Here is a 144,179-nt window from a genome sequence, read left to right as displayed (position 1 = left end):
GAAATCACGTGGGCCCCACCCGGAAATCACGTGGGCCCCACCCGGAAATCACGTGGGCCCCACCCGGAAATCACGTGGGCCCCACCCGGAAAACACGTGGGCCCCACCCGGAAATCACGTGGGGCCCACCCGGAAATCACGTGGGCCCCACCCGGAAATCACGTGGGCCCCACCCGGAAATCACGTGGGCCCCACGGGGAAATCACGTGGGCCCCACCCGGAAATCACGTGGGCCCCACCCGGAAATCACGTGGGCCCCACGGGAAATCACGTCGGCCCCACTCGGAAATCACGTGGGCCCCACGGGGAAATCACGTGGGCCCCACCCGGAAATCACGTGGGCCCCACCCGGAAATCACGTGGGCCCCACCCGGAAATCACGTGGGCCCCACCCGGAAATCACGTGGGCCCCACCCGGAAATCACGTGGGCCCCACCCGGAAATCACGTGGGCCCCACCCGGAAATCACGTGGGCCCCACCCGGAAATCACGTGGGCCCCACCCGGAAATCACGTGGGCCCCACCCGGAAATCACGTGGGCCCCAGCCGGAAATCACGTGGGCCCCACCCGGAAATCACGTGGGCCCCAGCCGGAAATCACGTGGGCCCCACCCGGAAATCACGTGGGCCCCACCCGGAAATCACGTGGGCCCCACCCGGAAATCACGTGGGCCCCACCCGGAAATCACGTGGGGCCCACCCGGAAATCACGTGGGCCCCACCCGGAAATCACGTGGGCCCCACCCGGAAATCACGTGGACCCCACCCGGAAATCAGGTGGGCCCCACCCGGAAATCACGTGGGCCCCAGCCGGTAATCACGTGGGCCCCAGCCGGAAATCACGTGGGCCCCACGGGGAAATCACATGGGCCCCACCGGGAAATCACGTGGGCCCCACCCGGAAATCACGTGGGCCCCACCCGGAAATCACGTGGGCCCCACCCGGAAATCACGTGGGCCCCACCCGGAAATCACGTGGGGCCCACCCGGAAATCACGTGGGCCCCACCCGGAAATCACGTGGGCCCCACCCGGAAATCACGTGGGGCCCACCCGGAAATCACGTTTGCCCCACCCGGAAATCACGTGGGCCCCACCCGGAAATCACGTGGGCCCCACCCGGAAATCACGTGGGCCCCATCCGGAAATCACGTGGGCCCCACCCGGAAATCACGTGGACCCCACCCGGAAATCACGTGGGCCCCACCCGGAAATCACGTGGGCCCCACCCGGAAATCACGTGGGCCCCACCCGGAAATCACGTGGGCCCCACCCGGAAATCACGTGGGGCCCACCCGGAAATCACGTGGGCCCAACCCGGAAATCACGTGGGCCCCACCCGGAAATCACGTGGGGCCCACCCGGAAATCACGTGGGCCCCACCCGGAAATCACGTGGGCCCCACCCGGAAATCACGTGGGCCCCACCCGGAAATCACGTGGGCCCCACCCGGAAATCACGTGGGCCCCGCCCGGAAATCACGTGGGCCCCGCCCGGAAATCACGTGGGCCCCGCCCGGAAATCACGTGGGCCCCACCCGGAAATCACGTGGGCCCCACCCGGAAATCACGTGGGCCCCACCCGGAAATCACGTGGGCCCCACCCGGAAATCACGTGGGCCCCACCCGGAAATCACGTGGGCCCCACCCGGAAATCACGTGGGCCCCACCCGGAAATCACGTGGGCCCCACCCGGAAATCACGTGGGCCCCACACGGAAATCACGTGGGCCCCACCCGGAAATCACGTGGGCCCCACGGGGAAATCACGTGGGCCCCACCCAGAAATCACGTGGGCCCCACCCGGAAATCACGTGGGCCCCACCCGGAAATCACGTGGGCCCCACCCGGAAATCACGTGGGCCCCACCCGGAAATCACGTGGGCCCCACCCGGAAATCACGTGGGCCCCACCCGGAAATCACGTGGGCCCCACGGGGAAATCCCGTGGGCCCCACCCGGAAATCACGTGGGCCCCAACCGGAAATCACGTGGGCCCCACCCGGAAATCACGTGGGCCCCACCCGGAAATCACGTGGGCCCCACCCGGAAATCACGTGGGCCCCACCCGGAAATCACGTGGGCCCCACCCGGAAATCACGTGGGCCCCACCCGGAAATCACGTGGGGCCCACCCGGAAATCACGTGGGCCCCACCCGGAAATCACGTGGGCCCCACCCGGAAATCACGTGGGCCCCACCCGGAAATCACGTGGGCCCCACCCGGAAATCACGTGGGCCCCACGGGGAAATCACGTGGGCCCCACCCGGAAATCACGTGGGCCCCACCCGGAAATCACGTGGGCCCCACCCGGAAATCACGTGGGCCCCACCCGGAAATCACGTGGGCCACAGCCGGAAATCACGTGGGCCCCACCCGGAAATCACGTGGGCCCCACCCGGAAATCACGTGGGCCCCACCCGGAAATCACGTGGGCCCCACCCGGAAATCACGTGGGCCCCACCCGGAAATCACGTGGGCCCCACCCGGAAATCACGTGGGCCCCACCCGGAAATCACGTGGGCCCCACGGGGAAATCACGTGGGCCCCACCCGGAAATCACGTGGGCCCCACCCGGAAATCACGTGGGCCCCACCCGGAAATCACGTGGGCCCCACCCGGAATTCACGTGGGCCCCACCCGGAAATCACGTGGGCCCCACCCGGAAATCACGTGGGCCCCACCCGGAAATCACGTGGGCCCCACCCGGAAATCACGTGGGCCCCACCCGGAAATCACGTGGGCCCCACCCGGAAATCACGTGGGCCCCACCCGGAAATCACGTGGGGCCCACCCGGAAATCACGTGGGCCCCACCCGGAAATCACGTGGGCCCCACCCTGAAATCACGTGGGCCCCACCCGGAAAACACGTGGGCCCCACCCGGAAATCACGTGGGCCCCACCCGGAAATCACGTGGGCCCCACGCGGAAATCACGTGGGCCCCACCCGGAAATCACGTGGGCCCCACCCGGAAATCACGTGGGCCCCATGGGGAAATCACCTGGGCCCCACCTGGAAATCACGTGGGCCCCACCCGGAAATCACGTGGGCCCCACCCGGAAATCACGTGGGCCCCACCCGGAAATCACGTGGGCCCCACGGGGAAATCACGTGGGCCCCACCCGGAAATCACGTGAGCCCCACCCGGAAATCACGTGGGCCCCACCCGGAAATCACGTGGGCCCCACCCGGAAATCACGTGGGCCCCACCCGGAAATCACGTGGGCCCCACCCGGAAATCACGTGGGCCCCACCCGGAAATCACGTGGGCCCCACCCGGAAATCACGTGGGCCCCACCCGGAAATCACGTGGGCCCCACCCGGAAATCACGTGGGCCCCACCCGGAAATCACGTGGGCCCCACCCGGAAATCACGTGGGCCCCACCCGGAAATCCCGTGGGACCCACCCGGAAATCACGTGGGCCCCACGGGGAAATCACGTGGGCCCCACCCGGAAATCACGTGGGCCCCACCCGGAAATCACGTGGGCCACAGCCGGAAATCACGTGGGCCCCACCCGGAAATCACGTGGGCCCCACGGGGAAATCACGTGGGCCCCACCCGGAAATCACGTGGGCCCCACCCGGAAATCACTTGGGCCCCACCCTGAAATCACGTGGGCCCCACCCGGAAATCACGTGGGGCCCACCCGGAAATCACGTGGGCCCCACGGGGAAATCACGTGGGCCCCACCCGGAAATCACGTGGGCCCCACCCGGAAATCACGTGGGCCCCACCCGGAAATCACGTGGGCCCCACCCGGAAATCACGTGGGCCCCACCCGGAAATCACGTGGGCCCCACGGGGAAATCACGTGTGCCCCAAGGGGAAATCACGTGGGCCCCACCCGGAAATCACGTGGGCCCCACGGGGAAATCACGTGGGCCTCACCCGGAAATCACGTGGGCCCCACGGGGAAATCACGTGGGCCCCACCCGGAAATCACGTGGGCCCCACCCGGAAATCACGTGGGCCCCACCCGGAAATCACGTGGGCCCCACGGGGAAATCACGTGGGCCCCACCCGGAAATCACGTGGGCCCCACCCGGAAATCACGTGGGCCCCACCCGGAAATCACGTGGGCCCCACCCGAAAATCACGTGGGCCCCACCCGGAAATCACGTGGGCCCCACCCGGAAATCACGTGGGCCCCACCCGGAAATCACGTGGGCCCCACCCGGAAATCACGTGGGCCCCACCCGGAAATCACGTGGGCCCCAGCCGGAAATCACGAGGGCCCCACGGGGAAATCACGTGGGCCCCACCCGGAAATCACGTGGGCCCCACCCGGAAATCACGTGGGCCCCACCCGGAAATCACGTGGGCCCCACCCGGAAATCACGTGGGCCCCACCCGGAAATCACGTGGGCCCCACCCGGAAATCACGTGGGGCCCACCCGGAAATCACGTGGGCCCCACCCGGAAATCACGTGGGCCCCACCCGGAAATTACGTGGGCCCCACCCGGAAAACACGTGGGCCCCACCCGGAAATCACGTGGGGCCCACCCGGAAATCACGTGGGCCTCACGGGGAAATCACGTGGGCCCCACCCGGAAATCACGTGGGCCCCACCCGGAAATCACGTGGGCCCCACCCGGAAATCACGTGGGCCCCACGGGGAAATCACGTGGGGCCCACCCGGAAATCACGTGGGCCCCACCCGGAAATCACGTGGGCCCCACCCGGAAATCACGTGGGCCCCACCCGGAAATCACGTGGGCCCCAGCCGGAAATCACGTGGGCCCCACGGGTAAATCAGGTGGGCCCCACCCGGAAATCACGTGGGCCCCACCCGGAAATCACGTGGGCCCCACGGGGAAATCACGTGGGCCCCACCCGGAAATCACGTGGGCCCCACCCGGAAATCACGTGGGCCCCACCCGGAAATCACGTGGGCCCCACCCAGAAATCACGTGGGCCCCACCCGGAAATCACGTGGGGCCCACCCGGAAATCACGTGGGCCCCACCCGGAAATCACGTGGGCCCCACCCGGAAATCACGTGGGCCCCACCCGGAAATCACGTGGGCCCCACGGGTAAATCAGGTGGGCCCCACCCGGAAATCACGTGGGCCCCACCCGGAAATCACGTGGGCCCCACCCGGAAATCACGTGGGCCCCACCCGGAAATCACGTGGGCCCCACCCGGAAATCACGTGGGCCCCACCCGGAAATCACGTGGGCCCCACGGGGAAATCACGTGTGCCCCACCTGGAAATCACGTGGGCCCCAGCCGGAAATCACGTGGGCCCCAGCCGGAAATAACGTGGGCCCCACCCGGAAATCACGTGGGCCCCACGGGGAAATCACGTGGGCCCCACCCGGAAATCACGTGGGCCCCACCCGGAAATCACGTGGGCCCCACCCGGAAATCACGTGGGCCCCACCCGGAAATCACGTGGGCCCCACGGGGAAATCACGTGGGCCCCACCCGGAAATCACGTGGGCCCCACGGGGAAATCACGTGGGCCCCACCCGGAAATCACGTGGGCCCCACCCGGAAATCACGTGGGCCCCACCCGGAAATCACGTGGGCCCCAGCCGGAAATCACGTGGGCCCCACCCGGAAATCACGTGGGCCCCACCCGGAAATCACGTGGGCCCCACCCGGAAATCACGTGGGCCCCACCCGGAAATCACGTGGGCCCCACCCGGAAATCACGTGGGCCCCACCCGGAAATCACGTGGGGCCCACCCGGAAATCACGTGGGCCCCACCCGGAAATCACGTGGGCCCCACCCGGAAATCACGTGGGCCCCACCCGGAAATCACGTGGGCCCCACGGGGAAATCACGTGGGCCCCACCCGGAAATCACGTGGTCCCCACCCGGAAATCACGTGGGCCCCACACGGAAATCACGTGGGCCCCACGGGGAAATCACGTGGGCCCCACGGGGAAATCACGTGGGCCCCACGGGGAACTCACGTGGGCCCCACCCTGAAATCACGTGGGCCCCACCCGGAAATCACGTGGGCCCCACCCGGAAATCACGTGGGCCCCACCCGGAAATCACGTGGGCCCCACGGGGAAATCACGTGGGCCCCACCCGGAAATCACGTGGTCCCCACCCGGAAATCACGTGGGCCCCACACGGAAATCACGTGGGCCCCACGGGGAAATCACGTGGGCCCCACGGGGAAATCACGTGGGCCCCACGGGGAAATCACGTGGGCCCCACCCGGAAATCACGTGGGCCCCACCCGGAAATCACGTGGGGCCCACCCGGAAATCACGTGGGCCCCACGGGGAAATCACGTGGGCCCCACCCGGAAATCACGTGGGCCCCACCCGGAAATCACGTGGGGCCCACCCGGAAATCACGTTTGCCCCACCCGGAAATCACGTGGGCCCCACCCGGAAATCACGTGGGCCCCACCCGGAAATCACGTGGGCCCCACCCGGAAATCACGTGGGCCCCACCCGGAAATCACGTGGGCCCCACCCGGAAATCACGTGGGCCCCACGGGGAAATCACGTGGGCCCCACCCGGAAATCACGTGGGCCCCACCCGGAAATCACGTGGGCCCCACCCGGAAATCACGTGGGCCCCACCCGGAATTCACGTGGGCCCCACCCGGAAATCACGTGGGCCCCACCCGGAAATCACGTGGGCCCCACCCGGAAATCACGTGGGCCCCACCCGGAAATCACGTGGGCCCCACCCGGAAATCACGTGGGCCCCACCCGGAAATCACGTGGGCCCCACCCGGAAATCACGTGGGGCCCACCCGGAAATCACGTGGGCCCCACCCGGAAATCACGTGGGCCCCACCCTGAAATCACGTGGGCCCCACCCGGAAAACACGTGGGCCCCACCCGGAAATCACGTGGGCCCCACCCGGAAATCACGTGGGCCCCACGCGGAAATCACGTGGGCCCCACCCGGAAATCACGTGGGCCCCACCCGGAAATCACGTGGGCCCCATGGGGAAATCACCTGGGCCCCACCTGGAAATCACGTGGGCCCCACCCGGAAATCACGTGGGCCCCACCCGGAAATCACGTGGGCCCCACCCGGAAATCACGTGGGCCCCACGGGGAAATCACGTGGGCCCCACCCGGAAATCACGTGAGCCCCACCCGGAAATCACGTGGGCCCCACCCGGAAATCACGTGGGCCCCACCCGGAAATCACGTGGGCCCCACCCGGAAATCACGTGGGCCCCACCCGGAAATCACGTGGGCCCCACCCGGAAATCACGTGGGCCCCACCCGGAAATCACGTGGGCCCCACCCGGAAATCACGTGGGCCCCACCCGGAAATCACGTGGGCCCCACCCGGAAATCACGTGGGCCCCACCCGGAAATCACGTGGGCCCCACCCGGAAATCCCGTGGGACCCACCCGGAAATCACGTGGGCCCCACGGGGAAATCACGTGGGCCCCACCCGGAAATCACGTGGGCCCCACCCGGAAATCACGTGGGCCACAGCCGGAAATCACGTGGGCCCCACCCGGAAATCACGTGGGCCCCACGGGGAAATCACGTGGGCCCCACCCGGAAATCACGTGGGCCCCACCCGGAAATCACTTGGGCCCCACCCTGAAATCACGTGGGCCCCACCCGGAAATCACGTGGGGCCCACCCGGAAATCACGTGGGCCCCACGGGGAAATCACGTGGGCCCCACCCGGAAATCACGTGGGCCCCACCCGGAAATCACGTGGGCCCCACCCGGAAATCACGTGGGCCCCACCCGGAAATCACGTGGGCCCCACCCGGAAATCACGTGGGCCCCACGGGGAAATCACGTGTGCCCCAAGGGGAAATCACGTGGGCCCCACCCGGAAATCACGTGGGCCCCACGGGGAAATCACGTGGGCCTCACCCGGAAATCACGTGGGCCCCACGGGGAAATCACGTGGGCCCCACCCGGAAATCACGTGGGCCCCACCCGGAAATCACGTGGGCCCCACCCGGAAATCACGTGGGCCCCACGGGGAAATCACGTGGGCCCCACCCGGAAATCACGTGGGCCCCACCCGGAAATCACGTGGGCCCCACCCGGAAATCACGTGGGCCCCACCCGAAAATCACGTGGGCCCCACCCGGAAATCACGTGGGCCCCACCCGGAAATCACGTGGGCCCCACCCGGAAATCACGTGGGCCCCACCCGGAAATCACGTGGGCCCCACCCGGAAATCACGTGGGCCCCAGCCGGAAATCACGAGGGCCCCACGGGGAAATCACGTGGGCCCCACCCGGAAATCACGTGGGCCCCACCCGGAAATCACGTGGGCCCCACCCGGAAATCACGTGGGCCCCACCCGGAAATCACGTGGGCCCCACCCGGAAATCACGTGGGCCCCACCCGGAAATCACGTGGGGCCCACCCGGAAATCACGTGGGCCCCACCCGGAAATCACGTGGGCCCCACCCGGAAATTACGTGGGCCCCACCCGGAAAACACGTGGGCCCCACCCGGAAATCACGTGGGGCCCACCCGGAAATCACGTGGGCCTCACGGGGAAATCACGTGGGCCCCACCCGGAAATCACGTGGGCCCCACCCGGAAATCACGTGGGCCCCACCCGGAAATCACGTGGGCCCCACGGGGAAATCACGTGGGGCCCACCCGGAAATCACGTGGGCCCCACCCGGAAATCACGTGGGCCCCACCCGGAAATCACGTGGGCCCCACCCGGAAATCACGTGGGCCCCAGCCGGAAATCACGTGGGCCCCACGGGTAAATCAGGTGGGCCCCACCCGGAAATCACGTGGGCCCCACCCGGAAATCACGTGGGCCCCACGGGGAAATCACGTGGGCCCCACCCGGAAATCACGTGGGCCCCACCCGGAAATCACGTGGGCCCCACCCGGAAATCACGTGGGCCCCACCCGGAAATCACGTGGGCCCCACCCGGAAATCACGTGGGGCCCACCCGGAAATCACGTGGGCCCCACCCGGAAATCACGTGGGCCCCACCCGGAAATCACGTGGGCCCCACCCGGAAATCACGTGGGCCCCACGGGTAAATCAGGTGGGCCCCACCCGGAAATCACGTGGGCCCCACCCGGAAATCACGTGGGCCCCACCCGGAAATCACGTGGGCCCCACCCGGAAATCACGTGGGCCCCACCCGGAAATCACGTGGGCCCCACCCGGAAATCACGTGGGCCCCACGGGGAAATCACGTGTGCCCCACCTGGAAATCACGTGGGCCCCAGCCGGAAATCACGTGGGCCCCAGCCGGAAATAACGTGGGCCCCACCCGGAAATCACGTGGGCCCCACGGGGAAATCACGTGGGCCCCACCCGGAAATCACGTGGGCCCCACCCGGAAATCACGTGGGCCCCACCCGGAAATCACGTGGGCCCCACCCGGAAATCACGTGGGCCCCACGGGGAAATCACGTGGGCCCCACCCGGAAATCACGTGGGCCCCACGGGGAAATCACGTGGGCCCCACCCGGAAATCACGTGGGCCCCACCCGGAAATCACGTGGGCCCCACCCGGAAATCACGTGGGCCCCAGCCGGAAATCACGTGGGCCCCACCCGGAAATCACGTGGGCCCCACCCGGAAATCACGTGGGCCCCACCCGGAAATCACGTGGGCCCCACCCGGAAATCACGTGGGCCCCACCCGGAAATCACGTGGGCCCCACCCGGAAATCACGTGGGGCCCACCCGGAAATCACGTGGGCCCCACCCGGAAATCACGTGGGCCCCACCCGGAAATCACGTGGGCCCCACCCGGAAATCACGTGGGCCCCACGGGGAAATCACGTGGGCCCCACCCGGAAATCACGTGGTCCCCACCCGGAAATCACGTGGGCCCCACACGGAAATCACGTGGGCCCCACGGGGAAATCACGTGGGCCCCACGGGGAAATCACGTGGGCCCCACGGGGAACTCACGTGGGCCCCACCCTGAAATCACGTGGGCCCCACCCGGAAATCACGTGGGCCCCACCCGGAAATCACGTGGGCCCCACCCGGAAATCACGTGGGCCCCACGGGGAAATCACGTGGGCCCCACCCGGAAATCACGTGGTCCCCACCCGGAAATCACGTGGGCCCCACACGGAAATCACGTGGGCCCCACGGGGAAATCACGTGGGCCCCACGGGGAAATCACGTGGGCCCCACGGGGAAATCACGTGGGCCCCACCCGGAAATCACGTGGGCCCCACCCGGAAATCACGTGGGGCCCACCCGGAAATCACGTTTGCCCCACCCGGAAATCACGTGGGCCCCACCCGGAAATCACGTGGGCCCCACACGGAAATCACGTGGGCCCCACGGGGAAATCACGTGGGCCCCACGGGGAAATCACGTGGGCCCCACCCGGAAATCACGTGGGCCCCACCCGGAAATCACGTGGGCCCCACCCGGAAATCACGTGGGCCCCACCCGGAAATCACGTGGGCCCCACCCGGAAATCACGTGGGCCCCACCCGGAAATCACGTGGGGCCCACCCGGAAATCACGTGGGCCCCACCCGGAAATCACGTGGGCCCCACCCGGAAATCACGTGGGCCCCACCCGGAAATCACGTGGGCCCCACCCGGAAATCACGTGGGCCCCACGGGGAAATCACGTGGGCCCCACCCGGAAATCACGTGGTCCCCACCCGGAAATCACGTGGGCCCCACACGGAAATCACGTGGGCCCCACGGGGAAATCACGTGGGCCCCACGGGGAAATCACGTGGGCCCCACGGGGAAATCACGTGGGCCCCACCCTGAAATCACGTGGGCCCCACCCGGAAATCACGTGGGCCCCACCCGGAAATCACGTGGGCCCCACCCGGAAATCACGTGGGCCCCACCCGGAAATCACGTGGGCCCCACCCGGAAATCACGTGGGCCCCAGCCGGAAATCACGTGGGCCCCACCCGGAAATCACGTGGGCCCCACCCGGAAATCACGTGGGCCCCACCCGGAAATCACGTGGGCCCCACCCGGAAATCACGTGGGCCCCACCCGGAAATCACGTGGGCCCCACCCGGAAATCACGTGGGCCCCACCCGGAAATCACGTGGGCCCCACGGGGAAATCACGTGGGCCCCACCCGGAAATCACGGGGGCCCCACGGGGAAATCACGTGGGCCCCACCCGGAAATCACGTGGGCCCCACACGGAAATCACGTGGGCCCCACCCGGAAATCACGTGGGCCCCACCCGGAAATCACGTGGGCCCCAGCCGGAAATCACGTGGGCCCCACCCGGAAATCACGTGGGCCCCACCCGGAAATCACGTGGGCCCCACCCGGAAATCACGTGGGCCCCACCCGGAAATCACGTGGGCCCCACCCGGAAATCACGTGGGCCCCACCCGGAAATCACGTGGGGCCCACCCGGAAATCACGTGGGCCCCACCCGGAAATCACGTGGGCCCCACCCGGAAATCACGTGGGCCCCACCCGGAAATCACGTGGGCCCCACCCGGAAATCACGTGGGCCCCACGGGGAAATCACGTGGGCCCCACCCGGAAATCACGTGGTCCCCACCCGGAAATCACGTGGGCCCCACCCGGAAATCACGTGGGCCCCACCCGGAAATCACGTGGGCCCCACCCGGAAATCACGTGGGCCCCACCCGGAAATCACGTGGGCCCCACGGGGAAATCACGTGGGCCCCACCCGGAAATCACGTGGGCCCCACCCGGAAATCACGTGGGCCCCACCCGGAAATCACGTGGGCCCCACCCGGAAATCACGTGGGCCCCACGGGGAAATCACGTGGGCCCCACCCGGAAATCACGTGGGCCCCACCCGGAAATCACGTGGGCCACAGCCGGAAATCACGTGGGCCCCACCCGGAAATCACGTGGGCCCCACGGGGAAATCACGTGAGCCCCACGGGGAAATCACGTGGGCCCCACCCGGAAATCACGTGGGCCCCACCCGGAAATCACGGGGGCCCCACCCTGAAATCACGTGGGCCCCACCCGGAAATCACGTGGGGCCCAGCCGGAAATCACGTGGGCCCCACCCGGAAATCACGTGGGCCCCACCCGGAAATCACGTGGGCCCCACCCGGAAATCACGTGGGCCCCACCCGGAAATCACGTGGGCCCCACCCGGAAATCACGTGGGCCCCACCCGGAAATCACGTGGGCCCCACCCGGAAATCACGTGGGCCCCACCCGGAAATCACGTGGGCCCCACCCGGAAATCACGTGGGCCCCACCCGGAAATCACGTGGGCCCCACCCGGAAATCACGTGGGCCCCAGCCGGAAATCACGTGGGCCCCACGGGGAAATCACGTGGGCCCCACGGGGAAATCACGTGGGCCCCACCCGGAAATCACGTGGGCCCCACCCGGAAATCACGTGGGCCCCACCCGGAAATCACGTGGGCCCCACCCGGAAATCACGTGGGCCCCAGCCGGAAATCACGAGGGCCCCACGGGGAAATCACGTGGGCCCCACCCGGAAATCACGTGGGCCCCACCCGGAAATCACGTGGGCCCCACCCGGAAATCACGTGGGCCCCACCCGGAAATCACGTGGACCCCACCCGGAAATCACGTGGGCCCCACCCGGAAATCACGTGGGGCCCACCCGGAAATCACGTGGGGCCCACCCGGAAATCACGTGGGCCCCACCCGGAAATCACGTGGGCCCCACCCGGAAAACACGTGGGCCCCACCCGGAAATCACGTGGGGCCCACCCGGAAATCACGTGGGCCCCACGGGGAAATCACGTGGGCCCCACCCGGAAATCACGTGGGCCCCACCCGGAAATCACGTGGGCCCCACCCGGAAATCACGTGGGCCCCACGGGGAAATCACGTGGGGCCCACCCGGAAATCACGTGGGCCCCACCCGGAAATCACGTGGGCCCCACCCGGAAATCACGTGGGCCCCACCCGGAAATCACGTGGGCCCCAGCCGGAAATCACGTGGGCCCCACGGGTAAATCAGGTGGGCCCCACCCGGAAATCACGTGGGCCCCACCCGGAAATCACGTGGGCCCCACCCGGAAATCACGTGGGCCCCACGGGGAAATCACGTGGGCCCCACCCGGAAATCACGTGGGCCCCACCCGGAAATCACGTGGGCCCCACCCGGAAATCACGTGGGCCCCACCCGGAAATCACGTGGGCCCCACCCGGAAATCACGTGGGCCCCACCCGGAAATCACGTGGGGCCCACCCGGAAATCACGTGGGCCCCACCCGGAAATCACGTGGGCCCCACCCGGAAATCACGTGGGCCCCACCCGGAAATCACGTGGGCCCCACCCGGAAATCACGTGGGCCCCACGGGTAAATCAGGTGGGCCCCACCCGGAAATCACGTGGGCCCCACCCGGAAATCACGTGGGCCCCACCCGGAAATCACGTGGGCCCCACCCGGAAATCACGTGGGCCCCACCCGGAAATCACGTGGGCCCCACCCGGAAATCACGTGGGCCCCACGGGGAAATCACGTGGGCCCCACCTGGAAATCACGTGGGCCCCAGCCGGAAATCACGTGGGCCCCACCCGGAAATCACGTGGGCCCCACCCGGAAATCACGTGGGCCCCACCCGGAAATCACGTGGGCCCCACCCGGAAATCACGTGGGCCCCACCCGGAAATCACGTGGGCCCCACCCGGAAATCACGTGGGCCCCACCCGGAAATCACGTGGGCCCCACCCGGAAATCACGTGGGCCCCACCCGGAAATCACGTGGGCCCCAGCCGGAAATCACGTGGGCCCCAGCCGGAAATCACGTGGGCCCCAGCCGGAAATCACGTGGGCCCCACGGGGAAATCACGTGGGCCCCACGGGGAAATCACGTGGGCCCCACGGGGAAATCACGTGGGCCCCACCCGGAAATCACGTGGGCCCCACCCGGAAATCACGTGGGCCCCACCCGGAAATCACGTGGGCCCCACCCGGAAATCACGTGGGCCCCACCCGGAAATCACGTGGGCCCCACCCGGAAATCACGTGGGCCCCAGCCGGAAATCACGTGGGCCCCACGGGGAAATCACGTGGGCCCCACCCGGAAATCACGTGGGCCCCACCCGGAAATCACGTGGGCCCCACCCGGAAATCACGTGGGCCCCACCCGGAAATCACGTGGGCCCCACCCGGAAATCACGTGGGCCCCACCCGGAAATCACGTGGGCCCCACCCGGAAATCACGTGGGCCCCACGGGGAAATCACGTGGGCCCCACCCGGAAATCACGTGGGCCCCACGGGGAAATCACGTGGGCCCCACCCGGAAATCACGTGGGCCCCACCCGGAAATCACGTGGGCCCCACCCGGAAATCACGTGGGCCCCACGGGGAAATCACGTGGGCCCCACCCGGAAATCACGTGGGCCCCACGGGGAAATCACGTGGGCCCCACCCGGAAATCACGTGGGCCCCACCCGGAAATCACGTGGGCCCCACCCGGAAATCACGTGGGCCCCAGCCGGAAATCACGTGGGCCCCACGGGGAAATCACGTGGGCCCCACCCGGAAATCACGTGGGCCCCACCCGGAAATCACGTGGGCCCCACCCGGAAATCACGTGGGCCCCACCCGGAAATCACGTGGGCCCCACGGGGAAATCACGTGGGCCCCACCCGGAAATCACGTGGGCCCCACGGGGAAATCACGTGGGCCCCACCCGGAAATCACGTGGGCCCCACCCGGAAATCACGTGGGCCCCACCCGGAAATCACGTGGGCCCCACGGGGAAATCACGTGGGCCCCACCCGGAAATCACGTGGGCCCCACCCGGAAATCACGTGGGCCCCACGGGGAAATCACGTGGGCCCCACCCGGAAATCACGTGGGCCCCACGGGGAAATCACGTGGGCCCCACCCGGAAATCACGTGGGCCCCACCCGGAAATCACGTGGGCCCCACCCGGAAATCACGTGGGCCCCACGGGGAAATCACGTGGGCCCCACCCGGAAATCACGTGGGCCCCACGGGGAAATCACGTGGGCCCCACCCGGAAATCACGTGGGCCCCACCCGGAAATCACGTGGGCCCCAGCCGGAAATCACGTGGGCCCCACCCGGAAATCACGTGGGCCCCACCCGGAAATCACGTGGGCCCCACCCGGAAATCACGTGGGCCCCACCCGGAAATCACGTGGGCCCCACCCGGAAATCACGTGGGCCCCACCCGGAAATCACGTGGGGCCCACCCGGAAATCACGTGGGCCCCACCCGGAAATCACGTGGGCCCCACCCGGAAATCACGTGGGCCCCACCCGGAAATCACGTGGGCCCCACGGGGAAATCACGTGGGCCCCACCCGGAAATCACGTGGTCCCCACCCGGAAATCACGTGGGCCCCACACGGAAATCACGTGGGCCCCACGGGGAAATCACGTGGGCCCCACGGGGAAATCACGTGGGCCCCACGGGGAAATCACGTGGGCCCCACGGGGAAATCACGTGGGCCCCACCCGGAAATCACGTGGGCCCCACCCGGAAATCACGTGGGCCCCACCCGGAAATCACGTGGGCCCCACCCGGAAATCACGTGGGCCCCACCCGGAAATCACGTGGGCCCCACCCGGAAATCACGTGGGCCCCACCCGGAAATCACGTGGGCCCCACCCGGAAATCACGTGGGCCCCACGGGGAAATCACGTGGGCCCCACCCGGAAATCACGTGGGCCCCACGGGGAAATCACGTGGGCCCCACCCGGAAATCACGTGGGCCCCACACGGAAATCACGTGGGCCCCACCCGGAAATCACGTGGGCCCCACCCGGAAATCACGTGGGCCCCATCCGGAAATCACGTGGGCCCCACCCGGAAATCACGTGGGCCCCAGCCGGAAATCACGTGGGCCCCACGGGGAAATCACGTGGGCCCCACCCGGAAATCACGTGGGCCCCACCCGGAAATCACGTGGGCCCCACCCGGAAATCACGTGGGCCCCACCCGGAAATCACGTGGGCCCCATGGGTAAATCAGGTGGGCCCCACCCGGAAATCACGTGGGCCCCACCCGGAAATCACGTGGGCCCCAGCCGGAAATCACGTGGGCCCCACCCGGAAATCACGTGGGCCCCACGGGGAAATCACGTGGGCCCCACGGGGAAATCACGTGGGCCCCACGGGGAAATCACGTGGGCCCCACCCGGAAATCACGTGGGCCCCACCCGGAAATCACGTGGGCCCCACCCGGAAATCACGTGGGCCCCACCCGGAAATCACGTGGGCCCCATCCGGAAATCACGTGGGCCCCACCCGGAAATCACGTGGGCCCCAGCCGGAAATCACGTGGGCCCCACGGGGAAATCACGTGGGCCCCACCCGGAAATCACGTGGGCCCCACCCGGAAATCACGTGGGCCCCACCCGGAAATCACGTGGGCCCCACCCGGAAATCACGTGGGCCCCACCCGGAAATCACGTTGGCCCCACCCGGAAATCACGTGGGGCCCACCCGGAAATCACGTGGGCCCCACCCGGAAATCACGTGGGCCCCACCCGGAAATCACGTGGGGCCCACCCGGAAATCACGTTTGCCCCACCCGGAAATCACGTGGGCCCCACCCGGAAATCACGTGGGCCCCACACGGAAATCACGTGGGCCCCACGGGGAAATCACGTGGGCCCCACGGGGAAATCACGTGGGCCCCACCCGGAAATCACGTGGGCCCCACCCGGAAATCACGTGGGCCCCACCCGGAAATCACGTGGGCCCCACCCGGAAATCACGTGGGCCCCACCCGGAAATCACGTGGGCCCCACCCGGAAATCACGTGGGCCCCACCCGGAAATCACGTGGGCCCCACCCGGAAATCACGTGGGCCCCACGGGGAAATCACGTGGGCCCCACCCGGAAATCACGTGGGCCCCACCCGGAAATCACGTGGGCCCCACCCGGAAATCACGTGGGCCCCACGGGGAAATCACGTGGGCCCCACCCGGAAATCACGTGGGCCCCACGGGGAAATCACGTGGGCCCCACCCGGAAATCACGTGGGCCCCACCCGGAAATCACGTGGGCCCCACCCGGAAATCACGTGGGCCCCACCCGGAAATCACGTGGGCCCCACCCGGAAATCACGTGGGCCCCACCCGGAAATCACGTGGGCCCCACCCGGAAATCACGTGGGCCCCACGGGGAAATCACGTGGGCCCCACCCGGAAATCACGGGGGCCCCACGGGGAAATCACGTGGGCCCCACCCGGAAATCACGTGGGCCCCACACGGAAATCACGTGGGCCCCACCCGGAAATCACGTGGGCCCCACCCGGAAATCACGTGGGCCCCAGCCGGAAATCACGTGGGCCCCACCCGGAAATCACGTGGGCCCCACCCGGAAATCACGTGGGCCCCACCCGGAAATCACGTGGGCCCCACCCGGAAATCACGTGGGCCCCACCCGGAAATCACGTGGGCCCCACCCGGAAATCACGTGGGGCCCACCCGGAAATCACGTGGGCCCCACCCGGAAATCACGTGGGCCCCACCCGGAAATCACGTGGGCCCCACCCGGAAATCACGTGGGCCCCACCCGGAAATCACGTGGGCCCCACGGGGAAATCACGTGGGCCCCACCCGGAAATCACGTGGTCCCCACCCGGAAATCACGTGGGCCCCACCCGGAAATCACGTGGGCCCCACCCGGAAATCACGTGGGCCCCACCCGGAAATCACGTGGGCCCCACCCGGAAATCACGTGGGCCCCACGGGGAAATCACGTGGGCCCCACCCGGAAATCACGTGGGCCCCACCCGGAAATCACGTGGGCCCCACCCGGAAATCACGTGGGCCCCACCCGGAAATCACGTGGGCCCCACGGGGAAATCACGTGGGCCCCACCCGGAAATCACGTGGGCCCCACCCGGAAATCACGTGGGCCACAGCCGGAAATCACGTGGGCCCCACCCGGAAATCACGTGGGCCCCACGGGGAAATCACGTGAGCCCCACGGGGAAATCACGTGGGCCCCACCCGGAAATCACGTGGGCCCCACCCGGAAATCACGGGGGCCCCACCCTGAAATCACGTGGGCCCCACCCGGAAATCACGTGGGGCCCACCCGGAAATCACGTGGGCCCCACCCGGAAATCACGTGGGCCCCACCCGGAAATCACGTGGGCCCCACCCGGAAATCACGTGGGCCCCACCCGGAAATCACGTGGGCCCCACCCGGAAATCACGTGGGCCCCACCCGGAAATCACGTGGGCCCCACCCGGAAATCACGTGGGCCCCACCCGGAAATCACGTGGGCCCCACCCGGAAATCACGTGGGCCCCACCCGGAAATCACGTGGGCCCCACCCGGAAATCACGTGGGCCCCAGCCGGAAATCACGTGGGCCCCACGGGGAAATCACGTGGGCCCCACGGGGAAATCACGTGGGCCCCACCCGGAAATCACGTGGGCCCCACCCGGAAATCACGTGGGCCCCACCCGGAAATCACGTGGGCCCCACCCGGAAATCACGTGGGCCCCAGCCGGAAATCACGAGGGCCCCACGGGGAAATCACGTGGGCCCCACCCGGAAATCACGTGGGCCCCACCCGGAAATCACGTGGGCCCCACCCGGAAATCACGTGGGCCCCACCCGGAAATCACGTGGACCCCACCCGGAAATCACGTGGGCCCCACCCGGAAATCACGTGGGGCCCACCCGGAAATCACGTGGGGCCCACCCGGAAATCACGTGGGCCCCACCCGGAAATCACGTGGGCCCCACCCGGAAAACACGTGGGCCCCACCCGGAAATCACGTGGGGCCCACCCGGAAATCACGTGGGCCCCACGGGGAAATCACGTGGGCCCCACCCGGAAATCACGTGGGCCCCACCCGGAAATCACGTGGGCCCCACCCGGAAATCACGTGGGCCCCACGGGGAAATCACGTGGGGCCCACCCGGAAATCACGTGGGCCCCACCCGGAAATCACGTGGGCCCCACCCGGAAATCACGTGGGCCCCACCCGGAAATCACGTGGGCCCCAGCCGGAAATCACGTGGGCCCCACGGGTAAATCAGGTGGGCCCCACCCGGAAATCACGTGGGCCCCACCCGGAAATCACGTGGGCCCCACCCGGAAATCACGTGGGCCCCACGGGGAAATCACGTGGGCCCCACCCGGAAATCACGTGGGCCCCACCCGGAAATCACGTGGGCCCCACCCGGAAATCACGTGGGCCCCACCCGGAAATCACGTGGGCCCCACCCGGAAATCACGTGGGCCCCACCCGGAAATCACGTGGGGCCCACCCGGAAATCACGTGGGCCCCACCCGGAAATCACGTGGGCCCCACCCGGAAATCACGTGGGCCCCACCCGGAAATCACGTGGGCCCCACCCGGAAATCACGTGGGCCCCACGGGTAAATCAGGTGGGCCCCACCCGGAAATCACGTGGGCCCCACCCGGAAATCACGTGGGCCCCACCCGGAAATCACGTGGGCCCCACCCGGAAATCACGTGGGCCCCACCCGGAAATCACGTGGGCCCCACCCGGAAATCACGTGGGCCCCACGGGGAAATCACGTGGGCCCCACCTGGAAATCACGTGGGCCCCAGCCGGAAATCACGTGGGCCCCACCCGGAAATCACGTGGGCCCCACCCGGAAATCACGTGGGCCCCACCCGGAAATCACGTGGGCCCCACCCGGAAATCACGTGGGCCCCACCCGGAAATCACGTGGGCCCCACCCGGAAATCACGTGGGCCCCAGCCGGAAATCACGTGGGCCCCAGCCGGAAATCACGTGGGCCCCAGCCGGAAATCACGTGGGCCCCACGGGGAAATCACGTGGGCCCCACGGGGAAATCACGTGGGCCCCACGGGGAAATCACGTGGGCCCCACCCGGAAATCACGTGGGCCCCACCCGGAAATCACGTGGGCCCCACCCGGAAATCACGTGGGCCCCACCCGGAAATCACGTGGGCCCCACCCGGAAATCACGTGGGCCCCACCCGGAAATCACGTGGGCCCCAGCCGGAAATCACGTGGGCCCCACGGGGAAATCACGTGGGCCCCACCCGGAAATCACGTGGGCCCCACCCGGAAATCACGTGGGCCCCACCCGGAAATCACGTGGGCCCCACCCGGAAATCACGTGGGCCCCACCCGGAAATCACGTGGGCCCCACCCGGAAATCACGTGGGCCCCACCCGGAAATCACGTGGGCCCCACGGGGAAATCACGTGGGCCCCACCCGGAAATCACGTGGGCCCCACGGGGAAATCACGTGGGCCCCACCCGGAAATCACGTGGGCCCCACCCGGAAATCACGTGGGCCCCACCCGGAAATCACGTGGGCCCCACGGGGAAATCACGTGGGCCCCACCCGGAAATCACGTGGGCCCCACGGGGAAATCACGTGGGCCCCACCCGGAAATCACGTGGGCCCCACCCGGAAATCACGTGGGCCCCACCCGGAAATCACGTGGGCCCCAGCCGGAAATCACGTGGGCCCCACGGGGAAATCACGTGGGCCCCACCCGGAAATCACGTGGGCCCCACCCGGAAATCACGTGGGCCCCACCCGGAAATCACGTGGGCCCCACCCGGAAATCACGTGGGCCCCACGGGGAAATCACGTGGGCCCCACCCGGAAATCACGTGGGCCCCACGGGGAAATCACGTGGGCCCCACCCGGAAATCACGTGGGCCCCACCCGGAAATCACGTGGGCCCCACCCGGAAATCACGTGGGCCCCACGGGGAAATCACGTGGGCCCCACCCGGAAATCACGTGGGCCCCACCCGGAAATCACGTGGGCCCCACGGGGAAATCACGTGGGCCCCACCCGGAAATCACGTGGGCCCCACGGGGAAATCACGTGGGCCCCACCCGGAAATCACGTGGGCCCCACCCGGAAATCACGTGGGCCCCACCCGGAAATCACGTGGGCCCCACGGGGAAATCACGTGGGCCCCACCCGGAAATCACGTGGGCCCCACGGGGAAATCACGTGGGCCCCACCCGGAAATCACGTGGGCCCCACCCGGAAATCACGTGGGCCCCAGCCGGAAATCACGTGGGCCCCACCCGGAAATCACGTGGGCCCCACCCGGAAATCACGTGGGCCCCACCCGGAAATCACGTGGGCCCCACCCGGAAATCACGTGGGCCCCACCCGGAAATCACGTGGGCCCCACCCGGAAATCACGTGGGGCCCACCCGGAAATCACGTGGGCCCCACCCGGAAATCACGTGGGCCCCACCCGGAAATCACGTGGGCCCCACCCGGAAATCACGTGGGCCCCACGGGGAAATCACGTGGGCCCCACCCGGAAATCACGTGGTCCCCACCCGGAAATCACGTGGGCCCCACACGGAAATCACGTGGGCCCCACGGGGAAATCACGTGGGCCCCACGGGGAAATCACGTGGGCCCCACGGGGAAATCACGTGGGCCCCACGGGGAAATCACGTGGGCCCCACCCGGAAATCACGTGGGCCCCACCCGGAAATCACGTGGGCCCCACCCGGAAATCACGTGGGCCCCACCCGGAAATCACGTGGGCCCCACCCGGAAATCACGTGGGCCCCACCCGGAAATCACGTGGGCCCCACCCGGAAATCACGTGGGCCCCACCCGGAAATCACGTGGGCCCCACGGGGAAATCACGTGGGCCCCACCCGGAAATCACGTGGGCCCCACGGGGAAATCACGTGGGCCCCACCCGGAAATCACGTGGGCCCCACACGGAAATCACGTGGGCCCCACCCGGAAATCACGTGGGCCCCACCCGGAAATCACGTGGGCCCCATCCGGAAATCACGTGGGCCCCACCCGGAAATCACGTGGGCCCCAGCCGGAAATCACGTGGGCCCCACGGGGAAATCACGTGGGCCCCACCCGGAAATCACGTGGGCCCCACCCGGAAATCACGTGGGCCCCACCCGGAAATCACGTGGGCCCCACCCGGAAATCACGTGGGCCCCATGGGTAAATCAGGTGGGCCCCACCCGGAAATCACGTGGGCCCCACCCGGAAATCACGTGGGCCCCAGCCGGAAATCACGTGGGCCCCACCCGGAAATCACGTGGGCCCCACGGGGAAATCACGTGGGCCCCACGGGGAAATCACGTGGGCCCCACGGGGAAATCACGTGGGCCCCACCCGGAAATCACGTGGGCCCCACCCGGAAATCACGTGGGCCCCACCCGGAAATCACGTGGGCCCCACCCGGAAATCACGTGGGCCCCATCCGGAAATCACGTGGGCCCCACCCGGAAATCACGTGGGCCCCAGCCGGAAATCACGTGGGCCCCACGGGGAAATCACGTGGGCCCCACCCGGAAATCACGTGGGCCCCACCCGGAAATCACGTGGGCCCCACCCGGAAATCACGTGGGCCCCACCCGGAAATCACGTGGGCCCCACCCGGAAATCACGTTGGCCCCACCCGGAAATCACGTGGGGCCCACCCGGAAATCACGTGGGCCCCACCCGGAAATCACGTGGGCCCCACCCGGAAATCACGTGGGGCCCACCCGGAAATCACGTTTGCCCCACCCGGAAATCACGTGGGCCCCACCCGGAAATCACGTGGGCCCCACACGGAAATCACGTGGGCCCCACGGGGAAATCACGTGGGCCCCACGGGGAAATCACGTGGGCCCCACCCGGAAATCACGTGGGCCCCACCCGGAAATCACGTGGGCCCCACCCGGAAATCACGTGGGCCCCACCCGGAAATCACGTGGGCCCCACCCGGAAATCACGTGGGCCCCACCCGGAAATCACGTGGGCCCCACCCGGAAATCACGTGGGCCCCACCCGGAAATCACGTGGGCCCCACGGGGAAATCACGTGGGCCCCACCCGGAAATCACGTGGGCCCCACCCGGAAATCACGTGGGCCCCACCCGGAAATCACGTGGGCCCCACGGGGAAATCACGTGGGCCCCACCCGGAAATCACGTGGGCCCCACGGGGAAATCACGTGGGCCCCACCCGGAAATCACGTGGGCCCCACCCGGAAATCACGTGGGCCCCACCCGGAAATCACGTGGGCCCCACCCGGAAATCACGTGGGCCCCAGCCGGAAATCACGTGGGCCCCAGCCGGAAATCACGTGGGCCCCACCCGGAAATCACGTGGGCCCCACCCGGAAATCACGTGGGCCCCACCCGGAAATCACGTGGGCCCCACCCGGAAATCACGTGGGGCCCACCCGGAAATCACGTGGGCCCCACCCGGAAATCACGTGGGCCCCACCCGGAAATCACGTGGGCCCCACCCGGAAATCACGTGGGCCCCACGGGGAAATCACGTGGGCCCCACCCGGAAATCACGTGGTCCCCACCCGGAAATCACGTGGGCCCCACCCGGAAATCACGTGGGCCCCACGGGGAAATCACGTGGGCCCCACGGGGAAATCACGTGGGCCCCACGGTGAAATCACGTGGGCCCCACCCGGAAATCACGTGGGCCCCACCCGGAAATCACGTGGGCCCCACCCGGAAATCACGTGGGCCCCACCCGGAAATCACGTGGGCCCCACCCGGAAATCACGTGGGCCCCACCCGGAAATCACGTGGGCCCCACGGGGAAATCACGTGGGCCCCACGGGGAAATCACGTGGGCCCCACGGGGAAATCACGTGGGCCCCACCCGGAAATCACGTGGGCCCCACCCGGAAATCACGTGGGCCCCACCCGGAAATCACGTGGGCCCCACGGGGAAATCACGTGGGCCCCACCCGGAAATCACGTGGGGCCCACCCGGAAATCACGTGGGCCCCACCCGGAAATCACGTGGGCCCCACCCGGAAATCACGTGGGCCCCACCCTGAAATCACGTGGGCCCCACCCGGAAATCACGTGGGCCCCACCCGGAAATCACGTGGGCCCCACCCGGAAATCACGTGGGCCCCACCCGGAAATCACGTGGGGCCCACCCGGAAATCACGTGGGCCCCACCCGGAAATCACGTGGGCCCCACCCGGAAATCACGTGGGCCCCACCCGGAAAACACGTGGGCCCCACCCGGAAATCACGTGGGCCCCACCCGGAAATCACGTGGGCCCCACCCGGAAATCACGTGGGCCCCACCCGGAAATCACGTGGGCCCCACCCGGAAATCACGTGGGCCCCACCCGGAAATCACGTGGGCCCCACCCGGAAATCACGTGGGCCCCACCCGGAAATCACGTGGGCCCCAGCCGGAAATCACGTGGGCCCCACGGGGAAATCACGTGGGCCCCACCCGGAAATCACGTGGGCCCCACCCGGAAATCACGTGGGCCCCACCCGGATATCACGTGGGCCCCACCCGGAAATCACGTGGGCCCCACCCGGAAATCACGTGGGCCCCACCCGGAAATCACGTTGGCCCCACCCGGAAATCACGTGGGGCCCACCCGGAAATCACGTGGGCCCCACCCGGAAATCACGTGGGCCCCACCCGGAAATCACGTGGGGCCCACCCGGAAATCACGTTTGCCCCACCCGGAAATCACGTGGGCCCCACCCGGAAATCACGTGGGCCCCACCCGGAAATCACGTGGGCCCCACCCGGAAATCACGTGGGCCCCACCCGGAAATCACGTGGGCCCCACCCGGAAATCACGTGGGCCCCACCCGGAAATCACGTGGGCCCAACCCGGAAATCACGTGGGCCCCACCCGGAAATCACGTGGGCCCCACGGGGAAATCACGTGGGCCCCACCCGGAAATCACGTGGGCCCCACCCGGAAATCACGTGGGCCCCACCCGGAAATCACGTGGGCCCCACCCGGAAATCACGTGGGCCCCACCCGGAAATCACGTGGGCCCCACGGGGAAATCACGTGGGCCCCACCCGGAAATCACGTGGGCCCCACGGGGAAATCACGTGGGCCCCACCCGGAAATCACGTGGGCCCCACACGGAAATCACGTGGGCCCCACCCGGAAATAACGTGGGCCCCACCCGGAAATCACGTGGGCCCCACCCGGAAATCACGTGGGCCCCACCCGGAAATCACGTGGGCCCCACCCGGAAATCACGTGGGCCCCACCCGGAAATCACGTGGGCCCCACCCGGAAATCACGTGGGGCCCACCCGGAAATCACGTGGGCCCCACCCGGAAATCACGTGGGCCCCACCCGGAAATCACGTGGGCCCCACCCGGAAATCACGTGGGCCCCACGGGGAAATCACGTGGGCCCCACGGGGAAATCACGTGGGCCCCACCCGGAAATCACGTGGGCCCCACCCGGAAATCACGTGGGCCCCACCCGGAAATCACGTGGGCCCCACCCGGAAATCACGTGGGCCCCAGCCGGAAATCACGTGGGCCCCACGGGGAAATCACGTGGGCCCCACCCGGAAATCACGTGGGCCCCACCCGGAAATCACGTGGGCCCCACCCGGAAATCACGTGGGCCCCACCCGGAAATCACGTGGGCCCCACCCGGAAATCACGTGGGCCCCACCCGGAAATCACGTGGGCCCCACCCGGAAATCACGTGGGCCCCACCCGGAAATCACGTGGGCCCCACCCGGAAATCACGTGGGGCCCACCCGGAAATCACGTGGGCCCCACCCGGAAATCACGTGGGCCCCACCCGGAAATCACGTGGGGCCCACCCGGAAATCACGTGGGCCCCACCCGGAAATCACGTGGGCCCCACCCGGAAATCACGTGGGCCCCACCCGGAAATCACGTGGGGCCCACCCGGAAATCACGTGGGCCCAACCCGGAAATCACGTGGGCCCCACCCGGAAATCACGTGGGCCCCACGGGGAAATCACGTGGGCCCCACCCGGAAATCACGTGGGCCCCACCCGGAAATCACGTGGGCCCCACCCGGAAATCACGTGGGCCCCACGGGGAAATCACGTGGGCCCAACCCGGAAATCACGTGGGCCCCACCCGGAAATCACGTGGGCCCCACGGGGAAATCACGTGGGCCCCACCCGGAAATCACGTGGGCCCCACGGGGAAATCACGTGGGCCCCACCCGGAAATCACGTGGGCCCCACCCGGAAATCACGTGGGCCCCACCCGGAAATCACGTGGGCCCCACGGGGAAATCACGTGGGCCCCACCCGGAAATCACGTGGGCCCCACCCGGAAATCACGTGGGCCCCACCCGGAAATCCCGTGGGCCCCACCCGGAAATCACGTGGGCCCCACCCGGAAATCACGTGGGCCCCACCCGGAAATCACGTGGGCCCCACGCGGAAATCACGTGGGCCCCACGGGGAAATCACGTGGGCCCACCCGGAAATCACGTGGGCCCCACCCGGAAATCACGTGGGCCCCACCCGGAAATCACGTGGGCCCCACCCGGAAATCACGTGGGCCCCACCCGGAAATCACGTGGGCCCCACCCGGAAATCACGTGGGCCCCACCCGGAAATCACGTGGGCCCCACCCGGAAATCACGTGGGGCCCACCCGGAAATCACGTGGGCCCCACCCGGAAATCACGAAACCACCTGCCTCAACTCGAGAAAATCCAGGAGGTTCTGCCTCCAGGCGAAATGAGGCCCATTTCCGCTGAGGCTTCTCGAGGCTAATCACACCTAACCTCTGGAACTTCCAAAAGGTCCTTCACACCCCTGCTGCAACTCAAGAAGTTCCCTGACATCCCCGTCTCCACTCTAGAGGAAGCAAGCGGTTCCCGCCCACATCCAGAAGAGCCCCGTTTCCGCCTCGAAGCTTGAGATGAGGGATCCTTTCCCTGCTTGGTCTGGAAAGAATTGCCGGTGTTCCCGTCGCATCTCAAGAGGAGGCGCTCTCCACAGGAAAGGCGAGAGGAACTCCAGGGTCGTGTCACCATTCCCAGAGTTCCCCTGATGTCTCAGTCCATTCCAGAGGAACCTGTTTTCCCTGCACTGCCTCGACTTTCAGGATGAGGATCGACTACCACCACGGTCGCACGTGGGACAGCCCTGTGGGAAAGCCTTGTGGGAAAGCCTCCTGGAAAAGCCTCGAGGGAAAGCCACAGATCCCTGATCCAGGCGATGGGAAGCGTCACACTGCTGCTACCGCTCTGGAGTAAAGCGCACGTGCATGCCCCCATTGGAGACGAGTACTTACTCCTCTGGGGAGACTCCAGAAGTACCCCAAGATCCATGTCAGCACTGGAGAGGAATTCTCAAGTTTCCGGCCCCGACTCCACACAATTCTTAGGCCTCGACATCGACGGGAGAGGAATCCCGAGAGGCCCCCGATCAACTGGCATGGGGACTGGCCTTTCGTGAGGCCACCAGAGTGGGTCCCTGAAGTACCCGTCGTAAGTCCAGAGCACCTGCCACAATTCGAGACAATCCAGGATGTTTTGCCCTCCAGGCGAGATGATGCCCATTTCCGCTGAGGCTTCTCGAGGTTAATCACACCTACTCTCTGGAACTTCCAAAAGGTCCTTCAACCATTGCTGCGACTCAGGAAGTTCCCTGACATACCCGTCTCCACTACAGAGGAAGCACGAGGGTCCCGCCCACATCCAGAGGAGCCCCGTTTCCGCCTCGTACCTCGAGATGAGAGATCCTTTCCCTGCTTGGTCGGGAAAGAATTCCTGGCATTCCCGTCGCATCTCAAGAGGAGGTCCTCTCCACAGGAAAGGCGAGAGGAACTCCAGGGTCGTGCCACCATTCGGAGAGTCCCCCAGATGTCTCAATCCATTCCAGAGGAACCTGTTTTCCCTGCACTGCCTCGACTTTCACGCTGAGGATCGACTCCCACCACGGTGGCACGTGGGACAGCCCTGTGGGAAAGCCTCGTGGGAAAGCCTTATGGGAAATCCTCGAGGGAAAGCCACAGATCCCATGATCGACGAGAAGGGAAGTGTGACACTGCTGCTACAGCTCGGGAGGAAAGCCCACGTGAATGCTCCCTCTCGAGACGAGGACTCACTACCCTGAGGAGACTCCAGAAGTACCCCAAGATCCATGTCAGCACTGGAGAGGAATCCTCAGGTTCCGGCCCCGACTCCACACAAGGTCTTGGGCCCCGGCATCGACGAGAGAGGAATACCGAGAGGCCCGCGAGCAACTCGCATGGAGACTGGCCTTTCCTGAGGCCACCAGAGCGAGTCCCTGAGGTCACCGTCGTAAGTCGAGAGCACCTGCCGCAACTCGAGAAAATCCAGGAGGTTTTGCCCTCCAGGCGAGATGAGGCCCATTTCCGCTGAGGCTTCTCAAGGCTAATCACATCTAAACTCTGGAACTTCCAAAAGGTCCTTCACACCTTTGCTGCAACTCAAGAAGTTCCCGGACATCCCCGTCTCCACTCTAGAGGAAGCACGAGGGTCCCGCCCACATCCAGAGGAGCCCCGTTTCGCCTCATAGCTGGAGATGAGGGGTCCTTTTGCTACTTGGTCCGGAAAGAATTCTGTGAGTCCCCGTCGCATCTCAAGGGGAGGCGCTCTCCACAGGAAAGGCGAGAGGAACTCCAGGGTCGTGCCACCATTCCCAGAGTACCCCAGATGTCTCAGTCCATTACAGAGGAACCTGTTTTCCCTGCACTGCCTCGACTTTCACGCCGAGGATCGTCTCCCACCACGGTGGCACGTGGGACAGCCCTGTGGAAAGCCTCGAGGGAAAGCCACAGTTCCCTTGATGCACGTGACGGGAATCGTGACACTGCTGCTACCGCTCTGCAGGGAAGCGCACGTGCATGCCTCCTTTCGAGATGAGGACTTACTCCCCTGGGGAGACTCCAGAAGCACCCCATGATCCATGTCAGCACTTTAGAGGAATCCTCAGGTTCCGGCCACTACTCCACACAAGGTCTTAGGCCCGGCATCGACGGGAAAGGAATCCCGAGAGGCTCCCGAGTAACTCGCATGGGGACTGGCCAGTCCTAAGGCGATAAGAGCAGGTCCCTTTCGTCACCGTGGTAAGACGAGAGCACCTGCTGCATCTCGAGAAAATCCAGGAGGTTCTGCCCTCCAGGCTAGATGAGGCCCATTTCCGCTGAGGCGTTGAGGTTAATCACATCTAACCTCTAGAAAGTCCAAAGGGTCCTTCACACCCTTTCTGCAACTCAAGAAGTTCCCCGACATACCCGTCTCCACTCGAGAGGAAGCAAGAGGGCCCCGCCCACATCCAGAGGAGCCCCGTTTCCGCCTCGTAGCTCGTGATGAGGGATCCTTTGGCTGCTTGTTCGGGAAAGAATTCTGGGCATTCCTGTCGCATCTCAAGAGGAGGTGCTCTCCACAGAAAAGGCGAGAACTCCAGCGTCGTGCCACCATTCCCAGAGACCCCCAGATGTCTCAGTCCATTCCAGAGGAACCTGTTTTCCTGCACTGCCTCGACTTTCACGCCAAGGCTCGACTCCCACCACGGTGGCACGTGGGACAGCCCTGTGGGAAAGCCTCGTTGCAAAACCTCGGGGGAAAGCCTCGAGGGAAAGCCACAGATCCCTTGATCCATGCGACGGGTGCATGACATTGCTGCTACCGCTCTGGTGGAAAGCGAACGTGCATGCCCCCATTCGAGACGAGGACTTACTCCCCTGGGGAGACTCCAGAAGTACCCTAAGATCCATGTCAGCACTGGAGAGGAATCCTCAGGTTCCGACCCCGACTCCACACAAGGTCTTAGGACCCGGCATCGAAGGGAGAGGACCACGAGAGGCCCCCGAGCAACTCGCATGGGGACTGTCCTTTCCTGAGGCCACCAGAGCGGGTCCCTTAGGTCACCGTCCTAAGACGAAAGGACCTGCGGCAACTCGAGAAAATCCAGGAGGTTTTGCCCTTCAGGCTAGATGAGGCCCATTTCCGCTGAGGCCTCACGAGGCTAATCACACCTAACCTCTGGAACTTCCAAACGTCCTTCACACCCTTGCTGCAACTCAAGAAGTTCCCCGACATACCCGCCCTAACCCTAAAGGAAGCACGAGGGTCCCGCTCACATCCAGAGGAGCCCCGTTTCCGCCTCGTAGCTCGAGATGAGGGATCCTTTCTCTGCTTGGTCTGGAAAGAATTCCCGTGTCCAATCTCAAAAGGAGGAGCTCTCCACAGGAAAGGCGAGAGGAACTCCAGGGTCTTGTCACCATTCCCAGAGTCCCCCAGATGTCTCAGTCCATTCCAGAGGAACCTGTGTTCCCTGCACTGCCTCGACTTTCATGCCAAGGATCGACTCCCACCAAGGCGGCACGTGGGACAGCCCTGTGGGAAAGCCTCGTGGGAAAGCCTCGTGGGAAAGCCTAGACAGAAAGGCGCAGATCCCTTGATCGACGCTATGGGAAGCGTGACACTGCTGCACCCGCTTTGGAGGAAAGCGAAAGTGCATGCCCCCTCTTGAGAAGAGGACTTACTGCCCTGGGGAGGCTCCAGAAGTAGCCCAAGTTCCATGTCAGCACTGGAGAGGAATCCTCATGTTCCGGGCTCTACTCCACAGAAGGTCTTAGTCCCCGGCATCAAAGGGAGAGGAATCCCAGGAGACCCCCGAGCAACTCGAATGGGGACTGAGCAGTCCTGAGGCCACCAGAGCGGGCCCTATCGTCACCGTCGTAAGACGACAGCATCTGCCGGAACTCGAGAAAATCCAGGATATTTTGCCCTCCAGGCTAGATGAGGACCATTTCCGATGAGGCGTCTCGAGGCTAATCACATCTAACATCTGGAACTTCCAAAGGGTGCTTCACAACCTTGCTGCAACTCAAGAAGTTCCCCGACAACCCGTCTCCATTCTAGAGGAAGCACGAGGGTCACGCCCACATCCAGAGGAGCCCAGTTTTCACCTCTTAGCTCGAGATGAGGGATCCTTTCGCTGCTTGGTCGGGAAAGAATTCTGGGCATTCCTGGCGCATCTCAAGAGGAGGCGCTCTCCAGAGGAAAGGCGAGAGGAACTCCAGGGTCTTGTCTCCATTCCCAGAGTCCCACATATCTTTCAGTCCATTCCAGAGGAACCTGTTTTCCCTTCACTGCCTCAACTTTCATGCCGAGGATCGACTCCCACCACGGTGGCACGTGGGACAGCCCTGTGGGAAAGCCTCGAGGGAAAGCCACAGATCCCTTGATTGACGCGACGGGAAGCGTGACACTGCTGCTACGGCACTGGAGGAAAGCGCACGTGCATGCCCCCATTCGAGATGAGGACTTACTCCCATGGGGAGACTGCAGAAATAACCCAAGATCCATGTCAGCACTGCAGAGGAATCCTCAGGTTCTGGCCCCGACTCCACACAAGGACTTAGGCCCCGGCATCGAAGGGAGAGGAACCCCGAGAGGCGCCCGAGCAACTCGCATGGGGACTGGCCTTTCCTGAGGCCACCAGAGTGGGTCACTTAGGTCACCGTCGTAAGACGAAAGTACCTGCGGCAACACGAGAAAATCCAGGAGGTTTTGCCCTTCAGGCTAGATGAGGCCCATTTCCGCTGAGGCGTCACGAGGCTAATCACACTTAACCTGTGGAACTTCCAAAGGTCCTTCACACCCTTGCTGCAACTCAAGAAGTTCCCCGACATACCCGGCCTAACTCTCAAGGAAGCACGACGGTCCCGCCCACATCCAGAGGAGCCCCGTTTCCGCCTCGTAGCTCGAGATGAGGGATTCTTTCTCTGCTTGGTCTGGAAAGAATTCCCGGCGTACCTGTCGAATCTCAAAAGGAGGCACTCTCCACAGGAAAGGCGAGAGGAACTCCAGGGTCTTGTCACCATTCCCAGAGACCCCAGATGTCTCAGTCCATTCCAGAGGAACCTGTGTTACCTGCACTGCCTCGACTTTCATGCCGAGGATCGACTCCCACCAAGGTGGCACGTGGGACAGCCCTGTGGGAAAGCCTCGTGGGAAAGCCTCGTGGGAAAGCCTGGAGGGAAAGCCACAGATCCCTTGATCCACGCGCCGGGAAGCGCGACACTGCTGCTACCGCTCTGGAGGAAACCGCAGGTGCATGCCCCCATTCGAGACGAGGACTTACTCCCCTGAGGAGACTCCAGAAGTACCCCAAGAACCAAGTCAGCACTGGAGAGGAATCCTCAGGTTCCCGCCCCGACTCCACACAATGTCTTAGGCCCTGGCATCGAAGGGAGAAGAATCCCAGAGGCCCGCGAGCAACTCACTGGGGGACTGGCCAGTCCCGAGGCCACCAGAGCGGGTCCCTGAGGTCCCTGTCTTAAGTCGAGAGCACCTGCCACAACTCGAGAAAATCCAGGAGGTTTTGCCCTCCAGGCGAGATGAGGCCCATTTCCACTGAGGCTTCACGAGGCTAATCACACCTAACCTCTGGAACTTCCAAAAGGTCCTTCACACCCTTGCTGCAGCTCAAGAAGTTCCCCGACATACCCGTCTCCACTCGAGAGGAAGCACGAGGGTCCCGCCCACATCCAGAGGAGCCCCGTTTCCGCCTCTTAGCTGGAGATGAGGGATCCTTTCGCTGCTTTGTCGGGAAAGAATTCTGGACGTTCCCGTCACATCTCAAGAGGAGGCGTTCTCCACAGGAAGGCGAGAGGAACTCAAGGGTCGTGCCACCATCCCAGAGTCCCCCAGGTGTCTCAGTCCATTCCAGAGGAACCTGTTTTCCCTGACTTCCTCGACTATCATGGCGAGGATCGACTCCCACCACGATGGCACCTGGGACAGCCCTGTGGGAAAGCCTCGTGGGAAAGCATCGAGGGAAAGCCACAGATCTCTTGATCCACGCGATGGGAAGCGTGACACTGCTGCTACCACTCTGGAGGAAAGCGCTCGTGCATGCCCCCATTCAAGATGAGGACTGACTCCCCTGGGGAGACTCCAGAAGTACCCCAAGATCCATGTCAGCACTGGAGAGGAATCCTCAGGTTCTGGGCCCGACTCCACAAAAGGTCTTAGGCCCAGGCATTGACGAGAAAGGAATCCAGGAGGCCCATGAGCATCGATTGGGGACTGGCCAAACCTGAGGCCACCAGAGCGGGTCCCTAAGGTAACCGTCGTAAGACGGGAGAACCTGCTGCAACTCGAGAAAATCCAGGAGGTTCTCCCCTCCAGGCTTGATGAGGCCCATTTCTGATGAGGCATCTCTAGGCTAATCACATCTAACCTCTGGAACTTCCAAAGGGTGCTTCACAACCTTGCTGCAACTCAAGAAGTTCCCTGACATACCCGGCTCCACTCTAGAGGAAGCACGAGTGTCCTGCAAACATCCAGAGGAGCCCCGTTTCCGCCTCGTAGCTCGAGATGAGGGATCCTTTCGCTGCTTGGTCGGGAAAGAATTCCCGGCGTTCCCGTCCCATCTCAACAGGAGGCCCTCTCCACAGGAAAGGCGAGAGGAACTCCAGTGTCGTGCCACCAATCCAAGAGTCCCCCAGAATTCTCAGTCCATTCCAGAGGAACCTGTTTTCCCTGCACTGCGTCGACTTTCACGCCGAGGATCGAATCACACCACGGTGGCAAGAGGGACAGCCCTGTGGGAAAGCCTCGTGGGAAAGCCTCGTGGGAAAGCCTCGAGGGAAAGCCACAGATCCCTTGATCCAGGCGATGGGAAGCGTGACACTACTGCTACAGCTCTGGAGGAAAGCGCACGTGCATGCCCCCATTCGAGACGAGGAGTTACTCCCCTGGGGAGACTCCAGAAGTACCCAAGAACCATGTGAGCACTGGAGAGGAATCCTCAGGTTCCGGACCTGACACCACTCAAGGTCAAAGGCCCCGTCATCAAAGGGAGAGGAATCCCGAGAGGCCCCCGAGCAACTCGCATGTGGACTGGCCTTTCCTGAGGCCACCAGAGCGGGTCCCTGAGGTCCCCGTTGTAAATCGAGAGCACCTGCCGCAACTCGAGAAAATCAAGGAGGTTTTAACCTCCCGGCGAGATGAGACCCATTTCCGCTGAGGCTTCTCAAAGCTAATCACACCTAACCTCTGGAACTTCCAAAAGGTCCTTCACACCCTTACTGCTACTCAAGAAGTTGCCTGACATACCCGTCTCCACTCTAGAGGAAGCACGAGGGTCCCGGGCATATGCAGAGGAGCCCCGTTTCCGCCTCGTAGCTCGAGATGAGGGACATTTCGCCTCTTTGTCGGGAAAGAGTTCCCGGCATTCCCCTCTCACCTCAAGAGGAGGCGCTCTCCACAGGAAAGGCGAGAGGAACTCCAGGGTCGTGCTACCATTCCAAGAGTCCCCCAGATGTCTCAGTCCATACCAGAGGAACCTGTTTTCCCTGCAATGAGTCGACTTTCACGCCGAGGATTGACTCCCACCACGGGGGCACGTGGGACAGCCCTGTGGGAAAGCGTCGTGCAAAAGCCTCGAGGGAAAGCCAAAGATCCCTTGATCCAGGCGTTGGGAAGCGTGACACAGCTGCTACCGCTCTGGAGGAAAGAGCACGTGCATGCCCCCATCCGAGACGAGGACTTACTCCCCTGGGGAGACTCGAGAAGTACCCCAAGATCCATGTCAGCACTGGAGAGGAATCCTCAGGTTCTGGCCCGGCCTCCACACAAGGTTTAAGGCCCCGGCATCGAAGGGAGAGGAATCCCAAAAGGCCCGCAAGCAACTCGCATGGGGACTGGCCTTTCCTGAGGCCACCAGAGCGGGTCCCATAGGTCACCATCGTAAGTGGAGAGCACCTGCCGCAACTCGTGAAAATCCAGGAGGTTCTCCCCTCCAGGCTAGATGAGGCCCATTTCCACTGAGGATTCTCGAGGCTAATCACACCTAACCTCTGGAACTTCTTAAAGGTCCTTCAAAGCCCTGCTGCAACTCAAGAAGTTTCCCGACATACTCGTCTCCACTCGAGAGGAAGCACGAGGGTCCCGCCCACATCCAGAGGAGCCCCGTTTCCGCCTCGTAGCTCGAGATGAGGGATCCCTTCCCTGCTTGTTAGGGAAAAAATTCCCTGCGTTCCCGTCGCATCTCAAGAGGAGGCATTCTCCACAGGAAAGGCGAGAGGAATTCCAGGGTCCTGCCTCCATTCCAAGAGTCCCCCAGATGTCTCAGTCCATTCCAGAGGAACCTGTTTTCCCTGCACTGCATCGACTTCCACGCCGAGGATCGACGCACAGCACGGTGGCACGTGGGAAAGCGCTGTGGGTAAGACTCATGGAAAGCCTCGTGGGAAAGAGTCTAGGGAAAGCCACAGATCCCTTGATCCACCCTACAGGAAGCGTGACACTGTTGCTACAACTCGGGAGGAAAGCGCACGTGCATGCCCCCTCTCGAGACGAGGACTGACTCCCTGGGGGAGACTCCCGAAGTACCCCAAGACCAATGTCAGCACTGGAGAGGAATCCTCAGGTTCCGGCCATGACTACCAACAATGTCTTGGGCCCCAGCATGGACGGGAGAGGCATCCCGAGAGGCCCCCTACTAATTCGCATGGGGACTGGATTTCCTGAGGCCACCAGAGCGGGTCCCTAAGGTCCCCATCGTAAGTCGAGAGCACCTGCCGCAACTCGAGAAAATCCAGGAGGTTTTGCCCTCCAGGCGAGATGAGGCCCATTTCCGCTGAGGCTTCTCCAGGCTAATCACACCGAACCTCTGGAACTTCCAAAAGGACCTTCACACAGTTGCTGCAACACAAGAAGTTCCCCAACTACCCATCTCCACTCTAGAGGAAACACGATGGTCCCGCCCACATCGAGAGGAGCCCCGTTGCCGCATCGTAGTTCCCGATGAGGGATCCTTTCCCTGCTTGGTTGGGAAAGAATTCTGGGCGTTACAGTCGCATCTCAATAGGAGGCGCTCTCCATAGGAAAGGCGAGAGGAACTCCAGGGTCGTTCCACCATTCCCAGAGTCTTCTAGATGTCCCAGTACAGTCCAGAGGAAACTGTTTTCGACTCACACCACGGTGGCACGTGGGACGGCCCTGAGGGATAGCCTTGTGGGAAAGCCTCGTGGGAAAGCCTCATGGGAAATCCTCAGGGGAAAGACAAAGATCCCATGATCGACACGACGGGAAGGGTGACACTGCTGCTACCGCTCTGGAGGAAAGCGCACGTGCATGCCTCCATTCGAGACGCGGACTTAGTCCCCTGGGGAGACTCCAGAAGTACCCCAAGATCCATGTCAGCACTGGAGAGGAATCCTCACGTTCCGGCCCCGACTCCACACAAGGTCTTAGGCCCCGGCATCGAAGTGAGAGGAATCCCGAGAGGCCTCCTAGTAACTCGCATGGGGACTGGCCTTTCCTGAGGCCACCAGAGGGGGTCCCTGAGGTCCCCGTCCTAAGTGGAGAGAACCTGCCAGAACTAGAGAAAATCCAGGAGGTTTTGACCTCCAGGCGAGATGAGGCCCAATTCCGCTGAGGCTTCTCGAGGCTAATCACACCAAACCTCTGGAACTTCCAAAAGGTCCTTCACACCCTTACTGCAACTCAAAAAGTTCCCCGACATACCCGTTCCTCTTCCCATTCTGCCATAATTGTGATGACATCTGCATATCTAAGTTTATTGCTATTTCTTCCGGGAATCTTGATTCCAGCTCACGTATCTTCCATCCCAGCATTTTTCATGATGTAGTCTGCATATAAGTTAATAAAACAGGGTGACAATATACAGCCTTGACATACTCCTTTTCCTTTTTGGAACCAGTCTGTTGTTCCATGTCCTGCTCTAACCTTCATACAGATTTCTCAAGAGGCAGGTTAGGTGGTCTAGTATTCCCTTCTCTTTCAGAATTGTGGCTAAAACAGCAGTATAAGGACCTTTCCGATGTCAGGCCAAGGAATTGTGTTTCCAGTCATTGAGCCACACCTGATCACTGAGCACAAATTCATGAATCTGTTCCTCAAGGGGGAATGATATTTTTTTTTACACAAACTTAGTTACCTGATTTATTACCTTACCTAATTGTTCCAGCTGCTGTGAAATCCCACCTGCTTACTTGTGGCAAATCTGCTAACACCTGCCTCATTGTGGGGTGGGGGGTTCTCCCATCGAAAATTTCATAAGGACAACAACTATGGGAACGTGCAGTTACCCGTAATATGAGTAAGTCTGCCAGAAGCAAGCCCATCCATGTACAGTCAGTCTCTATGATCCATTTTGAAAGAGTCTCTTGAAGAGTTTGGTTGTTTCTTTCCACCATTCCAGAACACAGGGGCCTATATGCTGTATGTAATTTCCACTGATATTTAGAGCTTCACATACCTGTTAATTAACGCGGCTACAAAGACAGGGCCATTGTCGGATTCTATACTGGTTGGAAACCCAAGTCTGTGAATTATTTCTCAAATCAGCGAGCTACTTCATTTTCTTTTTCAGATCAGGTAGTGAAGGCCTCTGCCCAACCAGAGAAGGTACCTACTATTCTAGTAAGTAATGATAACAGGTGACTGCCTTTGCTTCCCTGAAGGGACACTCGCTTTCCCTGCATCCTGAGAACTCCACGTCTCAGCCAGTTGGAAAAGCGCTTCTTGGAGGTCATTATTCAGGGGCAATTTCCCCTGGAGCCCAGGGCCATAGGGAGCGGCTCCACACTCCCAGGGAAAGGCAGAGCCACAGCCACACATCTGTCCCATCCCCTTTGCTCTGTAGGAGAGCTCTAGTGAGCCTAGGTCTGTCAGGAAAGTTCTTGGCTCCTATGGGGACACATTCTATGTGTGAAACTGCATACAGGACCGAGGGGCCACAGGGCGCCTGTTTCTCTCGGGGCCGGAGGGGTGGGGGGCCTGAAGCAGTGCGGCCCAGCAACAGCTTCCACATCCATCCAATTGCTCTTTTCTTACCTCTGATAGAACTAGCTTTGTTCCAGCCTTTGGCAATTTGGAGGCAAGCGGGCCCCACTTCCTCCCCAAGGAGGCATGGGACCTACTTTGAGTGGAAAGGCCCCTCACGGAGCTGAACCCAGGAAGGCACCCAGTCATGTCTGACACATTGCTGCATCCTGCTTCTTCATGAGCAATACCGCGGTGCTGCCTCTGGAATATCGGTCCTCTGAGCAGACCTGGAGGTCTCCCCTTGAAGAAGCTAACCAGTTTCTTCCAAATACAGGCTTGCAAACACACACTGGGTGGCTGCCTCTTCTTCCCTGAAGGACGATCACTTTCCCCGCATCCTGTGAACTCTGCATCCCAGCCTGCTGGAAAAGCGCTTCTTGGAGGTCATTTTTCAGGGACAATTTTCCCTGGAGCCCGGGGCTGTAGGCAGGGCCCCATGCTCGCTGGGAAAGGCAGAGTCACATCCACAGTCTGTTCTATCCCTTTTGCCCTGTAGGAGAGCTCTAGTGAGCCTAGGTCTGTCAGGAAAATTCTTGGCTCCTATGGGGACACACCCTGTGTGTTAACCTGCATATCGGACCTAGGGGCCACAGGGCGCCCGTTCCTCTCGGGGGGGACCCTGAAGTGGTGCGGCCCAACAACAGCCTGAACATGCATCCAATTGTTCTTTTCTTCCTTCTGATAGAGCTAGCTTTGCTTCTCACTTTGGCATTTCGGATGCCAGGGGCAGCCCCACCGCTGTTGTCCTGGGGTCTATTGGAGGTTCCAGCTCTATTGGACCCCAGCATGGCACCCGACCCCCTCAGACACACTCCCGCAGCCTCCTTCCCCATGGGCAGGACTGTTCTGACCTAGGAATGTGTTCCCAAGGCTCAGAAAATGCAGGGAGACACACGGCCCTGACTCTGGAACTGAGGCCGTTGGAGCAGGCCTGGAGGTCTGACGTCTGAGACGCAAACACTTGCTGCAAGATACAGGTGTGAAAACACACTCTCTGGGGCTGCCTTTCCTTCCTCCAAGGAAGATAGCTTTTCCAGTCTCCTCCGTGCTGAGTCATACAAGGCTGGAAAGGTCTGGCTTAGAGGGCATTTCTCAGCGGCAATGGCCCCTGAGGCCCTGCACCCAGGGAGGGATCCTACCCTCCCAGGGGAAGTCAAAGCAACCTCCAAACAGCTGTTCTATCATGTTTCCTCTGCAGGAGGGAGCTAGTGAGCCCAGGTCTGTCTGGAACGTTCTTGGATCCTGCGGGGAAATCATCCTGGGAGCCCACCTGGATACCAGTCGTAGGGGCTAACATTTGCATTTTTCTTCCTTGGAGCCCTAACGCAGTACAGCCTAGCAACTGCTTGAAAATCCATCCTGTTGCTGTTTTCTTCCCTCTGACAGAGCGAGCTTTGCTCCCCACTTTGGGATTTCAGAAGCAAGGTGGTGGCCTGCAACTCCTTGCCTGGGGTCCATTGGAGGTGCAAGGTGCCCTCGACCAGGTGACCCCAGCATGGCACCTGGCCCCCTCAGACACACTCCCGCAGCCTGCTTCCCCATGGGCAGGACTGCTCTCACCTAGGAATGTGTTTGCGAGGCCAGGAAACTGCAGGGAGACACAAGGCCCTGATTCTGGAATGGAGTCTGTTGGAGCAGGCCTGCAGGTCTTATGTCTAACAAGCCAAACACTTGCTGCAAGATACAGGCCTGAAAACACACTCTTGGGCTGCCTTTCCTTCCTCCAAGGAAGAGAGTTTTCTCAGCCTCCTGTGGGCTGAGAGTCACACAGGGCTGAAAAGCACTTACTGGGAGATGAGTTTTCATTGGCCATGGCCCCTGAGGCCCTGTGCTCAGGGAGGGCTCCCTCCCTCCCAGGGAAAGTCAAAGGAAGCTCCAAACGGCTGTTCAATCATGTTTCTGAGAGAGTCATTGCCAAGGCAGGTTTATAAGAAGTTCAAGGGTCCCCAAGGAGAGAGGGGTCTAGAATTCTCAAGGAGGAAGAAAGGACACACTTTTTTTTCCCTCTACATTCCTTAGGATTATATAACAATCATGCATCCTTCTTGAGGACGGTCTCTGGAAAAACCTTCTGGCTAATCCTGTTATCTTAAAATGTAAATTATGGGAGTAGGTCTAGTGAGTCTTTACAACCTCCACACATTCTTTTGTTCATTGTAATAACTTATTGGAGAGTATATAACTCCATTACTAACGCTAGCAAGGGGGTACGCTTTCTGCCCCTTGTGATGTCTCTGTCAGAAGCTTTCTCTATCTCCTTTCTACTTGAATAAAACTCGATTGCACAAAAGCTCTGAGCAATCAAGCCTCATCTTGGGCCCTGGATTGAATTCTTCTCCTCCATGAGCCAAGAATCCCAGCATCTTTTCGTGGTTCAGCAACAATATTTCATTTCCTCTGCAGGAGAGAGCTAGTGAGCTTAGGTCTGTCTGGAACATTCTTGGATCCTGTGGGGAAAATATCCTGTGCACACATCTGGATACTGGGCCTAGAGGCCAAAATTCGCATTTCTTTCCCGCGGAGCCCTCACGTGGTGTGACTTAGCAACCGCTTGAAAATCCATCCCATTGCCGTTTTCCTCCTTCTGACAGAGCTAGCTTTGTTCCCTGCTTTGGGATATCTCAACCGAGGGGCCGGTCCATAGCTACTCGCCTGGGGCCCATTGGATGTGCAAGGTGCCCTCGACTAGGTGACCCTAGCATGGCACTCAGCCCGCTCAGACACACTCCCGAGGCTTCTTTCTCACGGGAAGCACTGCTCCAACCTAGGAATGTGTCTGCAATGCTTGGAAAGTGCAGTGAGACACACAGCCCTGACTCTGGAATTGAGGCCCTCAGAGCAAGCCTGCAGCTCTGATGTCTGAGAAGCAAAACACTTGCTGCAAAGAGAGGCCTGAAAACACACTCTCTGTGGATGACTTTCCTTCTTCTAAGGAAGACAGTTTTCCCAGTCTCCTGCTTCCTGCATGTCACACAGCTGGAATGCGCTTGCTTGGATGTCGTGATTCAGTGGCAATGACCCCTGAGGCCCTTTGCCCAGGGAGGGCTCCCACACTCATAGGCAAATCAAAGCAACTTCCAAGTGAGTCAGCTCTTCACATCAAGTGGCCAAAGTATTGGAGTTTCAGGTTCAGTATTAGTCCTTCCAATGGATATTCAGACCTGATTTCCTTTAGGATGGAGTGGGTGCGTCTCCTTGTAGTCTAAGCGACCTACAAGCATCTTCTCCAACACCACAGTTCAAAAGCATCAAATTTTCAGCTGTCACTTTCTTTATAGTACATCTTTCATATCCATCCATGACATATGGAAAAACCATAGCCTTGACCGGATGGATCTTTGTTGGCAAAGCAACGTCTCGGCTTTTTAATATGCTGTCTAGTTTGGTCATCACTTTTCTTCCAAGTCATAAATATGTTTTAAGTTCATGGAGGCAGCCATCACCTGCAGTGATTTCCAAGCCCCAAAAATAGTCTGCTGCTGTTTCCAATGTTTTCCCATCTATTTGCCATGAAGTGATGAGACTGGATGCAATGATTTTAGTTTTCTGAATGCTGAGCTTTAAGCTAACTTTTTCACTCTCCTCTTTCACTTTCATCAGGAGACTCTTTAGCTCTTCTTCACTTTCTGCCATAAGGGTGGTGTCATCTGAATATCTGAGATTATTGATATTTCTCCCAGCAACCTTGATTCCAGCGTGTGCTTCCTCCAGCCCAGTGTTTCTCATGCTGTACTCTGCATATAAGTTAAATAAGCAGGGTGACAATATACAGCCTTGACATGTTCCTTTTCCTATTTAGAACCAGTCTGTTGTTCCATGTCCAGTTCGAACTGTTTCTTCCTGACCTGCATACAGGTTTCTCAAGAGACAGGTCAGGTGGTCTGGTATTCCCATCTCTTTCAGAATTTTTCCCAGTTTCTTGTGATCCACACAGTCAAAGGCTTTGGCATTGTCAATAAAGCAGAAATAGATTTTTTTTTTCTGGAACTCTCTTGCTTTTTCAATGAGCCAGTGGATGTTGGCAATTTGATCTCTGGTTTCTCTGCATTTTTTAAATCCCTCTTGAACATCTGGAAGTTCACAGTTCATGTGAACTTGGAGAATTTTGAACATTACTTTACTAGTGTGTGAGATGAGTGCAATTGTGCAGCTGCTTGAATATTCTTTGTCATTGCCTTTCTTTGGGATTGGAATGAAAACTGACCTAATGACTAGATGTTTTCAATTGCATATGCTGAAAGAACTGGCTGTGCAGTTCTGAAGAAAAAAAAATCATTTTAACCCATTTTCTCTGAAGTGCAAGGCATATCATGGCCATCCCTGAATCATAAAGTCACCTTTTCTTTATGTAGTCATAGTTTCATGCCTAAATTATAGGCCAACTCGTGCTCAACTTGACTCTGATGTCAGGGGCAGATCAACTGATAAAAAGCTTGGATTGTCCCTCTGGAGGAAAGTGAGATCTTGGTCCCACGAGAAGAATCTGAAGGGTTAAGGGAACTTGCAAGAGTGGGGAAAGCTTAGTCCATCCTACATGTACCAAAATCTTAAATAAGGCTTATTTACTTTACCGAAGTAAAAAAAAAAAAAACAGATGATGAAAACAATTATAAATCAATGAAAGGTAGAGAAACTCATAGTCTGTGATCAAAAATTGCATTCTAAGAAAACTTTGTTCTCTTAACCTAGAGAGGAGACTAAATTGCATCTGGTACCAGCTTACCAGAAGACAAGCAAACAAACAAACAAATTATCAGTAAGCTTAAAAAAAGTATTTTCCATATATCTTGAAGTAGCAGTATTTCTGCAAAGGCATCAGTGTGAAACCATAGAGGACATGGTTAAAACCTGATGAAATAGAAATTGACAATGTCATCTGGTCACTGCTGCGACTTGAAATGCTTTAATATGATAACTAGAATTATAACTGACAGCATTTGACCAGGACATATCAGATTTTCACGGATGTCACATAATTTCTAGGATATCTATATTAGGAACTGAAGGAATCTTTGAACCTAGGAAAGAAAACAACAGTCTCAAAGGCCCTTGCTGAGTCATCTATCAGCAAGGAATGTCTTTGCAAGGATCGCAAAGTGAAGGGAAAATACACCGACCTGCCTCTGCAACTTCGGTCCTCTGAGCAGATCTGGAGGTCTCCCTTTGTATAAGCTAACCTGTTCCTTCCAAATAGAGGTTTGCAACACAAAACAAGTGGCCGCCTATTCTTCCCCGAAGGAGGCTCTCTTTCCCCACATCCTGCGAACTCCCTTTCCCAGCCTCCTGGAAAAGTGCTTCTTGCAGTTCCTTTCAGAAAATCCTATGGACAGAGAAGCCTGGTAGGCTGCAGTCCATGGGGTCGCTGAGGGTCGGACACGACTGAGCGACTGCACTTTCATTTTCACTTTCATGCATTGGAGAAGGCAATGGCAACCCACTTACTGTTCTTGCCTGGAGAATCCCAGGGACGGGGGAGCCTAGTGGGCTACCGTCTATGGCGTCGCACAGAGTCGAACACGACTGAAGCAACTTAGCAGCAGCAGCAGCAGCAGCAGCAGCAGCAGCAGCAGTTCCTTTCTTAGGGGCAGTTATCCCTGAGATTGGGACCTGGAAAGGCAGAGCCACCTCCACACACACATCTTTTCTGTCCCCTTTCCTCTGGAGGAGAGCTCTAGTGAGCCTAGGTCTGTCAGGAAAATTCTTGGCTTTGACGGGATCACACCCAGTGTGTGAACCTGCATACCCGACCTAGGGGCCACAGGGCACCTGTTTTGCTCGAGTGGGTCCTGGAGGGGTGCAGCATAGCAAGAGCTTAAAAATCCATCCAATTTGTCTTTCTTTTACCTCGGAGAGAACGAGTTTGCTCCACCTCCACCCTTTGGCAGTGTGGAGGGAAGAGGGCACAACCCTCTCCCAAAGGGGACATAGGGCCTACCAGGAGAGAAAGGCCCCTTGAGGAGCTGAGCCCAGGTAGGCAGCCAGTGATGTCAAGCACACTCCCGCTGCTTGCTTCTTCATGGGCACTCCGACAATCTGCTAGGAATGTCTTGGCAAGGATCTCAAAGGGAAGGGGAGATACATGGCCCTGTCTCTGGAACTTCAGTCCTCTGAGCAGATCTGGAGGTCTTGAGTTGTATAAGCAAACCTGTTCCTTCCAAATAGAGGCTTGCAAACACACCCCCGGTGGTTGCCTCTTCTTCCCCGAAGAAGTCTTTCTTTCCCCACATGCTGCGAACTCCCTGTCCCAACCTCCAAGATTAGCACTTCTTGCCATTCCTTTCTTAGAGGCAGTTATCCCTGAGCTTGGGGCTGTAGGGAGTAGCCCCACACTCACAGGGAAAGGCAAAGACTCCTCCATACATCTCCTCTATCCCCTTTGCTCTGGAGGAGAGCTTTAGTGAGCCTAGGTCTTTCAGGAAAATTGTTGGCTTGGACAGGATCTCACCCTGTTTGTGAACCTGCATACCCAACCGGGGGCCACAGAGCACCTGTTTCAGTAAAGTGGGCCCTGAAAGGGTGCAGCCTAGCAAGAGCTTGAAAATCCATTCAGTTGCTGTTTTTGTACCTCTGACAGAGCGAGCTTTGCTCCACCCTTTGGCAGTGTGAGAAAAGAGGCATGACACCCTCCCCAAGGGGACAAGTGGACTACTTCAAGAGGAAAGGCCCCTTGTGGAGTTGAGGCACACAGTCGTGTCAAACACACTCCCACTGCTTGCTTCTTCATGGGCACTCCCGCTATCAGCTAGGAATGTCTTTGCAGTGATCACAAAGGGAAGGGGAGATACACGGCCCTGCCTCTGGACCTCCGCTGCTCTGAGCAAATCTGGTCTCCCCTTGTTGGTCAAGTTCAAGTTCAAGGTCAAGGTCAAGTTCAAGGTCAAAGTCAAGTCCAAGGTCAAGGTCAAAGTCAAGGTCAAGGTCAAGTTTAAGTTTAAGGGCAAGGACAATGTAAGGGCAAGGACAAGGTAAGGCCAAGGACAAGGCCTAGGGAAGGCCAAGCCCAAGGCCAAGGGCAAGGGCAAGGGCAACGCCAAGGGTAAGGCCAAGGCCCAGGCCAGGGCCAAGGCCAAGGCCGACAAAGCGAAGCCCAAACCCCGTAACGCCTGACAGAAGGCAGAAGGCACTAGGAACCTGTGCAGAGGAAGCCACTGAAGGCGGCAAGGCCACAGAGCTCCCCGATTCCGTTCCCACAGGAAGATGTAAGGATAAAGGGCCTCATCCCAGCACAGCACCCGCTCCCACCGGACACCGCCCCCCGCAGACTCGTGGAAAAGCCTCGTGGGAAATCCTCAAGGGAAAGCCACTGATCCCATGATCGATGCGACCGGAAGCGTGACACTGCTGCTACAGCTCGAGAGGAAAGCGCACATGCATGCCACCTCTCGAGACGAGTACTGACTCCCCTGGGCAGAGTCCAGAAGTACCCCAAGTTCCATGTCAGCACTGGAGAGGAATCCTCAGGTTCCGGCCCCGACTCCACACAAGGTCTTTGGCCCTGGCATCGAAGGGAGAGGAATCCCAAAAGGCCCGCGAGCAACTCGCATGGGGACTGGCCAGTCCTGAGGACACCAGAGCGAGTCCCATAGGTCACCGTCATAAGACGAGAGCACCTGCCCCAACTCGAAAAAATCCAGGAGGTTCTCCACTCCAGGCTAGATGAGGCCCTTTTCCGCTGAGGCATCTCACTGATAATGACATCTAACCTCTGGAACTTCCAACAGGTACTTCACACCCTTGCTGTAACTGAATAAGAATCACGTGGGCCCCACGGGGAAATCACGTGGGCCCCACCCGGAAATCACGTGGGGCCCACCCGGAAATCACGTGGGGCCCACCCGGAAATCACGTGGGCCCCACCCGGAAATCACGTGGCCCCACCCGGAAATCACGTGGGCCCCACAGGGAAATCACGTGGGCCCCACCCGGAAATCACGTGGGCCCCACCCGGAAATCACGTGGGCCCCACCAGGAAATCACGTGGGCCCCACCAGGAAATCACGTGGGCCCCACCCGGAAATCACGTGGGCCCCACCCGGAAATCACGTGGGCCCCACAGGGAAATCACGTGGGCCCCACCCGGAAATCACGTGGGCCCCACCCGGAAATCACGTGGGCCCCACCAGGAAATCACGTGGGCCCCACCCGGAAATCACGTGGGCCCCACCCGGAAATCACGTGGGCCCCACGGGGAAATCACGTGGGCCCCACCCGGAAATCACGTGGGCCCCACCCGGAAATCACGTGGGCCCCACCCGGAAATCACGTGGGGCCCACCCGGAAATCACGTGGGCCCCATCCGGAAATCCCGTGGGCCCCACCCTGAAATCACGTGGGCCCCACCCGGAAATCACGTGGGGCCCACCCGGAAATCACGTGGGCCCCATCCGGAAATCACGTGGGCCCCACCCGGAAATCACGTGGGCCCCACCCGGAAATCACGTGGGCCCCACCCGGAAATCACGTGGGCCCCACCCGGAAATCACGTGGGCCCCACCCGGAAATCACGTGGGCCCCACCCGGAAATCACGTGGGACCCACCCGGAAATCACGTGGGCCCCACGGGGAAATCACGTGGGCCCCACCCGGAAATCACGTGGGCCCCACCCGGAAATCACGTGGGCCACAGCCGGAAATCACGTGGGCCCCACCCGGAAATCACGTGGGCCCCACCCGGAAATCACGTGGGCCCCACCCGGAAATCACGTGGGCCCCACCCGGAAATCACGTGGGCCCCACCCTGAAATCACGTGGGCCCCACCCGGAAATCACGTGGGGCCCACCCGGAAATCTCGTGGGCCCCACGGGGAAATCACGTGGGCCCCACCCGGAAATCACGTGGGCCCCACCCGGAAATCACGTGGGCCCCAGCCGGAAATCACGTGGGCCCCACGGGGTAATCACGTGGGCCCCACGGGGAAATCACGTGGGCCCCACCCGGAAATCACGTGGGCCCCACGGGGAAATCACGTGGGCCCCACCCGGAAATCACGTGGGCCCCACCCGGAAATCACGTGGGCCCCACCCGGAAATCACGTGGGCCCCACCCGGAAATCACGTGGGCCCCACCCGGAAATCACGTGGGCCCCACCCGGAAATCACGTGGGCCCCACCCGGAAATCACGTGGGCCCCACCCGGAAATCACGTGGGCCCCACCCGGAAATCACGTGGGCCCCACCCGGAAATCACGTGGGCCCCACCCGGAAATCACGTGGGCCCCACCCGGAAATCACGTGGGCCCCACCCGGAAATCACGTGGGCCCCACCCGGAAATCACGTGGGCCCCACCCGGAAATCACGTGGGCCCCACGGGGAAATCACGTGGGCCCCACCCGGAAATCACGTGGGCCCCACCCGGAAATCACGTGGGCCCCACCCGGAAATCACGTGGGCCCCACGGGGAAATCACGTGGGCCCCACCCGGAAATCACGTGGGCCCCACCCGGAAATCACGTGGGCCCCACCCGGAAATCACGTGGGGCCCACCCGGAAATCACGTGGGCCCCACCCGGAAATCACGTGGGCCCCACGGGGAAATCACTTGGGCCCCACCCGGAAATCACGTGGGCCCCACCCGGAAATCACGTGGGCCCCACCCGGAAATCACGTGGGCCCCACGGGGAAATCACGTGGGCCCCACCCGGAAATCACGTGGGCCCCACACGGAAATCACGTGGGCCCCACCCGGAAATCACGTGGGCCCCACCCGGAAATCACGTGGGCCCCACGGGGAAATCACGTGGGCCCCACCCGGAAATCACGTGGGCCCCACCCGGAAATCACGTGGGCCCCACCCGGAAATCACGTGGGCCCCACCCGGAAATCACGTGGGCCCCACGGGGAAATCACGTGGGCCCCACGGGGAAATCACGTGGGCCCCACCCGGAAATCACGTGGGCCCCACGGGGAAATCACGTGGGCCCCACCCGGAAATCACGTGGGCCCCACGGGGAAATCACGTGGGCCCCACCCGGAAATCACGTGGGCCCCACCCGGAAATCACGTGGGCCCCACCCGGAAATCACGTGGGCCCCACGGGGAAATCACGTGGGCCCCACCCGGAAATCACGTGGGCCCCACGGGGAAATCACGTGGGCCCCACCCGGAAATCACGTGGGCCCCACACGGAAATCACGTGGGCCCCACCCGGAAATCACGTGGGCCCCACCCGGAAATCACGTGGGCCCCAGCCGGAAATCACGTGGGCCCCACCCGGAAATCACGTGGGCCCCACCCGGAAATCACGTGGTCCCCACCCGGAAATCACGTGGGCCCCACACGGAAATCACGTGGGCCCCACGGGGAAATCACGTGGGCCCCACGGGGAAATCACGTGGGCCCCACCCGGAAATCACGTGGGCCCCACGGGGAAATCACGTGGGCCCCACCCGGAAATCACGTGGGCCCCACGGGGAAATCACGTGGGCCCCACCCGGAAATCACGTGGGCCCCACCCGGAAATCACGTGGGCCCCACCCGGAAATCACGTGGGCCCCACGGGGAAATCACGTGGGCCCCACCCGGAAATCACGTGGGCCCCACGGGGAAATCACGTGGGCCCCACCCGGAAATCACGTGGGCCCCACACGGAAATCACGTGGGCCCCACCCGGAAATCACGTGGGCCCCACCCGGAAATCACGTGGGCCCCAGCCGGAAATCACGTGGGCCCCACCCGGAAATCACGTGGGCCCCACCCGGAAATCACGTGGGCCCCACCCGGAAATCACGTGGGCCCCACCCGGAAATCACGTGGGCCCCACCCGGAAACCACGTGGGCCCCACCCGGAAATCACGTGGGCCCCACCCGGAAACCACGTGGGCCCCACCCGGAAATCACGTGGGGCCCACCCGGAAATCACGTGGGCCCCACCCGGAAATCACGTGGGCCCCACCCGGAAATCACGTGGGCCCCACCCGGAAATCACGTGGGCCCCACCCGGAAATCACGTGGGCCCCACCCGGAAATCACGTGGTCCCCACCCGGAAATCACGTGGGCCCCACCCGGAAATCACGTGGGCCCCACCCGGAAATCACGTGGGCCCCACCCGGAAATCACGTGGGCCCCACCCGGAAATCACGTGGGCCCCACCCGGAAATCACGTGGGCCCCACCCGGAAATCACGTGGGCCCCACGGGGAAATCACGTGGGCCCCACCCGGAAATCACGTGGGCCCCACCCGGAAATCACGTGGGCCCCACCCGGAAATCACGTAGGTCCCACGGGGAAATCACGTGGGGCCCACCCGGAAATCACGTGGGCCCCACCCGGAAATCACGTGGGCCCCACCCGGAAATCACGTGGGCCCCACCCGGAAATCACGTGGGCCCCAGCCGGAAATCACGTGGGCCCCACGGGTAAATCAGGTGGGCCCCACCGGAAATCACGTGGGCCCCACCCGGAAATCACGTGGGCCCCACCCGGAAATCACGTGGGCCCCACCCGGAAATCACGTGGGCCCCACCCGGAAATCACGTGGGCCCCACCCGGAAATCACGTGGGCCCCACCCGGAAATCACGTGGGCCCCACGGGGAAATCACGTGTGCCCCACCCGGAAATCACGTGGGCCCCAGCCGGAAATCACGTGGGCCCCACCCGGAAATCACGTGGGCCCCACCCGGAAATCACGTGGGCCCCACCCGGAAATCACGTGGGCCCCACGGGGAAATCACGTGGGCACCACCCGGAAATCACGTGGGCCCCACGGGGAAATCACGTGGGCCCCACCCGGAAATCACGTGGGCCCCACCCGGAAATCACGTGGGCCCCACCCGGAAATCCCGTGGGCCCCACCCGGAAATCACGTGGGCCCCACGGGGAAATCACGTGGGCCCCACCCGGAAATCACGTGGGCCCCACCCGGAAATCACGTGGGCCACAGCCGGAAATCACGTGGGCCCCACCCGGAAATCACGTGGGCCCCACGGGGAAATCACGTGGGCCCCACCCGGAAATCACGTGGGCCCCACCCGGAAATCACGTGGGCCCCACCCGGAAATCACGTGGGCCCCACCCGGAAATCACGTGGGCCCCACCCGGAAATCACGTGGGCCCCACCCGGAAATCACGTGGGCCCCACGGGGAAATCACGTGGGCCCCACCCGGAAATCACGTGGGCCCCACCCGGAAATCACGTGGGCCCCACGGGGAAATCACGTGGGCCCCACCCGGAAATCACGTGGGCCCCACGGGGAAATCACGTGGGCCCCACGGGGAAATCACGTGGGCCCCACCCGGAAATCACGTGGGCCCCACCCGGAAATCACGTGGGCCCCACCCGGAAATCACGTGGGCCCCACCCGGAAATCACGTGGGCCCCACCCGGAAATCACGTGGGCCCCACCCGGAAATCACGTGGGCCCCACGGGGAAATCACGTGGGCCCCACCCGGAAATCACGTGGGCCCCACCCGGAAATCACGTGGGCCCCACCCGGAAATCACGTGGGCCCCACGGGGAAATCACGTGGGCCCCACCCGGAAATCACGTGGGCCCCACCCGGAAATCACGTGGGCCCCACCCGGAAATCACGTGGGCCCCACCCGGAAATCACGTGGGCCCCACCCGGAAATCACGTGGGCCCCACGGGGAAATCACGTGGGCCCCACCCGGAAATCACGTGGTCCCCACCCGGAAATCACGTGGGCCCCACCCGGAAATCACGTGGGCCCCACCCGGAAATCACGTGGGCCCCACCCGGAAATCACGTGGGCCCCACCCGGAAATCACGTGGGCCCCACCCGGAAATCACGTGGGCCCCACCCGGAAATCACGTGGGCCCCACGGGGAAATCACGTGGGCCCCACCCGGAAATCACGTGGGCCCCACCCGGAAATCACGTGGGCCCCACCCGGAAATCACGTGGGCCCCACCCGGAAATCACGTGGGCCACAGCCGGAAATCACGTGGGCCCCACCCGGAAATCACGTGGGCCCCACCCGGAAATCACGTGGGCCCCACCCGGAAATCACGTGGGCCCCACCCGGAAATCACGTGGGCCCCACCCGGAAATCACGTGGGCCCCACCCGGAAATCACGTGGGCCCCACCCGGAAATCACGTGGGGCCCACCCGGAAATCACGTGGGCCCCACCCGGAAATCACGTGGGCCCCACGGGGAAATCACTTGGGCCCCACCCGGAAATCACGTGGGCCCCACCCGGAAATCACGTGGGCCCCACCCGGAAATCACGTGGGCCCCACGGGGAAATCACGTGGGCCCCACCCGGAAATCACGTGGGCCCCACACGGAAATCACGTGGGCCCCACCCGGAAATCACGTGGGCCCCACCCGGAAATCACGTGGGCCCCACCCGGAAATCACGTGGGCCCCACCCGGAAATCACGTGGGCCCCACCCGGAAATCACGTGGGCCCCACCCGGAAATCACGTGGGCCCCACGGGGAAATCACGTGGGCCCCACGGGGAAATCACGTGGGCCCCACCCGGAAATCACGTGGGCCCCACGGGGAAATCACGTGGGCCCCACCCGGAAATCACGTGGGCCCCACGGGGAAATCACGTGGGCCCCACCCGGAAATCACGTGGGCCCCACCCGGAAATCACGTGGGCCCCACCCGGAAATCACGTGGGCCCCACGGGGAAATCACGTGGGCCCCACCCGGAAATCACGTGGGCCCCACGGGGAAATCACGTGGGCCCCACCCGGAAATCACGTGGGCCCCACACGGAAATCACGTGGGCCCCACCCGGAAATCACGTGGGCCCCACCCGGAAATCACGTGGGCCCCAGCCGGAAATCACGTGGGCCCCACCCGGAAATCACGTGGGCCCCACCCGGAAATCACGTGGTCCCCACCCGGAAATCACGTGGGCCCCACACGGAAATCACGTGGGCCCCACGGGGAAATCACGTGGGCCCCACGGGGAAATCACGTGGGCCCCACCCGGAAATCACGTGGGCCCCACGGGGAAATCACGTGGGCCCCACCCGGAAATCACGTGGGCCCCACGGGGAAATCACGTGGGCCCCACCCGGAAATCACGTGGGCCCCACCCGGAAATCACGTGGGCCCCACCCGGAAATCACGTGGGCCCCACGGGGAAATCACGTGGGCCCCACCCGGAAATCACGTGGGCCCCACGGGGAAATCACGTGGGCCCCACCCGGAAATCACGTGGGCCCCACACGGAAATCACGTGGGCCCCACCCGGAAATCACGTGGGCCCCACCCGGAAATCACGTGGGCCCCAGCCGGAAATCACGTGGGCCCCACCCGGAAATCACGTGGGCCCCACCCGGAAATCACGTGGGCCCCACCCGGAAACCACGTGGGCCCCACCCGGAAATCACGTGGGCCCCACCCGGAAACCACGTGGGCCCCACCCGGAAATCACGTGGGCCCCACCCGGAAACCACGTGGGCCCCACCCGGAAATCACGTGGGGCCCACCCGGAAATCACGTGGGCCCCACCCGGAAATCACGTGGGCCCCACCCGGAAATCACGTGGGCCCCACCCGGAAATCACGTGGGCCCCACCCGGAAATCACGTGGGCCCCACCCGGAAATCACGTGGGCCCCACCCGGAAATCACGTGGTCCCCACCCGGAAATCACGTGGGCCCCACCCGGAAATCACGTGGGCCCCACCCGGAAATCACGTGGGCCCCACCCGGAAATCACGTGGGCCCCACCCGGAAATCACTTGGGCCCCACCCGGAAATCACGTGGGCCCCACCCGGAAATCACGTGGGCCCCACGGGGAAATCACGTGGGCCCCACCCGGAAATCACGTGGGCCCCACCCGGAAATCACGTGGGCCCCACCCGGAAATCACGTGGGCCCCACGGGGAAATCACGTGGGGCCCACCCGGAAATCACGTGGGCCCCACCCGGAAATCACGTGGGCCCCACCCGGAAATCACGTGGGCCCCACCCGGAAATCACGTGGGCCCCAGCCGGAAATCACGTGGGCCCCACGGGTAAATCAGGTGGGCCCCACCGGAAATCACGTGGGCCCCACCCGGAAATCACGTGGGCCCCACCCGGAAATCACGTGGGCCCCACCCGGAAATCACGTGGGCCCCACCCGGAAATCACGTGGGCCCCACCCGGAAATCACGTGGGCCCCACCCGGAAATCACGTGGGCCCCACGGGGAAATCACGTGTGCCCCACCCGGAAATCACGTGGGCCCCAGCCGGAAATCACGTGGGCCCCACCCGGAAATCACGTGGGCCCCACCCGGAAATCACGTGGGCCCCACCCGGAAATCACGTGGGCCCCACGGGGAAATCACGTGGGCCCCACCCGGAAATCACGTGGGCCCCACGGGGAAATCACGTGGGCCCCACCCGGAAATCACGTGGGCCCCACCCGGAAATCACGTGGGCCCCACCCGGAAATCCCGTGGGCCCCACCCGGAAATCACGTGGGCCCCACGGGGAAATCACGTGGGCCCCACCCGGAAATCACGTGGGCCCCACCCGGAAATCACGTGGGCCACAGCCGGAAATCACGTGGGCCCCACCCGGAAATCACGTGGGCCCCACGGGGAAATCACGTGGGCCCCACCCGGAAATCACGTGGGCCCCACCCGGAAATCACGTGGGCCCCACCCGGAAATCACGTGGGCCCCACCCGGAAATCACGTGGGCCCCACCCGGAAATCACGTGGGGCCCACCCGGAAATCACGTGGGCCCCACGGGGAAATCACGTGGGCCCCACCCGGAAATCACGTGGGCCCCACCCGGAAATCACGTGGGCCCCACCCGGAAATCACGTGGGCCCCACCTGGAAATCACGTGGGCCCCACACGGAAATCACGTGGGCCCCACGGGGAAATCACGTGGGACCCACCCGGAAATCACGTGGGCCCCACCCGGAAATCACGTGGGCCCCACCCGGAAATCACGTGGGCCCCACCCGGAAATCACGTGGGCCCCAGCCGGAGATCACGTGGGCCCCACCCGGAAATCACGTGGGCCCCACCCGGAAATCACGTGGGCCCCACCCGGAAATCACGTGGGCCCCACCCGGAAATCACGTGGGCCCCACCCGGAAATCACGTGGGCCCCACCCGGAAATCACGTGGACCCCACCCGGAAATCACGTGGGGCCCACCCGGAAATCACGTGGGCCCCACCCGGAAATCACGTGGGCCCCACCCGGAAAACACGTGGGCCCCACCCGGAAATCACGTGGGGCCCACCCGGAAATCACGTGGTCCCCACCCGGAAATCACGTGGGCCCCACCCGGAAATCACGTGGGCCCCACGGGGAAATCACGTGGGCCCCACCCGGAAATCACGTGGTCCCCACCCGGAAATCACGTGGGCCCCACCCGGAAATCACGTGGGCCCCACCCGGAAATCACGTGGGCCCCACGGGGAAATCACGTGGGCCCCACCCGGAAATCACGTGGGCCCCACCCGGAAATCACGTGGGCCCCACCCGGAAATCACGTGGGCCCCACCCGGAAATCACGTGGGCCCCACCCGGAAATCACGTGGGCCCCACCCGGAAATCACGTGGGCCCCACGGGGAAATCACGTGTGCCCCAAGGGGAAATCACGTGGGCCCCACCCGGAAATCACGTGGGCCCTACGGGGAAATCACGTGGGCCCCACCCGGAAATCACGTGGGCCCCACGGGGAAATCACGTGGGCCCCACCCGGAAATCACGTGGGCCCCACCCGGAAATCACGTGGGCCCCACCCGGAAATCACGTGGGCCCCACGGGGAAATCACGTGGGCCCCACCCGGAAATCACGTGGGCCCCACCCGGAAATCACGTGGGCCCCACCCGGAAATCACGTCGGGCCCACCCGGAAATCACGTGGGCCCCACCCGGAAATCACGTGGGCCCCACGGGGAAATCACGTGGGCCCCACCCGGAAATCACGTGGGCCCCACCCGGAAATCACGTGGGCCCCACCCGGAAATCACGTGGGCCCCACCCGGAAATCACGTGGGCCCCAGCCGGAAATCACGAGGGCCCCACGGGGAAATCACGTGGGCCCCACCCGGAAATCACGTGGGCCCCACCCGGAAATCACGTGGGCCCCACCCGGAAATCACGTGGGCCCCACCCGGAAATCACGTGGGCCCCACCCGGAAATCACGTGGGGCCCACCCGGAAATCACGTGGGCCCCACCCGGAAATCACGTGGGCCCCACCCGGAAATCACGTGGGCCCCACCCGGAAATCACGTGGGCCCCACGGGGAAATCACGTGGGCCCCACCCGGAAATCACGTGGGCCCCACGGGGAAATCACGTGGGCCCCACCCGGAAATCACGTGGGCCCCAGCCGGAAATCACGTGGGCCCCACGGGGAAATCACGTGGGCCCCACCCGGAAATCACGTGGGCCCCACCCGGAAATCACGTGGGCCCCACCCGGAAATCACGTGGGCCCCACCCGGAAATCACGTGGGCCCCACCCGGAAATCACGTGGGCCCCACCCGGAAATCACGTGGGGCCCACCCGGAAATCACGTGGGCCCCACCCGGAAATCACGTGGGCCCCACCCGGAAAACACGTGGGCCCCACCCGGAAATCACGTGGGGCCCACCCGGAAATCACGTGGGCCCCACCCGGAAATCACGTGGGCCCCACCCGGAAATCACGTGGGCCCCACGGGGAAATCACGTGGGCCCCACCCGGAAATCACGTGGGCCCCACCCGGAAATCACGTGGGCCCCACGGGGAAATCACGTGGGCCCCACCCGGAAATCACGTGGGCCCCACGGGGAAATCACGTGGGCCCCACGGGGAAATCACGTGGGCCCCACCCGGAAATCACGTGGGCCCCACCCGGAAATCACGTGGGCCCCACCCGGAAATCACGTGGGCCCCACCCGGAAATCACGTGGGCCCCACCCGGAAATCACGTGGGCCCCACCCGGAAATCACGTGGGCCCCACCCGGAAATCACGTGGGCCCCACCCGGAAATCACGTGGGCCCCACCCGGAAATCACGTGGGCCCCACCCGGAAATCACGTGGGCCCCACCCGGAAATCACGTGGGCCCCACCCGGAAATCACGTGGGCCCCACCCGGAAATCACGTGGGCCCCACGGGGAAATCACGTGGGCCCCACCCGGAAATCACGTGGGCCCCACGGGGAAATCACGTGGGCCCCACCCGGAAATCACGTGGGCCCCACCCGGAAATCACGTGGGCCCCACCCGGAAATCACGTGGGCCCCACCCGGAAATCACGTGGGCCCCACGGGGAAATCACGTGGGCCCAACCCGGAAATCACGTGGTCCCCACCCGGAAATCACGTGGGCCCCACCCGGAAATCACGTGGGCCCCACCCGGAAATCACGTGGGCCCCACCCGGAAATCACGTGGGCCCCACCCGGAAATCACGTGGGCCCCACCCGGAAATCACGTGGGCCCCACGGGGAAATCACGTGGGCCCCACGGGGAAATCACGTGGGCCCCACCCGGAAATCACGTGGGCCCCACCCGGAAATCACGTGGGCCCCACCCGGAAATCACGTGGGCCCCACCCGGAAATCACGTGGGCCTCACGGGGAAATCACGTGGGCCCCACCCGGAAATCACGTGGTCCCCACCCGGAAATCACGTGGGCCCCACCCGGAAATCACGTGGGCCCCACCCGGAAATCACGTGGGCCCCACCCGGAAATCACGTGGGCCCCACCCGGAAATCACGTGGGCCCCACCCGGAAATCACGTGGGCCCCACCCGGAAATCACGTGGGCCCCACGGGGAAATCACGTGGGCCCCACCCGGAAATCACGTGGGCCCCACCCGGAAATCACGTGGGCCCCACCCGGAAATCACGTGGGCCCCACCCGGAAATCACGTGGGCCACAGCCGGAAATCACGTGGGCCCCACCCGGAAATCACGTGGGCCCCACCCGGAAATCACGTGGGCCCCACCCGGAAATCACGTGGGCCCCACCCGGAAATCACGTGGGCCCCACCCGGAAATCACGTGGGCCCCACCCGGAAATCACGTGGGCCCCACCCGGAAATCACGTGGGCCCCACGGGGAAATCACGTGGGCCCCACCCGGAAATCACGTGGGCCCCACCCGGAAATCACGTGGGCCCCACCCGGAAATCACGTGGGCCCCACCCGGAAATCACGTGGGCCCCACCCGGAAATCACGTGGGCCCCACCCGGAAATCACGTGGGCCCCACCCGGAAATCACGTGGGCCCCACCCGGAAATCACGTGGGCCCCACCCGGAAATCACGTGGGCCCCACCCGGAAATCACGTGGGCCCCACCCGGAAATTACGTGGGGCCCACCCGGAAATCACGTGGTCCCCACCCGGAAATCACGTGGGCCCCACCCTGAAATCACGTGGGCCCCACCCGGAAAACACGTGGGCCCCACCCGGAAATCACGTGGGCCCCACCCGGAAATCACGTGGGCCCCACGCGGAAATCACGTGGGCCCCACGGGGAAATCACCTGGGCCCCACCTGGAAATCACGTGGGCCCCACCCGGAAATCACGTGGGCCCCACCCGGAAATCACGTGGGCCCCACCCGGAAATCACGTGGGCTCCACGGGGAAATCACGTGGGCCCCACCCGGAAATCACGTGAGCCCCACCCGGAAATCACGTGGGCCCCACCCGGAAATCACGTGGGCCCCACCCGGAAATCACGTGGGCCCCACCCGGAAATCACGTGGGCCCCACCCGGAAATCACGTGGGCCCCACCCGGAAATCACGTGGGCCCCACCCGGAAATCACGTGGGCCCCACCCGGAAATCACGTGGGCCCCACCCGGAAATCACGTGGGCCCCACCCGGAAATCACGTGGGCCCCACCCGGAAATCACGTGGGCCCCACCCGGAAATCCCGTGGGACCCACCCGGAAATCACGTGGGCCCCACGGGGAAATCACGTGGGCCCCACCCGGAAATCACGTGGGCCCCACCCGGAAATCACGTGGGCCACAGCCGGAAATCACGTGGGCCCCACCCGGAAATCACGTGGGCCCCACCCTGAAATCACGTGGGCCCCACCCTGAAATCACGTGGGCCCCACCCGGAAATCACGTGGGGCCCACCCGGAAATCACGTGGGCCCCACGGGGAAATCACGTGGGCCCCACCCGGAAATCACGTGGGCCCCACCCGGAAATCACGTGGGCCCCACCCGGAAATCACGTGGGCCCCACCCGGAAATCACGTGGGCCCCACCCGGAAATCACGTGGGCCCCACCCGGAAATCACGTGGGCCCCACGGGGAAATCACGTGTGCCCCAAGGGGAAATCACGTGGGCCCCACCCGGAAATCACGTGGGCCCCACGGGGAAATCACGTGGGCCTCACCCGGAAATCACGTGGGCCCCACGGGGAAATCACGTGGGCCCCACCCGGAAATCACGTGGGCCCCACCCGGAAATCACGTGGGCCCCACCCGGAAATCACGTGGGCCCCACGGGGAAATCACGTGGGCCCCACCCGGAAATCACGTGGGCCCCACCCGGAAATCACGTGGGCCCCACCCGGAAATCACGTGGGCCCCACCCGAAAATCACGTGGGCCCCACCCGGAAATCACGTGGGCCCCACCCGGAAATCACGTGGGCCCCACCCGGAAATCACGTGGGCCCCACCCGGAAATCACGTGGGCCCCACCCGGAAATCACGTGGGCCCCAGCCGGAAATCACGAGGGCCCCACGGGGAAATCACGTGGGCCCCACCCGGAAATCACGTGGGCCCCACCCGGAAATCACGTGGGCCCCACCCGGAAATCACGTGGGCCCCACCCGGAAATCACGTGGGCCCCACCCGGAAATCACGTGGGCCCCACCCGGAAATCACGTGGGGCCCACCCGGAAATCACGTGGGCCCCACCCGGAAATCACGTGGGCCCCACCCGGAAATCACGTGGGCCCCACCCGGAAAACACGTGGGCCCCACCCGGAAATCACGTGGGGCCCACCCGGAAATCACGTGGGCCCCACGGGGAAATCACGTGGGCCCCACCCGGAAATCACGTGGGCCCCACCCGGAAATCACGTGGGCCCCACCCGGAAATCACGTGGGCCCCACGGGGAAATCACGTGGGGCCCACCCGGAAATCACGTGGGCCCCACCCGGAAATCACGTGGGCCCCACCCGGAAATCACGTGGGCCCCACCCGGAAATCACGTGGGCCCCACCCGGAAATCACGTGGGCCCCACGGGGAAATCACGTGGGCCCCACCCGGAAATCACGTGGGCCCCACCCGGAAATCACGTGGGCCCCACCCGGAAATCACGTGGGCCCCACCCGGAAATCACGTGGGCCCCAGCCGGAAATCACGTGGGCCCCACGGGGAAATCACGTGGGCCCCACGGGGAAATCACGTGGGCCCCACCCGGAAATCACGTGGGCCCCACCCGGAAATCACGTGGGCCCCACCCGGAAATCACGTGGGCCCCACCCGGAAATCACGTGGGCCCCAGCCGGAAATCACGAGGGCCCCACGGGGAAATCACGTGGGCCCCACCCGGAAATCACGTGGGCCCCACCCGGAAATCACGTGGGCCCCACCCGGAAATCACGTGGGCCCCACCCGGAAATCACGTGGACCCCACCCGGAAATCACGTGGGCCCCACCCGGAAATCACGTGGGGCCCACCCGGAAATCACGTGGGGCCCACCCGGAAATCACGTGGGCCCCACCCGGAAATCACGTGGGCCCCACGGGGAAATCACGTGGGCCCCACCCGGAAATCACGTGGGCCCCACCCGGAAATCACGTGGGCCCCACCCGGAAATCACGTGGGCCCCACCCGGAAATCACGTGGGCCCCAGCCGGAAATCACGTGGGCCCCACGGGGAAATCACGTGGGCCCCACGGGGAAATCACGTGGGCCCCACCCGGAAATCACGTGGGCCCCACCCGGAAATCACGTGGGCCCCACCCGGAAATCACGTGGGCCCCACCCGGAAATCACGTGGGCCCCAGCCGGAAATCACGAGGGCCCCACGGGGAAATCACGTGGGCCCCACCCGGAAATCACGTGGGCCCCACCCGGAAATCACGTGGGCCCCACCCGGAAATCACGTGGGCCCCACCCGGAAATCACGTGGACCCCACCCGGAAATCACGTGGGCCCCACCCGGAAATCACGTGGGGCCCACCCGGAAATCACGTGGGGCCCACCCGGAAATCACGTGGGCCCCACCCGGAAATCACGTGGGCCCCACCCGGAAAACACGTGGGCCCCACCCGGAAATCACGTGGGGCCCACCCGGAAATCACGTGGGCCCCACGGGGAAATCACGTGGGCCCCACCCGGAAATCACGTGGGCCCCACCCGGAAATCACGTGGGCCCCACCCGGAAATCACGTGGGCCCCACGGGGAAATCACGTGGGGCCCACCCGGAAATCACGTGGGCCCCACCCGGAAATCACGTGGGCCCCACCCGGAAATCACGTGGGCCCCACCCGGAAATCACGTGGGCCCCAGCCGGAAATCACGTGGGCCCCACGGGTAAATCAGGTGGGCCCCACCCGGAAATCACGTGGGCCCCACCCGGAAATCACGTGGGCCCCACCCGGAAATCACGTGGGCCCCACGCGGGGAAATCACGTGGGCCCCACCCGGAAATCACGTGGGCCCCACCCGGAAATCACGTGGGCCCCACCCGGAAATCACGTGGGCCCCACCCGGAAATCACGTGGGCCCCACCCGGAAATCACGTGGGCCCCACCCGGAAATCACGTGGGGCCCACCCGGAAATCACGTGGGCCCCACCCGGAAATCACGTGGGCCCCACCCGGAAATCACGTGGGCCCCACCCGGAAATCACGTGGGCCCCACCCGGAAATCACGTGGGCCCCACGGGTAAATCAGGTGGGCCCCACCCGGAAATCACGTGGGCCCCACCCGGAAATCACGTGGGCCCCACCCGGAAATCACGTGGGCCCCACCCGGAAATCACGTGGGCCCCACCCGGAAATCACGTGGGCCCCACCCGGAAATCACGTGGGCCCCACCCGGAAATCACGTGGGCCCCACGGGGAAATCACGTGGGCCCCACCTGGAAATTACGTGGGCCCCAGCCGGAAATCACGTGGGCCCCACCCGGAAATCACGTGGGCCCCACCCGGAAATCACGTGGGCCCCACCCGGAAATCACGTGGGCCCCACCCGGAAATCACGTGGGCCCCACCCGGAAATCACGTGGGCCCCACCCGGAAATCACGTGGGCCCCACCCGGAAATCACGTGGGCCCCACCCGGAAATCACGTGGGCCCCAGCCGGAAATCACGTGGGCCCCAGCCGGAAATCACGTGGGCCCCAGCCGGAAATCACGTGGGCCCCACGGGGAAATCACGTGGGCCCCACGGGGAAATCACGTGGGCCCCACGGGGAAATCACGTGGGCCCCACCCGGAAATCACGTGGGCCCCACCCGGAAATCACGTGGGCCCCACCCGGAAATCACGTGGGCCCCACCCGGAAATCACGTGGGCCCCACCCGGAAATCACGTGGGCCCCACCCGGAAATCACGTGGGCCCCAGCCGGAAATCACGTGGGCCCCAAGGGGAAATCACGTGGGCCCCACCCGGAAATCACGTGGGCCCCACCCGGAAATCACGTGGGCCCCACCCGGAAATCACGTGGGCCCCACCCGGAAATCACGTGGGCCCCACCCGGAAATCACGTGGGCCCCACCCGGAAATCACGTGGGCCCCACCCGGAAATCACGTGGGCCCCACGGGGAAATCACGTGGGCCCCACCCGGAAATCACGTGGGCCCCACGGGGAAATCACGTGGGCCCCACCCGGAAATCACGTGGGCCCCACCCGGAAATCACGTGGGCCCCACCCGGAAATCACGTGGGCCCCACGGGGAAATCACGTGGGCCCCACCCGGAAATCACGTGGGCCCCACGGGGAAATCACGTGGGCCCCACCCGGAAATCACGTGGGCCCCACCCGGAAATCACGTGGGCCCCACCCGGAAATCACGTGGGCCCCAGCCGGAAATCACGTGGGCCCCACGGGGAAATCACGTGGGCCCCACCCGGAAATCACGTGGGCCCCACCCGGAAATCACGTGGGCCCCACCCGGAAATCACGTGGGCCCCACCCGGAAATCACGTGGGCCCCACGGGGAAATCACGTGGGCCCCACCCGGAAATCACGTGGGCCCCACCCGGAAATCACGTGGGCCCCACCCGGAAATCACGTGGGCCCCAGCCGGAAATCACGTGGGCCCCACCCGGAAATCACGTGGGCCCCACCCGGAAATCACGTGGGCCCCACCCGGAAATCACGTGGGCCCCACCCGGAAATCACGTGGGCCCCACCCGGAAATCACGTGGGCCCCACCCGGAAATCACGTGGGGCCCACCCGGAAATCACGTGGGCCCCACCCGGAAATCACGTGGGCCCCACCCGGAAATCACGTGGGCCCCACCCGGAAATCACGTGGGCCCCACCCGGAAATCACGTGGGCCCCACGGGGAAATCACGTGGGCCCCACCCGGAAATCACGTGGTCCCCACCCGGAAATCACGTGGGCCCCACACGGAAATCACGTGGGCCCCACGGGGAAATCACGTGGGCCCCACGGGGAAATCACGTGGGCCCCACGGGGAAATCACGTGGGCCCCACGGGGAAATCACGTGGGCCCCACCCGGAAATCACGTGGGCCCCACCCGGAAATCACGTGGGCCCCACCCGGAAATCACGTGGGCCCCACCCGGAAATCACGTGGGCCCCACCCGGAAATCACGTGGGCCCCACCCGGAAATCACGTGGGCCCCACCCGGAAATCACGTGGGCCCCACCCGGAAATCACGTGGGGCCCACCCGGAAATCACGTGGGCCCCACCCGGAAATCACGTGGGCCCCACCCGGAAATCACGTGGGCCCCACCCGGAAATCACGTGGGCCCCACCCGGAAATCACGTGGGCCCCACGGGGAAATCACGTGGGCCCCACCCGGAAATCACGTGGTCCCCACCCGGAAATCACGTGGGCCCCACCCGGAAATCACGTGGGCCCCACCCGGAAATCACGTGGGCCCCACCCGGAAATCACGTGGGCCCCACCCGGAAATCACGTGGGCCCCACGGGGAAATCACGTGGGCCCCACCCGGAAATCACGTGGGCCCCACCCGGAAATCACGTGGGCCCCACCCGGAAATCCCGTGGGCCCCACCCGGAAATCACGTGGGCCCCACGGGGAAATCACGTGGGCCCCACCCGGAAATCACGTGGGCCCCACCCGGAAATCACGTGGGCCACAGCCGGAAATCACGTGGGCCCCACCCGGAAATCACGTGGGCCCCACGGGGAAATCACGTGAGCCCCACGGGGAAATCACGTGGGCCCCACCCGGAAATCACGTGGGCCCCACCCGGAAATCACGGGGGCCCCACCCTGAAATCACGTGGGCCCCACCCGGAAATCACGTGGGGCCCACCCGGAAATCACGTGGGCCCCACCCGGAAATCACGTGGGCCCCACCCGGAAATCACGTGGGCCCCACCCGGAAATCACGTGGGCCCCACCCGGAAATCACGTGGGCCCCACCCGGAAATCACGTGGGCCCCACCCGGAAATCACGTGGGCCCCACGGGGAAATCACGTGGGCCCCACCCGGAAATCACGTGGGCCCCACCCGGAAATCACGTGGGCCCCACGGGGAAATCACGTGGGCCCCACCCGGAAATCACGTGGGCCCCAGCCGGAAATCACGTGGGCCCCACGGGGAAATCACGTGGGCCACACCCGGAAATCACGTGGGCCCCACCTGGAAATCACGTGGGCCCCAGCCGGAAATCACGTGGGCCCCACCCGGAAATCACGTGGGCCCCACCCGGAAATCACGTGGGCCCCACCCGGAAATCACGTGGGGCCCACCCGGAAATCACGTGGGCCCCACCCGGAAATCACGTGGGCCCCACCCGGAAATCACGTGGGCCCCAGCCGGAAATCACGTGGGCCCCACGGGTAAATCAGGTGGGCCCCACCCGGAAATCACGTGGGCCCCACCCGGAAATCACGTGGGCCCCACCCGGAAATCACGTGGGCCCCACCCGGAAATCACGTGGGCCCCACCCGGAAATCACGTGGGCCCCACCCGGAAATCACGTGGGCCCCACCCGGAAATCACGTGGGCCCCACCCGGAAATCACGTGGGCCCCACGGGGAAATCACGTGTGCCCCACCTGGAAATCACGTGGGCCCCAGCCGGAAATCACGTGGGCCCCACCCGGAAATCACGTGGGCCCCACCCGGAAATCACGTGGGCCCCACCCGGAAATCACGTGGGCCCCACCCGGAAATCACGTGGGCCCCACCCGGAAATCACGTGGGCCCCACCCGGAAATCACGTGGGCCCCACCCGGAAATCACGTGGGCCCCACCCGGAAATCACGTGGGCCCCACCCGGAAATCACGTGGGCCCCAGCCGGAAATCACGTGGGCCCCAGCCGGAAATCACGTGGGCCCCACGGGGAAATCACGTGGGCCCCACGGGGAAATCACGTGGGCCCCACCCGGAAATCACGTGGGCCCCACCCGGAAATCACGTGGGCCCCACCCGGAAATCACGTGGGCCCCACCCGGAAATCACGTGGGCCCCACCCGGAAATCACGTGGGCCCCACCCGGAAATCACGTGGGCCCCACCCGGAAATCACGTGGGCCCCACGGGGAAATCACGTGGGCCCCACCCGGAAATCACGTGGGCCCCACCCGGAAATCACTTTGGCCCCACCCGGAAATCACGTGGGGCCCACCCGGAAATCACGTGGGCCCCACCCGGAAATCACGTGGGCCCCACCCGGAAATCACGTGGGGCCCACCCGGAAATCACGTGGGCCCCACCCGGAAATCACGTGGGCCCCACCCGGAAATCACGTGGGCCCCACACGGAAATCACGTGGGCCCCACGGGGAAATCACGTGGGCCCCACGGGGAAATCACGTGGGCCCCACCCGGAAATCACGTGGGCCCCACCCGGAAATCACGTGGGCCCCACCCGGAAATCACGTGGGCCCCACCCGGAAATCACGTGGGCCCCACCCGGAAATCACGTGGGCCCCACGGGGAAATCACGTGGGCCCCACCCGGAAATCACGTGGGCCCCACCGGGAAATCACGTGGGCCCCACCCGCAAATCACGTGGGCCCCACCCGGAAATCACGTGGGCCCCACCCGGAAATCACGTGGGCCCCACGGGGAAATCACGTGTGCCCCACCCGGAAATCACGTGGGCCCCACGGGGAAATCACGTGGGCCCCACCCGGAAATCACGTGGGCCCCACCCGGAAATCACGTGGGCCCCACCCGGAAATCACGTGGGCCCCACCCGGAAATCACGTGGGCCCCACCCGGAAATCACGTGGGCCCCTCGGGGAAATCACGTGGGACCCACCCGGAAATCACGTGGGCCCCACCCGGAAATCACGTGGGCCCCACCCGGAAATCACGTGGGCCCCACCCGGAAATCACGTGGGCCCCAGCCGGAAATCACGTGGGCCCCACGGGGAAATCACGTGGGCCACACCCGGAAATCACGTGGGCCCCACCCGGAAATCACGTGGGCCCCACCCGGAAATCACGTGGGCCCCACCCGGAAAGCACGGGGGCCCCACCCGGAAATCACGTGGGCCCCACCCGGAAATCACGTGGGGCCCATCCGGAAATCCCGTGGCCCCACCCGGAAATCACGTGGTCCCCACCCGGAAATCACGTGGGCCCCAGCCGGAAATCACGTGGGCCCCACGGGTAAATCAGGTGGGCCCCACCCGGAAATCACGTGGGCCCCACCCGGAAAGCACGTGGGCCCCACCCGGAAATCACGTGGGCCCCACCCGGAAATCACGTGGGCCCCACCCGGTAATCACGTGGGCCCCACCCGGAAATCACGTGGGCCCCAGCCGGAAATCACGTGGGCCCCACGGGGAAATCACGTGGGCCACACCCGGAAATCACGTGGGCCCCACCTGGAAATCACGTGGGCCCCACCCGGAAATCACGTGGGCCCCACCCGGAAATCACGTGGGCCCCACCCGGAAATCACGTGGGCCCCACCCGGAAATCACGTGGGCCCCACCCGGAAATCACGTGGGCCCCACCCGGAAATCACGTGGGCCCCACCCGGAAATCACGTGGGCCCCAGCCGGAAATCACGTGGGCCCCACGGGTAAATCAGGTGGGCCCCACCCGGAAGTCACGTGGGCCCCACCCGGAAATCACGTGGGCCCCACCCGGAAATCACGTGGGCCCCACCCGGAAATCACGTGGGCCCCACCCGGACATCCCGTGGGCCCCACCCGGAAATCACGGGGGCCCCACCCGGAAATCACGTGGGCCCCACCCGGAAATCACGTGGGCCCCACGGGGAAATCACGTGTGCCCCACCTGGAAATCACGTGGGCCCCAGCCGGAAATCACGTGGGCCCCAGCCGGAAATCACGTGGGCCCCACCCGGAAATCACGTGGGCCCCACCCGGAAATCACGTGGGCCCCACCCGGAAATCACGTGGGCCCCACCCGGAAATCACGTGGGCCCCACCCGGAAATCACGTGGGCCCCACCCGGAAATCACGTGGGCCCCACCCGGAAATCACGTGGGCCCCACCCGGAAATCACGTGGGCCCCACCCGGAAATCACGTGGGCCCCACCCGGAAATCACGTGGGCCCCACGGGGAAATCACGTGGGCCCCACGGGGAAATCACGTGGGCCCCACCCGGAAATCACGTGGGCCCCACCCGGAAATCACGTGGGCCCCACCCGGAAATCACGTGGGCCCCACCCGGAAATCACGTGGGCCCCACCCGGAAATCACGTGGGCCCCACCCGGAAATCACGTGGGCCCCACCCGGAAATCACGTGGGCCCCAGCCGGAAATCACGTGGGCCCCACGGGGAAATCACGTGGGCCCCACCCGGAAATCACGTGGGCCCCACCCGGAAATCACGTGGGCCCCACCCGGAAATCACGTGGGCCCCACCCGGAAATCACGTGGGCCCCACCCGGAAATCACGTGGGCCCCACCCGGAAATCACTTTGGCCCCACCCGGAAATCACGTGGGGCCCACCCGGAAATCACGTGGGCCCCACCCGGAAATCACGTGGGCCCCACCCGGAAATCACGTGGGGCCCACCCGGAAATCACGTTTGCCCCACCCGGAAATCACGTGGGCCCCACCCGGAAATCACGTGGGCCCCACACGGAAATCACGTGGGCCCCACGGGGAAATCACGTGGGCCCCACCCGGAAATCACGTGGGCCCCACCCGGAAATCACGTGGGCCCCACCCGGAAATCACGTGGGCCCCACCCGGAAATCACGTGGGCCCCACCCGGAAATCACGTGGGCCCCACCCGGAAATCACGTGGGCCCCACCCGGAAATCACGTGGGCCCCACGGGGAAATCACGTGGGCCCCACCCGGAAATCACGTGGGCCCCACGGGGAAATCACGTGGGCCCCACCCGGAAATCACGTGGGCCCCACCCGGAAATCACGTGGGCCCCACCCGGAAATCACGTGGGCCCCACGGGGAAATCACGAGGGCCCCACCCGGAAATCACGTGGGCCCCACGGGGAAATCACGTGGGCCCCACCCGGAAATCACGTGGGCCCCACCCGGAAATCACGTGGGCCCCACCCGGAAATCACGTGGGCCCCACCCGGAAATCACGTGGGCCCCACCCGGAAATCACGTGGGCCCCACCCGGAAATCACGTGGGCCCCACCCGGAAATCACGTGGGCCCCACCCGGAAATCACGTGGGCCCCACCCGGAAATCACGTGGGCCCCACCCGGAAATCACGTGGGCCCCACCCGGAAATCACGTGGGCCCCACGGGGAAATCACGTGGGCCCCACCCGGAAATCACGTGGGCCCCACGGGGAAATCACGTGGGCCCCACCCGGAAATCACGTGGTCCCCACCCGGAAATCACGTGGGCCCCACACGGAAATCACGTGGGCCCCACGGGGAAATCACGTGGGCCCCACGGGGAAATCACGTGGGCCCCACGGGGAAATCACGTGGGCCCCACCCGGAAATCACGTGGGCCCCACCCGGAAATCACGTGGGCCCCACCCGGAAATCACGTGGGCCCCACCCGGAAATCACGTTGGCCCCACCCGGAAATCACGTGGGCCCCACCCGGAAATCACGTGGGCCCCACCCGGAAATCACGTGGGCCCCACGGGGAAATCACGTGGGCCCCACCCGGAAATCACGTGGGCCCCACCCGGAAATCACGTGGGCCCCACCCGGAAATCACGTGGGCCCCACGGGGAAATCACGTGGGCCCCACCCGGAAATCACGTGGGCCCCACGGGGAAATCACGTGGGCCCCACCCGGAAATCACGTGGGCCCCACACGGAAATCACGTGGGCCCCACCCGGAAATCACGTGGGCCCCACCCGGAAATCACGTGGGCCCCAGCCGGAAATCACGTGGGCCCCACCCGGAAATCACGTGGGCCCCACCCGGAAATCACGTGGGCCCCACCCGGAAATCACGTGGGCCCCACCCGGAAATCACGTGGGCCCCACCCGGAAATCACGTGGGGCCCACCCGGAAATCACGTGGGCCCCACCCGGAAATCACGTGGGCCCCACCCGGAAATCACGTGGGCCCCACCCGGAAATCACGTGGGCCCCACCCGGAAATCACGTGGGCCCCACGGGGAAATCACGTGGGCCCCACCCGGAAATCACGTGGTCCCCACCCGGAAATCACGTGGGCCCCACCCGGAAATCACGTGGGCCCCACCCGGAAATCACGTGGGCCCCACCCGGAAATCACGTGGGCCCCACCCGGAAATCACGCGGGCCCCACGGGGAAATCACGTGGGCCCCACCCGGAAATCACGTGGGCCCCACCCGGAAATCACGTGGGCCCCACCCGGAAATCCCGTGGGCCCCACCCGGAAATCACGTGGGCCCCACGGGGAAATCACGTGGGCCCCACCCGGAAATCACGTGGGCCCCACCCGGAAATCACGTGGGCCACAGCCGGAAATCACGTGGGCCCCACCCGGAAATCACGTGGGCCCCACGGGGAAATCACGTGGGCCCCACGGGGAAATCACGTGGGCCCCACCCGGAAATCACGTGGGCCCCACCCGGAAATCACGGGGGCCCCACCCTGAAATCACGTGGGCCCCACCCGGAAATCACGTGGGGCCCACCCGGAAATCACGTGGGCCCCACCCGGAAATCACGTGGGCCCCACCCGGAAATCACGTGGGCCCCACCCGGAAATCACGTGGGCCCCACCCGGAAATCACGTGGGCCCCACCCGGAAATCACGTGGGCCCCACCCGGAAATCACGTGGGGCCCACCCGGAAATCACGTGGGCCCCACCCGGAAATCACGTGGGCCCCACCCGGAAATCACGTGGGCCCCAGCCGGAAATCACGTGGGCCCCACGGGTAAATCAGGTGGGCCCCACCCGGAAATCACGTGGGCCCCACCCGGAAATCACGTGGGCCCCACCCGGAAATCACGTGGGCCCCACCCGGAAATCACGTGGGCCCCACACGGAAATCACGTGGGCCCCACCCGGAAATCACGTGGGCCCCACGGGGAAATCACGTGGGCCCCACGGGGAAATCACGTGGGCCCCACGGGGAAATCACGTGGGCCCCACCCGGAAATCACGTGGGCCCCACCCGGAAATCACGTGGGCCCCACCCGGAAATCACGTGGGCCCCACGGGGAAATCACGTGGGCCCCACCCGGAAATCACGTGGGCCCCACGGGGAAATCACGTGGGCCCCACCCGGAAATCACGTGGGCCCCACACGGAAATCACGTGGGCCCCACCCGGAAATCACGTGGGCCCCACCCGGAAATCACGTGGGCCCCAGCCGGAAATCACGTGGGCCCCACCCGGAAATCACGTGGGCCCCACCCGGAAATCACGTGGTCCCCACCCGGAAATCACGTGGGCCCCACACGGAAATCACGTGGGCCCCACGGGGAAATCACGTGGGCCCCACGGGGAAATCACGTGGGCCCCACCCGGAAATCACGTGGGCCCCACGGGGAAATCACGTGGGCCCCACCCGGAAATCACGTGGGCCCCACGGGGAAATCACGTGGGCCCCACCCGGAAATCACGTGGGCCCCACCCGGAAATCACGTGGGCCCCACCCGGAAATCACGTGGGCCCCACGGGGAAATCACGTGGGCCCCACCCGGAAATCACGTGGGCCCCACGGGGAAATCACGTGGGCCCCACCCGGAAATCACGTGGGCCCCACACGGAAATCACGTGGGCCCCACCCGGAAATCACGTGGGCCCCACCCGGAAATCACGTGGGCCCCAGCCGGAAATCACGTGGGCCCCACCCGGAAATCACGTGGGCCCCACCCGGAAATCACGTGGGCCCCACCCGGAAATCACGTGGGCCCCACCCGGAAATCACGTGGGCCCCACCCGGAAACCACGTGGGCCCCACCCGGAAATCACGTGGGCCCCACCCGGAAACCACGTGGGCCCCACCCGGAAATCACGTGGGGCCCACCCGGAAATCACGTGGGCCCCACCCGGAAATCACGTGGGCCCCACCCGGAAATCACGTGGGCCCCACCCGGAAATCACGTGGGCCCCACCCGTAAATCACGTGGGCCCCACCCGGAAATCACGTGGGCCCCACCCGGAAATCACGTGGTCCCCACCCGGAAATCACGTGGGCCCCACCCGGAAATCACGTGGGCCCCACCCGGAAATCACGTGGGCCCCACGGGTAAATCAGGTGGGCCCCACCCGGAAATCACGTGGGCCCCACCCGGAAATCACGTGGGCCCCACCCGGAAATCACGTGGGCCCCACCCGGAAATCACGTGGGCCCCACCCGGAAATCACGTGGGCCCCACCCGGAAATCACGTGGGCCCCACCCGGAAATCACGTGGGCCCCACGGGGAAATCACGTGTGCCCCACCTGGAAATCACGTGGGCCCCAGCCGGAAATCACGTGGGCCCCAGCCGGAAATCACGTGGGCCCCACCCGGAAATCACGTGGGCCCCACCCGGAAATCACGTGGGCCCCACCCGGAAATCACGTGGGCCCCACCCGGAAATCACGTGGGCCCCACCCGGAAATCACGTGGGCCCCACCCGGAAATCACGTGGGCCCCACCCGGAAATCACGTGGGCCCCACCCGGAAATCACGTGGGCCCCACCCGGAAATCACGTGGGCCCCAGCCGGAAATCACGTGGGCCCCAGCCGGAAATCACGTGGGCCCCACGGGGAAATCACGTGGGCCCCACGGGGAAATCACGTGGGCCCCACCCGGAAATCACGTGGGCCCCACCCGGAAATCACGTGGGCCCCACCCGGAAATCACGTGGGCCCCACCCGGAAATCACGTGGGCCCCACCCGGAAATCACGTGGGCCCCACCCGGAAATCACGTGGGCCCCACCCGGAAATCACGTGGGCCCCACGGGGAAATCACGTGGGCCCCACCCGGAAATCACGTGGGCCCCACCCGGAAATCACTTTGGCCCCACCCGGAAATCACGTGGGGCCCACCCGGAAATCACGTGGGCCCCACCCGGAAATCACGTGGGCCCCACCCGGAAATCACGTGGGGCCCACCCGGAAATCACGTGGGCCCCACCCGGAAATCACGTGGGCCCCACCCGGAAATCACGTGGGCCCCACACGGAAATCACGTGGGCCCCACGGGGAAATCACGTGGGCCCCACGGGGAAATCACGTGGGCCCCACCCGGAAATCACGTGGGCCCCACCCGGAAATCACGTGGGCCCCACCCGGAAATCACGTGGGCCCCACCCGGAAATCACGTGGGCCCCACCCGGAAATCACGTGGGCCCCACGGGGAAATCACGTGGGCCCCACCCGGAAATCACGTGGGCCCCACCGGGAAATCACGTGGGCCCCACCCGCAAATCACGTGGGCCCCACCCGGAAATCACGTGGGCCCCACCCGGAAATCACGTGGGCCCCACGGGGAAATCACGTGTGCCCCACCCGGAAATCACGTGGGCCCCACGGGGAAATCACGTGGGCCCCACCCGGAAATCACGTGGGCCCCACCCGGAAATCACGTGGGCCCCACCCGGAAATCACGTGGGCCCCACCCGGAAATCACGTGGGCCCCACCCGGAAATCACGTGGGCCCCTCGGGGAAATCACGTGGGACCCACCCGGAAATCACGTGGGCCCCACCCGGAAATCACGTGGGCCCCACCCGGAAATCACGTGGGCCCCACCCGGAAATCACGTGGGCCCCAGCCGGAAATCACGTGGGCCCCACGGGGAAATCACGTGGGCCACACCCGGAAATCACGTGGGCCCCACCCGGAAATCACGTGGGCCCCACCCGGAAATCACGTGGGCCCCACCCGGAAATCACGTGGGCCCCACCCGGAAATCACGTGGGCCCCACCCGGAAATCACGTGGGGCCCATCCGGAAATCACGTGGCCCCACCCGGAAATCACGTGGTCCCCACCCGGAAATCACGTGGGCCCCAGCCGGAAATCACGTCGGCCCCACGGGTAAATCAGGTGGGCCCCACCCGGAAATCACGTGGGCCCCACCCGGAAAGCACGTGGGCCCCACCCGGAAATCACGTGGGCCCCACCCGGAAATCACGTGGGCCCCACCCGGTAATCACGTGGGCCCCACCCGGAAATCACGTGGGCCCCAGCCGGAAATCACGTGGGCCCCACGGGGAAATCACGTGGGCCACACCCGGAAATCACGTGGGCCCCACCTGGAAATCACGTGGGCCCCACCCGGAAATCACGTGGGCCCCACCCGGAAATCACGTGGGCCCCACCCGGAAATCACGTGGGCCCCACCCGGAAATCACGTGGGCCCCACCCGGAAATCACGTGGGCCCCACCCGGAAATCACGTGGGCCCCACCCGGAAATCACGTGGGCCCCACCCGGAAATCACGTGGGCCCCACGGGGAAATCACGTGGGCCCCACCCGGAAATCACGTGGGCCCCACCCGGAAATCACGTGGGCCCCACCCGGAAATCACGTGGGCCCCACCCGGAAATCACGTGGGCCCCACCCGGAAATCACGTGGGCCCCACCCGGAAATCACGTGGGCCCCACCCGGAAATCACGTGGGCCCCACCCGGAAATCACGTGGGCCCCACGGGGAAATCACGTGTGCCCCACCTGGAAATCACGTGGGCCCCAGCCGGAAATCACGTGGGCCCCAGCCGGAAATCACGTGGGCCCCACCCGGAAATCACGTGGGCCCCACCTGGAAATCACGTGGGCCCCACCCGGAAATCACGTGGGCCCCACCCGGAAATCACGTGGGCCCCACCCGGAAATCACGTGGGCCCCACCCGGAAATCACGTGGGCCCCACCCGGAAATCACGTGGGCCCCACCCGGAAATCACGTGGGCCCCACCCGGAAATCACGTGGGCCCCACCCGGAAATCACGTGGGCCCCACGGGGAAATCACGTGGGCCCCACGGGGAAATCACGTGGGCCCCACCCGGAAATCACGTGGGCCCCACCCGGAAATCACGTGGGCCCCACCCGGAAATCACGTGGGCCCCACCCGGAAATCACGTGGGCCCCACCCGGAAATCACGTGGGCCCCACCCGGAAATCACGTGGGCCCCACCCGGAAATCACGTGGGCCCCAGCCGGAAATCACGTGGGCCCCACGGGGAAATCACGTGGGCCCCACCCGGAAATCACGTGGGCCCCACCCGGAAATCACGTGGGCCCCACCCGGAAATCACGTGGGCCCCACCCGGAAATCACGTGGGCCCCACCCGGAAATCACGTGGGCCCCACCCGGAAATCACTTTGGCCCCACCCGGAAATCACGTGGGGCCCACCCGGAAATCACGTGGGCCCCACCCGGAAATCACGTGGGCCCCACCCGGAAATCACGTGGGGCCCACCCGGAAATCACGTTTGCCCCACCCGGAAATCACGTGGGCCCCACCCGGAAATCACGTGGGCCCCACACGGAAATCACGTGGGCCCCACGGGGAAATCACGTGGGCCCCACCCGGAAATCACGTGGGCCCCACCCGGAAATCACGTGGGCCCCACCCGGAAATCACGTGGGCCCCACCCGGAAATCACGTGGGCCCCACCCGGAAATCACGTGGGCCCCACCCGGAAATCACGTGGGCCCCACCCGGAAATCACGTGGGCCCCACGGGGAAATCACGTGGGCCCCACCCGGAAATCACGTGGGCCCCACGGGGAAATCACGTGGGCCCCACCCGGAAATCACGTGGGCCCCACCCGGAAATCACGTGGGCCCCACCCGGAAATCACGTGGGCCCCACGGGGAAATCACGAGGGCCCCACCCGGAAATCACGTGGGCCCCACGGGGAAATCACGTGGGCCCCACCCGGAAATCACGTGGGCCCCACCCGGAAATCACGTGGGCCCCACCCGGAAATCACGTGGGCCCCACCCGGAAATCACGTGGGCCCCACCCGGAAATCACGTGGGCCCCACCCGGAAATCACGTGGGCCCCACCCGGAAATCACGTGGGCCCCACCCGGAAATCACGTGGGCCCCACCCGGAAATCACGTGGGCCCCACCCGGAAATCACGTGGGCCCCACCCGGAAATCACGTGGGCCCCACGGGGAAATCACGTGGGCCCCACCCGGAAATCACGTGGGCCCCACGGGGAAATCACGTGGGCCCCACCCGGAAATCACGTGGTCCCCACCCGGAAATCACGTGGGCCCCACACGGAAATCACGTGGGCCCCACGGGGAAATCACGTGGGCCCCACGGGGAAATCACGTGGGCCCCACGGGGAAATCACGTGGGCCCCACCCGGAAATCACGTGGGCCCCACCCGGAAATCACGTGGGCCCCACCCGGAAATCACGTGGGCCCCACCCGGAAATCACGTGGGCCCCACCCGGAAATCACGTGGGCCCCACCCGGAAATCACGTGGGCCCCACCCGGAAATCACGTGGGCCCCACGGGGAAATCACGTGGGCCCCACCCGGAAATCACGTGGGCCCCACCCGGAAATCACGTGGGCCCCACCCGGAAATCACGTGGGCCCCACGGGGAAATCACGTGGGCCCCACCCGGAAATCACGTGGGCCCCACGGGGAAATCACGTGGGCCCCACCCGGAAATCACGTGGGCCCCACACGGAAATCACGTGGGCCCCACCCGGAAATCACGTGGGCCCCACCCGGAAATCACGTGGGCCCCAGCCGGAAATCACGTGGGCCCCACCCGGAAATCACGTGGGCCCCACCCGGAAATCACGTGGGCCCCACCCGGAAATCACGTGGGCCCCACCCGGAAATCACGTGGGCCCCACCCGGAAATCACGTGGGGCCCACCCGGAAATCACGTGGGCCCCACCCGGAAATCACGTGGGCCCCACCCGGAAATCACGTGGGCCCCACCCGGAAATCACGTGGGCCCCACCCGGAAATCACGTGGGCCCCACGGGGAAATCACGTGGGCCCCACCCGGAAATCACGTGGTCCCCACCCGGAAATCACGTGGGCCCCACCCGGAAATCACGTGGGCCCCACCCGGAAATCACGTGGGCCCCACCCGGAAATCACGTGGGCCCCACCCGGAAATCACGCGGGCCCCACGGGGAAATCACGTGGGCCCCACCCGGAAATCACGTGGGCCCCACCCGGAAATCACGTGGGCCCCACCCGGAAATCCCGTGGGCCCCACCCGGAAATCACGTGGGCCCCACGGGGAAATCACGTGGGCCCCACCCGGAAATCACGTGGGCCCCACCCGGAAATCACGTGGGCCACAGCCGGAAATCACGTGGGCCCCACCCGGAAATCACGTGGGCCCCACGGGGAAATCACGTGGGCCCCACGGGGAAATCACGTGGGCCCCACCCGGAAATCACGTGGGCCCCACCCGGAAATCACGGGGGCCCCACCCTGAAATCACGTGGGCCCCACCCGGAAATCACGTGGGGCCCACCCGGAAATCACGTGGGCCCCACCCGGAAATCACGTGGGCCCCACCCGGAAATCACGTGGGCCCCACCCGGAAATCACGTGGGCCCCACCCGGAAATCACGTGGGCCCCACCCGGAAATCACGTGGGCCCCACCCGGAAATCACGTGGGGCCCACCCGGAAATCACGTGGGCCCCACCCGGAAATCACGTGGGCCCCACCCGGAAATCACGTGGGCCCCAGCCGGAAATCACGTGGGCCCCACGGGTAAATCAGGTGGGCCCCACCCGGAAATCACGTGGGCCCCACCCGGAAATCACGTGGGCCCCACCCGGAAATCACGTGGGCCCCACCCGGAAATCACGTGGGCCCCACACGGAAATCACGTGGGCCCCACCCGGAAATCACGTGGGCCCCACGGGGAAATCACGTGGGCCCCACGGGGAAATCACGTGGGCCCCACGGGGAAATCACGTGGGCCCCACCCGGAAATCACGTGGGCCCCACCCGGAAATCACGTGGGCCCCACCCGGAAATCACGTGGGCCCCACGGGGAAATCACGTGGGCCCCACCCGGAAATCACGTGGGCCCCACGGGGAAATCACGTGGGCCCCACCCGGAAATCACGTGGGCCCCACACGGAAATCACGTGGGCCCCACCCGGAAATCACGTGGGCCCCACCCGGAAATCACGTGGGCCCCAGCCGGAAATCACGTGGGCCCCACCCGGAAATCACGTGGGCCCCACCCGGAAATCACGTGGTCCCCACCCGGAAATCACGTGGGCCCCACACGGAAATCACGTGGGCCCCACGGGGAAATCACGTGGGCCCCACGGGGAAATCACGTGGGCCCCACCCGGAAATCACGTGGGCCCCACGGGGAAATCACGTGGGCCCCACCCGGAAATCACGTGGGCCCCACGGGGAAATCACGTGGGCCCCACCCGGAAATCACGTGGGCCCCACCCGGAAATCACGTGGGCCCCACCCGGAAATCACGTGGGCCCCACGGGGAAATCACGTGGGCCCCACCCGGAAATCACGTGGGCCCCACGGGGAAATCACGTGGGCCCCACCCGGAAATCACGTGGGCCCCACACGGAAATCACGTGGGCCCCACCCGGAAATCACGTGGGCCCCACCCGGAAATCACGTGGGCCCCAGCCGGAAATCACGTGGGCCCCACCCGGAAATCACGTGGGCCCCACCCGGAAATCACGTGGGCCCCACCCGGAAATCACGTGGGCCCCACCCGGAAATCACGTGGGCCCCACCCGGAAACCACGTGGGCCCCACCCGGAAATCACGTGGGCCCCACCCGGAAACCACGTGGGCCCCACCCGGAAATCACGTGGGGCCCACCCGGAAATCACGTGGGCCCCACCCGGAAATCACGTGGGCCCCACCCGGAAATCACGTGGGCCCCACCCGGAAATCACGTGGGCCCCACCCGTAAATCACGTGGGCCCCACCCGGAAATCACGTGGGCCCCACCCGGAAATCACGTGGTCCCCACCCGGAAATCACGTGGGCCCCACCCGGAAATCACGTGGGCCCCACCCGGAAATCACGTGGGCCCCACCCGGAAATCACGTGGGCCCCACCCGGAAATCACTTGGGCCCCACCCGGAAATCACGTGGGCCCCACCCGGAAATCACGTGGGCCCCACGGGGAAATCACGTGGGCCCCACCCGGAAATCACGTGGGCCCCACCCGGAAATCACGTGGGCCCCACCCGGAAATCACGTGGGCCCCACGGGGAAATCACGTGGGGCCCACCCGGAAATCACGTGGGCCCCACCCGGAAATCACGTGGGCCCCACCCGGAAATCACGTGGGCCCCACCCGGAAATCACGTGGGCCCCAGCCGGAAATCACGTGGGCCCCACGGGTAAATCAGGTGGGCCCCACCGGAAATCACGTGGGCCCCACCCGGAAATCACGTGGGCCCCACCCGGAAATCACGTGGGCCCCACCCGGAAATCACGTGGGCCCCACCCGGAAATCACGTGGGCCCCACCCGGAAATCACGTGGGCCCCACCCGGAAATCACGTGGGCCCCACGGGGAAATCACGTGTGCCCCACCCGGAAATCACGTGGGCCCCAGCCGGAAATCACGTGGGCCCCACCCGGAAATCACGTGGGCCCCACCCGGAAATCACGTGGGCCCCACCCGGAAATCACGTGGGCCCCACGGGGAAATCACGTGGGCACCACCCGGAAATCACGTGGGCCCCACGGGGAAATCACGTGGGCCCCACCCGGAAATCACGTTGGCCCCACCCGGAAATCACGTGGGCCCCACCCGGAAATCCCGTGGGCCCCACCCGGAAATCACGTGGGCCCCACGGGGAAATCACGTGGGCCCCACCCGGAAATCACGTGGGCCCCACCCGGAAATCACGTGGGCCACAGCCGGAAATCACGTGGGCCCCACCCGGAAATCACGTGGGCCCCACGGGGAAATCACGTGGGCCCCACCCGGAAATCACGTGGGCCCCACCCGGAAATCACGTGGGCCCCACCCGGAAATCACGTGGGCCCCACCCGGAAATCACGTGGGCCCCACCCGGAAATCACGTGGGGCCCACCCGGAAATCACGTGGGCCCCACGGGGAAATCACGTGGGCCCCACCCGGAAATCACGTGGGCCCCACCCGGAAATCACGTGGGCCCCACCCGGAAATCACGTGGGCCCCACCTGGAAATCACGTGGGCCCCACACGGAAATCACGTGGGCCCCACGGGGAAATCACGTGGGACCCACCCGGAAATCACGTGGGCCCCACCCGGAAATCACGTGGGCCCCACCCGGAAATCACGTGGGCCCCACCCGGAAATCACGTGGGCCCCAGCCGGAAATCACGTGGGCCCCACCCGGAAATCACGTGGGCCCCACCCGGAAATCACGTGGGCCCCACCCGGAAATCACGTGGGCCCCACCCGGAAATCACGTGGGCCCCACCCGGAAATCACGTGGGCCCCACCCGGAAATCACGTGGGCCCCACCCGGAAATCACGTGGGGCCCACCCGGAAATCACGTGGGCCCCACCCGGAAATCACGTGGGCCCCACCCGGAAAACACGTGGGCCCCACCCGGAAATCACGTGGGGCCCACCCGGAAATCACGTGGGCCCCACCCGGAAATCACGTGGGCCCCACCCGGAAATCACGTGGGCCCCACGGGGAAATCACGTGGGCCCCACCCGGAAATCACGTGGGCCCCACCCGGAAATCACGTGGGCCCCACGGGGAAATCACGTGGGCCCCACCCGGAAATCACGTGGGCCCCACGGGGAAATCACGTGGGCCCCACGGGGAAATCACGTGGGCCCCACCCGGAAATCACGTGGGCCCCACCCGGAAATCACGTGGGCCCCACCCGGAAATCACGTGGGCCCCACCCGGAAATCACGTGGGCCCCACCCGGAAATCACGTGGGCCCCAGCCGGAAATCACGTGGGCCCCACCCGGAAATCACGTGGGCCCAAGCCGGAAATCACGTGGGACCCACGGGGAAATCACGTGGGCCCCACGGGGAAATCACGTGGGCCCCACACGGAAATCACGTGGGCCCCACCCGGAAATCACGTGGGCCCCACCCGGAAATCACGTGGGCCCCACCCGGAAATCACGTGGGCCCCACCCGGAAATCACGTGGGCCCCACCCGGAAATCACGTGGGCCCCACCCGGAAATCACGTGGGCCCCACCCGGAAATCACGTGGGCCCCACCCGGAAATCACGTGGGCCCCACCCGGAAATCACGTGGGCCCCACCCGGAAATCACGTGGGCCCCACCCGGAAATCACGTGGGCCCCACCCGGAAATCACGTGGGCCCCACCCGGAAATCACGTGGGCCCCACGGGGAAATCACGTGGGCCCCACCCGGAAATCACGTGGGCCCCACCCGGAAATCACGTGGGCCCCACCCGGAAATCACGTGGGCCCCACCCGGAAATCACGTGGGCCCCACCCGGAAATCACGTGGGCCCCACGGGGAAATCACGTGGGCCCCACCCGGAAATCACGTGGTCCCCACCCGGAAATCACGTGGGCCCCACCCGGAAATCACGTGGGCCCCACCCGGAAATCACGTGGGCCCCACCCGGAAATCACGTGGGCCCCACCCGGAAATCACGTGGGCCCCACCCGGAAATCACGTGGGCCCCACCCGGAAATCACGTGGGCCCCACGGGGAAATCACGTGGGCCCCACCCGGAAATCACGTGGGCCCCACCCGGAAATCACGTGGGCCCCACCCGGAAATCACGTGGGCCCCACCCGGAAATCACGTGGGCCACAGCCGGAAATCACGTGGGCCCCACCCGGAAATCACGTGGGCCCCACCCGGAAATCACGTGGGCCCCACCCGGAAATCACGTGGGCCCCACCCGGAAATCACGTGGGCCCCACCCGGAAATCACGTGGGCCCCACCCGGAAATCACGTGGGCCCCACCCGGAAATCACGTGGGGCCCACCCGGAAATCACGTGGGCCCCACCCGGAAATCACGTGGGCCCCACGGGGAAATCACTTGGGCCCCACCCGGAAATCACGTGGGCCCCACCCGGAAATCACGTGGGCCCCACCCGGAAATCACGTGGGCCCCACGGGGAAATCACGTGGGCCCCACCCGGAAATCACGTGGGCCCCACACGGAAATCACGTGGGCCCCACCCGGAAATCACGTGGGCCCCACCCGGAAATCACGTGGGCCCCACCCGGAAATCACGTGGGCCCCACCCGGAAATCACGTGGGCCCCACCCGGAAATCACGTGGGCCCCACCCGGAAATCACGTGGGCCCCACGGGGAAATCACGTGGGCCCCACGGGGAAATCACGTGGGCCCCACCCGGAAATCACGTGGGCCCCACGGGGAAATCACGTGGGCCCCACCCGGAAATCACGTGGGCCCCACGGGGAAATCACGTGGGCCCCACCCGGAAATCACGTGGGCCCCACCCGGAAATCACGTGGGCCCCACCCGGAAATCACGTGGGCCCCACGGGGAAATCACGTGGGCCCCACCCGGAAATCACGTGGGCCCCACGGGGAAATCACGTGGGCCCCACGGGGAAATCACGTGGGCCCCACCCGGAAATCACGTGGGCCCCACCCGGAAATCACGTGGGCCCCACCCGGAAATCACGTGGGCCCCAGCCGGAAATCACGTGGGCCCCACCCGGAAATCACGTGGGCCCCACCCGGAAATCACGTGGTCCCCACCCGGAAATCACGTGGGCCCCACACGGAAATCACGTGGGCCCCACGGGGAAATCACGTGGGCCCCACGGGGAAATCACGTGGGCCCCACCCGGAAATCACGTGGGCCCCACGGGGAAATCACGTGGGCCCCACCCGGAAATCACGTGGGCCCCACGGGGAAATCACGTGGGCCCCACGGGGAAATCACGTGGGCCCCACCCGGAAATCACGTGGGCCCCACCCGGAAATCACGTGGGCCCCACGGGGAAATCACGTGGGCCCCACCCGGAAATCACGTGGGCCCCACGGGGAAATCACGTGGGCCCCACCCGGAAATCACGTGGGCCCCACACGGAAATCACGTGGGCCCCACCCGGAAATCACGTGGGCCCCACCCGGAAATCACGTGGGCCCCAGCCGGAAATCACGTGGGCCCCACCCGGAAATCACGTGGGCCCCACCCGGAAATCACGTGGGCCCCACCCGGAAATCACGTGGGCCCCACCCGGAAATCACGTGGGCCCCACCCGGAAACCACGTGGGCCCCACCCGGAAATCACGTGGGCCCCACCCGGAAACCACGTGGGCCCCACCCGGAAATCACGTGGGGCCCACCCGGAAATCACGTGGGCCCCACCCGGAAATCACGTGGGCCCCACCCGGAAATCACGTGGGCCCCACCCGGAAATCACGTGGGCCCCACCCGGAAATCACGTGGGCCCCACCCGGAAATCACGTGGGCCCCACCCGGAAATCACGTGGTCCCCACCCGGAAATCACGTGGGCCCCACCCGGAAATCACGTGGGCCCCACCCGGAAATCACGTGGGCCCCACCCGGAAATCACGTGGGCCCCACCCGGAAATCACTTGGGCCCCACCCGGAAATCACGTGGGCCCCACCCGGAAATCACGTGGGCCCCACGGGGAAATCACGTGGGCCCCACCCGGAAATCACGTGGGCCCCACCCGGAAATCACGTGGGCCCCACCCGGAAATCACGTGGGCCCCACGGGGAAATCACGTGGGGCCCACCCGGAAATCACGTGGGCCCCACCCGGAAATCACGTGGGCCCCACCCGGAAATCACGTGGGCCCCACCCGGAAATCACGTGGGCCCCAGCCGGAAATCACGTGGGCCCCACGGGTAAATCAGGTGGGCCCCACCGGAAATCACGTGGGCCCCACCCGGAAATCACGTGGGCCCCACCCGGAAATCACGTGGGCCCCACCCGGAAATCACGTGGGCCCCACCCGGAAATCACGTGGGCCCCACCCGGAAATCACGTGGGCCCCACCCGGAAATCACGTGGGCCCCACGGGGAAATCACGTGGGCCCCACCCGGAAATCACGTGGGCCCCACGGGGAAATCACGTGGGCCCCACCCGGAAATCACGTGGGCCCCACCCGGAAATCACGTGGGCCCCACCCGGAAATCCCGTGGGCCCCACCCGGAAATCACGTGGGCCCCACGGGGAAATCACGTGGGCCCCACCCGGAAATCACGTGGGCCCCACCCGGAAATCACGTGGGCCACAGCCGGAAATCACGTGGGCCCCACCCGGAAATCACGTGGGCCCCACCCGGAAATCACGTGGGCCCCACCCGGAAATCACGTGGGCCCCACCCGGAAATCACGTGGGCCCCACCCGGAAATCACGTGGGCCCCACCCGGAAATCACGTGGGCCCCACCCGGAAATCACGTGGGGCCCACCCGGAAATCACGTGGGCCCCACGGGGAAATCACGTGGGCCCCACCCGGAAATCACGTGGGCCCCACCCGGAAATCACGTGGGCCCCACCCGGAAATCACGTGGGCCCCACCTGGAAATCACGTGGGCCCCACACGGAAATCACGTGGGCCCCACGGGGAAATCACGTGGGACCCACCCGGAAATCACGTGGGCCCCACCCGGAAATCACGTGGGCCCCACCCGGAAATCACGTGGACCCCACCCGGAAATCACGTGGGGCCCACCCGGAAATCACGTGGGCCCCACCCGGAAATCACGTGGGCCCCACCCGGAAAACACGTGGGCCCCACCCGGAAATCACGTGGGGCCCACCCGGAAATCACGTGGGCCCCACCCGGAAATCACGTGGGCCCCACCCGGAAATCACGTGGGCCCCACGGGGAAATCACGTGGGCCCCACCCGGAAATCACGTGGGCCCCACCCGGAAATCACGTGGGCCCCACGGGGAAATCACGTGGGCCCCACCCGGAAATCACGTGGGCCCCACGGGGAAATCACGTGGGCCCCACGGGGAAATCACGTGGGCCCCACCCGGAAATCACGTGGGCCCCACCCGGAAATCACGTGGGCCCCACCCGGAAATCACGTGGGCCCCACCCGGAAATCACGTGGGCCCCACCCGGAAATCACGTGGGCCCAAGCCGGAAATCACGTGGGACCCACGGGGAAATCACGTGGGCCCCACGTGGAAATCACGTGGGCCCCACACGGAAATCACGTGGGCCCCACCCGGAAATCACGTGGGCCCCACCCGGAAATCACGTGGGCCCCACCCGGAAATCACGTGGGCCCCACCCTGAAATCACGTGGGCCCCACCCGGAAATCACGTGGGCCCCACCCGGAAATCACGTGGGCCCCACCCGGAAATCACGTGGGCCCCACCCGGAAATCACGTGGGCCCCACGGGGAAATCACGTGGGCCCCACCCGGAAATCACGTGGGCCCCACCCGGAAATCACGTGGGCCCCACCCGGAAATCACGTGGGCCCCACGGGGAAATCACGTGGGCCCCACCCGGAAATCACGTGGGCCCCACCCGGAAATCACGTGGGCCCCACCCGGAAATCACGTGGGCCCCACCCGGAAATCACGTGGGCCCCACCCGGAAATCACGTGGGCCCCACGGGGAAATCACGTGGGCCCCACCCGGAAATCACGTGGTCCCCACCCGGAAATCACGTGGGCCCCACCCGGAAATCACGTGGGCCCCACCCGGAAATCACGTGGGCCCCACCCGGAAATCACGTGGGCCCCACCCGGAAATCACGTGGGCCCCACCCGGAAATCACGTGGGCCCCACACGGAAATCACGTGGGCCCCACGGGGAAATCACGTGGGCCCCACCCGGAAATCACGTGGGCCCCACCCGGAAATCACGTGGGCCCCACCCGGAAATCACGTGGGCCCCACCCGGAAATCACGTGGGCCACAGCCGGAAATCACGTGGGCCCCACCCGGAAATCACGTGGGCCCCACCCGGAAATCACGTGGGCCCCACCCGGAAATCACGTGGGCCCCACCCGGAAATCACGTGGGCCCCACCCGGAAATCACGTGGGCCCCACCCGGAAATCACGTGGGCCCCACCCGGAAATCACGTGGGCCCCACCCGGAAATCACGTGGGCCCCACCCGGAAATCACGTGGGCCCCACCCGGAAATCACGTGGGCCCCACCCGGAAATCACGTGGGCCCCACCCGGAAATCACGTGGGCCCCACCCGGAAATCACGTGGGCCCCACCCGGAAATCACGTGGGCCCCACCCGGAAATCACGTGGGCCCCACCCGGAAATCACGTGGGCCCCACCCGGAAATCACGTGGGCCCCACCCGGAAATCACGTGGGGCCCACCCGGAAATCACGTGGGCCCCACCCGGAAATCACGTGGGCCCCACCCTGAAATCACGTGGGCCCCACCCGGAAAACACGTGGGCCCCACCCGGAAATCACGTGGGCCCCACCCGGAAATCACGTGGGCCCCACGCGGAAATCACGTGGGCCCCACCCGGAAATCACGTGGGCCCCACCCGGAAATCACGTGGGCCCCACGGGGAAATCACCTGGGCCCCACCTGGAAATCACGTGGGCCCCACCCGGAAATCACGTGGGCCCCACCCGGAAATCACGTGGGCCCCACCCGGAAATCACGTGGGCGCCACGGGGAAATCACGTGGGCCCCACCCGGAAATCACGTGGGCCCCACCCGGAAATCACGTGGGCCCCACCCGGAAATCACGTGGGCCCCACCCGGAAATCACGTGGGCCCCACCCGGAAATCACGTGGGCCCCACCCGGAAATCACGTGGGCCCCACCCGGAAATCACGTGGGCCCCACCCGGAAATCACGTGGGCCCCACCCGGAAATCACGTGGGCCCCACCCGGAAATCACGTGGGCCCCACCCGGAAATCACGTGGGCCCCACCCGGAAATCACGTGGGCCCCACCCGGAAATCCCGTGGGACCCACCCGGAAATCACGTGGGCCACAGCCGGAAATCACGTGGGCCCCACCCGGAAATCACGTGGGCCCCACGGGGAAATCACGTGGGCCCCACCCGGAAATCACGTGGGCCCCACCCGGAAATCACGTGGGCCCCACCCTGAAATCACGTGGGCCCCTCCCGGAAATCACGTGGGGCCCACGGGGAAATCACGTGGGCCCCACGGGGAAATCACGTGGGCCCCACCCGGAAATCACGTGGGCCCCACCCGGAAATCACGTGGGCCCCACCCGGAAATCACGTGGGCCCCACCCGGAAATCACGTGGGCCCCACCCGGAAATCACGTGGGCCCCACCCGGAAATCACGTGGGCCCCACGGGGAAATCACGTGTGCCCCAAGGGGAAATCACGTGGGCCCCACCCGGAAATCACGTGGGCCCCACGGGGAAATCACGTGGGCCCCACCCGGAAATCACGTGGGCCCCACGGGGAAATCACGTGGGCCCCACCCGGAAATCACGTGGGCCCCACCCGGAAATCACGTGGGCCCCACCCGGAAATCACGTGGGCCCCACGGGGAAATCACGTGGGCCCCACCCGGAAATCACGTGGGCCCCACCCGGAAATCACGTGGGCCCCACCCGGAAATCACGTCGGGCCCACCCGGAAATCACGTGGGCCCCACCCGGAAATCACGTGGGCCCCACGGGGAAATCACGTGGGCCCCACCCGGAAATCACGTGGGCCCCACCCGGAAATCACGTGGGCCCCACCCGGAAATCACGTGGGCCCCACCCGGAAATCACGTGGGCCCCAGCCGGAAATCACGAGGGCCCCACGGGGAAATCACGTGGGCCCCACCCGGAAATCACGTGGGCCCCACCCGGAAATCACGTGGGCCCCACCCGGAAATCACGTGGGCCCCACCCGGAAATCACGTGGGCCCCACCCGGAAATCACGTGGGGCCCACCCGGAAATCACGTGGGCCCCACCCGGAAATCACGTGGGCCCCACCCGGAAATCACGTGGGCCCCACCCGGAAATCACGTGGGCCCCACGGGGAAATCACGTGGGCCCCACCCGGAAATCACGTGGGCCCCACGGGGAAATCACGTGGGCCCCACCCGGAAATCACGTGGGCCCCAGCCGGAAATCACGTGGGCCCCACGGGGAAATCACGTGGGCCCCACCCGGAAATCACGTGGGCCCCACCCGGAAATCACGTGGGCCCCACCCGGAAATCACGTGGGCCCCACCCGGAAATCACGTGGGCCCCACCCGGAAATCACGTGGGCCCCACCCGGAAATCACGTGGGGCCCACCCGGAAATCACGTGGGCCCCACCCGGAAATCACGTGGGCCCCACCCGGAAATCACGTGGGCCCCACCCGGAAATCACGTGGGCCCCACCCGGAAATCACGTGGGCCCCACCCGGAAATCACGTGGGCCCCACGGGGAAATCACGTGGGCCCAACCCGGAAATCACGTGGTCCCCACCCGGAAATCACGTGGGCCCCACCCGGAAATCACGTGGGCCCCACCCGGAAATCACGTGGGCCCCACCCGGAAATCACGTGGGCCCCACCCGGAAATCACGTGGGCCCCACCCGGAAATCACGTGGGCCCCACGGGGAAATCACGTGGGCCCCACGGGGAAATCACGTGGGCCCCACCCGGAAATCACGTGGGCCCCACCCGGAAATCACGTGGGCCCCACCCGGAAATCACGTGGGCCCCACCCGGAAATCACGTGAGCCTCACGGGGAAATCACGTGGGCCCCACCCGGAAATCACGTGGTCCCCACCCGGAAATCACGTGGGCCCCACCCGGAAATCACGTGGGCCCCACCCGGAAATCACGTGGGCCCCACCCGGAAATCACGTGGGCCCCACCCGGAAATCACGTGGGCCCCACCCGGAAATCACGTGGGCCCCACCCGGAAATCACGTGGGCCCCACGGGGAAATCACGTGGGCCCCACCCGGAAATCACGTGGGCCCCACCCGGAAATCACGTGGGCCCCACCCGGAAATCACGTGGGCCCCACCCGGAAATCACGTGGGCCACAGCCGGAAATCACGTGGGCCCCACCCGGAAATCACGTGGGCCCCACCCGGAAATCACGTGGGCCCCACCCGGAAATCACGTGGGCCCCACCCGGAAATCACGTGGGCCCCACCCGGAAATCACGTGGGCCCCACCCGGAAATCACGTGGGCCCCACCCGGAAATCACGTGGGCCCCACGGGGAAATCACGTGGGCCCCACCCGGAAATCACGTGGGCCCCACCCGGAAATCACGTGGGCCCCACCCGGAAATCACGTGGGCCCCACCCGGAAATCACGTGGGCCCCACCCGGAAATCACGTGGGCCCCACCCGGAAATCACGTGGGCCCCACCCGGAAATCACGTGGGCCCCACCCGGAAATCACGTGGGCCCCACCCGGAAATCACGTGGGCCCCACCCGGAAATCACGTGGGCCCCACCCGGAAATCACGTGGGGCCCACCCGGAAATCACGTGGGCCCCACCCGGAAATCACGTGGGCCCCACCCTGAAATCACGTGGGCCCCACCCGGAAAACACGTGGGCCCCACCCGGAAATCACGTGGGCCCCACCCGGAAATCACGTGGGCCCCACGCGGAAATCACGTGGGCCCCACCCGGAAATCACGTGGGCCCCACCCGGAAATCACGTGGGCCCCACGGGGAAATCACCTGGGCCCCACCTGGAAATCACGTGGGCCCCACCCGGAAATCACGGCCCCACCCGGAAATCACGTGGGCCCCACCCGGAAATCACGTGGGCCCCACGGGGAAATCACGTGGGCCCCACCCGGAAATCACGTGAGCCCCACCCGGAAATCACGTGGGCCCCACCCGGAAATCACGTGGGCCCCACCCGGAAATCACGTGGGCCCCACCCGGAAATCACGTGGGCCCCACCCGGAAATCACGTGGGCCCCACCCGGAAATCACGTGGGCCCCACCCGGAAATCACGTGGGCCCCACCCGGAAATCACGTGGGCCCCACCCGGAAATCACGTGGGCCCCACCCGGAAATCACGTGGGCCCCACCCGGAAATCACGTGGGCCCCACCCGGAAATCCCGTGGGACCCACCCGGAAATCACGTGGGCCCCACGGGGAAATCACGTGGGCCCCACCCGGAAATCACGTGGGCCCCACGGGGAAATCACGTGGGCCCCACCCGGAAATCACGTGGGCCCCACGGGGAAATCACGTGGGCCCCACCCGGAAATCACGTGGGCCCCACGGGGAAATCACGTGGGCCCCACCCGGAAATCACGTGGGCCCCACCCGGAAATCACGTGGGCCCCACCCGGAAATCACGTGGGCCCCACGGGGAAATCACGTGGGCCCCACCCGGAAATCACGTGGGCCCCACCCGGAAATCACGTGGGCCCCACCCGGAAATCACGTGGGCCCCACCCGAAAATCACGTGGGCCCCACCCGGAAATCACGTGGGCCCCACCCGGAAATCACGTGGGCCCCACCCGGAAATCACGTGGGCCCCACCCGGAAATCACGTGGGCCCCACCCGGAAATCACGTGGGCCCCACCCGGAAATCACGTGGGCCCCACCCGGAAATCACGTGGGCCCCACCCGGAAATCACGTGGGGCCCACCCGGAAATCACGTGGGCCCCACCCGGAAATCACGTGGGCCCCACCCTGAAATCACGTGGGCCCCACCCGGAAAACACGTGGGCCCCACCCGGAAATCACGTGGGCCCCACCCGGAAATCACGTGGGCCCCACGCGGAAATCACGTGGGCCCCACCCGGAAATCACGTGGGCCCCACCCGGAAATCACGTGGGCCCCACGGGGAAATCACCTGGGCCCCACCTGGAAATCACGTGGGCCCCACCCGGAAATCACGTGGGCCCCACCCGGAAATCACGTGGGCCCCACCCGGAAATCACGTGGGCCCCACGGGGAAATCACGTGGGCCCCACCCGGAAATCACGTGGGCCCCACCCGGAAATCACGTGGGCCCCACCCGGAAATCACGTGGGCCCCACCCGGAAATCACGTGGGCCCCACCCGGAAATCACGTGGGCCCCACCCGGAAATCACGTGGGCCCCACCCGGAAATCACGTGGGCCCCACCCGGAAATCACGTGGGCCCCACCCGGAAATCACGTGGGCCCCCCCCGGAAATCACGTGGGCCCCACCCGGAAATCACGTGGGCCCCACCCGGAAATCACGTGGGCCCCACCCGGAAATCCCGTGGGACCCACCCGGAAATCACGTGGGCCACAGCCGGAAATCACGTGGGCCCCACCCGGAAATCACGTGGGCCCCACGGGGAAATCACGTGGGCCCCACCCGGAAATCACGTGGGCCCCACCCGGAAATCACGTGGGCCCCACCCTGAAATCACGTGGGCCCCTCCCGGAAATCACGTGGGGCCCACGGGGAAATCACGTGGGCCCCACGGGGAAATCACGTGGGCCCCACCCGGAAATCACGTGGGCCCCACCCGGAAATCACGTGGGCCCCACCCGGAAATCACGTGGGCCCCACCCGGAAATCACGTGGGCCCCACCCGGAAATCACGTGGGCCCCACCCGGAAATCACGTGGGCCCCACGGGGAAATCACGTGTGCCCCAAGGGGAAATCACGTGGGCCCCACCCGGAAATCACGTGGGCCCCACGGGGAAATCACGTGGGCCCCACCCGGAAATCACGTGGGCCCCACGGGGAAATCACGTGGGCCCCACCCGGAAATCACGTGGGCCCCACCCGGAAATCACGTGGGCCCCACCCGGAAATCACGTGGGCCCCACGGGGAAATCACGTGGGCCCCACCCGGAAATCACGTGGGCCCCACCCGGAAATCACGTGGGCCCCACCCGGAAATCAGGTCGGGCCCACCCGGAAATCACGTGGGCCCCACCCGGAAATCACGTGGGCCCCACGGGGAAATCACGTGGGCCCCACCCGGAAATCACGTGGGCCCCACCCGGAAATCACGTGGGCCCCACCCGGAAATCACGTGGGCCCCACCCGGAAATCACGTGGGCCCCAGCCGGAAATCACGAGGGCCCCACGGGGAAATCACGTGGGCCCCACCCGGAAATCACGTGGGCCCCACCCGGAAATCACGTGGGCCCCACCCGGAAATCACGTGGGCCCCACCCGGAAATCACGTGGGCCCCACCCGGAAATCACGTGGGGCCCACCCGGAAATCACGTGGGCCCCACCCGGAAATCACGTGGGCCCCACCCGGAAATCACGTGGGCCCCACCCGGAAATCACGTGGGCCCCACGGGGAAATCACGTGGGCCCCACCCGGAAATCACGTGGGCCCCACGGGGAAATCACGTGGGCCCCACCCGGAAATCACGTGGGCCCCAGCCGGAAATCACGTGGGCCCCACGGGGAAATCACGTGGGCCCCACCCGGAAATCACGTGGGCCCCACCCGGAAATCACGTGGGCCCCACCCGGAAATCACGTGGGCCCCACCCGGAAATCACGTGGGCCCCACCCGGAAATCACGTGGGCCCCACCCGGAAATCACGTGGGGCCCACCCGGAAATCACGTGGGCCCCACCCGGAAATCACGTGGGCCCCACCCGGAAATCACGTGGGCCCCACCCGGAAATCACGTGGGCCCCACCCGGAAATCACGTGGGCCCCACCCGGAAATCACGTGGGCCCCACCCGGAAATCACGTGGGCCCCACCCGGAAATCACGTGGGCCCCACGGGGAAATCACGTGGGCCCCACCCGGAAATCACGTGGGCCCCACCCGGAAATCACGTGGGCCCCACCCGGAAATCACGTGGGCCCCACGGGGAAATCACGTGGGCCCCACCCGGAAATCACGTGGGCCCCACCCGGAAATCACGTGGGCCCCACCCGGAAATCACGTGGGCCCCACCCGGAAATCACGTGGGCCCCACCCGGAAATCACGTGGGCCCCACGGGGAAATCACGTGGGCCCAACCCGGAAATCACGTGGTCCCCACCCGGAAATCACGTGGGCCCCACCCGGAAATCACGTGGGCCCCACCCGGAAATCACGTGGGCCCCACCCGGAAATCACGTGGGCCCCACCCGGAAATCACGTGGGCCCCACCCGGAAATCACGTGGGCCCCACGGGGAAATCACGTGGGCCCCACGGGGAAATCACGTGGGCCCCACCCGGAAATCACGTGGGCCCCACCCGGAAATCACGTGGGCCCCACCCGGAAATCACGTGGGCCCCACCCGGAAATCACGTGGGCCTCACGGGGAAATCACGTGGGCCCCACCCGGAAATCACGTGGTCCCCACCCGGAAATCACGTGGGCCCCACCCGGAAATCACGTGGGCCCCACCCGGAAATCACGTGGGCCCCACCCGGAAATCACGTGGGCCCCACCCGGAAATCACGTGGGCCCCACCCGGAAATCACGTGGGCCCCACCCGGAAATCACGTGGGCCCCACGGGGAAATCACGTGGGCCCCACTCGGAAATCACGTGGGCCCCACCCGGAAATCACGTGGGCCCCACCCGGAAATCACGTGGGCCCCACCCGGAAATCACGTGGGCCACAGCCGGAAATCACGTGGGCCCCACCCGGAAATCACGTGGGCCCCACCCGGAAATCACGTGGGCCCCACCCGGAAATCACGTGGGCCCCACCCGGAAATCACGTGGGCCCCACCCGGAAATCACGTGGGCCCCACCCGGAAATCACGTGGGCCCCACCCGGAAATCACGTGGGCCCCACGGGGAAATCACGTGGGCCCCACCCGGAAATCACGTGGGCCCCACCCGGAAATCACGTGGGCCCCACCCGGAAATCACGTGGGCCCCACCCGGAAATCACGTGGGCCCCACCCGGAAATCACGTGGGCCCCACCCGGAAATCACGTGGGCCCCACCCGGAAATCACGTGGGCCCCACCCGGAAATCACGTGGGCCCCACCCGGAAATCACGTGGGCCCCACCCGGAAATCACGTGGGCCCCACCCGGAAATCACGTGGGGCCCACCCGGAAATCACGTGGGCCCCACCCGGAAATCACGTGGGCCCCACCCTGAAATCACGTGGGCCCCACCCGGAAAACACGTGGGCCCCACCCGGAAATCACGTGGGCCCCACCCGGAAATCACGTGGGCCCCACGCGGAAATCACGTGGGCCCCACCCGGAAATCACGTGGGCCCCACCCGGAAATCACGTGGGCCCCACGGGGAAATCACCTGGGCCCCACCCGGAAATCACGTGGGCCCCACCCGGAAATCACGTGGGCCCCACCCGGAAATCACGTGGGCCCCACCCGGAAATCACGTGGGCCCCACGGGGAAATCACGTGGGCCCCACCCGGAAATCACGTGAGCCCCACCCGGAAATCACGTGGGCCCCACCCGGAAATCACGTGGGCCCCACCCGGAAATCACGTGGGCCCCACCCGGAAATCACGTGGGCCCCACCCGGAAATCACGTGGGCCCCACCCGGAAATCACGTGGGCCCCACCCGGAAATCACGTGGGCCCCACCCGGAAATCACGTGGGCCCCACCCGGAAATCACGTGGGCCCCACCCGGAAATCACGTGGGCCCCACCCGGAAATCACGTGGGCCCCACCCGGAAATCCCGTGGGACCCACCCGGAAATCACGTGGGCCCCACGGGGAAATCACGTGGGCCCCACCCGGAAATCACGTGGGCCCCACCCGGAAATCACGTGGGCCACAGCCGGAAATCACGTGGGCCCCACCCGGAAATCACGTGGGCCCCACGGGGAAATCACGTGGGCCCCACCCGGAAATCACGTGGGCCCCACCCGGAAATCACGTGGGCCCCACCCTGAAATCACGTGGGCCCCACCCGGAAATCACGTGGGGCCCACCCGGAAATCACGTGGGCCCCACGGGGAAATCACGTGGGCCCCACCCGGAAATCACGTGGGCCCCACCCGGAAATCACGTGGGCCCCACCCGGAAATCACGTGGGCCCCACCCGGAAATCACGTGGGCCCCACCCGGAAATCACGTGGGCCCCACCCGGAAATCACGTGGGCCCCACGGGGAAATCACGTGTGCCCCAAGGGGAAATCACGTGGGCCCCACCCGGAAATCACGTGGGCCCCACGGGGAAATCACGTGGGCCTCACCCGGAAATCACGTGGGCCCCACGGGGAAATCACGTGGGCCCCACCCGGAAATCACGTGGGCCCCACCCGGAAATCACGTGGGCCCCACCCGGAAATCACGTGGGCCCCACGGGGAAATCACGTGGGCCCCACCCGGAAATCACGTGGGCCCCACCCGGAAATCACGTGGGCCCCACCCGGAAATCACGTGGGCCCCACCCGAAAATCACGTGGGCCCCACCCGGAAATCACGTGGGCCCCACCCGGAAATCACGTGGGCCCCACCCGGAAATCACGTGGGCCCCACCCGGAAATCACGTGGGCCCCACCCGGAAATCACGTGGGCCCCAGCCGGAAATCACGAGGGCCCCACGGGGAAATCACGTGGGCCCCACCCGGAAATCACGTGGGCCCCACCCGGAAATCACGTGGGCCCCACCCGGAAATCACGTGGGGCCCACCCGGAAATCACGTGGGCCCCACGGGGAAATCACGTGGGCCCCACCCGGAAATCACGTGGGCCCCACCCGGAAATCACGTGGGCCCCACCCGGAAATCACGTGGGCCCCACGGGGAAATCACGTGGGGCCCACCCGGAAATCACGTGGGCCCCACCCGGAAATCACGTGGGCCCCACCCGGAAATCACGTGGGCCCCACCCGGAAATCACGTGGGCCCCAGCCGGAAATCACGTGGGCCCCACGGGTAAATCAGGTGGGCCCCACCCGGAAATCACGTGGGCCCCACCCGGAAATCACGTGGGCCCCACCCGGAAATCACGTGGGCCCCACGGGGAAATCACGTGGGCCCCACCCGGAAATCACGTGGGCCCCACCCGGAAATCACGTGGGCCCCACCCGGAAATCACGTGGGCCCCACCCGGAAATCACGTGGGCCCCACCCGGAAATCACGTGGGCCCCACGGGGAAATCACGTGGGCCCCACCCGGAAATCACGTGGGCCCCACCCGGAAATCACGTGGGCCCCAGCCGGAAATCACGTGGGCCCCACGGGTAAATCAGGTGGGCCCCACCCGGAAATCACGTGGGCCCCACCCGGAAATCACGTGGGCCCCACCCGGAAATCACGTGGGCCCCACCCGGAAATCACGTGGGCCCCACCCGGAAATCACGTGGGCCCCACCCGGAAATCACGTGGGCCCCACCCGGAAATCACGTGGGCCCCACGGGGAAATCACGTGTGCCCCACCTGGAAATCACGTGGGCCCCAGCCGGAAATCACGTGGGCCCCAGCCGGAAATCACGTGGGCCCCACCCGGAAATCACGTGGGCCCCACGGGGAAATCACGTGGGCCCCACCCGGAAATCACGTGGGCCCCACCCGGAAATCACGTGGGCCCCACCCGGAAATCACGTGGGCCCCACCCGGAAATCACGTGGGCCCCACGGGGAAATCACGTGGGCCCCACCCGGAAATCACGTGGGCCCCACGGGGAAATCACGTGGGCCCCACCCGGAAATCACGTGGGCCCCACCCGGAAATCACGTGGGCCCCACCCGGAAATCACGTGGGCCCCAGCCGGAAATCACGTGGGCCCCACCCGGAAATCACGTGGGCCCCACCCGGAAATCACGTGGGCCCCACCCGGAAATCACGTGGGCCCCACCCGGAAATCACGTGGGCCCCACCCGGAAATCACGTGGGCCCCACCCGGAAATCACGTGGGGCCCACCCGGAAATCACGTGGGCCCCACCCGGAAATCACGTGGGCCCCACCCGGAAATCACGTGGGCCCCACCCGGAAATCACGTGGGCCCCACCCGGAAATCACGTGGGCCCCACGGGGAAATCACGTGGGCCCCTCCGGAAATCACGTGGTCCCCACCCGGAAATCACGTGGGCCCCACACGGAAATCACGTGGGCCCCACGGGGAAATCACGTGGGCCCCACGGGGAAATCACGTGGGCCCCACGGGGAACTCACGTGGGCCCCACCCTGAAATCACGTGGGCCCCACCCGGAAATCACGTGGGCCCCACCCGGAAATCACGTGGGCCCCACCCGGAAATCACGTGGGCCCCACCCGGAAATCACGTGGGCCCCACGGGGAAATCACGTGGGCCCCACCCGGAAATCACGTGGTCCCCACCCGGAAATCACGTGGGCCCCACACGGAAATCACGTGGGCCCCACGGGGAAATCACGTGGGCCCCACGGGGAAATCACGTGGGCCCCACGGGGAAATCACGTGGGCCCCACCCGGAAATCACGTGGGCCCCACCCGGAAATCACGTGGGGCCCACCCGGAAATCACGTTTGCCCCACCCGGAAATCACGTGGGCCCCACCCGGAAATCACGTGGGCCCCACACGGAAATCACGTGGGCCCCACGGGGAAATCACGTGGGCCCCACGGGGAAATCACGTGGGCCCCACCCGGAAATCACGTGGGCCCCACCCGGAAATCACGTGGGCCCCACCCGGAAATCACGTGGGCCCCACCCGGAAATCACGTGGGCCCCACCCGGAAATCACGTGGGCCCCACGGGGAAATCACGTGGGCCCCACCCGGAAATCACGTGGTCCCCACCCGGAAATCACGTGGGCCCCACACGGAAATCACGTGGGCCCCACGGGGAAATCACGTGGGCCCCACGGGGAAATCACGTGGGCCCCACCCTGAAATCACGTGGGCCCCACCCGGAAATCACGTGGGCCCCACCCGGAAATCACGTGGGCCCCACCCGGAAATCACGTGGGCCCCACCCGGAAATCACGTGGGCCCCACCCGGAAATCACGTGGGCCCCAGCCGGAAATCACGTGGGCCCCACCCGGAAATCACGTGGGCCCCACCCGGAAATCACGTGGGCCCCACCCGGAAATCACGTGGGCCCCACCCGGAAATCACGTGGGCCCCACCCGGAAATCACGTGGGCCCCACCCGGAAATCACGTGGGCCCCACCCGGAAATCACGTGGGCCCCACCCGGAAATCACGTGGGCCCCACGGGGAAATCACGTGGGCCCCACCCGGAAATCACGGGGGCCCCACGGGGAAATCACGTGGGCCCCACCCGGAAATCACGTGGGCCCCACACGGAAATCACGTGGGCCCCACCCGGAAATCACGTGGGCCCCACCCGGAAATCACGTGGGCCCCAGCCGGAAATCACGTGGGCCCCACCCGGAAATCACGTGGGCCCCACCCGGAAATCACGTGGGCCCCACCCGGAAATCACGTGGGCCCCACCCGGAAATCACGTGGGCCCCACCCGGAAATCACGTGGGCCCCACCCGGAAATCACGTGGGGCCCACCCGGAAATCACGTGGGCCCCACCCGGAAATCACGTGGGCCCCACCCGGAAATCACGTGGGCCCCACCCGGAAATCACGTGGGCCCCACCCGGAAATCACGTGGGCCCCACGGGGAAATCACGTGGGCCCCACCCGGAAATCACGTGGTCCCCACCCGGAAATCACGTGGGCCCCACCCGGAAATCACGTGGGCCCCACCCGGAAATCACGTGGGCCCCACCCGGAAATCACGTGGGCCCCACCCGGAAATCACGTGGGCCCCACGGGGAAATCACGTGGGCCCCACCCGGAAATCACGTGGGCCCCACCCGGAAATCACGTGGGCCCCACCCGGAAATCCCGTGGGCCCCACCCGGAAATCACGTGGGCCCCACGGGGAAATCACGTGGGCCCCACCCGGAAATCACGTGGGCCCCACCCGGAAATCACGTGGGCCACAGCCGGAAATCACGTGGGCCCCACCCGGAAATCACGTGGGCCCCACGGAGAAATCACGTGGGCCCCACCCGGAAATCACGTGGGCCCCACCCGGAAATCACGTGGGCCCCACCCTGAAATCACGTGGGCCCCACCCGGAAATCACGTGGGGCCCACCCGGAAATCACGTGGGCCCCACGGGGAAATCACGTGGGCCCCACCCGGAAATCACGTGGGCCCCACCCGGAAATCACGTGGGCCCCACCCGGAAATCACGTGGGCCCCACCCGGAAATCACGTGGGCCCCACCCGGAAATCACGTGGGCCCCACCCGGAAATCACGTGGGCCCCACGGGGAAATCACGTGTGCCCCAAGGGGAAATCACGTGGGCCCCACCCGGAAATCACGTGGGCCCCACGGGGAAATCACGTGGGCCTCACCCGGAAATCACGTGGGCCCCACGGGGAAATCACGTGGGCCCCACCCGGAAATCACGTGGGCCCCACCCGGAAATCACGTGGGCCCCACCCGGAAATCACGTGGGCCCCACGGGGAAATCACGTGGGCCCCACCCGGAAATCACGTGGGCCCCACCCGGAAATCACGTGGGCCCCACCCGGAAATCACGTGGGCCCCACCCGAAAATCACGTGGGCCCCACCCGGAAATCACGTGGGCCCCACCCGGAAATCACGTGGGCCCCACCCGGAAATCACGTGGGCCCCACCCGGAAATCACGTGGGCCCCACCCGGAAATCACGTGGGCCCCAGCCGGAAATCACGAGGGCCCCACGGGGAAATCACGTGGGCCCCACCAGGAAATCACGTGGGCCCCACCCGGAAATCACGTGGGCCCCACCCGGAAATCACGTGGGCCCCACCCGGAAATCACGTGGGCCCCACCCGGAAATCACGTGGGCCCCACCCGGAAATCACGTGGGGCCCACCCGGAAATCACGTGGGCCCCACCCGGAAATCACGTGGGCCCCACCCGGAAATCACGTGGGCCCCACCCGGAAAACACGTGGGCCCCACCCGGAAATCACGTGGGGCCCACCCGGAAATCACGTGGGCCCCACGGGGAAATCACGTGGGCCCCACCCGGAAATCACGTGGGCCCCACCCGGAAATCACGTGGGCCCCACCCGGAAATCACGTGGGCCCCACGGGGAAATCACGTGGGGCCCACCCGGAAATCACGTGGGCCCCACCCGGAAATCACGTGGGCCCCACCCGGAAATCACGTGGGCCCCACCCGGAAATCACGTGGGCCCCAGCCGGAAATCACGTGGGCCCCACGGGTAAATCAGGTGGGCCCCACCCGGAAATCACGTGGGCCCCACCCGGAAATCACGTGGGCCCCACCCGGAAATCACGTGGGCCCCACGGGGAAATCACGTGGGCCCCACCCGGAAATCACGTGGGCCCCACCCGGAAATCACGTGGGCCCCACCCGGAAATCACGTGGGCCCCACCCGGAAATCACGTGGGCCCCACCCGGAAATCACGTGGGGCCCACCCGGAAATCACGTGGGCCCCACCCGGAAATCACGTGGGCCCCACCCGGAAATCACGTGGGCCCCAGCCGGAAATCACGTGGGCCCCACGGGTAAATCAGGTGGGCCCCACCCGGAAATCACGTGGGCCCCACCCGGAAATCACGTGGGCCCCACCCGGAAATCACGTGGGCCCCACCCGGAAATCACGTGGGCCCCACCCGGAAATCACGTGGGCCCCACCCGGAAATCACGTGGGCCCCACCCGGAAATCACGTGGGCCCCACGGGGAAATCACGTGTGCCCCACCTGGAAATCACGTGGGCCCCAGCCGGAAATCACGTGGGCCCCAGCCGGAAATCACGTGGGCCCCACCCGGAAATCACGTGGGCCCCACGGGGAAATCACGTGGGCCCCACCCGGAAATCACGTGGGCCCCACCCGGAAATCACGTGGGCCCCACCCGGAAATCACGTGGGCCCCACCCGGAAATCACGTGGGCCCCACGGGGAAATCACGTGGGCCCCACCCGGAAATCACGTGGGCCCCACGGGGAAATCACGTGGGCCCCACCCGGAAATCACGTGGGCCCCACCCGGAAATCACGTGGGCCCCACCCGGAAATCACGTGGGCCCCAGCCGGAAATCACGTGGGCCCCACCCGGAAATCACGTGGGCCCCACCCGGAAATCACGTGGGCCCCACCCGGAAATCACGTGGGCCCCACCCGGAAATCACGTGGGCCCCACCCGGAAATCACGTGGGGCCCACCCGGAAATCACGTGGGCCCCACCCGGAAATCACGTGGGCCCCACCCGGAAATCACGTGGGCCCCACCCGGAAATCACGTGGGCCCCACCCGGAAATCACGTGGGCCCCACGGGGAAATCACGTGGGCCCCACCCGGAAATCACGTGGTCCCCACCCGGAAATCACGTGGGCCCCACACGGAAATCACGTGGGCCCCACGGGGAAATCACGTGGGCCCCACGGGGAACTCACGTGGGCCCCACCCTGAAATCACGTGGGCCCCACCCGGAAATCACGTGGGCCCCACCCGGAAATCACGTGGGCCCCACCCGGAAATCACGTGGGCCCCACCCGGAAATCACGTGGGCCCCACGGGGAAATCACGTGGGCCCCACCCGGAAATCACGTGGTCCCCACCCGGAAATCACGTGGGCCCCACACGGAAATCACGTGGGCCCCACGGGGAAATCACGTGGGCCCCACGGGGAAATCACGTGGGCCCCACGGGGAAATCACGTGGGCCCCACCCGGAAATCACGTGGGCCCCACCCGGAAATCACGTGGGGCCCACCCGGAAATCACGTTTGCCCCACCCGGAAATCACGTGGGCCCCACCCGGAAATCACGTGGGCCCCACACGGAAATCACGTGGGCCCCACGGGGAAATCACGTGGGCCCCACGGGGAAATCACGTGGGCCCCACCCGGAAATCACGTGGGCCCCACCCGGAAATCACGTGGGCCCCACCCGGAAATCACGTGGGCCCCACCCGGAAATCACGTGGGCCCCACCCGGAAATCACGTGGGCCCCACGGGGAAATCACGTGGGCCCCACCCGGAAATCACGTGGTCCCCACCCGGAAATCACGTGGGCCCCACACGGAAATCACGTGGGCCCCACGGGGAAATCACGTGGGCCCCACGGGGAAATCACGTGGGCCCCACGGGGAAATCACGTGGGCCCCACCCTGAAATCACGTGGGCCCCACCCGGAAATCACGTGGGCCCCACCCGGAAATCACGTGGGCCCCACCCGGAAATCACGTGGGCCCCACCCGGAAATCACGTGGGCCCCACCCGGAAATCACGTGGGCCCCAGCCGGAAATCACGTGGGCCCCACCCGGAAATCACGTGGGCCCCACCCGGAAATCACGTGGGCCCCACCCGGAAATCACGTGGGCCCCACCCGGAAATCACGTGGGCCCCACCCGGAAATCACGTGGGCCCCACCCGGAAATCACGTGGGCCCCACCCGGAAATCACGTGGGCCCCACGGGGAAATCACGTGGGCCCCACCCGGAAATCACGGGGGCCCCACGGGGAAATCACGTGGGCCCCACCCGGAAATCACGTGGGCCCCACACGGAAATCACGTGGGCCCCACCCGGAAATCACGTGGGCCCCACCCGGAAATCACGTGGGCCCCAGCCGGAAATCACGTGGGCCCCACCCGGAAATCACGTGGGCCCCACCCGGAAATCACGTGGGCCCCACCCGGAAATCACGTGGGCCCCACCCGGAAATCACGTGGGCCCCACCCGGAAATCACGTGGGCCCCACCCGGAAATCACGTGGGGCCCACCCGGAAATCACGTGGGCCCCACCCGGAAATCACGTGGGCCCCACCCGGAAATCACGTGGGCCCCACCCGGAAATCACGTGGGCCCCACCCGGAAATCACGTGGGCCCCACGGGGAAATCACGTGGGCCCCACCCGGAAATCACGTGGTCCCCACCCGGAAATCACGTGGGCCCCACCCGGAAATCACGTGGGCCCCACCCGGAAATCACGTGGGCCCCACCCGGAAATCACGTGGGCCCCACCCGGAAATCACGTGGGCCCCACGGGGAAATCACGTGGGCCCCACCCGGAAATCACGTGGGCCCCACCCGGAAATCACGTGGGCCCCACCCGGAAATCCCGTGGGCCCCACCCGGAAATCACGTGGGCCCCACGGGGAAATCACGTGGGCCCCACCCGGAAATCACGTGGGCCCCACCCGGAAATCACGTGGGCCACAGCCGGAAATCACGTGGGCCCCACCCGGAAATCACGTGGGCCCCACGGGGAAATCACGTGAGCCCCACGGGGAAATCACGTGGGCCCCACCCGGAAATCACGTGGGCCCCACCCGGAAATCACGGGGGCCCCACCCTGAAATCACGTGGGCCCCACCCGGAAATCACGTGGGGCCCACCCGGAAATCACGTGGGCCCCACCCGGAAATCACGTGGGCCCCACCCGGAAATCACGTGGGCCCCACCCGGAAATCACGTGGGCCCCACCCGGAAATCACGTGGGCCCCACCCGGAAATCACGTGGGCCCCACCCGGAAATCACGTGGGCCCCACGGGGAAATCACGTGGGCCCCACCCGGAAATCACGTGGGCCCCACCCGGAAATCACGTGGGCCCCACCCGGAAATCACGTGGGCCCCACCCGGAAATCACGTGGGCCCCAGCCGGAAATCACGTGGGCCCCACGGGGAAATCACGTGGGCCCCACGGGGAAATCACGTGGGCCCCACCCGGAAATCACGTGGGCCCCACCCGGAAATCACGTGGGCCCCACCCGGAAATCACGTGGGCCCCACCCGGAAATCACGTGGGCCCCAGCCGGAAATCACGAGGGCCCCACGGGGAAATCACGTGGGCCCCACCCGGAAATCACGTGGGCCCCACCCGGAAATCACGTGGGCCCCACCCGGAAATCACGTGGTCCCCACCCGGAAATCACGTGGACCCCACCCGGAACTCACGTGGGCCCCACCCGGAAATCACGTGGGGCCCACCCGGAAATCACGTGGGGTCCACCCGGAAATCACGTGGGCCCCACCCGGAAATCACGTGGGCCCCAACCGGAAAACACGTGGGCCCCACCCGGAAATCACGTGGGGCCCACCCGGAAATCACGTGGGCCCCACGGGGAAATCACGTGGGCCCCACCCGGAAATCACGTGGGCCCCACCCGGAAATCACGTGGGCCCCACCCGGAAATCACGTGGGCCCCACGGGGAAATCACGTGGGGCCCACCCGGAAATCACGTGGGCCCCACCCGGAAATCACGTGGGCCCCACCCGGAAATCACGTGGGCCCCACCCGGAAATCACGTGGGCCCCAGCCGGAAATCACGTGGGCCCCACGGGTAAATCAGGTGGGCCCCACCCGGAAATCACGTGGGCCCCACCCGGAAATCACGTGGGCCCCACCCGGAAATCACGTGGGCCCCACGGGGAAATCACGTGGGCCCCACCCGGAAATCACGTGGGCCCCACCCGGAAATCACGTGGGCCCCACCCGGAAATCACGTGGGCCCCACCCGGAAATCACGTGGGCCCCACCCGGAAATCACGTGGGCCCCACCCGGAAATCACGTGGGGCCCACCCGGAAATCACGTGGGCCCCACCCGGAAATCACGTGGGCCCCACCCGGAAATCACGTGGGCCCCACCCGGAAATCACGTGGGCCCCACCCGGAAATCACGTGGGCCCCACGGGTAAATCAGGTGGGCCCCACCCGGAAATCACGTGGGCCCCACCCGGAAATCACGTGGGCCCCACCCGGAAATCACGTGGGCCCCACCCGGAAATCACGTGGGCCCCACCCGGAAATCACGTGGGCCCCACCCGGAAATCACGTGGGCCCCACCCGGAAATCACGTGGGCCCCACGGGGAAATCACGTGGGCCCCACCTGGAAATTACGTGGGCCCCAGCCGGAAATCACGTGGGCCCCACCCGGAAATCACGTGGGCCCCACCCGGAAATCACGTGGGCCCCACCCGGAAATCACGTGGGCCCCACCCGGAAATCACGTGGGCCCCACCCGGAAATCACGTGGGCCCCACCCGGAAATCACGTGGGCCCCACCCGGAAATCACGTGGGCCCCACCCGGAAATCACGTGGGCCCCAGCCGGAAATCACGTGAGCCCCAGCCGGAAATCACGTGGGCCCCAGCCGGAAATCACGTGGGCCCCACGGGGAAATCACGTGGGCCCCACCCGGAAATCACGTGGGCCCCACCCGGAAATCACGTGGGCCCCACCCGGAAATCACGTGGGCCCCACCCGGAAATCACGTGGGCCCCACCCGGAAATCACGTGGGCCCCACCCGGAAATCACGTGGGCCCCAGCCGGAAATCACGTGGGCCCCCCGGGGAAATCACGTGGGCCCCACCCGGAAATCACGTGGGCCCCACCCGGAAATCACGTGGGCCCCACCCGGAAATCACGTGGGCCCCACCCGGAAATCACGTGGGCCCCACCCGGAAATCACGTGGGCCCCACCCGGAAATCACGTGGGCCCCACGGGGAAATCACGTGGGCCCCATCCGGAAATCACGTGGGCCCCACGGGGAAATCACGTGGGCCCCACCCGGAAATCACGTGGGCCCCACCCGGAAATCACGTGGGCCCCACCCGGAAATCACGTGGGCCCCACGGGGAAATCACGTGGGCCCCACCCGGAAATCACGTGGGCCCCACGGGGAAATCACGTGGGCCCCACCCGGAAATCACGTGGGCCCCACCCGGAAATCACGTGGGCCCCACCCGGAAATCACGTGGGCCCCAGCCGGAAATCACGTGGGCCCCACGGGGAAATCACGTGGGCCCCACCCGGAAATCACGTGGGCCCCACCCGGAAATCACGTGGGCCCCACCCGGAAATCACGTGGGCCCCACCCGGAAATCACGTGGGCCCCACGGGGAAATCACGTGGGCCCCACCCGGAAATCACGTGGGCCCCACGGGGAAATCACGTGGGCCCCACCCGGAAATCACGTGGGCCCCACCCGGAAATCACGTGGGCCCCACCCGGAAATCACGTGGGCCCCACGGGGAAATCACGTGGGCCCCACCCGGAAATCACGTGGGCCCCACCCGGAAATCACGTGGGCCCCACGGGGAAATCACGTGGGCCCCACCCGGAAATCACGTGGGCCCCACGGGGAAATCACGTGGGCCCCACCCGGAAATCACGTGGGCCCCACCCGGAAATCACGTGGGCCCCACCCGGAAATCACGTGGGCCCCACGGGGAAATCACGTGGGCCCCACCCGGAAATCACGTGGGCCCCACCCGGAAATCACGTGGGCCCCACGGGGAAATCACGTGGGCCCCACCCGGAAATCACGTGGGCCCCACGGGGAAATCACGTGGGCCCCACCCGGAAATCACGTGGGCCCCACCCGGAAATCACGTGGGCCCCACCCGGAAATCACGTGGGCCCCAGCCGGAAATCACGTGGGCCCCACCCGGAAATCACGTGGGCCCCACCCGGAAATCACGTGGGCCCCACCCGGAAATCACGTGGGCCCCACCCGGAAATCACGTGGGCCCCACCCGGAAATCACGTGGGGCCCACCCGGAAATCACGTGGGCCCCACCCGGAAATCACGTGGGCCCCACCCGGAAATCACGTGGGCCCCACCCGGAAATCACGTGGGCCCCACCCGGAAATCACGTGGGCCCCACGGGGAAATCACGTGGGCCCCACCCGGAAATCACGTGGTCCCCACCCGGAAATCACGTGGGCCCCACACGGAAATCACGTGGGCCCCACGGGGAAATCACGTGGGCCCCACGGGGAAATCACGTGGGCCCCACGGGGAAATCACGTGGGCCCCACGGGGAAATCACGTGGGCCCCACCCGGAAATCACGTGGGCCCCACCCGGAAATCACGTGGGCCCCACCCGGAAATCACGTGGGCCCCACCCGGAAATCACGTGGGCCCCACCCGGAAATCACGTGGGCCCCACCCGGAAATCACGTGGGCCCCACCCGGAAATCACGTGGGCCCCACCCGGAAATCACGTGGGCCCCACGGGGAAATCACGTGGGCCCCACCCGGAAATCACGTGGGCCCCACGGGGAAATCACGTGGGCCCCACCCGGAAATCACGTGGGCCCCACCCGGAAATCACGTGGGCCCCACCCGGAAATCACGTGGGCCCCACCCGGAAATCACGTGGGCCCCAGCCGGAAATCACGTGGGCCCCACCCGGAAATCACGTGGGCCCCACCCGGAAATCACGTGGGCCCCACCCGGAAATCACGTGGGCCCCACCCGGAAATCACGTGGGCCCCACCCGGAAATCACGTGGGCCCCACCCGGAAATCACGTGGGGCCCACCCGGAAATCACGTGGGCCCCACCCGGAAATCACGTGGGCCCCACCCGGAAATCACGTGGGCCCCACCCGGAAATCACGTGGGCCCCAGCCGGAAATCACGTGGGCCCCACGGGGAAATCACGTGGGCCCCACCCGGAAATCACGTGGTCCCCACCCGGAAATCACGTGGGCCCCACCCGGAAATCACGTGGGCCCCACCCGGAAATCACGTGGGCCCCACCCGGAAATCACGTGGGCCCCACCCGGAAATCACGTGGGCCCCAAGGGGAAATCACGTGGGCCCCACCCGGAAATCACGTGGGCCCCACCCGGAAATCACGTGGGCCCCACCCGGAAATCCCGTGGGCCCCACCCGGAAATCACGTGGGCCCCACGGGGAAATCACGTGGGCCCCACCCGGAAATCACGTGGGCCCCACCCGGAAATCACGTGGGCCACAGCCGGAAATCACGTGGGCCCCACCCGGAAATCACGTGGGCCCCACGGGGAAATCACGTGAGCCCCACGGGGAAATCACGTGGGCCCCACCCGGAAATCACGTGGGCCCCACCCGGAAATCACGTGGGCCCCACCCGGAAATCACGTGGGCCCCAGCCGGAAATCACGTGGGCCCCACCCGGAAATCACGTGGGCCCCACCCGGAAATCACGTGGGCCCCACCCGGAAATCACGTGGGCCCCACCCGGAAATCACGTGGGCCCCACCCGGAAATCACGTGGGCCCCACCCGGAAATCACGTGGGGCCCACCCGGAAATCACGTGGGCCCCACCCGGAAATCACGTGGGCCCCACCCGGAAATCACGTGGGCCCCACCCGGAAATCACGTGGGCCCCACCCGGAAATCACGTGGGCCCCACGGGGAAATCACGTGGGCCCCACCCGGAAATCACGTGGTCCCCACCCGGAAATCACGTGGGCCCCACCCGGAAATCACGTGGGCCCCACCCGGAAATCACGTGGGCCCCACCCGGAAATCACGTGGGCCCCACCCGGAAATCACGTGGGCCCCACGGGGAAATCACGTGGGCCCCACCCGGAAATCACGTGGGCCCCACCCGGAAATCACGTGGGCCCCACCCGGAAATCCCGTGGGCCCCACCCGGAAATCACGTGGGCCCCACGGGGAAATCACGTGGGCCCCACCCGGAAATCACGTGGGCCCCACCCGGAAATCACGTGGGCCACAGCCGGAAATCACGTGGGCCCCACCCGGAAATCACGTGGGCCCCACGGGGAAATCACGTGAGCCCCACGGGGAAATCACGTGGGCCCCACCCGGAAATCACGTGGGCCCCACCCGGAAATCACGGGGGCCCCACCCTGAAATCACGTGGGCCCCACCCGGAAATCACGTGGGGCCCACCCGGAAATCACGTGGGCCCCACCCGGAAATCACGTGGGCCCCACCCGGAAATCACGTGGGCCCCACCCGGAAATCACGTGGGCCCCACCCGGAAATCACGTGGGCCCCACCCGGAAATCACGTGGGCCCCACCCGGAAATCACGTGGGCCCCACGGGGAAATCACGTGGGCCCCACCCGGAAATCACGTGGGCCCCACCCGGAAATCACGTGGGCCCCACGGGGAAATCACGTGGGCCCCACCCGGAAATCACGTGGGCCCCAGCCGGAAATCACGTGGGCCCCACGGGGAAATCACGTGGGCCACACCCGGAAATCACGTGGGCCCCACCTGGAAATCACGTGGGCCCCAGCCGGAAATCACGTGGGCCCCACCCGGAAATCACGTGGGCCCCACCCGGAAATCACGTGGGCCCCACCCGGAAATCACGTGGGGCCCACCCGGAAATCACGTGGGCCCCACCCGGAAATCACGTGGGCCCCACCCGGAAATCACGTGGGCCCCAGCCGGAAATCACGTGGGCCCCACGGGTAAATCAGGTGGGCCCCACCCGGAAATCACGTGGGCCCCACCCGGAAATCACGTGCGCCCCACCCGGAAATCACGTGGGCCCCACCCGGAAATCACGTGGGCCCCACCCGGAAATCACGTGGGCCCCGCCCGGAAATCACGTGGGCCCCACCCGGAAATCACGTGGGCCCCACCCGGAAATCACGTGGGCCCCACGGGGAAATCACGTGTGCCCCACCTGGAAATCACGTGGGCCCCAGCCGGAAATCACGTGGGCCCCAGCCGGAAATCACGTGGGCCCCACCCGGAAATCACGTGGGCCCCACCCGGAAATCACGTGGGCCCCACCCGGAAATCACGTGGGCCCCACCCGGAAATCACGTGGGCCCCACCCGGAAATCACGTGGGCCCCACCCGGAAATCACGTGGGCCCCACCCGGAAATCACGTGGGCCCCACCCGGAAATCACGTGGGCCCCACCCGGAAATCACGTGGGCCCCAGCCGGAAATCACGTGGGCCCCAGCCGGAAATCACGTGGGCCCCACGGGGAAATCACGTGGGCCCCACGGGGAAATCACGTGGGCCCCACCCGGAAATCACGTGGGCCCCACCCGGAAATCACGTGGGCCCCACCCGGAAATCACGTGGGCCCCACCCGGAAATCACGTGGGCCCCACCCGGAAATCACGTGGGCCCCACCCGGAAATCACGTGGGCCCCACCCGGAAATCACGTGGGCCCCACCCGGAAATCACGTGGGCCCCACGGGGAAATCACGTGGGCCCCACCCGGAAATCACGTGGGCCCCACCCGGAAATCACTTTGGCCCCACCCGGAAATCACGTGGGGCCCACCCGGAAATCACGTGGGCCCCACCCGGAAATCACGTGGGCCCCACCCGGAAATCACGTGGGCCCCACCCGGAAATCACGTGGGCCCCACCCGGAAATCACGTGGGCCCCACCCGGAAATCACGTGGGCCCCACCCGGAAATCACGTGGGCCTCAGCCGGAAATCACGTGGGCCCCACGGGGAAATCACGTGGGCCCCACCCGGAAATCACGTGGGCCCCACCCGGAAATCACGTGGGCCCCACCCGGAAATCACGTGGGCCCCACCTGGAAATCACGTGGGCCCCACCCGGAAATCACGTGGGCCCCACCCGGAAATCACGTGGGCCCCACCCGGAAATCACGTGGGCCCCACGGGGAAATCACGTGGGCCCCACCCGGAAATCACGTGGGCCCCACGGGGAAATCACGTGGGCCCCACCCGGAAATCACGTGGGCCCCACCCGGAAATCACGTGGGCCCCACCCGGAAATCACGTGGGCCCCACGGGGAAATCACGTGGGCCCCACCCGGAAATCACGTGGGCCCCACGGGGAAATCACGTGGGCCCCACCCGGAAATCACGTGGGCCCCACCCGGAAATCACGTGGGCCCCACCCGGAAATCACGTGGGCCCCAGCCGGAAATCACGTGGGCCCCACGGGGAAATCACGTGGGCACCACCCGGAAATCACGTGGGCCCCACCCGGAAATCACGTGGGCCCCACCCGGAAATCACGTGGGCCCCACCCGGAAATCACGTGGGCCCCACGGGGAAATCACGTGGGCCCCACCCGGAAATCACGTGGGCCCCACGGGGAAATCACGTGGGCCCCACCCGGAAATCACGTGGGCCCCACCCGGAAATCACGTGGGCCCCACCCGGAAATCACGTGGGCCCCACGGGGAAATCACGTGGGCCCCACCCGGAAATCACGTGGGCCCCACCCGGAAATCACGTGGGCCCCACGGGGAAATCACGTGGGCCCCACCCGGAAATCACGTGGGCCCCACGGGGAAATCACGTGGGCCCCACCCGGAAATCACGTGGGCCCCACCCGGAAATCACGTGGGCCCCACCCGGAAATCACGTGGGCCCCACGGGGAAATCACGTGGGCCCCACCCGGAAATCACGTGGGCCCCACGGGGAAATCACGTGGGCCCCACCCGGAAATCACGTGGGCCCCACCCGGAAATCACGTGGGCCCCACCCGGAAATCACGTGGGCCCCAGCCGGAAATCACGTGGGCCCCACCCGGAAATCACGTGGGCCCCACCCGGAAATCACGTGGGCCCCACCCGGAAATCACGTGGGCCCCACCCGGAAATCACGTGGGCCCCACCCGGAAATCACGTGGGCCCCACCCGGAAATCACGTGGGGCCCACCCGGAAATCACGTGGGCCCCACCCGGAAATCACGTGGGCCCCACCCGGAAATCACGTGGGCCCCACCCGGAAATCACGTGGGCCCCACCCGGAAATCACGTGGGCCCCACGGGGAAATCACGTGGGCCCCACCCGGAAATCACGTGGTCCCCACCCGGAAATCACGTGGGCCCCACACGGAAATCACGTGGGCCCCACGGGGAAATCACGTGGGCCCCACGGGGAAATCACGTGGGCCCCACGGGGAAATCACGTGGGCCCCACGGGGAAATCACGTGGGCCCCACCCGGAAATCACGTGGGCCCCACCCGGAAATCACGTGGGCCCCACCCGGAAATCACGTGGGCCCCACCCGGAAATCACGTGGGCCCCACCCGGAAATCACGTGGGCCCCACCCGGAAATCACGTGGGCCCCACCCGGAAATCACGTGGGCCCCACCCGGAAATCACGTGGGCCCCACGGGGAAATCACGTGGGCCCCACCCGGAAATCACGTGGGCCCCACGGGGAAATCACGTGGGCCCCACCCGGAAATCACGTGGGCCCCACCCGGAAATCACGTGGGCCCCACCCGGAAATCACGTGGGCCCCACCCGGAAATCACGTGGGCCCCAGCCGGAAATCACGTGGGCCCCACCCGGAAATCACGTGGGCCCCACCCGGAAATCACGTGGGCCCCACCCGGAAATCACGTGGGCCCCACCCGGAAATCACGTGGGCCCCACCCGGAAATCACGTGGGCCCCACCCGGAAATCACGTGGGGCCCACCCGGAAATCACGTGGGCCCCACCCGGAAATCACGTGGGCCCCACCCGGAAATCACGTGGGCCCCACCCGGAAATCACGTGGGCCCCACCCGGAAATCACGTGGGCCCCACGGGGAAATCACGTGGGCCCCACCCGGAAATCACGTGGTCCCCACCCGGAAATCACGTGGGCCCCACCCGGAAATCACGTGGGCCCCACCCGGAAATCACGTGGGCCCCACCCGGAAATCACGTGGGCCCCACCCGGAAATCACGTGGGCCCCACGGGGAAATCACGTGGGCCCCACCCGGAAATCACGTGGGCCCCACCCGGAAATCACGTGGGCCCCACCCGGAAATCCCGTGGGCCCCACCCGGAAATCACGTGGGCCCCACGGGGAAATCACGTGGGCCCCACCCGGAAATCACGTGGGCCCCACCCGGAAATCACGTGGGCCACAGCCGGAAATCACGTGGGCCCCACCCGGAAATCACGTGGGCCCCACGGGGAAATCACGTGAGCCCCACAGGGAAATCACGTGGGCCCCACCCGGAAATCACGTGGGCCCCACCCGGAAATCACGGGGGCCCCACCCTGAAATCACGTGGGCCCCACCCGGAAATCACGTGGGGCCCACCCGGAAATCACGTGGGCCCCACCCGGAAATCACGTGGGCCCCACCCGGAAATCACGTGGGCCCCACCCGGAAATCACGTGGGCCCCACCCGGAAATCACGTGGGCCCCACCCGGAAATCACGTGGGCCCCACCCGGAAATCACGTGGGCCCCACGGGGAAATCACGTGGGCCCCACCCGGAAATCACGTGGGCCCCACCCGGAAATCACGTGGGCCCCACGGGGAAATCACGTGGGCCCCACCCGGAAATCACGTGGGCCCCAGCCGGAAATCACGTGGGCCCCACGGGGAAATCACGTGGGCCACACCCGGAAATCACGTGGGCCCCACCTGGAAATCACGTGGGCCCCAGCCGGAAATCACGTGGGCCCCACCCGGAAATCACGTGGGCCCCACCCGGAAATCACGTGGGCCCCACCCGGAAATCACGTGGGGCCCACCCGGAAATCACGTGGGCCCCACCCGGAAATCACGTGGGCCCCACCCGGAAATCACGTGGGCCCCAGCCGGAAATCACGTGGGCCCCACGGGTAAATCAGGTGGGCCCCACCCGGAAATCACGTGGGCCCCACCCGGAAATCACGTGCGCCCCACCCGGAAATCACGTGGGCCCCACCCGGAAATCACGTGGGCCCCACCCGGAAATCACGTGGGCCCCACCCGGAAATCACCTGGGCCCCACCCGGAAATCACGTGGGCCCCACCCGGAAATCACGTGGGCCCCACGGGGAAATCACGTGTGCCCCACCTGGAAATCACGTGGGCCCCAGCCGGAAATCACGTGGGCCCCAGCCGGAAATCACGTGGGCCCCACCCGGAAATCACGTGGGCCCCACCCGGAAATCACGTGGGCCCCACCCGGAAATCACGTGGGCCCCACCCGGAAATCACGTGGGCCCCACCCGGAAATCACGTGGGCCCCACCCGGAAATCACGTGGGCCCCACCCGGAAATCACGTGGGCCCCACCCGGAAATCACGTGGGCCCCACGGGGAAATCACGTGGGCCCCACCCGGAAATCACGTGGGCCCCACCCGGAAATCACTTTGGCCCCACCCGGAAATCACGTGGGGCCCACCCGGAAATCACGTGGGCCCCACCCGGAAATCACGTGGGCCCCACCAGGAAATCACGTGGGGCCCACCCGGAAATCACGTTTGCCCCACCCGGAAATCACGTGGGCCCCACCCGGAAATCACGTGGGCCCCACACGGAAATCACGTGGGCCCCACGGGGAAATCACGTGGGCCCCACGGGGAAATCACGTGGGCCCCACCCGGAAATCACGTGGGCCCAACCCGGAAATCACGTGGGCCCCACCCGGAAATCACGTGGGCCCCACCCGGAAATCACGTGGGCCCCACCCGGAAATCACGTGGGCCCCACGGGGAAATCACGTGGGCCCCACCCGGAAATCACGTGGGCCCCACCGGGAAATCACGTGGGCCCCACCCGCAAATCACGTGGGCCCCACCCGGAAATCACGTGGGCCCCACCCGGAAATCACGTGGGCCCCACGGGGAAATCACGTGTGCCCCACCCGGAAATCACGTGGGCCCCACGGGGAAATCACGTGGGCCCCACCCGGAAATCACGTGGGCCCCACCCGGAAATCACGTGGGCCCCACCCGGAAATCACGTGGGCCCCACCCGGAAATCACGTGGGCCCCACCCGGAAATCACGTGGGCCCCTCGGGGAAATCACGTGGGACCCACCCGGAAATCACGTGGGCCCCACCCGGAAATCACGTGGGCCCCACCCGGAAATCACGTGGGCCCCACCCGGAAATCACGTGGGCCCCAGCCGGAAATCACGTGGGCCCCACGGGGAAATCACGTGGGCCCCACCCGGAAATCACGTGGGCCCCACGGGGAAATCACGTGGGCCCCACCCGGAAATCACGTGGGCCCCACCCGGAAATCACGTGGGCCCCACCCGGAAATCACGTGGGCCCCACGGGGAAATCACGTGGGCCCCACCCGGAAATCACGTGGGCCCCACCCGGAAATCACGTGGGCCCCACGGGGAAATCACGTGGGCCCCACCCGGAAATCACGTGGGCCCCACGGGGAAATCACGTGGGCCCCACCCGGAAATCACGTGGGCCCCACCCGGAAATCACGTGGGCCCCACCCGGAAATCACGTGGGCCCCACGGGGAAATCACGTGGGCCCCACCCGGAAATCACGTGGGCCCCACGGGGAAATCACGTGGGCCCCACCCGGAAATCACGTGGGCCCCACCCGGAAATCACGTGGGCCCCACCCGGAAATCACGTGGGCCCCAGCCGGAAATCACGTGGGCCCCACCCGGAAATCACGTGGGCCCCACCCGGAAATCACGTGGGCCCCACCCGGAAATCACGTGGGCCCCACCCGGAAATCACGTGGGCCCCACCCGGAAATCACGTGGGCCCCACCCGGAAATCACGTGGGGCCCACCCGGAAATCACGTGGGCCCCACCCGGAAATCACGTGGGCCCCACCCGGAAATCACGTGGGCCCCACCCGGAAATCACGTGGGCCCCACCCGGAAATCACGTGGGCCCCACGGGGAAATCACGTGGGCCCCACCCGGAAATCACGTGGTCCCCACACGGAAATCACGTGGGCCCCACACGGAAATCACGTGGGCCCCACGGGGAAATCACGTGGGCCCCACGGGGAAATCACGTGGGCCCCACGGGGAAATCACGTGGGCCCCACCCGGAAATCACGTGGGCCCCACCCGGAAATCACGTGGGCCCCACCCGGAAATCACGTGGGCCCCACCCGGAAATCACGTGGGCCCCACCCGGAAATCACGTGGGCCCCACCCGGAAATCACGTGGGCCCCACCCGGAAATCACGTGGGCCCCACCCGGAAATCACGTGGGCCCCACGGGGAAATCACGTGGGCCCCACCCGGAAATCACGTGGGCCCCACGGGGAAATCACGTGGGCCCCACCCGGAAATCACGTGGGCCCCACCCGGAAATCACGTGGGCCCCACCCGGAAATCACGTGGGCCCCACCCGGAAATCACGTGGGCCCCAGCCGGAAATCACGTGGGCCCCACCCGGAAATCACGTGGGCCCCACCCGGAAATCACGTGGGCCCCACCCGGAAATCACATGGGCCCCACCCGGAAATCACGTGGGCCCCACCCGGAAATCACGTGGGCCCCACCCGGAAATCACGTGGGGCCCACCCGGAAATCACGTGGGCCCCACCCGGAAATCACGTGGGCCCCACCCGGAAATCACGTGGGCCCCACCCGGAAATCACGTGGGCCCCACCCGGAAATCACGTGGGCCCCACGGGGAAATCACGTGGGCCCCACCCGGAAATCACGTGGTCCCCACCCGGAAATCACGTGGGCCCCACCCGGAAATCACGTGGGCCCCACCCGGAAATCACGTGGGCCCCACCCGGAAATCACGTGGGCCCCACCCGGAAATCACGTGGGCCCCACGGGGAAATCACGTGGGCCCCACCCGGAAATCACGTGGGCCCCACCCGGAAATCACGTGGGCCCCACCCGGAAATCCCGTGGGCCCCACCCGGAAATCACGTGGGCCCCACGGGGAAATCACGTGGGCCCCACCCGGAAATCACGTGGGCCCCACCCGGAAATCACGTGGGCCACAGCCGGAAATCACGTGGGCCCCACCCGGAAATCACGTGGGCCCCACGGGGAAATCACGTGAGCCCCACGGGGAAATCACGTGGGCCCCACCCGGAAATCACGTGGGCCCCACCCGGAAATCACGGGGGCCCCACCCTGAAATCACGTGGGCCCCACCCGGAAATCACGTGGGGCCCACCCGGAAATCACGTGGGCCCCACCCGGAAATCACGTGGGCCCCACCCGGAAATCACGTGGGCCCCACCCGGAAATCACGTGGGCCCCACCCGGAAATCACGTGGGCCCCACCCGGAAATCACGTGGGCCCCACCCGGAAATCACGTGGGCCCCACGGGGAAATCACGTGGGCCCCACCCGGAAATCACGTGGGCCCCACCCGGAAATCACGTGGGCCCCACGGGGAAATCACGTGGGCCCCACCCGGAAATCACGTGGGCCCCAGCCGGAAATCACGTGGGCCCCACGGGGAAATCACGTGGGCCACACCCGGAAATCACGTGGGCCCCACCTGGAAATCACGTGGGCCCCAGCCGGAAATCACGTGGGCCCCACCCGGAAATCACGTGGGCCCCACCCGGAAATCACGTGGGCCCCACCCGGAAATCACGTGGGGCCCACCCGGAAATCACGTGGGCCCCACCCGGAAATCACGTGGGCCCCACCCGGAAATCACGTGGGCCCCAGCCGGAAATCACGTGGGCCCCACGGGTAAATCAGGTGGGCCCCACCCGGAAATCACGTGGGCCCCACCTGGAAATCACGTGCGCCCCACCCGGAAATCACGTGGGCCCCACCCGGAAATCACGTGGGCCCCACCCGGAAATCACGTGGGCCCCACCCGGAAATCACGTGGGCCCCACCCGGAAATCACGTGGGCCCCACCCGGAAATCACGTGGGCCCCACGGGGAAATCACGTGTGCCCCACCTGGAAATCACGTGGGCCCCAGCCGGAAATCACGTGGGCCCCAGCCGGAAATCACGTGGGCCCCACCCGGAAATCACGTGGGCCCCACCCGGAAATCACGTGGGCCCCACCCGGAAATCACGTGGGCCCCACCCGGAAATCACGTGGGCCCCACCCGGAAATCACGTGGGCCCCACCCGGAAATCACGTGGGCCCCACCCGGAAATCACGTGGGCCCCACCCCCGGAAATCACGTGGGCCCCAGCCGGAAATCACGTGGGCCCCAGCCGGAAATCACGTGGGCCCCACGGGGAAATCACGTGGGCCCCACGGGGAAATCACGTGGGCCCCACCCGGAAATCACGTGGGCCCCACCCGGAAATCACGTGGGCCCCACCCGGAAATCACGTGGGCCCCACCCGGAAATCACGTGGGCCCCACCCGGAAATCACGTGGGCCCCACCCGGAAATCACGTGGGCCCCACCCGGAAATCACGTGGGCCCCACCCGGAAATCACGTGGGCCCCACGGGGAAATCACGTGGGCCCCACCCGGAAATCACGTGGGCCCCACCCGGAAATCACTTGGGCCCCACCCGGAAATCACGTGGGGCCCACCCGGAAATCACGTGGGCCCCACCCGGAAATCACGTGGGCCCCACCCGGAAATCACGTGGGGCCCACCCGGAAATCACGTTTGCCCCACCCGGAAATCACGTGGGCCCCACCCGGAAATCACGTGGGCCCCACACGGAAATCACGTGGGCCCCACGGGGAAATCACGTGGGCCCCACGGGGAAATCACGTGGGCCCCACCCGGAAATCACGTGGGCCCCACCCGGAAATCACGTGGGCCCCACCCGGAAATCACGTGGGCCCCACCCGGAAATCACGTGGGCCCCACCCGGAAATCACGTGGGCCCCACGGGGAAATCACGTGGGCCCCACCCGGAAATCACGTGGGCCCCACCGGGAAATCACGTGGGCCCCACCCGCAAATCACGTGGGCCCCACCCGGAAATCACGTGGGCCCCACCCGGAAATCACGTGGGCCCCACGGGGAAATCACGTGTGCCCCACCCGGAAATCACGTGGGCCCCACGGGGAAATCACGTGGGCCCCACCCGGAAATCACGTGGGCCCCACCCGGAAATCACGTGGGCCCCACCCGGAAATCACGTGGGCCCCACCCGGAAATCACGTGGGCCCCACCCGGAAATCACGTGGGCCCCTCGGGGAAATCACGTGGGACCCACCCGGAAATCACGTGGGCCCCACCCGGAAATCACGTGGGCCCCACCCGGAAATCACGTGGGCCCCACCCGGAAATCACGTGGGCCCCAGCCGGAAATCACGTGGGCCCCACGGGGAAATCACGTGGGCCACACCCGGAAATCACGTGGGCCCCACCCGGAAATCACGTGGGCCCCACCCGGAAATCACGTGGGCCCCACCCGGAAATCACGTGGGCCCCACCCGGAAATCACGTGGGCCCCACCTGGAAATCACGTGGGGCCCATCCGGAAATCACGTGGCCCCACCCGGAAATCACGTGGTCCCCACCCGGAAATCACGTGGGCCCCAGCCGGAAATCACGTGGGCCCCACGGGTAAATCAGGTGGGCCCCACCCGGAAATCACGTGGGCCCCACCCGGAAAGCACGTGGGCCCCACCCGGAAATCACGTGGGCCCCACCCGGAACTCACGTGGGCCCCACCCGGAAATCACGGGGGCCCCACCCGGAAATCACGTGGGCCCCAGCCGGAAATCACGTGGGCCCCACGGGGAAATCACGTGGGCCACACCCGGAAATCACGTGGGCCCCACCTGGAAATCACGTGGGCCCCACCCGGAAATCACGTGGGCCCCACCCGGAAATCACGTGGGCCCCACCCGGAAATCACGTGGGCCCCACCCGGAAATCACGTGGGCCCCACCCGGAAATCACGTGGGCCCCACCCGGAAATCACGTGGGCCCCACCCGGAAATCACGTGGGCCCCAGCCGGAAATCACGTGGGCCCCACGGGTAAATCAGGTGGGCCCCACCCGGAAATCACGTGGGCCCCACCCGGAAATCACGTGGGCCCCACCCGGAAATCACGTGGGCCCCACCCGGAAATCACGTGGGCCCCACCCGGAAATCACGTGGGCCCCACCCGGAAATCACGTGGGCCCCACCCGGAAATCACGTGGGCCCCACCCGGAAATCACGTGGGCCCCACGGGGAAATCACGTGTGCCCCACCTGGAAATCACGTGGGCCCCAGCCGGAAATCACGTGGGCCCCAGCCGGAAATCACGTGGGCCCCACCCGGAAATCACGTGGGCCCCACCCGGAAATCACGTGGGCCCCACCCGGAAATCACGTGGGCCCCACCCGGAAATCACGTGGGCCCCACCCGGAAATCACGTGGGCCCCACCCGGAAATCACGTGGGCCCCACCCGGAAATCACGTGGGCCCCACCCGAAAATCACGTGGGCCCCACCCGGAAATCACGTGGGCCCCAGCCGGAAATCACGTGGGCCCCACCCGGAAATCACGTGGGCCCCACGGGGAAATCACGTGGGCCCCACGGGGAAATCACGTGGGCCCCACCCGGAAATCACGTGGGCCCCACCCGGAAATCACGTGGGCCCCACCCGGAAATCACGTGGGCCCCACCCGGAAATCACGTGGGCCCCACCCGGAAATCACGTGGGCCCCACCCGGAAATCACGTGGGCCCCACCCGGAAATCACGTGGGCCCCAGCCGGAAATCACGTGGGCCCCACGGGGAAATCACGTGGGCCCCACCCGGAAATCACGTGGGCCCCACCCGGAAATCACGTGGGCCCCACCCGGAAATCACGTGGGCCCCACCCGGAAATCACGTGGGCCCCACCCGGAAATCACGTGGGCCCCACCCGGAAATCACTTTGGCCCCACCCGGAAATCACGTGGGGCCCACCCGGAAATCACGTGGGCCCCACCCGGAAATCACGTGGGCCCCACCCGGAAATCACGTGGGGCCCACCCGGAAATCACGTTTGCCCCACCCGGAAATCACGTGGGCCCCACCCGGAAATCACGTGGGCCCCACACGGAAATCACGTGGGCCCCACGGGGAAATCACGTGGGCCCCACCCGGAAATCACGTGGGCCCCACCCGGAAATCACGTGGGCCCCACCCGGAAATCACGTGGGCCCCACCCGGAAATCACGTGGGCCCCACCCGGAAATCACGTGGGCCCCACCCGGAAATCACGTGGGACCCACCCGGAAATCACGTGGGCCCCACGGGGAAATCACGTGGGCCCCACCACGGGGAAATCACGTGGGCCCCACCCGGAAATCACGTGGGCCCCACCCGGAAATCACGTGGGCCCCACGGGGAAAATCACGAGGGCCCCACCCGGAAATCACGTGGGCCCCACGGGGAAATCACGTGGGCCCCACCCGGAAATCACGTGGGCCCCACCCGGAAATCACGTGGGCCCCACCCGGAAATCACGTGGGCCCCACCCGGAAATCACGTGGGCCCCACCCGGAAATCACGTGGGCCCCACCCGGAAATCACGTGGGCCCCACCCGGAAATCACGTGGGCCCCACCCGGAAATCACGTGGGCCCCACCCGGAAATCACGTGGGCCCCACCCGGAAATCACGTGGGCCCCACCCGGAAATCACGTGGGCCCCACGGGGAAATCACGTGGGCCCCACCCGGAAATCACGTGGGCCCCACGGGGAAATCACGTGGGCCCCACCCGGAAATCACGTGGTCCCCACCCGGAAATCACGTGGGCCCCACACGGAAATCACGTGGGCCCCACGGGGAAATCACGTGGGCCCCACGGGGAAATCACGTGGGCCCCACGGGGAAATCACGTGGGCCCCACCCGGAAATCACGTGGGCCCCACCCGGAAATCACGTGGGCCCCACCCGGAAATCACGTGGGCCCCACCCGGAAATCACGTGGGCCCCACCCGGAAATCACGTGGGCCCCACCCGGAAATCACGTGGGCCCCACGGGGAAATCACGTGGGCCCCACAAGGAAATAACGTGGGCCCCACCCGGAAATCACGTGGGCCCCACCCGGAAATCACGTGGGCCCCACGGGGAAATCACGTGGGCCCCACCCGGAAATCACGTGGGCCCCACGGGGAAATCACGTGGGCCCCACCCGGAAATCACGTGGGCCCCACACGGAAATCACGTGGGCCCCACCCGGAAATCACGTGGGCCCCACCCGGAAATCACGTGGGCCCCAGCCGGAAATCACGTGGGCCCCACCCGGAAATCACGTGGGCCCCACCCGGAAATCACGTGGGCCCCACCCGGAAATCACGTGGGCCCCACCCGGAAATCACGTGGGCCCCACCCGGAAATCACGTGGGCCCCACCCGGAAATCACGTGGGGCCCACCCGGAAATCACGTGGGCCCCACCCGGAAATCACGTGGGCCCCACCCGGAAATCACGTGGGCCCCACCCGGAAATCACGTGGGCCCCACCCGGAAATCACGTGGGCCCCACGGGGAAATCACGTGGGCCCCACCCGGAAATCACGTGGGCCCCACCCGGAAATCACGTGGGCCCCACCCGGAAATCACGTGGGCCCCACCCGGAAATCACGTGGGCCCCACCCGGAAATCACGTGGGCCCCACCCGGAAATCACGCGGGCCCCACGGGGAAATCACGTGGGCCCCACCCGGAAATCACGTGGGCCCCACCCGGAAATCACGTGGGCCCCACCCGGAAATCCCGTGGGCCCCACCCGGAAATCACGTGGGCCCCACGGGGAAATCACGTGGGCCCCACCCGGAAATCACGTGGGCCCCACCCGGAAATCACGTGGGCCACAGCCGGAAATCACGTGGGCCCCACCCGGAAATCACGTGGGCCCCACGGGGAAATCACGTGGGCCCCACGGGGAAATCACGTGGGCCCCACCCGGAAATCACGTGGGCCCCACCCGGAAATCACGGGGGCCCCACCCTGAAATCACGTGGGCCCCACCCGGAAATCACGTGGGGCCCACCCGGAAATCACGTGGGCCCCACCCGGAAATCACGTGGGCCCCACCCGGAAATCACGTGGGACCCACCCGGAAATCACGTGGGCCCCACCCGGAAATCACGTGGGCCCCACCCGGAAATCACGTGGGCCCCACCCGGAAATCACGTGGGCCCCACCCGGAAATCACGTGGGCCCCACCCGGAAATCACGTGGGCCCCAGCCGGAAATCACGTGGGCCCCACGGGTAAATCAGGTGGGCCCCACCCGGAAATCACGTGGGCCCCACCCGGAAATCACGTGGGCCCCACCCGGAAATCACGTGGGCCCCACCCGGAAATCACGTGGGCCCCACACGGAAATCACGTGGGCCCCACCCGGAAATCACGTGGGCCCCACCCGGAAATCACGTGGGCCCCAGCCGGAAATCACGTGGGCCCCACGGGGAAATCACGTGGGCCCCACCCGGAAATCACGTGGGCCCCACGGGGAAATCACGTGGGCCCCACCCGGAAATCACGTGGGCCCCACCCGGAAATCACGTGGGCCCCACCCGGAAATCACGTGGGCCCCACGGGGAAATCACGTGGGCCCCACCCGGAAATCACGTGGGCCCCACGGGGAAATCACGTGGGCCCCACCCGGAAATCACGTGGGCCCCACCCGGAAATCACGTGGGCCCCACCCGGAAATCACGTGGGGCCCACCCGGAAATCACGTGGGCCCCACCCGGAAATCACGTGGGCCCCACCCGGAAATCACGTGGGCCCCACGGGGAAATCACGTGGGCCCCACCCGGAAATCACGTGGTCCCCACCCGGAAATCACGTGGGCCCCACACGGAAATCACGTGGGCCCCACCCGGAAATCACGTGGGCCCCACCCGGAAATCACGTGGGCCCCACGGGGAAATCACGTGGGCCCCACCCGGAAATCACGTGGGCCCCACGTGGAAATCACGTGGGCCCCACCCGGAAATCACGTGGGCCCCACCCGGAAATCACGTGGGCCCCACCCGGAAATCACGTGGGCCCCACCCGGAAATCACGTGGGCCCCACCCGGAAATCACGTGGGCCCCACCCGGAAATCACGTGGGCCCCACCCGGAAATCACGTGGGCCCCACCCGGAAATCACGTGGGCCCCACGGGGAAATCACGTGGGCCCCACCCGGAAATCACGTGGGCCCCACCCGGAAATCACGTGGGCCCCACCCGGAAATCACGTGGGCCCCACAGGGAAATCACGTGGGCCCCACCCGGAAATCACGTGGGCCCCACGGGGAAATCACGTGGGCCCCACCCGGAAATCACGTGGGCCCCACCCGGAAATCACGTGGGCCCCACCCGGAAATCACGTGGGCCCCACCCGGAAATCACGTGGGCCCCAGCCGGAAATCACGTGGGCCCCACCCGGAAATCACGTGGGCCCCACCCGGAAATCACGTGGGCCCCACCCGGAAATCACGTGGGCCCCACCCGGAAATCACGTGGGCCCCACCCGGAAATCACGTGGGGCCCACCCGGAAATCACGTGGGCCCCACCCGGAAATCACGTGGGCCCCACCCGGAAATCACGTGGGCCCCACCCGGAAATCACGTGGGCCCCACGGGGAAATCACGTGGGCCCCACGGGGAAATCACGTGGGCCCCACCCGGAAATCACGTGGTCCCCACCCGGAAATCACGTGGGCCCCACCCGGAAATCACGTGGGCCCCACCCGGAAATCACGTGGGCCCCACCCGGAAATCACGTGGGCCCCACCCGGAAATCACGTGGGCCCCACGGGGAAATCACGTGGGCCCCACCCGGAAATCACGTGGGCCCCACCCGGAAATCACGTGGGCCCCACCCGGAAATCCCGTGGGCCCCACCCGGAAATCACGTGGGCCCCACGGGGAAATCACGTGGGCCCCACCCGGAAATCACGTGGGCCCCACCCGGAAATCACGTGGGCCACAGCCGGAAATCACGTGGGCCCCACCCGGAAATCACGTGGGCCCCACCCGGAAATCACGTGGGCCCCACCCGGAAATCACGTGGGCCCCACCCGGAAATCACGTGGGCCCCACCCGGAAATCACGTGGGCCCCACCCTGAAATCACGTGGGCCCCACCCGGAAATCACGTGGGGCCCACCCGGAAATCACGTGGGCCCCACCCGGAAATCACGTGGGCCCCACCCGGAAATCACGTGGGCCCCACCCGGAAATCACGTGGGCCCCACCCGGAAATCACGTGGGCCCCACCCGGAAATCACGTGGGCCCCACGGGGAAATCACGTGGGCCCCACCCGGAAATCACGTGGGCCCCACCCGGAAATCACGTGGGCCCCACCCGGAAATCACGTGGGCCCCACCCGGAAATCACGTGGGCCCCAGCCGGAAATCACGTGGGCCCCACGGGGAAATCACGTGGGCCACACCCGGAAATCACGTGGGCCCCACCCGGAAATCACGTGGGCCCCACCCGGAAATCACGTGGGCCCCACCCGGAAATCACGTGGGCCCCACCCGGAAATCACGTGGGCCCCACCCGGAAATCACGTGGGGCCCACCCGGAAATCACGTGGGCCCCACCCGGAAATCACGTGGGCCCCACCCGGAAATCACGTGGGCCCCACGGGGAAATCCCGTGGGCCCCACCCGGAAATCACGTGTTCCCCACCCGGAAATCACGTGGGCCCCACCCGGAAATCACGTGGGCCCCACCCGGAAATCACGTGGGCCCCACCCGGAAATCACGTGGGCCCCACCCGGAAATCACGTGGGCCCCACCCGGAAATCACGTGGGCCCCACGGGGAAATCACGTGGGCCCCACCCGGAAATCACGTGGGCCCCACCCGGAAATCACGTGGGCCACAGCCGGAAATCACGTGGGCCCCACCCGGAAATCACGTGGGCCCCACGGTGAAATCACGTGGGCCCCACCCGGAAATCACGTGGGCCCCACCCGGAAATCACGTGGGCCCCACCCGGAAATCACGTGGGCCCCACCCTGAAATCACGTGGGCCCCACCCGGAAATCACGTGGGGCCCACCCGGAAATCACGTGGGCCCCACCCGGAAATCACGTGGGCCCCACCCGGAAATCACGTGGGCCCCACCCGGAAATCACGTGGGCCCCACCCGGAAATCACGTGGGCCCCACCCGGAAATCACGTGGGCCCCACCCGGAAATCACGTGGGCCCCACGGGGAAATCACGTGGGCCCCACCCGGAAATCACGTGGGCCCCACCCGGAAATCACGTGGGCCCCACCCGGAAATCACGTGGGCCCCACGGGGAAATCACGTGGGCCCCACCCGGAAATCACGTGGGCCCCACCCGGAAATCACGTGGGCCCCACGGGGAATTCACGTGGGCCCCACCCGGAAGTCACGTGGGCCCCACGGGGAAATCACGTGGGCCCCACCCGGAAATCACGTGGGCCCCACCCGGAAATCACGTGGGCCCCACCCGGAAATCACGTGGGCCCCACCCGGAAATCACGTGGGCCCCACCCGGAAATCACGTGGGCCCCACCCGGAAATCACGTGGGCCCCAGCCGGAAATCACGTGGGCCCCAGCCGGAAATCACGTGGGCCCCACGGGGAAATAACGTGGGCCCCACCCGGAAATCACGTGGGCCCCACCCGGAAATCACGTGGGCCCCACCCGGAAATCACGTGGGCCCCACCCGGAAATCACGTGGGCCCCAGCCGGAAATCACGTGGGCCCCACCCGGAAATCACGTGGGCCCCAGCCGGAAATCACGTGGGCCCCACCCGGAAATCACGTGGGCCCCACCCGGAAATCACGTGGGCCCCACCCGGAAATCACGTGGGCCCCACCCGGAAATCACGTGGGGCCCACCCGGAAATCACGTGGGCCCCACCCGGAAATCACGTGGGCCCCACCCTGAAATCACGTGGGCCCCACCCGGAAAACACGTGGGCCCCACCCGGAAATCACGTGGGCCCCACCCGGAAATCACGTGGGCCCCACCCGGAAATCACGTGGGCCCCACCCGGAAATCACGTGGGCCCCACCCGGAAATCACGTGGGCCCCACCCGGAAAACACGTGGGCCCCACCCGGAAATCACGTGGGGCCCACCCGGAAATCACGTGGGCCCCACCCGGAAATCACGTGGGCCCCACCCGGAAATCACGTGGGCCCCACGGGGAAATCACGTGGGCCCCACCCGGAAATCACGTGGGCCCCACCCGGAAATCACGTGGGCCCCACGGGAAATCACGTCGGCCCCACTCGGAAATCACGTGGGCCCCACGGGGAAATCACGTGGGCCCCACCCGGAAATCACGTGGGCCCCACCCGGAAATCACGTGGGCCCCACCCGGAAATCACGTGGGCCCCACCCGGAAATCACGTGGGCCCCACCCGGAAATCACGTGGGCCCCACCCGGAAATCACGTGGGCCCCACCCGGAAATCACGTGGGCCCCACCCGGAAATCACGTGGGCCCCACCCGGAAATCACGTGGGCCCCACCCGGAAATCACGTGGGCCCCAGCCGGAAATCACGTGGGCCCCACCCGGAAATCACGTGGGCCCCAGCCGGAAATCACGTGGGCCCCACCCGGAAATCACGTGGGCCCCACCCGGAAATCACGTGGGCCCCACCCGGAAATCACGTGGGCCCCACCCGGAAATCACGTGGGGCCCACCCGGAAATCACGTGGGCCCCACCCGGAAATCACGTGGGCCCCACCCGGATATTACGTGGACCCCACCCGGAAATCAGGTGGGCCCCACCCGGAAATCACGTGGGCCCCAGCCGGTAATCACGTGGGCCCCAGCCGGAAATCACGTGGGCCCCACGGGGAAATCACATGGGCCCCACCGGGAAATCACGTGGGCCCCACCCGGAAATCACGTGGGCCCCACCCGGAAATCACGTGGGCCCCACCCGGAAATCACGTGGGCCCCACCCGGAAATCACGTGGGGCCCACCCGGAAATCACGTGGGCCCCACCCGGAAATCACGTGGGCCCCACCCGGAAATCACGTGGGGCCCACCCGGAAATCACGTTTGCCCCACCCGGAAATCACGTGGGCCCCACCCGGAAATCACGTAGGCCCCACCCGGAAATCACGTGGGCCCCATCCCGGAAATCACGTGGGCCCCACCCGGAAATCACGTGGACCCCACCCGGAAATCACGTGGGCCCCACCCGGAAATCACGTGGGCCCCACCCGGAAATCACGTGGGCCCCACCCGGAAATCACGTGGGCCCCACCCGGAAATCACGTGGGGCCCACCCGGAAATCACGTGGGCCCAACCCGGAAATCACGTGGGCCCCACCCGGAAATCACGTGGGGCCCACCCGGAAATCACGTGGGCCCCACCCGGAAATCACGTGGGCCCCACCCGGAAATCACGTGGGCCCCACCCGGAAATCACGTGGGCCCCACCCGGAAATCACGTGGGGCCCACCCGGAAATCACGTGGGCCCCGCCCGGAAATCACGTGGGCCCCACCCGGAAATCACGTGGGCCCCACCCGGAAATCACGTGGGCCCCACCCGGAAATCACGTGGGGCCCACCCGGAAATCACGTGGGCCCCACCCGGAAATCACGTGGGCCCCACCCGGAAATCACGTGGGGCCCACCCGGAAATCACGTGGGCCCCACCCGGAAATCACGTGGGCCCCACCCGGAAATCACGTGGGCCCCACCCGGAAATCACGTGGGCCCCACCCGGAAATCACGTGGGCCCCACCCGGAAATCACGTGGGCGCAACCCGGAAATCACGTGGGCCCCACCCGGAAATCACGTGGGCCCCACGGGGAAATCACGTGGGCCCCACCCGGAAATCACGTGGGCCCCACCCGGAAATCACGTGGGCCCCACCCGGAAATCACGTGGGCCCCACCCGGAAATCACGTGGGCCCCACCCGGAAATCACGTGGGCCCCACCCAGAAATCACGTGGGCCCCACCCGGAAATCACGTGGGCCCCACCCGGAAATCACGTGGGCCCCACACGGAAATCACGTGGGCCCCACCCGGAAATCACGTGGGCCCCACGGGGAAATCACGTGGGCCCCACCCAGAAATCACGTGGGCCCCACCCGGAAATCACGTGGGCCCCACCCGGAAATCACGTGGGCCCCACCCGGAAATCACGTGGGCCCCACCCGGAAATCACGTGGGCCCCACCCGGAAATCACGTGGGCCCCACCCGGAAATCACGTGGGCCCCACGGGGAAATCACGTGGGCCCCACCCGGAAATCACGTGGGCCCCACCCGGAAATCACGTGGGCCCCACCCGGAAATCACGTGGGCCCCACCCGGAAATCACGTGGGCCCCACCCGGAAATCACGTGGGCCCCACCCGGAAATCACGTGGGCCCCACCCGGAAATCACGTGGGCCCCACCCGGAAATCACGTGGGCCCCACCCGGAAATCACGTGGGGCCCACCCGGAAATCACGTGGGCCCCACCCGGAAATCACGTGGGCCCCACCCGGAAATCACGTGGGCCCCACCCGGAAATCACGTGGGCCCCACCCGGAAATCACGTGGGCCCCACGGGGAAATCACGTGGGCCCCACCCGGAAATCCCGTGGTCCCCACCCGGAAATCACGTGGGCCCCACGGGGAAATCACGTGGGCCCCACCCGGAAATCACGTGGTCCCCACCCGGAAATCACGTGGGCCCCACCCGGAAATCACGTGGGCCCCACCCGGAAATCACGTGGGCCCCACCCGGAAATCACGTGGGCCCCACCCGGAAATCACGTGGGCCCCACCCGGAAATCACGTGGGCCCCACCCGGAAATCACGTGGGCCCCACCCGCAAATCACGTGGGCCCCACCCGGAAATCACGTGGGCCCCACCCGGAAATCCCGTGGGCCCCACCCGGAAATCACGTGGGCCCCACGGGGAAATCACGTGGGCCCCAGCCGGAAATCACGTGGGCCCCATGGGGAAATCACGTGGGCCCCACGGGGAAATCACGTGGGCCCCACGGGGAAATCACGTGGGCCCCACCCGGAAATCACGTGGGCCCCACCCGGAAATCACGTGGGCCCCACCCGGAAATCACGTGGGCCCCACGGGGAAATCACGTGGGCCCCACCCGGAAATCACGTGGGCCCCACCCGGAAATCACGTGGGCCCCACCCGGAAATCACGTGGGCCCCACCCGGAAATCACGTGGGCCCCACCCGGAAATCACGTGGGCCCCACCCGGAAATCACGTGGGCCCCACCCGGAAATCACGTGGGCCCCACGGGGAAATCACGTGGGCCCACCCGGAAATCACGTGGGCCCCACCCGGAAATCACGTGGGCCCCACCCGGAAATCACGTGGGCCCCACCCGGAAATCACGTGGGCCCCACCCGGAAATCACGTGGGCCCCACCCGGAAATCACGTGGGCCCCACCCGGAAATCACGTGGGGCCCACCCGGAAATCACGTGGGCCCCACCCGGAAATCACGTGGGCCCCACCCGGAAATCACGTGGGCCCCACCCGGAAATCACGTGGGCCCCACCCGGAAATCACGTGGGCCCCACGGGGAAATCACGTGGGCCCCACCCGGAAATCACGTGGTCCCCACCCGGAAATCACGTGGGCCCCACGGGGAAATCACGTGGGCCCCACCCGGAAATCACGTGGTCCCCACCCGGAAATCACGTGGGCCCCACGGGGAAATCACGTGGGCCCCACCCGGAAATCACGTGGGCCCCACGGGGAAATCACGTGGGCCCCACCCGGAAATCACGTGGGCCCCACCCGGAAATCACGTGGGCCCCACCCGGAAATCACGTGGGCCCCACGGGGAAATCACGTGTGCCCCACCCGGAAATCACGTGGGCCCCACCCGGAAATCACGTGGGCCCCACCCGGAAATCCCGTGGGCCCCACCCGGAAATCACGTGGGCCCCACGGGGAAATCACGTGGGCCCCACCCGGAAATCACGTGGGCCCCACCCGGAAATCACGTGGGCCCCAGCCGGAAATCACGTGGGCCCCACCCGGAAATCACGTGGGCCCCACGGGGAGATCACGTGGGCCCCACCCGGAAATCACGTGGGCCCCACCCGGAAATCACGTGGGCCCCACCCGGAAATCACGTGGGCCCCACGGGGAGATCACGTGGGCCCCACCCGGAAATCACGTGGGCCCCACCCGGAAATCACGTGGGCCCCACCCGGAAATCACGTGGGCCCCACCCGGAAATCACGTGGGCCCCACCCGGAAATCACGTGGGGCCCACCCGGAAATCACGTGGGCCCCACCCGGAAATCACGTGGGCCCTACCCGGAAATCACGTGGGCCCCACCCGGAAAACACGTGGGCCCCACCCGGAAATCACGTGGGCCCCACCCGGAAATCACGTGGGCCCCACCCGGAAATCACGTGGGCCCCACCCGGAAATCACGTGGGCCCCACCCGGAAATCACGTGGGCCCCACCCGGAAATCACGTGGGCCCCACCCGGAAATCACGTGGGCCCCACCCGGAAATCACGTGGGCCCCACCCGGAAATCACGTGGGCCCCAGCCGGAAATCACGTGGGCCCCACGGGGAAATCACGTGGGCCCCACCCGGAAATCACGTGGGCCCCACCCGGAAATCACGTGGGCCCCACCCGGAAATCACGTGGGCCCCACCCGGAAATCACGTGGGCCCCACCCGGAAATCACGTGGGCCCCACCCGGAAATCACGTTGGCCCCACCCGGAAATCACGTGGGGCCCACCCGGAAATCACGTGGGCCCCACCCGGAAATCACGTGGGGCCCACCCGGAAATCACGTTTGCCCCACCCGGAAATCACGTGGGCCCCACCCGGAAATCACGTGGGCCCCACCCGGAAATCACGTGGGCCCCACCCGGAAATCACGTGGGCCCCACCCGGAAATCACGTGGGCCCCACCCGGAAATCACGTGGGCCCCACCCGGAAATCACGTGGGCCCAACCCGGAAATCACGTGGGCCCCACCCGGAAATCACGTGGGCCCCACGGGGAAATCACGTGGGCCCCACCCGGAAATCACGTGGGCCCCACCCGGAAATCACGTGGGCCCCACCCGGAAATCACGTGGGCCCCACCCGGAAATCACGTGGGCCCCACCCGGAAATCACGTGGGCCCCACGGGGAAATCACGTGGGCCCCACCCGGAAATCACGTGGGCCCCACGGGGAAATCACGTGGGCCCCACCCGGAAATCACGTGGGCCCCACACGGAAATCACGTGGGCCCCACCCGGAAATAACGTGGGCCCCACCCGGAAATCACGTGGGCCCCACCCGGAAATCACGTGGGCCCCACCCGGAAATCACGTGGGCCCCACCCGGAAATCACGTGGGCCCCACCCGGAAATCACGTGGGCCCCACCCGGAAATCACGTGAGGCCCACCCGGAAATCACGTGGGCCCCACCCGGAAATCACGTGGGCCCCACCCGGAAATCACGTGGGCCCCACCCGGAAATCACGTGGGCCCCACGGGGAAATCACGTGGGCCCCACGGGGAAATCACGTGGGCCCCACCCGGAAATCACGTGGGCCCCACCCGGAAATCACGTGGGCCCCACCCGGAAATCACGTGGGCCCCACCCGGAAATCACGTGGGCCCCACCCGGAAATCACGTGGGCCCCACCCGGAAATCACGTGGGCCCCACCCGGAAATCACGTGGGCCCCACCCGGAAATCACGTGGGCCCCACGGGGAAATCACGTGGGCCCCACGGGGAAATCACGTGGGCCCCACCCGGAAATCACGTGGGCCCCACCCGGAAATCACGTGGGCCCCACCCGGAAATCACGTGGGCCCCACCCGGAAATCACGTGGGCCCCACACGGAAATCACGTGGGCCCCACCCGGAAATCACGTGGGCCCCACCCGGAAATCACGTGGGCCCCACCCGGAAATCACGTGGGGCCCACCCGGAAATCACGTGGGCCCCACCCGGAAATCACGTGGGCCCCACCCGGAAATCACGTGGGGCCCACCCGGAAATCACGTGGGCCCCACCCGGAAATCACGTGGGCCCCACCCGGAAATCACGTGGGCCCCACCCGGAAATCACGTGGGCCCCACCCGGAAATCACGTGGGCCCCACCCGGAAATCACGTGGGCCCCACCCGGAAATCACGTGGGCCCCACGGAGAAATCACGTGGGCCCCACCCGGAAATCACGTGGGCCCCACCCGGAAATCACGTGGGCCCCACCCGGAAATCACGTGGGCCCCACCCGGAAATCACGTGGGCCCCACCCGGAAATCACGTGGGCCCCACCCGGAAATCACGTGGGCCCCACCCGGAAATCACGTGGGCCCCACCCGGAAATCACGTGGGCCCCACCCGGAAATCACGTGGGCCCCACCCGGAAATCACGTGGGCCCAACCCGGAAATCACGTGGGCCCCACCCGGAAATCACGTGGGCCCCACGGGGAAATCACGTGGGCCCCACCCGGAAATCACGTGGGCCCCACCCGGAAATCACGTGGGCCCCACCCGGAAATCACGTGGGCCCCACCCGGAAATCACGTGGGCCCCACCCGGAAATCACGTGGGCCCCACGGGGAAATCACGTGGGCCCCACCCGGAAATCACGTGGGCCCCACCCGGAAATCACGTGGGCCCCACCCGGAAATCACGTGGGCCCCACCCGGAAATCACGTGGGCCCCACCCGGAAATCACGTGGGCCCCACCCGGAAATCACGTGGGCCCCACCCGGAAATCACGTGGGCCCCACGGGGAAATCACGTGGGCCCACCCGGAAATCACGTGGGCCCCACCCGGAAATCACGTGGGCCCCACCCGGAAATCACGTGGGCCCCACCCGGAAATCACGTGGGCCCCACCCGGAAATCACGTGGGCCCCACCCGGAAATCACGTGGGCCCCACCCGGAAATCACGTGGGGCCCACCCGGAAATCACGTGGGCCCCACCCGGAAATCACGTGGGCCCCACCCGGAAATCACGTGGGCCCCACCCGGAAATCACGTGGGCCCCACCCGGAAATCACGTGGGCCCCACGGGGAAATCACGTGGGCCCCACCCGGAAATCACGTGGTCCCCACCCGGAAATCACGTGGGCCCCACGGGGAAATCACGTGGGCCCCACCCGGAAATCACGTGGTCCCCACCCGGAAATCACGTGGGCCCCACGGGGAAATCACGTGGGCCCCACCCGGAAATCACGTGGGCCCCACGGGGAAATCACGTGGGCCCCACCCGGAAATCACGTGGGCCCCACCCGGAAATCACGTGGGCCCCACCCGGAAATCACGTGGGCCCCACGGGGAAATCACGTGTGCCCCACCCGGAAATCACGTGGGCCCCACCCGGAAATCACGTGGGCCCCACCCGGAAATCCCGTGGGCCCCACCCGGAAATCACGTGGGCCCCACGGGGAAATCACGTGGGCCCCACCCGGAAATCACGTGGGCCCCACCCGGAAATCACGTGGGCCCCAGCCGGAAATCACGTGGGCCCCACCCGGAAATCACGTGGGCCCCACGGGGAGATCACGTGGGCCCCACCCGGAAATCACGTGGGCCCCACCCGGAAATCACGTGGGCCCCAAACGGAAATCACGTGGGCCCCACGGGGAGATCACGTGGGCCCCACCCGGAAATCACGTGGGCCCCACCCGGAAATCACGTGGGCCCCACCCGGAAATCACGTGGGCCCCACCCTGAAATCACGTGGGCCCCACCCGGAAATCACGTGGGCCCCACCCGGAAATCACGTGGGCCCCACCCGGAAATCACGTGGGCCCCACCCGGAAATCACGTGGGCCCCACCCGGAAATCACGTGGGCCCCACCCGGAAATCACGTGGGCCCCACCCGGAAATCACGTGGGCCCCACCCGGAAATCACGTGGGGCCCACCCGGAAATCACGTTTGCCCCACCCGGAAATAACGTGGGCCCCACCCGGAAATCACGTGGGCCCCACCCGGAAATCACGTGGGCCCCACCCGGAAATCACGTGGGCCCCACCCGGAAATCACGTGGGCCCAACCCGGAAATCACGTGGGCCCCACCCGGAAATCACGTGGGCCCCACGGGGAAATCACGTGGGCCCCACCCGGAAATCACGTGGGCCCCACGGGGAAATCACGTGGGCCCCACCCGGAAATCACGTGGGCCCCACCCGGAAATCACGTGGGCCCCACCCGGAAATCACGTGGGCCCCACGGGGAAATCACGTGGGCCCCACCCGGAAATCACGTGGGCCCCACGGGGAAATCACGTGGGCCCCACCCGGAAATCACGTGGGCCCCACCCGGAAATAACGTGGGCCCCACCCGGAAATAACGTGGGCCCCACCCGGAAATCACGTGGGCCCCACCCGGAAATCACGTGGGCCCCACCCGGAAATCACGTGGGCCCCACCCGGAAATCACGTGGGCCCCACCCGGAAATCACGTGGGCCCCACCCGGAAATCACGTGGGGCCCACCCGGAAATCACGTGGGCCCCACCCGGAAATCACGTGGGCCCCACCCGGAAATCACGTGGGCCCCACCCGGAAATCACGTGGGCCCCACGGGGAAATCACGTGGGCCCCACGGGGAAATCACGTGGCCCCCACCCGGAAATCACGTGGGCCCCACCCGGAAATCACGTGGGCCCCACGGGGAAATCACGTGGGCCCCACCCGGAAATCACGTGGGCCCCACCCGGAAATCACGTGGGCCCCACCCTGAAATCACGTGGGCCCCACCCGGAAATCACGTGGGCCCCACCCGGAAATCACGTGGGCCCCACCCGGAAATCACGTGGGCCCCACCCGGAAATCACGTGGGCCCCACCCGGAAATCACGTGGGCCCCACCCGGAAATCACGTGGGCCCCACCCGGAAATCACGTGGGGCCCACCCGGAAATCACGTGGGCCCCACCCGGAAATCACGTGGGCCCCACCCGGAAATCACGTGGGCCCCACCCGGAAATCACGTGGGCCCCACCCGGAAATCACGTGGGCCCCACGGGGAAATCACGTGGGCCCCACCCGGAAATCACGTGGTCCCCACCCGGAAATCACGTGGGCCCCACGGGGAAATCACGTGGGCCCCACCCGGAAATCACGTGGTCCCCACCCGGAAATCACGTGGGCCCCACGGGGAAATCACGTGGGCCCCACCCGGAAATCACGTGGGCCCCACGGGGAAATCACGTGTGCCCCACCCGGAAATCACGTGGGCCCCACCCGGAAATCACGTGGGCCCCACCCGGAAATCCCGTGGGCCCCACCCGGAAATCACGTGGGCCCCACGGGGAAATCACGTGGGCCCCACCCGGAAATCACGTGGGCCCCACCCGGAAATCACGTGGGCCCCAGCCGGAAATCACGTGGGCCCCACCCGGAAATCACGTGGGCCCCACGGGGAGATCACGTGGGCCCCACCCGGAAATCACGTGGGCCCCACCCGGAAATCACGTGGGCCCCACCCGGAAATCACGTGGGCCCCACGGGGAGATCACGTGGGCCCCACCCTGAAATCACGTGGGCCCCACCCGGAAATCACGTGGGCCCCACCCGGAAATCACGTGGGCCCCACGGGGAAATCACGTGGGCCCCACGGGGAAATCACGTGGGCCCCACCCGGAAATCACGTGGGCCCCACCCGGAAATCACGTGGGCCCCACCCGGAAATCACGTGGGCCCCACCCGGAAATCACGTGGGCCCCACACGGAAATCACGTGGGCCCCACCCGGAAATCACGTGGGCCCCACCCGGAAATCACGTGGGCCCCACCCGGAAATCACGTGGGGCCCACCCGGAAATCACGTGGGCCCCACCCGGAAATCACGTGGGCCCCACCCGGAAATCACGTGGGGCCCACCCGGAAATCACGTGGGCCCCACCCGGAAATCACGTGGGCCCCACCCGGAAATCACGTGGGCCCCACCCGGAAATCACGTGGGCCCCACCCGGAAATCACGTGGGCCCCACCCGGAAATCACGTGGGCCCCACCCGGAAATCACGTGGGCCCCACGGAGAAATCACGTGGGCCCCACCCGGAAATCACGTGGGCCCCACCCGGAAATCACGTGGGCCCCACCCGGAAATCACGTGGGCCCCACCCGGAAATCACGTGGGCCCCACCCGGAAATCACGTGGGCCCCACCCGGAAATCACGTGGGCCCCACCCGGAAATCACGTGGGCCCCACCCGGAAATCACGTGGGCCCCACCCGGAAATCACGTGGGCCCCACCCGGAAATCACGTGGGCCCAACCCGGAAATCACGTGGGCCCCACCCGGAAATCACGTGGGCCCCACGGGGAAATCACGTGGGCCCCACCCGGAAATCACGTGGGCCCCACCCGGAAATCACGTGGGCCCCACCCGGAAATCACGTGGGCCCCACCCGGAAATCACGTGGGCCCCACCCGGAAATCACGTGGGCCCCACGGGGAAATCACGTGGGCCCCACCCGGAAATCACGTGGGCCCCACCCGGAAATCACGTGGGCCCCACCCGGAAATCACGTGGGCCCCACCCGGAAATCACGTGGGCCCCACCCGGAAATCACGTGGGCCCCACCCGGAAATCACGTGGGCCCCACGGGGAAATCACGTGGGCCCACCCGGAAATCACGTGGGCCCCACCCGGAAATCACGTGGGCCCCACCCGGAAATCACGTGGGCCCCACCCGGAAATCACGTGGGCCCCACCCGGAAATCACGTGGGCCCCACCCGGAAATCACGTGGGCCCCACCCGGAAATCACGTGGGGCCCACCCGGAAATCACGTGGGCCCCACCCGGAAATCACGTGGGCCCCACCCGGAAATCACGTGGGCCCCACCCGGAAATCACGTGGGCCCCACCCGGAAATCACGTGGGCCCCACGGGGAAATCACGTGGGCCCCACCCGGAAATCACGTGGTCCCCACCCGGAAATCACGTGGGCCCCACGGGGAAATCACGTGGGCCCCACCCGGAAATCACGTGGTCCCCACCCGGAAATCACGTGGGCCCCACGGGGAAATCACGTGGGCCCCACCCGGAAATCACGTGGGCCCCACGGGGAAATCACGTGGGCCCCACCCGGAAATCACGTGGGCCCCACCCGGAAATCACGTGGGCCCCACCCGGAAATCACGTGGGCCCCACGGGGAAATCACGTGTGCCCCACCCGGAAATCACGTGGGCCCCACCCGGAAATCACGTGGGCCCCACCCGGAAATCCCGTGGGCCCCACCCGGAAATCACGTGGGCCCCACGGGGAAATCACGTGGGCCCCACCCGGAAATCACGTGGGCCCCACCCGGAAATCACGTGGGCCCCAGCCGGAAATCACGTGGGCCCCACCCGGAAATCACGTGGGCCCCACGGGGAGATCACGTGGGCCCCACCCGGAAATCACGTGGGCCCCACCCGGAAATCACGTGGGCCCCAAACGGAAATCACGTGGGCCCCACGGGGAGATCACGTGGGCCCCACCCGGAAATCACGTGGGCCCCACCCGGAAATCACGTGGGCCCCACCCGGAAATCACGTGGGCCCCACCCTGAAATCACGTGGGCCCCACCCGGAAATCACGTGGGCCCCACCCGGAAATCACGTGGGCCCCACCCGGAAATCACGTGGGCCCCACCCGGAAATCACGTGGGCCCCACCCGGAAATCACGTGGGGCCCACCCGGAAATCACGTTTGCCCCACCCGGAAATAACGTGGGCCCCACCCGGAAATCACGTGGGCCCCACCCGGAAATCACGTGGGCCCCACCCGGAAATCACGTGGGCCCCACCCGGAAATCACGTGGGCCCAACCCGGAAATCACGTGGGCCCCACCCGGAAATCACGTGGGCCCCACGGGGAAATCACGTGGGCCCCACCCGGAAATCACGTGGGCCCCACGGGGAAATCACGTGGGCCCCACCCGGAAATCACGTGGGCCCCACCCGGAAATCACGTGGGCCCCACCCGGAAATCACGTGGGCCCCACGGGGAAATCACGTGGGCCCCACCCGGAAATCACGTGGGCCCCACGGGGAAATCACGTGGGCCCCACCCGGAAATCACGTGGGCCCCACCCGGAAATAACGTGGGCCCCACCCGGAAATAACGTGGGCCCCACCCGGAAATCACGTGGGCCCCACCCGGAAATCACGTGGGCCCCACCCGGAAATCACGTGGGCCCCACCCGGAAATCACGTGGGCCCCACCCGGAAATCACGTGGGCCCCACCCGGAAATCACGTGGGGCCCACCCGGAAATCACGTGGGCCCCACCCGGAAATCACGTGGGCCCCACCCGGAAATCACGTGGGCCCCACCCGGAAATCACGTGGGCCCCACGGGGAAATCACGTGGGCCCCACGGGGAAATCACGTGGCCCCCACCCGGAAATCACGTGGGCCCCACCCGGAAATCACGTGGGCCCCACGGGGAAATCACGTGGGCCCCACCCGGAAATCACGTGGGCCCCACCCGGAAATCACGTGGGCCCCACCCTGAAATCACGTGGGCCCCACCCGGAAATCACGTGGGCCCCACCCGGAAATCACGTGGGCCCCACCCGGAAATCACGTGGGCCCCACCCGGAAATCACGTGGGCCCCACCCGGAAATCACGTGGGCCCCACCCGGAAATCACGTGGGCCCCACCCGGAAATCACGTGGGGCCCACCCGGAAATCACGTGGGCCCCACCCGGAAATCACGTGGGCCCCACCCGGAAATCACGTGGGCCCCACCCGGAAATCACGTGGGCCCCACCCGGAAATCACGTGGGCCCCACGGGGAAATCACGTGGGCCCCACCCGGAAATCACGTGGTCCCCACCCGGAAATCACGTGGGCCCCACGGGGAAATCACGTGGGCCCCACCCGGAAATCACGTGGTCCCCACCCGGAAATCACGTGGGCCCCACGGGGAAATCACGTGGGCCCCACCCGGAAATCACGTGGGCCCCACGGGGAAATCACGTGTGCCCCACCCGGAAATCACGTGGGCCCCACCCGGAAATCACGTGGGCCCCACCCGGAAATCCCGTGGGCCCCACCCGGAAATCACGTGGGCCCCACGGGGAAATCACGTGGGCCCCACCCGGAAATCACGTGGGCCCCACCCGGAAATCACGTGGGCCCCAGCCGGAAATCACGTGGGCCCCACCCGGAAATCACGTGGGCCCCACGGGGAGATCACGTGGGCCCCACCCGGAAATCACGTGGGCCCCACCCGGAAATCACGTGGGCCCCACCCGGAAATCACGTGGGCCCCACGGGGAGATCACGTGGGCCCCACCCTGAAATCACGTGGGCCCCACCCGGAAATCACGTGGGCCCCACCCGGAAATCACGTGGGCCCCACGGGGAAATCACGTGGGCCCCACGGGGAAATCACGTGGGCCCCACCCGGAAATCACGTGGGCCCCACCCGGAAATCACGTGGGCCCCACCCGGAAATCACGTGGGCCCCACCCGGAAATCACGTGGGCCCCACACGGAAATCACGTGGGCCCCACCCGGAAATCACGTGGGCCCCACCCGGAAATCACGTGGGCCCCACCCGGAAATCACGTGGGGCCCACCCGGAAATCACGTGGGCCCCACCCGGAAATCACGTGGGCCCCACCCGGAAATCACGTGGGGCCCACCCGGAAATCACGTGGGCCCCACCCGGAAATCACGTGGGCCCCACCCGGAAATCACGTGGGCCCCACCCGGAAATCACGTGGGCCCCACCCGGAAATCACGTGGGCCCCACCCGGAAATCACGTGGGCCCCACCCGGAAATCACGTGGGCCCCACGGAGAAATCACGTGGGCCCCACCCGGAAATCACGTGGGCCCCACCCGGAAATCACGTGGGCCCCACCCGGAAATCACGTGGGCCCCACCCGGAAATCACGTGGGCCCCACCCGGAAATCACGTGGGCCCCACCCGGAAATCACGTGGGCCCCACCCGGAAATCACGTGGGCCCCACCCGGAAATCACGTGGGCCCCACCCGGAAATCACGTGGGCCCCACCCGGAAATCACGTGGGCCCAACCCGGAAATCACGTGGGCCCCACCCGGAAATCACGTGGGCCCCACGGGGAAATCACGTGGGCCCCACCCGGAAATCACGTGGGCCCCACCCGGAAATCACGTGGGCCCCACCCGGAAATCACGTGGGCCCCACCCGGAAATCACGTGGGCCCCACCCGGAAATCACGTGGGCCCCACGGGGAAATCACGTGGGCCCCACCCGGAAATCACGTGGGCCCCACCCGGAAATCACGTGGGCCCCACCCGGAAATCACGTGGGCCCCACCCGGAAATCACGTGGGCCCCACCCGGAAATCACGTGGGCCCCACCCGGAAATCACGTGGGCCCCACCCGGAAATCACGTGGGCCCCACGGGGAAATCACGTGGGCCCACCCGGAAATCACGTGGGCCCCACCCGGAAATCACGTGGGCCCCACCCGGAAATCACGTGGGCCCCACCCGGAAATCACGTGGGCCCCACCCGGAAATCACGTGGGCCCCACCCGGAAATCACGTGGGCCCCACCCGGAAATCACGTGGGGCCCACCCGGAAATCACGTGGGCCCCACCCGGAAATCACGTGGGCCCCACCCGGAAATCACGTGGGCCCCACCCGGAAATCACGTGGGCCCCACCCGGAAATCACGTGGGCCCCACGGGGAAATCACGTGGGCCCCACCCGGAAATCACGTGGTCCCCACCCGGAAATCACGTGGGCCCCACGGGGAAATCACGTGGGCCCCACCCGGAAATCACGTGGTCCCCACCCGGAAATCACGTGGGCCCCACGGGGAAATCACGTGGGCCCCACCCGGAAATCACGTGGGCCCCACGGGGAAATCACGTGGGCCCCACCCGGAAATCACGTGGGCCCCACCCGGAAATCACGTGGGCCCCACCCGGAAATCACGTGGGCCCCACGGGGAAATCACGTGTGCCCCACCCGGAAATCACGTGGGCCCCACCCGGAAATCACGTGGGCCCCACCCGGAAATCCCGTGGGCCCCACCCGGAAATCACGTGGGCCCCACGGGGAAATCACGTGGGCCCCACCCGGAAATCACGTGGGCCCCACCCGGAAATCACGTGGGCCCCACGGGGAGATCACGTGGGCCCCACCCGGAAATCACGTGGGCCCCACCCGGAAATCACGTGGGCCCCAAACGGAAATCACGTGGGCCCCACGGGGAGATCACGTGGGCCCCACCCGGAAATCACGTGGGCCCCACCCGGAAATCACGTGGGCCCCACCCGGAAATCACGTGGGCCCCACCCGGAAATCACGTGGGCCCCACCCGGAAATCACGTGGGCCCCACCCGGAAATCACGTGGGCCCCACGGGGAAATCACGTGGGCCCCACCCGGAAATCACGTGGGCCCCACGGGGAAATCACGTGGGCCCCACCCGGAAATCACGTGGGCCCCACACGGAAATCACGTGGGCCCCACCCGGAAATAACGTGGGCCCCACCCGGAAATCACGTGGGCCCCACCCGGAAATCACGTGGGCCCCACCCGGAAATCACGTGGGCCCCACCCGGAAATCCCGTGGGCCCCACCCGGAAATCACGTGGGCCCCACCCGGAAATCACGTGGGCCCCACCCGGAAATCACGTGGGCCCCACCCGGAAATCACGTGGGCCCCACGGGGAAATCACGTGGGCCCACCCGGAAATCACGTGGGCCCCACGGGCAAATCACGTGGGCCCCACGGGGAAATCACGTGGGCCCCACCCGGAAATCACGTGGGCCCCACCCGGAAATCACGTGGGCCCCACCCGGAAATCACGTGGGCCCCACCCGGAAATCACGTGGGCCCCAGCCGGAAATCACGTGGGCCCCACGGGGAAATCACGTGGGCCCCACCCGGAAATCACGTGGGCCCCACCCGGAAATCACGTGGGCCCCACCCGGAAATCACGTGGGCCCCACCCGGAAATCACGTGGGCCCCACCCGGAAATCACGTGGGCCCCACCCGGAAATCACGTGGGCCCCACGGGGAAATCACGTGGGCCCCACCCGGAAATCACGTGGTCCCCACCCGGAAATCACGTGGGCCCCACGGGGAAATCACGTGGGCCCCACCCGGAAATCACGTGGTCCCCACCCGGAAATCACGTGGGCCCCACCCGGAAATCACGTGGTCCCCACCCGGAAATCACGTGGGCCCCACGGGGAAATCACGTGGGCCCCACCCGGAAATCACGTGGTCCCCACCCGGAAATCACGTGGGCCCCACGGGGAAATCACGTGGGCCCCACCCGGAAATCACGTGGGCCCCACGGGGAAATCACGTGGGCCCCACCCGGAAATAACGTGGGCCCCACCCGGAAATCACGTGGGCCCCACCCGGAAATCACGTGGGCCCCACGGGGAAATCACGTGTGCCCCACCCGGAAATCACGTGGGCCCCACCCGGAAATCACGTGGGCCCCACCCGGAAATCCCGTGGGCCCCACCCGGAAATCACGTGGGCCCCACGGGGAAATCACGTGGGCCCCACCCGGAAATCACGTGGGCCCCACCCGGAAATCACGTGGGCACCAGCCGGAAATCACGTGGGCCCCACCCGGAAATCACGTGGGCCCCACGGGGAGATCACGTGGGCCCCACCCGGAAATCACGTGGGCCCCACCCGGAAATCACGTGGGCCCCACCCGGAAATCACGTGGGCCCCACGGGGAGATCACGTGGGCCCCACCCGGAAATCACGTGGGCCCCACCCGGAAATCACGTGGGCCCCACCCGGAAATCACGTGGGCCCCACCCTGAAATCACGTGGGCCCCACCCGGAAATCACGTGGGCCCCACCCGGAAATCACGTGGGCCCCACCCGGAAATCACGTGGGCCCCACCCGGAAATCACGTGGGCCCCACCCGGAAATCACGTGGGCCCCACCCGGAAATCACGTGGGCCCCAGCCGGAAATCACGTGGGCCCCAGCCGGAAATCACGTGGGCCCCACGGGGAAATCACGTGGGCCCCACGGGGAAATCACGTGGGCCCCACGGGGAAATCACGTGGGCCCCACGGGGAAATCACGTGGGCCCCACCCGGAAATCACGTGGGCCCCACCCGGAAATCACGTGGGCCCCACCCGGAAATCACGTGGGCCCCACCCGGAAATCACGTGGGCCCCAGCCGGAAATCACGTGGGCCCCACGGGGAAATCACGTGGGCCCCACCCGGAAATCACGTGGGCCCCACCCGGAAATCACGTGGGCCCCACCCGGAAATCACGTGGGCCCCACCCGGAAATCACGTGGGCCCCACCCGGAAATCACGTGGGCCCCACCCGGAAATCACGTTGGCCCCACCCGGAAATCACGTGGGGCCCACCCGGAAATCACGTGGGCCCCACCCGGAAATCACGTGGGCCCCACCCGGAAATCACGTGGGGCCCACCCGGAAATCACGTTTGCCCCACCCGGAAATCACGTGGGCCCCACCCGGAAATCACGTGGGCCCCACCCGGAAATCACGTGGGCCCCACCCGGAAATCACGTGGGCCCAACCCGAAAATCACGTGGGCCCCACCCGGAAATCACGTGGGCCCCACGGGGAAATCACGTGGGCCCCACCCGGAAATCACGTGGGCCCCACGGGGAAATCACGTGGGCCCCACCCGGAAATCACGTGGGCCCCACCCGGAAATCACGTGGGCCCCACCCGGAAATCACGTGGGCCCCACGGGGAAATCACGAGGGCCCCACCCGGAAATCACGTGCGCCCCACCCGGAAATCACGTGCGCCCCACCCGGAAATCACGTGGGCCCCACCCGGAAATAACGTGGGCCCCACCCGGAAATAACGTGGGCCCCACCCGGAAATCCCGTGGGCCCCACCCGGAAATCCCGTGGGCCCCACCCGGAAATCCCGTGGGCCCCACCCGGAACTCACGTGGGCCCCACCCGGAAATCACGTGGGCCCCACCCGGAAATCACGTGGGCCCCACCCGGAAATCACGTGGGGCCCACCCGGAAATCACGTGGGCCCCACCCGGAAATCACGTGGGCCCCACCCGGAAATCACGTGGGCCCCACCCGGAAATCACGTGGGCCCCACCCGGAAATCACGTGGGGCCCACCCGGAAATCACGTGGGCCCCACCCGGAAATCACGTGGGCCCCACCCGGAAATCACGTGGGCCCCACCCGGAAATCACGTGGGCCCCACGGGGAAATCACGTGGGCCCCACGGGGAAATCACGTGGGCCCCACCCGGAAATCACGTGGGCCCCACCCGGAAATCACGTGGGCCCAACCCGGAAATCACGTGGGCCCCACCCGGAAATCACGTGGGCCCCACCCGGAAATCACGTGGGCCCCACCCGGAAATCACGTGGGCCCCACCCGGAAATCACGTGGGCCCCACCCGGATATCACGTGGGCCCCACCCGGAAATCACGTGGGCCCCACCCGGAAATCACGTGGGCCCCACCCGGAAATCACGTGGGCCCCACCCGGAAATCACGTGGGCCCCACCCGGAAATCACGTGGGCCCCACCCGGAAATCACGTGGGCCCCACCCGGAAATCACGTGGGGCCCACCCGGAAATCACGTGGGCCCCACCCGGAAATCACGTGGGCCCCACCCGGAAATCACGTGGGCCCCACCCGGAAATCACGTGGGCCCCACGGGGAAATCACGTGGGCCCCACCCGGAAATCACGTGGTCCCCACCCGGAAATCACGTGGGCCCCACGGGGAAATCACGTGGGCCCCACCCGGAAATCACGTGGTCCCCACCCGGAAATCACGTGGGCCCCACGGGGAAATCACGTGGGCCCCACCCGGAAATCACGTGGGCCCCACGGGGAAATCACGTGGGCCCCACCCGGAAATCACGTGGGCCCCACCCGGAAATCACGTGGGCCCCACCCGGAAATCACGTGGGCCCCACGGGGAAATCACGTGTGCCCCACCCGGAAATCACGTGGGCCCCACCCGGAAATCACGTGGGCCCCACCCGGAAATCCCGTGGGCCCCACCCGGAAATCACGTGGGCCCCACGGGGAAATCACGTGGGCCCCACCCGGAAATCACGTGGGCCCCACCCGGAAATCACGTGGGCCCCAGCCGGAAATCACGTGGGCCCCACCCGGAAATCACGTGGGCCCCACGGGGAGATCACGTGGGCCCCACCCAGAAATCACGTGGGCCCCACCCGGAAATCACGTGGGCCCCACCCGGAAATCACGTGGGCCCCACGGGGAGATCACGTGGGCCCCACCCGGAAATCACGTGGGCCCCACCCGGAAATCACGTGGGCCCCACCCGGAAATCACGTGGGCCCCACCCTGAAATCACGTGGGCCCCACCCGGAAATCACGTGGGCCCCACCCGGAAATCACGTGGGCCCCACCCGGAAATCACGTGGGCCCCACCCGGAAATCACGTGGGGCCCACCCGAAATCACGTGGGCCCCACCCGGAAATCACGTGGGCCCCACCCGGAAATCACGTGGGCCCCACCCGGAAAACACGTGGGCCCCACCCGGAAATCACGTGGGCCCCACCCGGAAATCACGTGGGCCCCACCCGGAAATCACGTGGGCCCCACCCGGAAATCACGTGGGCCCCACCCGGAAATCACGTGGTCCACACCCGGAAATCACGTGGGCCCCACCCGGAAATCACGTGGGCTCCACCCGGAAATCACGTGGGCCCCAGCCGGAAATCACGTGGGCCCCACGGGGAAATCACGTGGGCCCCACCCGGAAATCACGTGGGCCCCACCCGGAAATCACGTGGGCCCCACCCGGAAATCACGTGGGCCCCACCCGGAAATCACGTGGGCCCCACCCGGAAATCACGTGGGCCCCACCCGGAAATCACGTGGGGCCCACCCGGAAATCACGTGGGCCCCACCCGGAAATCACGTGGGCCCCACCCGGAAATCACGTGGGGCCCACCCGGAAATCACGTTTGCCCCACCCGGAAATCACGTGGGCCCCACCCGGAAATCACGTGGGCCCCACCCGGAAATCACGTGGGCCCCACCCGGAAATCACGTGGGCCCCACCCGGAAATCACGTGGGCCCCACCCGGAAATCACGTGGGCCCCACCCGGAAATCACGTGGGCCCCACCCGGAAATCACGTGGGCCCCACCCGGAAATCACGTGGGCCCCACGGGGAAATCACGTGGGCCCCACCCGGAAATCACGTGGGCCCCACCCGGAAATCACGTGGGCCCCACCCGGAAATCACGTGGGCCCCACCCGGAAATCACGTGGGCCCCACCCGGAAATCACGTGGGCCCCACCCGGAAATCACGT

This window comes from Ovis canadensis, chromosome 10 (assembly GCF_042477335.2).
Source record: "Ovis canadensis isolate MfBH-ARS-UI-01 breed Bighorn chromosome 10, ARS-UI_OviCan_v2, whole genome shotgun sequence".
Classification (NCBI taxonomy): domain Eukaryota; kingdom Metazoa; phylum Chordata; class Mammalia; order Artiodactyla; family Bovidae; genus Ovis; species Ovis canadensis.
The sequence above is the reverse complement of the archived record's forward strand: the minus strand, read 5'-3'. Positions refer to the sequence as shown.